The 121,896-nt window shown below is 34.8% G+C and overlaps 11 protein-coding genes and 1 long non-coding RNA gene across 15 annotated transcripts in view; 3 read left to right on the plus strand and 9 right to left on the minus strand.

Annotated features, from left to right (window-relative positions):
- LOC120347469 (uncharacterized) overlaps positions 1-7,001 on the minus strand; it is a 16,063-nt gene extending 9,062 nt beyond the window's left edge. Inside the window, exons 1-7 of one of the 2 annotated variants that reach the window (XM_039417465.2) lie at positions 6,468-7,001; positions 5,625-5,865; positions 5,093-5,277; positions 4,298-4,502; positions 2,158-2,319; positions 1,635-1,672; positions 92-247 (exon numbers count right to left, since the gene is read on the minus strand). In XM_039417465.2, the coding sequence (XP_039273399.2) occupies positions 92-247; positions 1,635-1,672; positions 2,158-2,319; positions 4,298-4,502; positions 5,093-5,277; positions 5,625-5,865; positions 6,468-6,602 (1,122 nt within the window). In that variant the 5' untranslated portion in view covers positions 6,603-7,001. The remainder of the gene's footprint in view (positions 1-91; positions 248-1,634; positions 1,673-2,157; positions 2,320-4,297; positions 4,503-5,092; positions 5,278-5,624; positions 5,866-6,467) is intronic. The other variant, XM_039417466.2, reaches the window with a different exon arrangement.
- A 14,227-nt stretch (positions 7,002-21,228) lies between these two features.
- Positions 21,229-24,032, plus strand: LOC120347631 (uncharacterized). The gene is made up of 2 exons (XM_039417677.2): positions 21,229-21,489; positions 21,855-24,032. Exons 1-2 carry the CDS (start codon positions 21,390-21,392, stop codon positions 23,510-23,512), a joined length of 1,758 nt encoding a protein of 585 aa, XP_039273611.2. The 5' UTR covers positions 21,229-21,389; the 3' UTR covers positions 23,513-24,032.
- A 2,833-nt stretch (positions 24,033-26,865) lies between these two features.
- LOC120347632 (uncharacterized) lies at positions 26,866-28,481 on the minus strand. The gene is made up of 3 exons (XM_078117870.1): positions 28,386-28,481; positions 27,970-28,090; positions 26,866-27,431 (listed from the first exon to the last, which is right to left on the minus strand). Exons 1-3 carry the CDS (start codon positions 28,464-28,466, stop codon positions 27,130-27,132), a joined length of 504 nt encoding a protein of 167 aa, XP_077973996.1. The 5' UTR covers positions 28,467-28,481; the 3' UTR covers positions 26,866-27,129.
- Positions 28,482-37,763: 9,282 nt separating this feature from the next.
- LOC120346935 (phosphatidylinositol 3,4,5-trisphosphate 3-phosphatase and dual-specificity protein phosphatase PTEN-like) lies at positions 37,764-61,545 on the minus strand. Its single transcript, XM_039416729.2, has 12 exons — positions 61,354-61,545; positions 60,124-60,208; positions 59,401-59,445; positions 59,281-59,324; positions 57,413-57,543; positions 54,618-54,725; positions 53,937-54,072; positions 53,176-53,339; positions 46,478-46,553; positions 45,532-45,587; positions 43,848-43,958; positions 37,764-42,712 (listed from the first exon to the last, which is right to left on the minus strand). The coding sequence occupies exons 1-12, from the start codon at positions 61,430-61,432 to the stop codon at positions 42,329-42,331; spliced, it is 1,419 nt and encodes a 472-aa protein (XP_039272663.2). The 5' UTR covers positions 61,433-61,545; the 3' UTR covers positions 37,764-42,328.
- An 11,609-nt stretch (positions 61,546-73,154) lies between these two features.
- On the minus strand, positions 73,155-83,082 carry LOC120347546 (uncharacterized). The gene is made up of 16 exons (XM_039417566.2): positions 82,775-83,082; positions 82,312-82,401; positions 81,643-81,784; positions 81,428-81,540; positions 81,099-81,222; positions 80,481-80,612; positions 80,002-80,299; positions 79,648-79,782; positions 78,979-79,071; positions 77,381-77,507; positions 77,003-77,175; positions 76,399-76,490; positions 75,926-76,092; positions 74,911-75,044; positions 73,810-73,911; positions 73,155-73,666 (listed from the first exon to the last, which is right to left on the minus strand). Exons 1-16 carry the CDS (start codon positions 82,800-82,802, stop codon positions 73,469-73,471), a joined length of 2,148 nt encoding a protein of 715 aa, XP_039273500.2. The 5' UTR covers positions 82,803-83,082; the 3' UTR covers positions 73,155-73,468.
- A 917-nt stretch (positions 83,083-83,999) lies between these two features.
- Positions 84,000-85,855, minus strand: LOC144429662 (protein transport protein Sec61 subunit gamma). Its single transcript, XM_078117836.1, has 2 exons — positions 85,673-85,855; positions 84,000-84,995 (listed from the first exon to the last, which is right to left on the minus strand). Exons 1-2 carry the CDS (start codon positions 85,679-85,681, stop codon positions 84,798-84,800), a joined length of 207 nt encoding a protein of 68 aa, XP_077973962.1. The 5' UTR covers positions 85,682-85,855; the 3' UTR covers positions 84,000-84,797.
- A 2,111-nt stretch (positions 85,856-87,966) lies between these two features.
- Positions 87,967-92,553, minus strand: LOC120347926 (uncharacterized). Of its 2 annotated transcripts, XM_078117865.1 has the most exons (14): positions 92,049-92,553; positions 91,396-91,581; positions 90,936-91,007; positions 90,711-90,849; positions 90,452-90,547; positions 90,263-90,343; positions 90,156-90,181; positions 89,806-89,857; positions 89,668-89,721; positions 89,392-89,510; positions 89,168-89,213; positions 88,604-88,696; positions 88,388-88,445; positions 87,967-88,085 (listed from the first exon to the last, which is right to left on the minus strand). In XM_078117865.1, the coding sequence occupies exons 4-14, from the start codon at positions 90,846-90,848 to the stop codon at positions 88,015-88,017; spliced, it is 834 nt and encodes a 277-aa protein (XP_077973991.1). In that variant the 5' UTR covers position 90,849; positions 90,936-91,007; positions 91,396-91,581; positions 92,049-92,553; the 3' UTR covers positions 87,967-88,014. The 2 variants fall into 2 exon arrangements, with proteins under 2 accessions (XP_077973991.1, XP_039273971.2); XM_039418037.2 differs by lacking the exon at positions 91,396-91,581 and having other exon boundaries at positions 92,049-92,544.
- A 1,827-nt stretch (positions 92,554-94,380) lies between these two features.
- On the plus strand, positions 94,381-96,639 carry LOC144429928 (uncharacterized). The gene is made up of 2 exons (XR_013479179.1): positions 94,381-95,196; positions 95,495-96,639. It is a non-coding gene; the product is annotated as an uncharacterized LOC144429928 (long non-coding RNA).
- A 3,650-nt stretch (positions 96,640-100,289) lies between these two features.
- On the minus strand, positions 100,290-104,799 carry LOC120347924 (uncharacterized). Of its 2 annotated transcripts, XM_078117864.1 has the most exons (14): positions 104,488-104,799; positions 103,836-104,021; positions 103,376-103,447; positions 103,151-103,289; positions 102,886-102,981; positions 102,697-102,777; positions 102,590-102,615; positions 102,240-102,291; positions 102,098-102,151; positions 101,822-101,940; positions 101,598-101,643; positions 101,029-101,121; positions 100,813-100,870; positions 100,291-100,486 (listed from the first exon to the last, which is right to left on the minus strand). In XM_078117864.1, the coding sequence occupies exons 4-14, from the start codon at positions 103,286-103,288 to the stop codon at positions 100,416-100,418; spliced, it is 834 nt and encodes a 277-aa protein (XP_077973990.1). In that variant the 5' UTR covers position 103,289; positions 103,376-103,447; positions 103,836-104,021; positions 104,488-104,799; the 3' UTR covers positions 100,291-100,415. The 2 variants fall into 2 exon arrangements, with proteins under 2 accessions (XP_077973989.1, XP_077973990.1); XM_078117863.1 differs by lacking the exon at positions 103,836-104,021 and having other exon boundaries at positions 100,290-100,486.
- A 748-nt stretch (positions 104,800-105,547) lies between these two features.
- On the minus strand, positions 105,548-106,913 carry LOC120348185 (uncharacterized). The gene has a single exon (XM_039418310.2). It carries the CDS (start codon positions 106,871-106,873, stop codon positions 105,701-105,703), a length of 1,173 nt encoding a protein of 390 aa, XP_039274244.1. The 5' UTR covers positions 106,874-106,913; the 3' UTR covers positions 105,548-105,700.
- A 5,068-nt stretch (positions 106,914-111,981) lies between these two features.
- Positions 111,982-113,878, plus strand: LOC120347397 (uncharacterized). Its single transcript, XM_039417324.2, has one exon. The coding sequence runs from the start codon at positions 112,212-112,214 to the stop codon at positions 113,292-113,294; it is 1,083 nt and encodes a 360-aa protein (XP_039273258.2). The 5' UTR covers positions 111,982-112,211; the 3' UTR covers positions 113,295-113,878.
- A 1,417-nt stretch (positions 113,879-115,295) lies between these two features.
- LOC120347747 (polyglutamine-binding protein 1-like) lies at positions 115,296-118,543 on the minus strand. The gene is made up of 2 exons (XM_039417821.2): positions 117,964-118,543; positions 115,296-116,689 (listed from the first exon to the last, which is right to left on the minus strand). The coding sequence occupies exons 1-2, from the start codon at positions 118,330-118,332 to the stop codon at positions 116,447-116,449; spliced, it is 612 nt and encodes a 203-aa protein (XP_039273755.2). The 5' UTR covers positions 118,333-118,543; the 3' UTR covers positions 115,296-116,446.
- Between the last annotated feature and the right edge of the window lie 3,353 nt (positions 118,544-121,896).

The raw sequence follows: 121,896 nt of genomic DNA on the forward strand, positions 1-121,896 counted from the left end.
ATGTTGCATATCAGTTGAGCAAAAAACATTTATTTTATGGAGAAATCACACTTTAGTGTTAGGAAGTTCAACTTTATGAAGCAATACTCACAAAATCGGGAAACATTGGTTTCTTGTCAGACGTTGGTTTTTGATTTTTTGTTGATGGTAACAGTGAATCAACTAAACTTTTCATTTGACCATAAAACAATTGCTCAAGACCATCTCCCTTCACAGGCTTTTCATCTTTCTGTTCAAAAGCCTCCTCCTGTAGAATAACGATATTCGAATTGGTTTGGATGTTAATATTGATACGGAGGAGAAAAACATCGATAAATTGGCTTATTCATATGATGATTCGTGTATTGGTCTATTTGCCAGTCGATATTGGGAATGGAATAGTTGACCAGTTATTCATTCCTGATGCATAGAGTTGGTGGTGGGCGAAGGCGTAGCTGACCACCAGTTATGTGTGGACCACCCCACCATGGCAAGGTGTTCAGCGATTCTCTTGCTCACACAAAATCCCCTGGAACTCCAACATGTGAACCTGTGCAGGGTATTCGGAGGTATAATGACAAGAGAGGTACCAAGATTGAAAAGGATGTGCAACCAGCACATTGCTCGACGATGGGGCGCATTGTGCTGAGCAATGGGAATACGCTTGCCACAGCTCCTAAGATTAACCTGCGTGAGTTCGCATCCTGTGGTGGATAATTATGTGCGCGAGAGGATTGCAGGACTCCTCGCTGCCATAGGGTGGTTCATGTAAGTGATGGCCGATTACGTTTCCACCACGCATCTGAAAAAAAATAACCGGCTAACAAATCACCAAACCTGGCATGAATTGGCAACCAGATGAGCAGCAGTGGCTCACCATATGCATTAATTAAGCAGTCTTATTGATATTCTCCCTCCTCCGGGATAAATATGTAAATCCTATACTAAGATCATAGCAACACTAAACCTACCCAAGACTATACAGCAGGGGTCACCAATCTTTACGAAGCAGCGGGCTACTTTCTGGGTACCGATTAAGCTAAGTGGGTCTTGCAGATGTTCATCGGTGAGGCGTGTTCAGTGTTTGTTCTTGATGAAGTTCATATAATAAAAGGCTGATTCGCAAAGATAGGTTGAACCAAACAAGCTTGCCTACCATCGAAGCTGCTGTTCATGCACCACAGCACTTTCTGTGTCAACTAGCACCCTAAAGTGTGACAGGCCCTGATTGGCTTTGAGGTGGAGGTTATTTAGCAGTGTCACAACTTTGGGCTCCGTCTGTCCACCATCAAGGCTGAACGTTGCTCAACAATACTTATCACGCATGACTCCAGCTGACCCAGCGTGTGTGATGTCATAATTGGAATGACCAGTGACATTACCTATGTCACATATATAAAAGGTTGACCGGTGCAATAATTAATATATTGTCATTTACATTTCTCATATAATGTTTAAACAAGAATAAAATTAATAAATATAGCTTACTGATAAGTGCCATTATTTGAGTTATTTCAAAAAAGGCCTGCGGGCGACTCATATGGTCCTTGCGAGCGACTTGGTGCCCACAACAGGTTGGTGACCCCTGCTATACACCCACTACAGATGACACTACCTACGAACAACAAATAAGTATCAAGCATGACTGTACAAACCTTTTGTTGTTGCAACAATGCTGCCCTTGCTTCCGCAGCTGAAAACGAATAATACCAAAATATTAATGTGTTCCTGTACTTTGAGTCAGTCTTTGACTTTACGAATTAAACTTGAAAATATTGCTTAGACATTGAACTACGGTAAATACTGAAATATGACTCGAAAAAAATGTTCTTACTGGCTCATATATGATTATTTAAAGCGACAATTATTTTATGTAAAATCATGAAAATAGGTTCATATTTTAGGTCAACTTAATAGCAAAATTGTGTCATATTTCTATTTTTAGTGATGGCATTCACCTAATGTTTACAGTAAACACATGAACAATAAAACTGTTTGAACTTAACGACATAACGCTGACCACTAAATCAAGCTCACAATATTGGTTAAGCATTGCGTAGGAATAGAGAGTCGCTACTAACTGCATTCTATTCTTACTAAGATTGCTTGCTACATTGGCTCCATAGCTAACAATATCCTGTTCCTTTTACATCTCTTCCTTCATATATACAATCCTACCTTGTTTTCCCAATTGTTTGAAAACAGGTTTTAAACCAGGATATGGGAAAGGATGTTGTTTCATCAGTTTAGGATATTCGAAGTTGAAAAACTCATAGGCTTCGCTAGCCAAACGTCGGGCAGCAGCTCGTTTGAATATTTCTTTCCTGTTCTGTTTTTTAGCTGAAACATTAGATACACAATAGAAGTGTACAATTGGTTATAAATCGCATTACATCGATGAAGGATAATCGGTGCCGCACTAAATCACAATCCCCATGAACTAATGCTGAGTGAATTGTTTAAAGTAGCGCAATAAAAAGATTGAATAAAGCTGGAAAAATCAAACTGCTATATGCAAAAGAATCAATGGAGGTAATGTAGGAGAAGAGAATTGAAGATGAGAATGAGATATTCAGAAAGAATACAAGATGATTATCACCGATTCAGAAACAATAGTAAAATGGTTTTAAAACCTAGCAAGTAAGCCAAAAAGAGAACAGAAGTAAAAAAGCCAAATTGATTCATTTATCATCGAAGAGTTCACCAAATAAAATTTGTTAAAACCCACTCACGTTCTACCAGTACCCAAACAGCATATTTTATTCATTAAATAAAGCTTATATCTCATAACTAAACTGACAAGATACTCAACTTCACCTCAACATTCATTTTATTAGCTTGAGTGAGTAACTAATGTCAATGTGCAAAACCATCTGTTAACAAAGCATGCTGATAAGGCAACATCTTACAACAGTACAAAATGTGTTAGCTCAACGACCAAAATGCAGAAAAGCAGAAAACAGCTTCCAAATATCTCAAATAAAATAATTCAACAGTTAGCGTCCTACATAATTGAGTATATAACTGAATCTAAAAACTTGATTTATTTACTGAAACTCACCACAGCCAAACAGCCATTGAGATTATTGAAATGACAACAACGAAAAATTAGTAAATTCCTATGTAAATTTCATGGTTACTAGTTCTGATCCGATAACAAAGTGAATAAAATGAAGATGTTATGATTCATAACAATGTAAAACAACCAGAAGAAAATTGTTATTAACTTCTGCAAGGTAGTAATTATTAATATTATAACACCACCCCGTTATCGCACCAATTGGATGTACCATAAATAACTTTGAATTATGGAAAAGATTAAAGAAATTTCACAGTAACAGAGTAACAAAACAAGAAATTCACTGATAATTTTCTTTTGATTTATAAATAAAATTATTAAGTAAATTACAATATTTTTTTTACACAAGTACGAAATAATCAAATTCTTAATTAAAAAATGATGAAATCTGTTATACCCACAAAATTGAAAATTGAAATTTTAAAATAAAATGGCTTTTTGGTTGTCTAAACATAGTGTATTGACATTCAGACTCGACCACTTTTTTGTTTAATTTTGAAATGAAAATTAGAGTTCATGCATTTTTTTGTGATAAATTGCCCACTCAAATTTTTATTTCAACGAATTCTTATTCAAATGAATCATTATTGAAAACAGATTCATCATCCAACAGTAAATGCAATGACAAAATACACATATTTGAATATGGTTTGAAATCAGGGTAATTATGAGCTAGGCTGCTAGGTTCATAATAAAAGCCAAGAAATTGATTATTTAAATTTTGATTCTATTCTGTTATTTATTACAAAAATAATAGTGAGCTTTTGGGGCTGGAGAACTAGTTTGGAATCACAATGTTTCACGATTATTCAAATTAGTCAAAACTATGATAAAAGGGTTCTAAATTTTAAAATTAAACTTTTTAAATATATACGAATTCAATAACCTAACACTTTTAAATCAACTTAGAATTTAAATTTAAAAAATATAAGCTAAAAAGAATAGATTTTAATATTCATAAGTAGTATTAGAAACTACAAGGTTGTACTTTATTAATATGATATAATATAGGACGTGCATAAAGTCTTGAAATTTTTTAAAATTGCAAGGGGAATTAATCGATACCATAATATTGTTTTCACCCTTACCGATGCATTGAAGAGGTAAAAATCACTGATTAATAAACAACAAACCTGGTTAAGAATCAAGATTTGTTGAGAACTGACTTTATAAAAAAATCGAAATTGTATAAGTAAATCATGGACACCCTGATGTATATTTAGCCTGTAGTATATTTACCTTGTTCCATTTCCTTAAATTTGGCAAAATCATCCGGAGCAAGCACAGGTCTGCAAACTATTTCTACAGGTTTTGGATTTTTCAGTGGTTTAGTATTAGGATGGGAACAAATGTAGGGTGTGTGAACAGTAATAATATAACTGCATGTTGACGGCTCGTCCACTCTGGCTATGTATGTTTCTGGTGATGAATCGTCGCACACATACTAGAAATAGAGAAAACTCATTTTCTAAAATCTTATTAGTCACTGATTTCGTTTACAAAATGAAAAATAATTTTCGCCGATTCAATCTCCAAGTTCAATCAAATAGAAAAATTGTACAATATTGAATCTCGATGAATCGTCACACAGATACTAGAACAAGAGAAAACTCGTTTTCTGAGATCTTATTAGTTAGTACAGGATACTGTTACAAGCTGGAAAACAGAAGAACATTCAATCTAAGTTTAATCAAATAAAAAATCGGCACAAAATTGGATGTTATTTTTGCTTTTTAATGTTTCATAAAATCTTAATGGTAAATACCAGTTATATCGTGGATAAGAAACACGAATTTAAACCAAAATGTATCATTGATTTATTTGTTAGATTATAAAAATGAAGATTTTTTTAATTCAAATTTTATCACTAATTTAAAGAGTGACAACAGAAGCAAAACTCAAATGCTATATCTATAATCTGAACATTCACAATCAATGGAATCATATTGATAACAAATCAACTTCAATCCGAAACGATGAGAAAAAAGGCATAGTAAATAAAAAGAATAATTATAACATTAAAAAATATGTTACCCTGATTTCAGTATCCCGTTTATGATCAATGATATCACAAGAAGTTCCATTCACATAAGATTGACTATGGTATCTATTTAATCTATGTCTTCTGAATTTTGTTGCTTCTTCTGCAATCTCCCTATTCCAATCAAAATCAGCTTCATAGTATCCAAGAAAAGTAATATCACCTTTGGGTGTATCACCTAAACATGTTAATGTAAATAAAATGTATTTAAAATGTTGCAACCAAATGCTGACATTCTCCAAATTAGTGAGCCTTAATGGTATATGATAGCATCTGGTTACAGTCAGATTACACCAGGTCATTCTTAGTGGATTAGAGAAAGAAACAAAAATATTTGAAAATTAAGGATATCTAGGTTTAAAAAATATTGACAGGATAGCTTAATTGAGAAAGCTTTTCATTAATGTAATCCCAAGGAATAAGACAACAACGGTGGTATTGTACACCCCAAGACCCAATGCAAGATTTCAAAGTTTTCAGTGTTGAAACAAATATTGAAATGAACGAAAACCATGCAAAAATAACCTTCTGAGTGATACTGCTTCACATATTTCCCATAGCAAAATTCATAAGTCCACCACCCAACAACCGTTTTCAAGCATGACTCCCTTTTCATTGGCTCAAGAAGAGATGATAGTGGTGTTGTTTTGGAAATTTTTTCTTCATCTTTTTCTTCATTACTTTGAGCGAGAAAAGGAAGTTTACAATAATAGTTTTGACCATGGCGTGATGCAAGCTTCAATCCTTCCGCTGACTGTTTCGGCAACTAAAAATTAACAAAGGTTAAGATATTATTTCATATATTTCAGAAACTGTTAACTTTCTCTCTCTTAACGGCTTGTTCAGAGTAAATGCATGAAAACGTTGCATATAAAATATACATAGTTGTGCATAGAAGGAAGGATAAATCGTATGTAGAACACCCCAAAATTTTATTTCTGTGTAGACTAATGGACTTTTTAAAATAACAATTCCTATATCAAGATACAGCCATATACTTAATTGATATATGTAAAAATAGGTGACCGTACATTTGAACCCATGTACATTTGAACCCATGCGTATATCCACGGGTTCAATCTATATGCGGGTGCTAAAACCCATGGGTTAGTATGGGTTAACTATCCGTGAAACAAAAAAAATTCTATAGGTGCAATAGCATACAGGTGCAATGGTCATGGGTTCAAATGTACGTGGGTTCAAATGTAATGGAACCGTAAAAATATATTTAAAATACCATACCAATGGAAGGATCTCAAAATAGCTGAAGTGCCTTATTGTTCTGTTGCTATAATGCCATAAATTACTGTAATACAACTTTGAACAATTGCTAAACTTGTAAACAATACAATACTGCAAAATACTCACTTCCAATTCATTCATTGGTCCGCTTATTATATCCAAGGCATATTTCGAATTTGTCAGTTCTTCAATATTAAGAAATCCATTGCAAATTGAGAAAAATGAAAGAAAAACACAGGATAATACCTCCCAGTCTACCATTTTGCATTAGTAAATAGTCTTGATTTTCAATCAATCATTTATTTTGGTTCTCTGACATAAACAATACAAAAAGTAAACAGACAAACAAAATGCAGAGATACCTGGGAGACGGATTTTAAATACACTAATAGATTTTCCAGCAGTCAGACAGAGAGTATATTCTGATATTGATGACAACCACAGGATCCGGTCTTATACTTATAAGTTACCGGTACCGTAGCTCCATAAGATACGGTACTCAGTGCTACCGGTACACTTTTTGTGGGTTGGACTACAGACCTGAAGTTATTGAATAAACAAATGATCAAAAAATGCAAAAAGGTCAACCTGTTAATCCTAAGTTACATGCATAAAATTTCGGCTAGTCAAATGTCCGTACCTCACAACAGACAGGCAAAACAACAACAATACGTAGGCTACTGCGACAGGGACACGTAATGTTAATACATTTATGTGCTGCCGACATCTGCACGTCTTGCATTTCAATTTTCAATAAGTCTTTGGCGACATTTGTCGAGTACCTACAAGTAAAATGTTCAATAACATAAAATACTGGAAATGTGTGAAATTTTCTCTCGATGCCTTTATATACTATTTACGCGATGGTACAATAGGTAAATGCAGAAACGCACATCGTTTATTCATTAAAATAACGTTGGTCGGCCACCTTCTTTCGTTACTGTAAAATTCTAGCGATATTCGCCAAAGTCACAAGCATAACCGACTGTAACTCATATAAACAAAATAATGCAAATCGACTTTTCATACACGGAGACGCACTTTTTATGTAAGAAAGGTGTGAAAAGGCGATTGCCATTTCTGTGAAAGAGCGATTGCCTAAAAAAACGGTTAGCTTGGATCCATGTGAAAATAAACACGCTTCCCATCGTGCTTTATCCCAGTTTACTTTCACAACATTCTAATTGTAAAAAACGGGATATTTATTTTTTATTTTACTTGATACAATATTCCAATCCAAAGATTCAGAATTCTTTATTGTATTAACGAAAAAACACAATCCTAGCAATGATGTATCGCGATTCGACGAAGGAGGAGGCGCTTAACTTGCTTCTTCTGGCAGAGTCTTCTTGGATAATTTAGACTAGAGTGCTCAGAACAGAAGTAGCTCCTCCAAACATTCGTTGCAGTGTTGCCAACTTGGATTATTTTAATCTAGATTTAGATAATTTTCGTATGATTTAGTTAGATGTAAGAATTACCCATTTAGATGTTAGATTATTTTCTAAATTATTTCAGCATTCATTTAGATATTTTTAGATTATTTTGACAAATGTTGTTTTGCATTGTTTTCTAGTGGCAAAGAAGTGAAGTGCAGTTCACCAGTACCTAGCAGTGGCTAACATTTGTTGTCCATTCACTACCAGGACTCCCGATTCATTTATGACTCTTAAAAACTCCGAAACACCAGAGCTGGAAGCGTCTATTTCCACACTTCTATGTTGCCACTCAGCTATTTCTAATTGCAGAATTTTGACCACTTAGTTGATTGTTGTAAAAGAAATCTCCTCACAATCAAAACAGTGTCCAAAATGAAAATGCACCGAACTAAATGTACCATATCATAAGAAATACCTTGTGTGAGCATTTTAAAACAGGCCTAAGACGAGATATTGGTGATGGCAGATTTAGTATTCTAGATTCAGATTCAGCATGTCTAACAAAAAGATTGTGTCAACCTATCAGGAACTTACAGCTTGTGCTGCTCAACACATTGTTATAGCTATTACAGCCTATTAGGAATGTACTCTGTTCACATAAATTGAGTTTGAAGAATCTTGTATCAATCGAAACAGATATAGTCCGGCAGAATCGGGCCTTAAATTCATTTCATTTTATGTAACTTTCGTATTTTGTAAAACCAATAATACCGTAGTAGTTTTTCTATCGACCACTGAGATTATTTTTGTTGACAAACATGACAAGTAAGAAAAACTCTTACGCAATAAGTAATTCACGCTTCGTAAGAAGTAGGCCAGACCCAATTTTATGTCTCAATAGCAATTGGAATTGCAAAATTCTCCACAACTGAATTACCCTTCAATTTTATGTTGTATTAATATGCATGTGCAGACGGAAGTGGATAGGAGGTGGATCTTCAGCATAACTGGATTCTAACATACAGAACAATTTAACTGAAAGTAAGTTTTTATCAACACAAATCATTGTCTTTCCTGTAATATTTTATTGCCGTTGTTCACCACAATATTATAACGATCTTTTTGTTTCTATTTTATAAATTTAAAATTGGCGATTAAATTTATTTAATAGAAAGAACCGTTTTATTTGTGAAGCAAAATGAGTGTCTTTCCGATGCGTCTCGTAAGACACTCATATAAATTGTGTTTTTACGTTGTTTAGGAACAGAAACATAAAATTTGTCTTTTTAAAAACAACACCTAACGGGTATAATCAGAATCCGATGTGTTACAGAAATTGTCGGGGTTTGAAATTTGGCTTTAAATGTATTTATTGGAAGTTGAAAACTATTATGAAATGAATGTAGGACGCCCGTTACGTCAGAGTCAAACATGTAAGTTATTAAACAATTTACAACAAACGATCCGTTGAAAACTGAACAAATAAAGTAGTTCTCATGCATAGTGAGGAAGGAATAAAGAGTTCAAAATGGGGAGAAATTTAACAAAAAAGATTAGGTAGCACTACCCTAAAATTACTCTTGTTGGGGTTGGGAAGTGCTCGTGTTTATAAATTGAATTGAATTCACACTAAAATTAATTGCTATCATTTATTCCGAGCCGAAACATTCTATCCGTATACACGCACTAGGTGTCTCTGTGTTGAGCGAAATAGTAATGAATGTAAAATAACATTGGCAGGGATCTCTGCGCTAAAGCATTTTTTAACTGGGTGGAATATTTCGGATCCGACAGTTTCCCAACTTGTATTTTATTATTTAGGTTATGCCATGAATACTAGCATAAGCGAATAAGGTGAAAGCAAATCTCACGAATCGAGAGTTTGTTGAAGTAAGTAATAATCTTTCCATAATAGTCTTTCCATATTATCCCAGTGGATAAGAAAGCCGTGAAACGGTTTGGTCATGTGAAGACCGGTCTCTCGTCCTCTTACCAGTCCATGTCGGGTATAGGAATAGTTAACCGGTTATTATTAGTTCTGGATGTATGAACTTGGTAGCGGAGGCAGCTATAGCCGACCAGCCGTTACGTAAACCACCTAGGAGTTTCTTCATTCACTTAATTTAACTCCACATGATTCAAACCTCTACAAGAGTATTTGAAGGTGCCATGGCAATTCAGTTCATAACGCTAAGCACCTCTCCAGGTCAAAGTATTCCTTAAAAGACGTAAAAAAAATTATGCTTCTATCGGAACAAGCATGATCTGACTCCAATAAGCTTTGTCAAATGAAACTAAAAGACGTATGACTAATATATGCAAGGATTATTAGTCCGTTAAAAATAAACTATTTATATATTATTGAAATAAATAATCTGTAGAATTGTATTTTTACACGTGGTGAATTCGTGGCTTTATATGTCAGTGTAGTTTAATGGACTTATCATGTTTTGAAACCCCTCCTTAAGACGCGTGCGTGCATCGACTCGGGATCCGCAATCTTTAAATAGGTTCTTCTTTTTCCTCCTTTGTCTGTTTGAAGCTAGCTTTTAGAGTTTGAATAGTTTAGTGTGAACAGTTCTACTCAGTTCTGGACACGGTATTAGTCAAGTGCGTTCTTCACTTTAAGTCTGGATCTGCGTTTGTAAGCATTGTGGCAAAATTTAATTTGTTTAGTGTGTCAGTTTAAAGTTTCAGTAAATACTCACTACCCAAGTATATAATATTCTTCAAACGAAACTCTATCAGTGGTTCACTAACTTTTTAGATCCGCGCCCCTCTTAAAATTTGCCTCGCGCCCCACCTCAACATAACTATAACAAATAGTAAGGCGAAATTATGTACAAGAACTCGATGCTGAAATCTAAATTACCATATAACACTCAAATTTTTGAATATGACTAAAAATGCGCTACCTAATTGAATCGAAATTAGATTATTATTCATAAATTAATTAATAACTTAACTCAAAATAGAATGGAGGAAAGGCAATGAATTAGTAAACTTAGTTATATCTCGGCCTTCCCCGTCCTGAAAGGTCCCCCCGTCATAATGGGGCATCAGTGACGTTTACGGGGCTTCACTCCTTTGGGTAATTATAATCGGAATTGATCTTATGCCGCTGTTCAATTAGGCGGTCACGGAGGAAGGACCTCGGACATTCGTGGAACACGTTGGGAAAACTGGTGTATTCGTGAGTTATAATTTATTATTGGATCAGACATCAGGCCGTGGTTCGCCATATGGATAAGCCGTCTTATCGGCTTTCCTCTCCCCCGGGATAAATATGTAAATCCTATCCTATCCTATCGAATTTAGTCGAGATTTTTCTGCACAGTGCTTTATCAAACACGTTCCAGAAGATTTGACAGACAATGAGATAGCTTGTTTCCTTGCTAAATTCCGCGTTGTACAAGCAAAGCGACTAAAACGTAAAACAAGTTCGGGCTTTGAACTTTGCTCTACGGTCTTATTGAATTTCAGCACAAATATTGCGCCTTCTACGGTTGAGATTGGATACCTGAGGTTCAAGATCCATGAATATAACCCACCTCCGATACGGTGTTTCAATTGTAACAGATATGGCCATATTGGTAAACATTGTCGCGGTAAGAAGCGCTGCACCCGCTGCGGCGGAGAACACGAACAAGCATCATGCAGTGCAACACCACATTGTACAAATTGCGGTCTTTCTCATAGTGCTGCATATGCGGGATGTAGGAGATATAAAGGAGAAGCTCAAATTCAGATTATTCGTAAAAACAAAAATTTAAACTACTCCGACGCTCGCGAATCTATATATCTTTCAAAAAAGAAAGCATCTGGCCAAGTAAATAAAAATCTTTTCCTGTCCCAGGATAACTTCCCGTCTTTAAAAACAAAGAAAAAACAAGACGGTCGGGTCTCCACACCATTCATCAGTCTGGCAGAGAAAACACCACGCCATACCGGTAGTACCGACATTTCTCTAGATAGCAGTGCCCAACATTCGAGGACATCCGATCGACAACGACAAGGAGATATCACCCATTCTTTATCTAAATCTGACCAATCACAGGCAGAACGTCTCGATATAAACGAAAATGTGCCAAAGCAAAGACCACAAATCACTGTAGATCCCATTCAATTTTTTGCATTTTCAACTGAGGTTATACAAAACACTATAGTTGCTAGTTCGAAAGGAGAAAGTGTTGACATATCTTCCATAGTATCCATGTCAGCCGGAAAACAATTTGGATTTGATTTAAACAGTGTAACGCTTCAGTACATGGCTTCTGACGAAATTTAATGGCGGAACTTGGGAAAATTTCATTTTGCGTACTACAGTGGAACTGTAGGAGCATCTACAGAAAATTATACGAATTTATGAAGTATATATATAATTTAGAAAAGAAACCAGATATAATCTTACTACAAGAAACTCATTTAATATCGAAGTACTCACCTTCTTTAAAAGGATATTCAATAATAAGAAAAGATAGATCAATAGCAGGAGGTGGCCTGGCTATTATAGTTAGAAACTCGTTACCTTGCAGAGAGATCTCGTTGAAAGCACCATCACCTGTTGAAGTACAATGCATAGAAATACATGAACATAGATTTGTCAATGTATATATACCTCCGGGAAATATTTTGAATCAAAGCCATTTCAAATTCATCCGAGACTTTCCATGTAGATCAATGTTCTTTGGAGATTTTAATGCACATCATCGGATGTGGATGAGCTCCATGACAAATTCACGGGGTAATATGTTCATGGATGCCGTTGAAGAAAATAATTTAGTAATACTTAACACTTCCCAACCAACAAGAATGAATCTATCCACGAGAGCTATAAATAGGTGGTCTCTATTGGACCTATCGATTGCTACGCCTGATATTGCTTCGAAATGTCGCGCGGTTGTCACGGACCAGTTCATCGGTAGCGACCACTGCATAATTTTAACCTATCTTCGAGTAAAGTTCTCTCATAAAATACAATTTTCATCCTGGTCGCTGAAGAAAGCTGATTGGAATAAATTTCAATTAAAATGCATAGACACAATCAATGATTTACTGATATCAGACGACGTAGAAGTTTTTAGTAATAACATATCACATCGCTTGACTGAAGCGGCTCAACAATCCATCCCTTATACCAAAAATATCAAAAACAAATCGCCAGTTCCTTGGTGGTCATCGGAATGTGATAAAGCTGTTAGATTAAAAAGAGCATCATATTTAAAAATGAAAAGAACGTGGAATCGGAGTGACATAATAGAATTTAAAAAGCGCAGAGAGGAATGTAGACGGATAATTCTAAAAACCAAAAGAAATAGTTGGATACAATACTGTAATTCGTTGAATAAGCAGAGTAATCTGTCAACAGTTTGGAATGTTGTTCGAAGCTTCACCGGCACTTCCCGTCATAATAATATACCTACCATACATGACGCTGATAAAATTTCAACAACTGACTTGGATAAGGCTAATAAGCTGGGATCTGTGTTTAACTCGGTTAGTAGTACTGATAACAACTGCCAAGGACTTATTTCGCGAAAGGCAGAATTTGAAAGGAACACTTTTAGATCTATTCCAATCGAAAGCAACTTTTCTAGCGAAATTAATACAAATTTTTCCATAGAAGAGTTAAAGTTGGCATTGGCATCGAAAAAGAATACGTCCCCTGGTGAAGACGGAATATGTTACGACATGATCAAACACCTTCCCGACATTTCGATGAAGACACTTTTGTCATTTTATAATAAATCTTGGGCGTCTAGCTATGTTCCAAGCAAATGGTTGCATTCCACTATAATACCCATACCTAAATCTAATAAACCGGCTACCTCGCCAAATTCATACAGACCTATAGCTTTAACCAGTCATCTTTGTAAAATTATGGAAACTATGATAGCAAAAAGACTACAATGGTTTTTAACTAAAAATAATATATTAAGTGATGATCAAGCAGGTTTTCGTCGTGGAAGATCTACAACTGACAACATATTATGTTTGCACGATGAAGTGTATAAAGCAATCAATAACAAAAGACATGTCGTAGCCGTTTTCTTAGATATCCAACGCGCTTACGATATGATATGGCGTAGTGGACTCATCTCGAAGTCACACGCACTCGGAATTCGAGGACGTATGCTCGTGTGGATAAAATCTTTCGTTCGATAAAGAACTTTTCAAGTTCGTATCGGATCCACTCTATCCAGAATATTCGAACAAGAAAATGGAATTGTGCAAGGCAGTGTGATCAGTCCCATTCTTTTTTCATTAATGATTAATGATTTACCCGCTAACATAGCGGCATCAGTATGTAAACTTTTTGCAGACGACGGAGCAATCTGGGAATCTGGCCTACAAGTTAGGAAAATATAAGCTTCAATCCAATCATCTTTAGACGTGATAAGTACATGGTGTCAACAGTGGGGTTTCACAATTTCAAAATCGAAGTCAACAGCCATGGTTTTTACCAAGGCACGACGATTACACAATATTAGATTGAAAATGGGTGGTCAAGTGCTTCCAGTAAAATCAGAGTTTAAATACCTGGGAATTATTTTTGATAAACGTCTGTCTTACAAACATCATATTAACTACATATATGAGAAATCTCTGAAAAGAATAAACATTTTAAGGCTTCTTACGGGTACATCATGGGGCGCCTCCAAGGAAGCTCTTATCACTTTATTTCGATCAATAATAAAACCTATTTATGAATATGGAATGGAAGCTTACTTTTTTGCTCCTAATTCCTACCTGAAAAAGATATACTTAATACGAAACCAGTGTCTAAGAATATGCTGTGGCGCTATGAAAAGTACCTTCTTTTTAAGTTTATTAGCAGCTACGGGAGAATTACCTTTACATATCCGACATCTGCAGCTTTGTCTCAATTATAAATTGAACCTCATCTCTATACATAATCATCCTCTAAATCTAAAACATATAATTGGAGAATCTTGGCAGGAATACTTTCCCGATCTACCTCTTTTCAAAACATTTAACATGTTGACAAGTTCGAATATTTTCAACAATTTGGAAGTATCGAGATATCCAGTGTATTACGATGCTCCATGGACGATAGAAAAACCAGCTGTTGATTGTGAACTCGTCAATATACTTAAACCGGTTGCAACAAACAATATCAAGGTTGTGAGTAATGATTATATTCAATCTATCTTTGAACATTATACAAATGTTTACACTGACGGATCTAAAACAGAGGAAGGAGTTGGCTGTTCTTTTTACGTGCTACAGAGTGAAACTACTATGACCTTTTCATTACCACGAACCCAAACGTCATACACTGCCGAACTTCATGCAATAAGCATGGCAATGGAATGGATAAGCATAAATCGCCCTTCCTCAGTACTGATTCTTTCGGATTGTCTTGGCGCACTCAAAAGTATCGAATGTTTCAATATTTCATCTCACCATCTGGTTGCGCGAATAATTTGTATACTTATTAATTTGAGAAAAGAAGGTATCAACGTCAAATATATTTGGATTCCAGGTCATGTGGGCATATTGGGAAATGAAAGAGCGGATCAGCTTGCAAGATCGTGCATTGGAGACGCCGCTATCGACAATATCCCACATACAGTACAAGAGGCAAAAACTGTAATTAGAAGTATAAGTTTGAATAAATGGAAATTTGAATACCAATCGTCGACCATCGCATCACATTTCAAAATGTTCATTCCGACAGCAAATTCATATCCGAACCTTTCTCTAACGCGATATCCCTGGACATTGCAGGCTCTCCCACCATCTTTTTAAAATAGGCTGTCTCACCCAGATGGCGAATGCGATACTTGCTCTGTACAAGAAACTGTAGCCCATTTTTAACTATTTTGTCCAAAGTATATTAATGAAAGAAATATTTTGATAAATCATGCACATAGTTTAAATATTCCATTTCGAATTAAATACGTACTGTCTGATCCAGAGGTTATTCCTTATGTAATTAGGTTTGTTTATGCAACCCGCAGGTTAATATAGACATAGCTTATATACGTATATAATTTTTCCGTGTGGCTTATATTTTACATTAATTCCGTATCGTAGGGAATTTTGAACCGCAATTAATTTTGAAGTAGCGTGTTACTTACACTATGGTGTACGGCTTTTGTGGACCTGTTTTTTTGTCAGAAAATTATTTTCTGTCTGGCGCACATAATCCTGGTAATTAAAAGCGCCATAACTTTTAATAATAATAATAATAATTGATCTTATGCGACGTCTGTTGACATGGTCTACCTACCTACACTCTACAGAACTCCACTTCATGTTTGTAATTGAGTAGGTACACATATACAAAAAAGACACTTTAACAATATTTTTTGCTCTCCTCATAACATAAATTATTCTTTCCGGACGCCAAAAATAACATCCTTTCGGACTTTCTCTGGTAGTCGTTACCCCTTGTGTCACTATGCACATACGTCACAGACATGCGTTTCACCAAGTATCTCAGTGGTAAAATCAGTATGATATTTCACCAATACCGCGCAGTTCAATGTTGTGTATAAATCATCGAACCATTAAGTCGGGGTCACAGCTCACAGCTCATCCGAGAATTGGGTGAAGTCTTGAATCCGACGTCGAGTTTATCACTAACTTTTACTGGCGTTCAGTAAGCGACGAATCCCAGCTAACTGATCTGATTATCATATATGGTGAAAGATCTTACTTATTGACCTGCCAACTAATATTCATCTATTTGGATATTTGCGTGCATTATTATTTGCACTGAAGAACAGAATGTAACTACGATGGTATGCATTTATTTAAATATTTTTCAAATGTTTGAACTGTACTAGATGAATTGGTGAGCATTATGATGGTCTCAGGCAAATTTTCAAAATGCATGAATCTCGCTTACTATTTAATGGAAAAGGGTGAACTTGAAAATTTCCTAAATGTTTGTGCGACCTAGTCGTTCAAGCCCAGCAATGTTGATTCCTCTACAAATGTTGCTTCTATTATGCAGTCCGAGCAATTAAGTTGTCTGCCTCTTTTGAAGAAAACATGGGTATCTTGATTCGTAATACAGCAATTCCGCCTAAGCAGTTTACCTTTTTTTAATTTTCAGTGCTGACAATTTTCTTGTTGTGACAGAAGTGACGAGCACTCATACTCATAATTATGTCATGTGCAAAAAAAATTAAGATTTAATAGAGCTATCAATGTTGTTAATTCAATTTTTGATAGTCACATATTTTTGTATGCCTACACCTTGCTGAGATGCTAGCGTTAATATTAAATGTAATACAGCTTGTATATGTCAGTCATATTTGCACTGAATCTAAGCAAGCCATATTCTTTTATTTGTCGATTGGAATTTATGTTCATCATGTCGTAGAAATGTCCTAAGAGTCCTGCCACATATTTCTGTTAGACACGGCCTAAACCATCGCGTCGTCATGCGCGTCGAGTCGGATGCAATTATATTATGTGCCCTACTGTTTTAAGATTTCCAGGCAGCCGCGACTTCAACCTGGCACCCCAACTATATACATAATACATTGCACATATTATATTACTCTATATAGCTCGGAGGGCGATTACTGCTGCCCATTCCTTCCACTGTAATATACTTTGTTCCAGGTAGGAAATAAGGCGCAAAATGTTCGAAAATGTCTGGGGAGCACAGCCCAAATTTTAGACAAACATCTAATCATTAGGACTGGACATTTCGAATCGAATAATCGAATAGTAAATTATTCGAATCGGTTCAGAGCTAAATTTCAAATCGCCGCCATCTTGTTTTTATCTTTCCGCTAATCTTCAAGGTGAATTCCTCATTTTTTTTTCATTGGAGTCGTTTTTTTTTACCGAAATTCTAACATACGACTATTTTCTTATTGATATAACGTGTTTGTTATTCTGTGTGAACGCTCAGTAATCTATCTGAGTGATTTGTTCTATGTCTTTAGTAATTCATTTGTTGAGAGGACCAATTACTATAATAAAATCGCTTACAATTATATATTTTCAAGTATTCGAGATTCGATTCGAAAAAATTATTCGATTCGATTCTGAAATCACAAGGTATTCGAAAATGCCCAGCCCTAATAATCATTAACTTCAGTAGTTTTATGAAAAAATTACAACACTAGATAAATGAGCAGATAGAAATGTTTTATAATCGGTACACAGAGATCAAAAGTTAAAAACAACTGCATTTTAAAATTAAAATAATCAAATCGGCAAAATTCAGATGCTCTATGAAAAAGCCCACCCCAATCCTACAGCAATTAACATGAATAAAGAGAGTAATCAACCCATACAGACTCGCAGAACAGTTTTACTCAAACCAGAAAATCCAGGGGTCTTGTTTTTTCTAGGAACATTTACATAATCATCTGCGCTAACAGTATTTAAAAAAACACAAAATAGATACAAACATTCGGTAATGTGAAGATGACCAAATTTTCAAGAAATAAGATTGTACGGATGCAAACTGAAGGAGTTATATATATTACTATGTTGAGTCTATGTAGCCGATATTTTGAACCTTCATATTTCGGATGTTGATACAAATTAAGACAGAAATAAAATTGCTGTAAACCTTGCACTGAGCTGGAGCAGGACATTTTGATGAATTAAGCTAATTTCAGACTCGATAGCATCCCGCTCTGTGTAAAAAGCCCACTCCAATCCCACAGCAATTTTAATAACAGAATTCAGAATATTTGAAATCAATAAGGTAACCAAGCAAGCTTACACAATTCGTCGAAAACGTGAAATTTCGTTAAGAATATTCCAGTAAATCAGGTTCGTTCCAGTATTTTTTTAAAACACTGATAGCGACAACAAATATACCGACTTACTTAAATTGCTATGCCACGCCCATTAGAAATTATTGTGGTTAGAAACTACACGAAACCATCAGGGCATAAAAATATGAATATTCTAAAAACAAAGAAGCACAAAATAAATATCAAAGTTCGCTAATGCAAAGGTGTCCAAAATGTGAAGAAATCGGATTGTACGGATGCAAACTGAAGGAAATATATTAATAGAGATTATATAGCGATTGATTTGCACCTTTTTATTTCGAAGGTGACACAAATTATTACGGAAATAAAATTGCTGTGAACCCTACACGGAGCTGGATATTTCAATAAATTGAATCCAGCTCTGTGTATAAAGCCCACCCCAATCCCACAGCAATTAAAAAAAAGAATGGACGAATAATTTAGCTTGAAAAATAAAATTAAAAAAAAAAAGATTTAAATTTCACATAATATTAATGCTATCATGAGGTTTCAGAAAAAACTGTTCGCTTCAATACATTTCAGGCCTTAGCCGATAATGAGCATTTTAACGTTCACACATTATTTATCACGATTTATCTCCTTTGTTAATATTTTTTTACGGGGATGCACATCCGAGCATTTTTACATGGCCTAACACGTGTGGCAAGATAGTTCATTACAAATTTATTTGGAATCACTGTTAATTGCTGGACCAATTGCTTTGAAATATTCAGTGGTTGAAGATTGTATTTGTCACTATAAGGCTATAATTTTCATTTCATTCATCTCAAAAATTTCTGATGGTTTTAGGTAATTCGTATTTTTGTGTGTGATGAAGTTATCAAAATACAAAACTGCATTCGTAGCTGTCTGGTGGTCAAGCAAAGTCGAGAAGACTGTGGTATCGGTAGTGTACTGTAAAAGATTAGATACCCATTAGATACTAATTTGTTTTGGTCTGCGAGTCCATATATTCGAGCATTTCTCTTTTGATACAGAAAAAATTTCCGATATAAAAATATTCCGATTGACATACCAGGGAAAAACGAAGAAGATAAAAATAAGAAATGAAATACCACACATTCCCGCACAAATTCGTTCTGTGGTAAAACAAAAAAATGTGTTTCAATTTTTTTTATATTCGTAGATGAAAATTTCGTTTTCGTGATTTCCCATTTACAGAGTTCTTTCCCACGTGAACCCCCGGATATCTGACCATTGCCTAAATGAAAATTGTTTTACCAGGTCATATGTTTAACAGATATATAGTTTCGGTCCGATTATGTGCTGTTCATTGAGTATCGTATATACAGGTATTTCCCATTACTTTCGATACTATAAATGAAAGTTACTTTTTATGTAATGAGTTTTAAAGACTGAGGTGCTTGATATTATTGGTGCGCTCCCACTTGAAGTTTAGTCTATTCTGCCAATATCCATAGTTTTTTTTGTGTGTTGCGGGCCTTGTGACGTAATCGGATAAATAAAAGAATATTAATTGTTGACCAATTTAACGAGCTAAATATTTTGGGTCGACTTGCTCATTACCGAGGTACATATCGTTGTATTGTACGCAAAAAACATCCATAACTGTTCTGATTTACTATTTAAGCCATTCGGAATTGGTGATTATGGGATGACTGGATTTTAATCGGCATCAGCACAAATTCCATGGTGCAATATTCACCAATGAATCACATATTTCTGTAGGTCGGACGATATATGACGATTTCTACTATTGTTGGTTCAACTGATAATTTGTTCACAATTTTGCATCGAAAGTATTTTAAAATAATTTATATAAACTGTGCATGAGTGAATATTTATTTGACGTCAAGTCACGCGCTGGGAAAAATAATTCCGGTCAGCAAAGGATCATTGAATGACGTCACGAGCGCACGTCAACTCAGACGCACGATTTAACCACGGGCCGTACTTAAAGTCACGCATATGATCTGTTGAATCATGACTGTGTCATCAAAATTCATTTGATCTGAAAGCTAATCAGCTTATTAAGCAGCTAGTTAGTTCCTGCAATATTCATAACGTTTGATTATATTAATCGAGTTATTATTCATAAACCTATTGGACAGCAAACCGTACGAGAAACGGGTGCTGAATTACTTCATGGTAGTCAGCTCTATTTTCCCAGAAGAGAATGCGCTGCTAAGAAAAACTAAACCAGATAGAGATTGGCGTTATGACTCGAGCGTTTGAGAACGTAAGGAAGCGTCATGTTAAAAGGAAACGGTATGTTTTGCGCTCATTTCATAATTTCCTGCCAATGTTGACTTGTGTCGGTATCGTCTTTCAAGAATAGCCTATGCTACATATTAGCGGGTACATATATTTAGTAGCGGTATGTTTAAATGCGATAGGTGTACAAAAGGACTATGCTGTAGGCGCGTAACACCAGAAAGTGATATTCTAAGCTTCGGTAACACAGGGTATAGTTGCGAATACACGCATAACGTTTGGTCAGGTCTTCTGAAGTCTGTGTACAAAATTGCTAAACATGCAGTACATTTTGGAATCGATATGTTACTCAGAAGAAATAACAGGTTTCTTCAGATAGTTTGTAGGTCGGTACACTTTTAACATGGTCGGGTGAATGTTGTACGGTAACTTTATGTTCGGCCGAGTATATACTAGTCATTGACAGCGTCCCGTCAGCATATGGTGAACATAAATATTGTGACTGGGATCTGAATGGGGCAAAAAAGTTGCCCTAGTCGAGCGATGCCACGTGAATGTGATAACATGTTAAAATGTTAGCAATAAGTAATGCCTGATCAATCGTGGTCGTGAGGCTTTTATGATGTATAAGTCGTGCTAATTATTACATATTATATTATAGATTATAACATTCATAGATATTATATTGGAACCAAAGCAGCGGTGAACAAAAATTAATGGCTTTGAGAAGTGTGCTCTACCCTCGTCCGTTCAAGTTTGTGATTGTCGGAGCACCTGGATCAGGAAAAACAACTTTGATACGGAAATTCGTGGCAGGTGAGTTTTTAAAGCCCTGTGAAATTCATGTCGTTATCATACCCAGGCAACTAGTAGTGACATGAATATGGAACGTTAAGTATCAAGTGTAAAGCTAACGAATATTTACGTAATATCCTCTCTTGCAATATTCTACAAACCAGTATCTTTTAAAGTACGATTAAAAAATAGTTCTCTTTTTCAAGACGGTTAAATGAAACGAAAGATAAATATGATAATTACACAAGACACATTCTCTTCGCCATTGTTCATGATTACGTATGGATACAAGATTTCTACAGATGCAATTTTCACCATTTTATCTTCCATTATATATTCTCATGTATAGCAATAATTATAGTTGTGCTTTCGCTTTTCTATTTCAGGATTTTCTGAAGAGAATGATCCAAACGATGGAGAAGAAGAAGAATTGTCAAAAAATGCTCAAACAAATTTATTGTGCAACTTGAATCATCTAACTCTAAAAACGACAGTAAAACACGTATGCAAAAACGGATCGTCAGTGGCCATGACAAAAAATGATATCACTCGTCGTCTCTGGGTGAAAAAATATTCCAGACATTTCGTCAGACGAAATATAGTTCTCACGGAAAATGATAAACGAGTCATTATTTGGGATGAAATATTTGTTTACATACAAAGGCCATTTCGAGGTGTAGATGGCAGACGAGGATGTCGGTCATTTTCGGCATCGACTAAAACTGAGGACTTAAAAAAAGCTGATATAGAAGATCTCAAAGCGGAGAGTGATGGAGGAACTGCAAAAGCTGCACCAAGAAAATCGTCCAGAAAACGTCGAAGCAAACGATCAACTATCGCCAATGATAAGCTGGATTCGTCCAAAAGAACGTCACTTCTTGGACGAGCATTACACGAAAGGTTGACGAACTCTGACATCGCCGAAATGGATGTGGAAATATGGGATACGGGCGAAGGTGAAAGTCATTGGCATCAGTGGTACAATTGCTCGGGGGCAGACGCTGTGCTACTTTGTGTTCCAATGGCATCCATTTTAAGATCCGAAAGCTATGAAAATTCTGAGGCAAACAAAAGTGACATCAAAATAGCGGACGACCTGAAAGAATTTGTTCCGGAAGAATTCTTAAATTCTCGTAAAATTAATGAAAAAGGTCTCGTGCCTCCGGTAATCTTAGTTGGTACAAAATCAGATCTGTGTGGAAGCCGAATCTCCCACTGCAGCGTCTTTGACGACACAGATATTGAGGATTCTATTGGACTGGATCTTGCGAAAGAAATTGGATGTTGCGACTTTGTTCGATGTTCTGGTTCTCGAGGTTGGGGAATGTCTGCTTTGTTTGAAACAGCCTTTGCCGTTTCGCTGACCAGCGATGGCAGTTATCGAGCTTCGACGAGAAAGGAAGTCATTGAATCGATTCCCAGCGATGTTGATAGCGTAATGGCACAGGAAGTAGCTCAACCCACGTATTTCAGAGTTCATTCATTTCAAAAAGATTCCAAACCTCCGATTATTAGTATAACAAAACACAACAATATAAACACGAAAGATGTCGTGAGATTATCACACCATGGCTCAGCAGTACAGAGGTCAAGCACTCCAAAGAAGCAACCGCCACAAATATTTTTTCCTCCACCTCCAGAATATTCTCCGCCGTCTACATGTCCGCCATCTTCGACTTCATCTCGTCTATGTTCCGATAAATCTTCGTCTCTGGAATCTTTGACTGACATACAACTTCATGGAATCTCACATATAACTCAGACTCCTTCAAAAAATATGACCGGGAGTACTATATCAGAATCTGAAAAGGGACTGACTCCTCCTATACCAGCGCCGAGAAGAAAACGAAACAAGAAAAATAGTAATCTCGACAAAAAGCCGTCGATCAAAAAAGATCAACACGATGAAGCTTCCCTTAGTACCGATGTTGAGTTACCACCAACTTCCAAATCTAGATCTCGTTCTCAATCTTCGTTGTCCAGCACAAAATTATCGCGACGTGAGAGGCGGGAAAGCGTTTTTCTGAAATTTATTCAGATTTAGATGGCAAACAATTTTATTTTTATTTTCAAGCAATCATAATGTTTACAATGAAATCAATACTGTGTAAAGTTAGCATATGTAAAATTGTACTTTAAGTTTAAAGCCCAGTCAAGATGTATAATTTTTTGGATAATGAACTACACCTCAACGTATGCTGGCTGTGTTTTCCATGGGCTCGCGATAGTCTTCTGAATACAAATTCTGACTATAGTACAACATCAGCACACCATTGAACTGTTCTCAAGTCAAATTCTCAATATTCATTTCATTTTTCTACCGATTTATTGCGTTTACTTATTCTACGCAAATTGAATCCAGCCGTACAACCACAATATTCGTTACAAAAATTAGTTTAATAAAAGCATAACTTTTGGTAAATCGTCATAAGTTTACTAACTACATCATAAAACATCTAGCGAGTATTTCATGAAGTTATCTTATCTGGTAATAGTTTATTATGATTATATAGTGCCAAAATGTAAAAATATAAAAACAATGAATAAACATTTATAATTATTGACGTGTCGTCTTTTTAACGCTTGCTTTAGTTCATCAAAGCAAAATTGATAAACTTTTTTCCTCATTCTCATGACTTTTGTCGATTAAATCTTGCCACAGATCGATGTATTGAACGCACGGGTATTACGAATTCCCTATAGTCTTTTTTAGAAAGTAATTGAGTTTGAAACCAACACTTAGTCAATATAATACAAGGCTTGAATTTATTATAAACTATACACTTGTGAAAGTGTAGCGCAGTTCAGATCATTCCATCGGTTTTGCAAACAAGCTTCCTCGTTCAATCGCTTTACGTCATGGTACTTTTACGCCACGCCAGGTATTCTATTCGTCATAATATTTTCAATGCTGAGCATGACATATAGATAGTTTGTGCGTTAAAAGATAACTTTCTCTGTGACCGTACTCGGATGTATAATATTAAACTCACATTCGCTGCTAAATTGTGACGTAATGAAATATCAGCACGTAAAACGGAATTTTGGTTAGATGAAATTCGTGTTTGCTTTCGATCGCTGTATGTTCATGTAACAATCTGTCTTATCGTCCTCATTAGAAATATGGTTATATTAATTACAGTAACTTTTGTTGTGAAGTTACGAGTCGTAACAATCCCTTTCCCCCTCGAGTGCAGGGACAAATGACGTGTAAAATAGGTAGTGCGCATTGAAATAAATTTGAATACCGTATGTTGACTGCGACTTCCTTGTATCGGTCACCTACTTCACCAAAAATAGGTCATTATAGTAAATACGGTGCATCTGTGTTGAAAATCAAACGCGTACAACCTACTAAACAGTATTAGTAAGTATGCGCGCAATTTGAATTCTGCTTTCATGGTCATATATGGAAATAGATTGTCATCACGATTATTCAATGAAACACACAAAATACTTTTGTAAATTTTGTATATTTGTGTTGTTTTTATGTGACGATTTATTAATAATGCATTTTTAAATTTCTTGTTTTTTATTGAGTCGTGCAGAACCGGTTGTTTATAAGTTGGATAACTCCAAATCTTGCGGGTGTATAATATATACTTGCCAAAAATTGCATATTCAGACGGATCGAAATTTAGCAGACGCGATAATTACAGTTTTTTTTTCTGTTTCAGCACTTCCTTCGTTGTACGTACAAACGTCTGCCTTGCAGATAATCACACACGTTTGACCGCGATGACGTCATGATAAGAAACGGACATGCAGGTCCACTAAGTCATGGGAAATTTGGATGATTTCCCGACTGTGACAAACGTGACTTATAATGATATATTTGATTTCATATGCCTGCTAATTTTGTAACATGTATTCAGTCACTATTATTATAGCTAGTTTATTCAAATGAATCACCACTGTCAAAAGTGGATATTACATTAGAGCTATGCGATACTTGAAATATTAGACCTCTACGCGTCGAGACTTGTTTGTTTATATACAGGAATGTATCCGTATGTACGTTACCTGATTTCCAAACGTAACATTTGTTTTGTACTAAAACACCCGTTTTGTTGGTTCGTGAAATATAACGATCCTTCCCGTTTATTGTCCAAACTGAAAACATCCTATCAATATCATTAAGATTTTGAATTTTACAATGTATCATTGGTATGTATTTTACCACTGGTCCTTGTTATTCCAGTAGTTTTGTCTTACTAGACGAGTGATTTTCAATCGGTGAATAACCTTCAGGTATTCCACGTCAAATTGAGGTTTCGCAATTTTTTTTCTGGCGTAATTTACGATAACAAAAAGAAATCCAATCAATGAGTACGTATTTGTTGTTAAGAAAAGTCTGTTGTGCGATAATGGGCAGGCTTCCGAGTTCATATCAGTAACAATAGCCAACCAACAAAATGTTGACGCCGACGGTGTCTTTTATGAAAGAAAATTTGCTTATAGCTGTTTCAAATGGTAGAGCTTTGGTTTATTTGTAGTAGTACCGAAATCAAAAAAATTATCACGGAAAATCCAGGATGGACAAAGCTAAAATTAGTTGTCAGTACTTTTTATAGGCAGCTTGCCTTGAAATTTCGGCGAATTTAAAAATAGTCTCCAAACGCTAATTCGCAAAAAGACTTCCAAAATAGCACTAAAAACTTGTCAATTGTGAAAGGATAGGGAGATTTTCGAATGGTTAAAGGTCGGGAAAACATCCAACCTTTTGTTTCACCGTTGCAAAATATTAACCATGATTTCAATTTAAGTGTTTAAAGAACAAGCCATTCAAACGTATGGATAAGTAATTTAAGCCGATCGCAGCTAATTGGAAACAAATTTTTAACCATTTATATCAATTTACTTATTCTTTAATTTTCGAAACAAAACTAAAAACTAACAAAGAGCACACAAAACCGCGAAAATGAACTAACGTTTTATAAGTTTGAACGGCCTCTCAACTTTTAATCAATACGTAATTAGAACTTTTTATTGCTGATCGGTCGTTGTTATGGTAATAAACAAGGTATTCGATGCCTGGAAAAAACATCTGTCCACAGCAAGATCTCTGAAATCCCAGAATCTCGTTTTAAAGTTCTTCCTTAGATAATTCACGTAAGTATTAAAGAGTCATGTGCTCTGAGTTTATGAATCTTCTAATTGTACTTTAGCTCTTTGATACCATAAATTTAATGTGTGTATGTCTTTTTCCAACCCAAGTATATAAGCATTTGATCTTATCGTTGTTGATTTTTCTATGCCAAAACTGAATGAAATAATTATCAGCTTATTGAATTGTTTCACGAAAATCGAAAATTTTCGTTTCGTGTTCCGCAAATAAATTACGATATAAAAAGTGTTCTGCTATTCAACAAGGTTCGAAAACATTGCACCAGACTATTGTCGTACGACATAATTTAATCGCCAATCCGAAAGGCAAAAGCCTAAGAAAACTTCAAGACTAGAAACGACAAAATAACATTAAAGTATTAATGCGCGGAAAAGGATCAGGTTTTGATAAATGTATTTGATAATCTAGCACAAATACCCAACACAATAAATACAATTTAAACTTTACAATTATAAAGAACCATCCCATAACAAAAAGTCGTTGTACCAATATAAGCTACAGAGTCATATTATGTTCCACTGGCTTACATGCATTCAAAGTTCTTGAGTGGCGATTTGTTCACCGTACTCATAGCTCGGTTTGAAGTTTCTTGTTGTCATGGGGTACATATCTTCACTTCCCATTGCATCATATTCAAGAGGATATTGCCTATATGTTGTAGCCACCGGTTGCCCTCCTGGATAGTACAACGGATCTTTGAAAAGAGGTGGATCTGCAATACGCGGTCTGTGACATAAAAGAGCAATTCCAGTCACTGCCGCAATTGCTGAAGTGATGATAAACACAAGCATAATTAAAATCCAGTTTGGCTCGGAGTCGGTGTAAAGACCATCTTCTGTTAAATGTAAACGATTATTCAAGTTAGTTAGTTATTGTATGAAAGAAAAACAACACTAACTACAGGCCATCTTCAATTATTGAAATTCCGTAATATTTGTAACTTGTTTGTTTTTATTCATGTTTCCAAAATAAATGTAATAACTCAATGGTCATTTTGGCATCGGAAAAGTCTTAGTTTAGGGACCAAATATTAGACCCAGTACAAAAGACGCGATATACTAAGTTATCAGTGCTTTTATTCGCAGGTTGTGGAATACCTTGAAATAAGCAAACTATTCAGTGAGCACCAACTCTCAAAATGAAACTTAAATTAGGCTCAAATGTTTTTGCAAAAGTAAAGTATAGGGAAATGGTTTTGGGGTCAAGAAAACATACACTAGATGTGTAGAAATCACTCTCGGGAACAGTATACCAGACACTGATAAACGTACAAGAGCGTCATTATTGTGGCCACGTACCGAGCATCACAAAATAATTCGAAAATTGTAGAGAAGCAGTGTATATTTTAAACTAAAACTGTTAGCAAAATTTACTTAGTTGTCCATAAGCAACATCGATCATCATCAAAATTGTGAAGATACTTCGAAGAGCACAGGACAACGTTGCAGACATTTTTACTGATTTTTGAATAGTATTTAGAATATCGCCAACGATCTGTATATCAAAAACATAAAAGTATATTGTATGTGCAAGCACAAGGGTAGCGACTAGCTATGTGGGATTATTTGGCCATGCAATTATAATATATATATACATTCTCATTGACCCATGCCCAGTGGCGTAGCAAGACTCTCGTGCCCCCCCCCCCCCAAAAAAATATTTCGTGGGAATGACCCTAAAAACTTTTGGACATAAGCTAAAACAACCCTTTTTTTATTTCGTCAAAAAGCTTAACATGTCGCTATTAAAAGGCTATGGTAACCTAAAATTTGCCGTTTATCTTGGTTACTTTAATTTTTTTCATACGTGCTTCCTCTTCTGCCCTCTTTCTGTGTTTCTGTGCGCCACTGAGAGATTTTGCTTTCGACATTCTGACAGCCTTCGTGATTTTGCCGGTGCGATCAAACCACAAGACGCCGAAAATCGACGACTCCCTGGCATTGTTACGTAACAAAACGATTTGAGCAGAACTAACATCAACGTTATAAGATGTGCAATACTGGTTTCGCAATGCAGCTTTTGATTTTGCGGCTTAAATTTCCTAATTCTAACCGCTTGGGCCCCTATTTCGCCGTGGGCCCTCCCGCGACCGCGGGGGTTGATGCTACGCCACTGCCCATGCCGACACCTCGCCTTGCGATCAAAATCATACATTATGACGTCGCCTGAGCCACAAGTTGCAAAATATTGACCCCCCTCCTGAAAAGATATTAAGATTCAAACAGTAATGACATTTGACCAAAAAAAAAAATGAATCTACGCCTATATATCTCTAAAGTTTCGAGGCTGCTTGGGGTAATATATTAATTATTTACGAAGATAGTCAAAAGACCTCATGCCGGTATTCAGATTCACAGGAAAATTATATACTGTATAACAATCGCAACTTACTATAATACATTATGTCGTATTACTTCTCTAACTGTATATCTACCTTCTAGTACAGTCTTGGCTTTCAACTGAGCAAAGCGGTATAACGAAATAAAGTTGTCATACAGGAATTTTGCCCCAGGCGATATAAGCAATAGCTTTATTACTTGTACCGTACAGATATCCACGCGGTGGTGTTGATCCTGCGATTGCTAGGTCGTAGAACTACAAACGATGCACGCCGTCCTACTACTGCCAAGAACGGGCGTCATCCCAAAAACATCTTATAACAAAAGGACCAACTACTGTATGTCCGCCCCAAAGGCTTATCACGTTCACATGTAGTACACAACGTTACATTTATTATTACTTTGTATTGGAGGGAGCATCAAAACGCTTCACATGAATTTTTGTCATTACACACACATATGTAAATATATATATATACATCAATACGTTGCAGTAATATCTGCCCGGTCTTAAATGCTTTAAACATAGCTGATCTAAAGGTTCGACGGTTCAAAGAACTTGTTTGTGCGTTAAGGGTGTTTCAACATTCAAATCCATGCATCTGGAATGGGGTTGCCATGCGTCAGTTTTTTTCCCGGACATGTCTGGGATTTTATTAGTGAAATTTGCGTCAGGTCTCCGCGGAATCGACTAGAATCGATTCCGATGCATTGGAATCGATTCTTAAGGTTAAAACTTGGATTGCAAACAATGTGTAACGTTTTATGGCAAGTCCTTCACATATACCTTTAAACTGCTTCACTGCTATGCTGAATTGCTACGACGTCGTAAACTTCCCCATATATGTCCTTTTCGCTAGAAGGCTTTTACGTTTATTCATTTCAAAAGTCTCTGTCGGTTCTCAGGAATTCGTTTTTTTTGTTTTGTGCGATTTTGTCTACTGTGACAGGTTGAATATCCATTCTACTTAATTTTTGCTTTCTTGTCCTTCCACATATTTGAACATAGCTCTCGTTTTTGATTTCATATAGTATTGTTGGTATGTTTTTTCGGCAAGATATGTCGAGGAATCGAGAATCGGATAAGAATTGAATACTTGTGTTGTGAGTAGTCATACTTAGCATCCTTACCCACGGATATGTGGACTGATATAAAAACCGGGCACTATATAAGCCTCACTGTTCATTGTTTTTCCAATTGAGTTCCTCCCCAGTATTTAGCAGAACATTCCTTCTATGTCACTGATCAGGGCAGTAACATAAAACTGGTTTTGGCAAATATCAAACGTGTCCTTTGTTGTTGCCATATGCTGGCAACTGTGTTACGGCATACTCTTCAATTCGAAAAGAAAACAGCACTGTTAATCCAATTGAAACTGAAGAAGAATTTGAGTATATATGTTGAAAGTATTTGGTCAACGGTCAACTGCATAAAAGAGATAAAATAGGGGGCGGCAGGGGGGCGATTGCGCATTCGAAAAGTCAAATATATATAGTGAAAATCGCTGTTTTCTTTCTTCTTCTGATGTTTTCTTCGGCGTGGCGTGGGTATTTAGGCCGTGAACATCAGTATTATATCGCTTTCAGTTGATTCTTTAATTGTATTGCATTCCAGCATGAAGAAGTAGCATTTTAAGATAAGATTTTATTTCGATTCATTCGCAAAAACAAAATAAACACATATACACAAAAGATTAAGGCGAAGAATCTGGAAAGTGAACAAAACCTAATAAAATAGATTTAAAACGTATTAAACGCGTTCACTTACCAAAGAAAACGAGTCACAAACAAATAAACATGAATATTGACGCCAGTCATTACTCAGGCGTTTCACTTGGTAATCAGGTTGCGTGCAATCTTTTCAAAGACAAAACAGTGAATTAAATATCCGCTGTGCGTGTGATGCGGCATGTAAACAAACAATCCGAAAAATCCTAGAATGAGGTGCGAATGCATGTTTCCGTTCCATGCTCAAACATATATCTAGTAAAATCTACTAAAACGTTAAAACACCAATGAAAAAATCGATTGTGAATTTTCAAATATCAGTTCGTGCAGTTTAACCGTAAATATATACTACTACCATCCGGTAGAATCCGGTCTTCTCCATATTTGAGCAGAGCATAATTTCGTCCATCACAAAATCTTCCATTTTGCACCCATGTTGCACATTTCCAGTCCATCATTAAAAAATCTGCTATTTCTGTTATTTGTTTATTGATGTCACTAAGTCTGGGATTCACTTCTCGAATGCATATCTTCGGCTCGAGGTAGCCACGTCCGCACGCGACGGCGGTCGGTACTGATAGAGCGTTTACATACATTTGTACAACACTCCAATATTTTAAATTTCCTAAGCATATATTTTATATTTTGAGAAAATGATTTTGGTGTTGAGACTTGAGATGTCTTTGAATTCATGAAAATAGAGCTGACAAAATTTTACAGAAATTAAAATCAGCAATAGTGAGTTGAACGATTTTCAGCGTTAGAAGATATTTAATAAATGGAAATGCATTGTCATCTCAGTTAGATTGCATCATATAGATAGATATTTTGGGAATTCATCAGAGCATCATAAACTTCACTGGTGTAATAGCAATTGGAGACGTTTTGTTAATTTACTATTATTTACATTTGGCGTAATTTAATTGCAACTTTATAATTTTCAGCTTTGGTTTATTGCTCGTTCATTATAGATATTACGTAAAAAGTTATACCGGTTTATACCATCCATTATACTGATTTCAGATTTAGTTTAAATTTTCCAACCGAGTTGAATTAATAATGATTTAGATTTCATGCTTGTACGACTTGCTTTTAATAAACGCAATGTTTTTATATATCAATATTTTTCACGCTAAAAATTCGTTCTGTTTTTTTTATAGAATATATCGTAGTGCAATAGTCTGTAGTTGTTTCCAAACTCAAGTTTACATGAACTACTTGTATTACAAAAGTCACATAAAGCATCAAAAAAGACAGAAGCGAACAGGAGTCATATATTTCCATTTCGAAGTCATTATTGACTCCGCTCATCTATGCGGACGCAGAACCGCCACGAGGCGCACAATTTTCATGACGTCATCGCACAAGAACGTTAAAGTGAAATGCCACAAATATCTCGCAAAGCGGCTGTCTCTATCCACCGAAAATTGAATTATCCCCAACGTCTGGAAGACAGCCAGAATAATACCGTTGCCAAAACCATCCAAACCCGTGAACGAAGCGAAGTCGAACTGCCCCATTTCACACCTGTAGTGAAACTGTTAGAAGCGCTAATTCTCCCGACATTTAATGAGCACGTCATGCCTTCCCCTCACTAGCATGGCTTCAGGAAAGGGCATTCGACAACAACAGCGCTACACATGGTCCACGATATCATTACCAACGGTTAAAGAAACCAAAGCCGAATTGGCGAACCGGTTCTTGTTGCACTGGATCTCTCCAAAGCTTTTGACACTGTAAGCCACAACATAAGACGTAGCATCTACTAATTTATCATTGACTGTCAAAAGATGGATCAGCAACTACCTACACGGCCGCAAACCTTGTTGAATTTTGCAACGCCAAGTCAAAACACCGGCGCATGGAACAGGGCGTGCCCCAAGGCGGAGTTCTTTCACCAGCACTGTTTAATCTGTATCGTAGCAAGTTGCCACAGCCTCCCGAAGGCATTAAAATAATCTCGTATGCCGACGACTGCACAATGCTGAGCTCAGGTTCTCTGCCTGTTGGCGCTCGGAGTCGTTTGCTTCTAGTGAGACCGGTAATATCCGGTCTCGCAAATATATTCATATGCTATTTGTGTTAGTATTTTTACTCTTATCATGATTCAATATTTTTTTCATTTCTACTTCTACTTTTGTATAATTTAATGCTAGACTATTTCATTTCACGGGTGTCGCTGCTCGATAACCACTTCTGGTTTATCGCGACTCCTTTCACCGCGGAATGCAACTTTTCATCCTCTTTCCTGATCTCGTATGTAAAAAGTGTATTTTCGATGTGGTGATAAAATAAACTACTGATTACTGAAATAAACCAAATCTTCGAAAACCTTGAAATCTATTTGAAGCCACTTGATGAGTGGTTCAAGTCAAGACACCTGGCACTCTCCGCAGAAAAATCGTCATCTACAATTTTCACAACACGGACCAAGGAAATGAACGTAAAACTGGGCATACAAATCGACAATAAAGAAATTCCAACTGTGCAACGACCTAGGATTCTGGGCATGGTTTTCGATAGCAACTACACCTTTCCAGCACACGCCAGCAGTGTGAACGACCAAGTTTAAAGCCTCAACAATGTTCTAAAGTCACTCGCGGGCACAACATGAGGTAAAGACAAGTATACACTCCTTACCCCCTACAAAGCCAGCAGTCAATCCGTCATAAATTGTGCTGCACCAATTTGGACACCCCAGCTCAGCGCTACGCACTAGAACTCCCTAGTCCCTACAACGAAGGCAAACTGCGACTCTTAGAACTATTACAGGATGTCACCTCATGGCAAGCGAAAATCATCTCCCCGGGTAACAAAGTTGCTGCCAGTGAAGGCTCACAATGAATATCTATCCACGCAATAGACCTTAGTCATTAAAAACTCATCCTACGCGCAAAAAGAAAAGTGATGTAAACAAAACAATTTTAACATTAGCTCTTATGGGGAATGTGATCACCAGAGCAGAAATTTGTATTTTTTGTAATTTTCTAGATACAGTATCTTACATTGTAGACGTGTGCAGTTTTGAAGATAGAATATTTTTTACATTTTTTTTGTAATTTTTATCATGATAAACATGATCAAGATTTTTGATAATCGTCCATTGAAATATTGATGAGCGCGGTATTTCCGATGACGTCATTCTCACTATACCCAACTATCCATGACATTCTGCCAACGCGCCGTGCTCCGTGGAATATGCCCTCCAAATGCGGCGCTAATGTCGCTTTGGGTACGGTTCCGGTGGTGGAAGCGTTTAACATTGACAGTCTATAACCCATACCATTTATATCACGTTTGTTTTATGGTTTTACGCATTTATACCTGTACAACTAGCAATCATTTACTGAAGGCATGCTGACGTGTTATTTAAACTACCGGTACCGTACCAAGGCTGCAAGAGGTGAAAACTAAATTATTTAGTAAATAGGCCTACGAATAAAAATGTTGGCCAGCCTGCCAATAGGCAGGATAAGTTGTACGGTACCGGTATACAAACGAAGATGAATATCTCCAACCTAAAACGGTACAATACCGGTCTCCTAACTAGCTTAAAAAACATGACTGAATACGAGAAAGAGATTTATTTCGTCAACCAGAATACAAGCATTGAATCAATAAAAATTAGGTACTCCTGAGGTAGGCGCACCAAAATGTCGCATAACCTGAACCCTAACTGACTCAGGTTGTGTACCATCTTGGTGCGCATACTTCAAGGGGTCCAAGAATTATAAACAAAACACACCGTTATTCGGTATAGACTGGGGAGCGATACGACCATCACAGTCAGCTCCCCCCCTGCCTCCCCATGTTCGCTATCAAGATTTACAGTTAATTGAGATGTTTGAACAATTTAACAAAAAACGCCCCTCCTTGGAGGAAGGGTTGACTAAGTTACGTAATACATTTGGATTCGGTGAAAAATCGTAGTAAACCACTGCTTTTTTGTAAATTTTCACCTAGTGGACACTTAGCAAGTACAACAGTTAATTTATAAAAAAAAAAAGATGCTCCAGAAGTATGCGCCCCAAGATGTCGCCAACCTGAATCCTACCATGTTCAGGTCAAAGCGTATATATAATATAAGCGAGGCAACGCTAAGACAATGGACGCCATCTTGTGCCTATTGTTCTCGGCAGTTTAACACGGCGCCTTATGAGAAGTTCCAACACAATTATTAAAACATACCTATTATTTTCACTAATATTTTAGGTAGAAAAATTTTGAAGGTCGCGTTTTGAAGTAGAATCTTAGCCGTACATGCTTATATCTTTTCATGTTGGCCAAATTACATTTATAGTACATTAAATTGTCTTTGAAGACAAGTATACCGGTTCCGAGTTGCTTCCGAAGTAAATTTGCCACTCCAATCGTCATAATTAACAATTTGACAATAGCGTTTCTTATGACGTCACAGATGAAAAGTTGTTTTTATTCGTCGAAATTACCGGCCGACCCAACTTTGCTTCAATGGCCGTTTTTATTTCTGGGTAACATATTTTGTCTGTCAAGCTCCATAATGCCCTACTGCTGAGCTCCAAGCTGCGCTAGAAGAACAAATGACATTGTAAGATTGTTGCGGTGACATTTTACAGCCTCAAATTGGCGTATCACTATAAAATCTTTGAAAAAATGACCAAAAATGGTTCTACGCTGTGTTTGTGGTCAAATTTAACGCATTAGATAGTTTTGTATTCCCAATTGCGTTATATATTTAGATAGCATATATCTTAAAGTTCAAAATCCACCCTTCAGTTTCATTCTAGCCCTTATAACAGCGGACTTATTCGATTCGGTACAACAACACGACGAAAATTTCCCATAAGACTCCATTGTTTCGCGTTTCCCAAATATGGCACAAGATGGCGTCCATGCACTTGTTTAACATTAGGCAATTTGGTTGCCGGCCGTTGGTTCAGGTCAAGCGCCATCTTGGTGCGCATACCTCTGGAAGTCGGATATTCAAGCATGTGATGATTGAAGTGAGAAAAAAATTTGAAGTCACGTTTAGGATATTTCATTAAACAACAATGGAAAAGGTACATTGGAATCAGTCAAGCTTTAAATGCTAATGGCATTAATAAAAGAATATGAGAAATGAAGACTGAAGTTTCCATCTGAGACATTGGAAGACGCTAAAACCTTATAGACTAGATAGTGTGGAAAGCCTTCTCACAATGCAGTAATAATGGAACATATAGGCTATTCATAATATCATTAAAGGCTTTAAGTTGAACTATATGTTTAATTAAAATATCTATCTTTGCTAATAAATGCTGAAAACCATTTATTTCAATCTGCTGAGTGATTAGGGCCAGAAATTTGCTGTAGGGACCATCACCAGGGCTGGATTTACTACAGTACTAATGGGCTAGGCAGGCTGAAACCTAGGGCCTCATCATACAGGGGCCTCGAAATTTGGTTTCGAAGTTTGTAATTCTTTGGAAAACTTGACAAGTTTAAACCCTGAAAAAAGTATATATATATATATATATATCAAGCTTTTCAGAGTAGAAAATTCTGTACACAACTGGTTTCAACCACGTTGTAAACAGCCATTATTGCGTCGTTTGCATCATAATAAGGGAAATTATTATGCGCATTCTGCTGGAAGTTTCTATGTTAAAGTATGGCTGTAGCGGTTGTTTGATTAAACAAAATCAAAATTGGAAGCAAAACTGCCTTTGGTAAATTTTTATTCTTTTAATTAAAAATTTGCACACATGAATGGGGAGAATGAAAAGTTTAATGCACTCGAGTTTTTTAATTTTAAGCAATGACATATGTGGTGTTGTTTAGAGAGAAATTCTGAGCTCAAAATATGAAGGGGCCTCTCATGGTCTAAATCCAGCCCTGAACATCACCAATTTTGGGATAGGTACATGGTGTCAACATATAAACTCAGTTAGGCCATTAGATTTTAAAAGGTGTACCAGAAATGTACGTAGTTACATGAAATATATAACATCCAATACAACCAAAATAGGTCTTTCGTTGAACGCCAGATGTGGTCCCGGTACCGGTATTTCAGTATTCTGTTATCACAAGCAGTTGGAGCTTCCCACAGAGCACGGCGCGCTGGCAGAATCTCATGATATAGTGAGAATGACGTCATCGGAAACACCGCGCTCATTAAAATTTCAGTGGACGGTTATCAAAAATCTTGACCATGTTTATCATGATAAAAATATGTGAAAAATATGCTATCCTCAAAACTGCACACGTATACAATGAAAGATATCTAGAAAATTACAAAAAATGCAAATTTCTGCTCTGGTGATCACATTCCCCATAAGAGCTAATGTTAAAATTGTTTTGTTTACATCACTTTCTTTTTGCGCGTAGGATGGGTTTTTAATGACTAAGGTCTATTCCTTGTCGGATGCTACGACCAATACCACCCCTGCCACATAATAAGCACCAGAGAATCGCTACATCGAAAAGTCAAGAAGGGATTGGTTGAAACGTTTGTCTACTTGGCTGAAGCCTTTTTCAACATGTCGAGAAAGATAGCACTCCAAGAAATCCATACTAACTTTGTGTCAGACTACCTTTGCCACCAAGAACAAAACTTGGTCCTGTTGGGAGGGTATCCACCACCAATCAGCAAATCCGAAAGTTCCCTGCCCAGAATTACACGACGCTCTCTCAACTACGCTCTGGGTGGAGTCGCCAAACAAACCACTACGTGGCACGCATTGATCCAGCAATAAGGGATATCTGCCCTGAATGCAGAACCGGCCCACATCTATTTATCTGTCCAGCCAAACCAACACACTTAACCACAAGGGACCTGTGGGAAAACCAATCGAAGCCGCTGTGTTCCTGGGTCTTCAATCACAGAAAGACGAAGGGTGTTAACAACAACAAGAACGAATCCCATGAAGCCCAAAAAAAAATTCGAAAATTAATAAATGTAATAGCCTTCTAGCAAAAAATATAATCCTCAACCACTGAAAATTTCGATGCAATGGTCCCTAGGTAATGAGATAAGCGAAGAAGAAAAATAGAATGACTAACGAAAACATAATACCAAAACGATCCATATACACACTTTGTATCCAAGTCCCCCGGCGTTATTCAAAGAACAACTACAAATGAAATTTCATTAAACCTTTTATTTGTATTTATTTAAAAAGGAAAGAAAGGAATAGGTTTAATATTACCTCCGAATATGCTTTAAGAAAAATCTGGCGATACAATTCCTAGTGTTCCCCCATTTTAATAGTCCATGATACAAGTGGGAACACCTTATTATAAAAGAAAGAAATCAAGAAAAGAATGACGTTACACAATCAAAAATGGTGGTAGTATGAATGTTCATAAAAAAATCAAAATATTGATGACAACAAATGATAACCTGTGAAAAAATGAATAGAATGGTCCTATATAAATAACAAACTGCGCTCAATCAGTAATCATTATTAAAAATGAAAATTTAAAATCAAAAAATATGTAACAATAAAATCATATTAATAAAGTTAACTGAATGGAAGCTATATGTTGATACCATAAAATTCCTCCACCTTGCCTTTAAAATACAACACTATTCATATAGAGTATTTTAATATTTTCGAATTCTGTGCTGCAATTCCAAAATTCTTGAATTGGTTTACATTGCAGCAAAACCCTAAATGAGTCAAATTCCCGATGATAAATTTTTCAGTTAATTTTGAATATTTTCTAGAAAATTTTTTACCATTTGACATCCTTGACCAGAATGAAAATGTTTTAGTACAAAAGGGCTGTTCCCTGATTTAAAAAAAAGTGACAGATCATTACCCTATCATTCTACAAATTCATAGAACATAATGGCAGACATTTGAAGGATGGTTTATTTTATGTAGTGTTGGAAAGACTCTTTTTCTAACTAACACTCATTTTTACATAAGTCAAGAGATATTCACAGATGGGCCGATGAGGCATAATTGTATTTATATTGAAACAGATGACCACAGCCTTCAGAGTGAGAGGGGGGGGGGGGTTAAAAATGCGCACACAAGATAACTTATGTGAACCCAAAGTTCTGTTTTACAGTAATTGCCTAAAGAAAACTTATTACATCATTTCAGGGTTTAAAATATACTAGAATAAGAAATCCAGGCCTCAATTATGATTTTTTTGATCTAGAATACTAGTATACAAAGACATATAAGCTTGACTTGATCATGTAAAAAGTTTAAAACATTTGACGTTTGGGCGAATCGTCATGAGATGGAGAGTATAAACAAAAAGCATGAAGTAAATAATGTTGAGCAGAAAAAATGAAATGGAAACATACAGTGTTATTAATACAAGTTCCCCAAAATTCGAACACATATTTGTTTCGTGAAAAAATTATTGGTGGGCCGACAAAATTGGATAATGCAAAATTGCACAATTTTTACCTCCTGTAATCGAATTATTTCCAATCTTGTTATAACTTGCAAGGCACACATCATAAATACAAAATTTGGTAATATCACATTTTGACAAGAGTCTGTTAATATATATTATTAAACATGTAAAATACTATTTCATTGATTAACATCTTTGAATGATAGAATTGTATGGGATCCAACTTCAGTATTCGGAAGTTGTTGAAAACATTTCAAGCAATAAAATAATAATATAATTCTTGAATTCTGAGATTGGTGAATTTATCTTTATGCAAAAAAAAAATCTGGCCTTTGAACTTGAAAAAGTTCAGAAGAACGTAATCAACCTCCAGTCTTAAAAATGTGTCTGTTTATATTAAATCTCTGATGCTCTCACCCATGGTTCATTATTTATCGATATATAACTTCTTGTATTTTCCTCAAAAATAAAGTTAATTTAGTAATCAGAAAATTTAGGATGCCTTTTTTTATCAAACCAAGTGCAGACAATCAATTCATCAAAATCATAAATTACACTTAAATAAATGACAATCCATTACTCATTGAGAAAAGTGACTTACCACTTTATGTAAACTAATTTTTCAATTTTAGGAACAACAAACGAGTTACATTTGAGAGAAAAACGGTGTCAAAAAAAATTTATTTATAACACAAAAAATCAACGCTGCGGCAACATAACATGAACAAGCACATGATAATCAAGTAAATATAAAAATGGAAGAAAATTAACAATTCTGCTTCAATAATGTAAATAAAAAATCACAATTAAATTTAACCTAGTATTGCAAGTTTCACAAGATTTTTTCTGAACTTTATATTATTTTTTCACCTTTTTATTCAATAACGAAATCCCCTCATGATAACGAGAAGCCGTCTTCTGCCGACCTTTAAATCAATTTTTGTTTAGTCTTTTTTGTATTGATGTTCTCACCAATAGGGCATTAAGACCAAACACCAATGGGGAAGCTCAGACTAAAGTCGGTAAAGGGGTTAAATAAATGTTATTTCACAGTAATACATTGTAACTCACTAAATGAATGTTTTAAGTAAATCCAAGGATTGACAATATGTTATACTCCTAAACACTCGTTAATGTCGCATATATCCTAATTGCAAAACTATCATTTCTATGGCTATGCATGCCAACTGAATGAAACACCTATTATGGTATAGCCCACTATTCAAATTATTTCGAGAAAAACTATAACCACTTACGATAACTATTGTCGATTCACGAATATGAGATGAATATTTTTTAATGGTAAATGTGATGATATTAGGCAAGTTAATTTATGTGTAATTAATGGAAGACTTATTGTAATAACCAAAACATTAACAGAACACAATCAACCGTGAATACCAGATATTTACCCATCACAAATAAATTTTTCAATCAAAAAGTTTTTAAATAAACGAGCAGTGTTCCTAAATGCAGAGTCGCAAGTCAAGTTACGGGTTGTCCAAGTCTCGATTTAATCGATCACTGAGTTAAATATTACTGGTGGTTAGTTGAGTTCAAGTCTGAGTCGTTCCATTTAGATGACTTGAGTCTACTCATGTCAAGTCGATGAATCAAGCTCCTCTACACCGCATTGGGCTAATATGAGAGAGAGTGATTGGTCTCGTAGGTAGTACTTTTAGAATGAGAGAATACTGCCTCATTCTGGAACCTTAGGTTTTTTTTAAAATATGTGAAATTTCCATTGAAATAATTTTTTCAGACATAAGCAGCCTGCTTAAAAACTTTTCAAATCACAAAAAGAGATAGCCATAAATATATGTCTGTATGAAGTGGCTTTCTTCTACCTCATTCAAGTTGATTGTAATTCAATAAATTAAACTAAGAAAAAAACTGGCAATTGACAGGCATTTGCGAAATAAAAATGCTAAAAACCAATTTAAAAATAATAATAAAAAAAAGCTGATCTTGAGGGATTTTTTTCTAATTTAATAGGGCAATCTCAGCTTGGCTTATCGTTTTTCTCAACCATAAGATAAGTTGGTCATCGTTTTTACCTTGTAAGTATGCAGGTTGTAATAGCTTGAAAAAAATAATTTCATTATCTTTTGCCAAATCTTGATTGGGCACCTCACGACAAACTTCTAACGATCCATAAACAATGATCTAAATTTAACCACTGTCCTGGAGTCGTAAAGTTTTGTCAGAGCGGGAGCCTGAGCCAAGCTTGCCACATAAGAGGGAGCTGAAGCCAAGCTACCAAAAATTTTAGTGGCTCCAGAACCCCAACATCTTATGATTACTATTTCAAATTTATAATTTTCCGATAATTCGTAGATATAATAAAATCTATCCTTTTTTGCTTATAATTTATTTTCTGAATTTAATTTTCAATATTAAATAAATAAATTGAGTTAAATCTGTATATTTAAAAGTTCAATTGTAAATTTGAAGCCTTTACATCATAGCTTTGAGTCCCTGCTTTGGCAAAACTGCATTTGGGCTGATGAGACATGGTAGTGGCCGGCACTGAAGCTAGTGCCATTGTGATTTCAATTGGTTCCCAGTCATGTTTAATATATTACCCTAATAAATCACATTTATTTACAACCTCAATATGGCAGTCCTATTACGGAAAGTTGTAAGGCAAACATCCTTAGCTTTTATAACAATTTGGATAGTATAGCAAGGCTTGCAATTTTTAATCAAGAGGTAGACATGTGTTTGCACACTTTTTTCGTTTCCAGTTCTTGCGCTATAATTATTATCGAACATTGAGATTGAGAATATTAGCAAAAATCAGATAATAGGTTTTCAAATGAAAGCCCCTGGAAAAATTTGCCAACTCTTGGCGCTTTAATTACTATCATCACAAATTATATAAAGTTTCTGAAGAAAAAAATACGATGATATTGGAAATTGTTGTTGTTCAATGCAGTCAGAGTATTTGATATTTTAAAGTCACCAGAAACACAGTCAATACTACATAAGATAATAAATAGACAATATTATAAATTTGTGATTATAATCCCTGCAAGGTGATATAGCGGTACTTGGATGCATAATTTTCTTCCTGTCATCTTTTCACGTGGAACTATACTTGCAATGTCAAATATCAAGCAAAAAATTCTGCCTGTTACGTTTTCGTGAGTGGAAACTAGGGGTCATAATTAGGGGTTGGGTTCGATAAATGCAAATTTCGGCTTGGTCTTTCTCTCACTGTCATAAGGCAAGAAATGACAAACCTCTCCCTCTGTTACAATGAAGGGCTTCCATTCACTTCAGCATGATGCTAACATTACATAATTATCCCAGAAGAATTACATTATCACAAATGTGTGTTATGACATGCCTCTGATCCAGTTGACGAATTATCTGGTTTTGGAGATTTCACGTTAGGAGAACGAGGAACTCGTCCTATGCTCGGAGTACTACGATGACCTCGTCCGTCAAAGCTTCCGCTGTCACTTTCATCATCGGCCCATTCATCCTCGTTATCCGTATCGCTCAATGACGCGTCGTCTGTATTGTCTTCTCGGTCGGAATACGACTGGGGCGTTGTGGTTCCACCACAACTTGAGGATGATGATGAGGATCCTCCGAGTGTTTTGGTTGATCGTTGTCTCGGGGAGTGATCAGAAAGAACGACAGGGTTCATTTCTACGTCATTGTCAGAATCAACTGAGTCAGTTTGACTGAAGATCAAAATTACCTGATATTAAATGAACAAAAAAAAGGATTAAAAAACGTAATATAGAAAATATTTTATATGTTATTAACTCTTTTGTTCCGTATGACATATATATTCGTACTACCATCCTTGGTCATAATAGTTATTTTCGGACTATTTTACGTTTATGTTCATGTTTTGTGAAGTATTCCGCACTAACTAAATCATTTTGAGCATCCAACTATGATCCGTGCTTGATCTGTCAACATTTTGTTTTTTTGTAAATTTTTTATTTTACTACTAAGTGAATTTTATTTGTGTAGGTATTTCAAAGCTTAGAGATACACGAAAGTATTTGTCATTACTTCAAAAATAAGTCATTTGAACGAGCGGGAAACAATTTCGCGCACATAATAAACAAACAAAGATTCCAGACAACTATCGTGGACATGCTCTCACATATCATTGATTATTTCGCGTTTCGCTTCGCTTGCGAAGCTGAGTCTGGTTTTTCTTCAAAGGTGACGTAACTCTCTTTCAGAAGAGCGCTTGGAATTTCGTTTCTTTGTAACACGTGTTCATCGAAGCGATAAGAGTGTGAAACGTTCTCTCAAAAATTTTTGAAATTTCTCTCTTCTTACACGCGTAGGGTCGAACGGTTTCGCCTACGTCACTTGGGCGCGTTTTAGTAGGAAGATGCGAAAATAAGCTTTTTAAAGAGATATTGGGGGTGTTCCTTGTACGTTTGGTTAACTGGTCATTACATATTATAAAATGGTACATAAAGTCGATTGTATACAGCGGAAAAAAAGGGTTAACCAACCCAATTCTCCAAAATATGTAGGCCTAATATATATAAATTTAGAATCAGCATCATTCAAAAAGTTTCATGATAGAAATATTGCTACGGCAAACAGAACACTAACCAGGAGTATTATATTAATAGTGTTGAAAATATATAGATTCAGATATATACAACAAGTGAGAAATTCGAAGACATTCACTAAGCCAAACCATACTACCAAAAAAAAAAAATATATGAAAAAAAAATATTTGATTCGATTCTGAAATCCTGAGGTCTTTGAAATTAGCCAGCCCTACCTAAGAGCTGGGCAGGGCATGTTTCAAGGTACTTAAGATCACTGATATTTAAAAAATTTAATTGTGTAAATTTTACCTTGAAATTTTCTGGAAATGTTTTGTTCGATCTGTCCTTGTTAGCTTTGTCCAGTTCAGACTTTGGAATAGTCAACATCAACAGGTCTTTCTCCAAAGGCATATGCTTAGACTTGAAAAAAATAACACAAGAAACAATTAAATTCCTTGCAACTCGATTTGATTTAGACTAGTAGATGTATTTAAATCCTTTAGTATGAACAATATATTAGTGAATTGTAGTGAACTAATAAAGAAATGTATAGGGACTACTGACCCGCGGGTCACAAATTGACCCACCGCGTTTTATTTGTGACCCGCCAAGCGAAGGCACGAATAAAATAAAATGCTAACATATCAGTGATAAAAATTGATAAAACCGGCTTTAAATTAATCTAACAATTACTAAACTATTATAATGTACCGTCAGTTGGACAGTCAGGGAGGGCTGCAATCGCTCATGTTCAAAATGTTGATTTTCGGGCCGGTATGGTGATTTTCAAAACCTCTAATCTTGTACGCATGTATGCACCGCTGTGTACCGTTATTCAGCTATTGGGCCTGACATCGTTTACGACATATCAATGCAATTGATCTGTTTATTTCTCGCAACGCCTGTCTTTTTTGGAAGTGCATCTGCAGACTGTTTTAGGGGTTATACGAGAACTAGATGCTACTTTGCATTTTATTAGTTTCTCGCCTACAATGCCGTTGTGAAAACAAAAACTTTCAGACTTGATATAAAAATCTAGAAATCTGATATAACAATGGGGCAGTGCAAAAGTGGCTTAATGTGGTTGGAAGCTGATCGAAAATTATACCACTATCAAAGCGGAATTACCTCCAAACACTAGAACCGTAAAATAATTTAACGCATTATCCTAAACGTTTTTGGTAATTCATATGCGTTATTTTCGTACTCTAATATCATAAAACCGAGTGCCATAAAAAGTCCCTGATAGAAGTGCTGCATGAGTAAAGCCCAAAACTACACCAACACCAGCTTATAAGATTCGTTTCAGAAGTTTCTTATAGATACAAACGTGGATTAAATATCTGTGACCCACTCTCTTCTGTTCCGCGATAAAATTATAATTTTTGACCCATTCATTGAAAAAGGTTCGCCATCCCTGGTATGGGGTGACCCAAAATAATGGAAACAAGTCCAATTTAGATTTTGGGATTTAGTATGGCATGAGAAACATCCAAATGAAAATAGACTATGTACTACACTTTCTAAGACAAGCACAGTCTGTTATTAATGTCAGTAAGTCCATATTTCTGTGACAAATAACTAGTTCCCACATTTGACATGGACTGGTAACTAGATAAGATGATGTTTTCCATATATGATTAAGTCGTCTTATCAGTTTTCCTGATCACTGGACAAATGTGAAAATCTTTTCCAACCAATTTGGCAGTACTTTGTTGAAAAAATTTAAAATAAGATCACGAAAAAAGTGGTTCAGTAATGAGTTAGTTATTCACAATCCACTATGGGATCAGAGTCTCATATATATCTGAAAATGACACAGATGCATTGCAGTGGGAATACTAATAAATATGTAATAGGGCAAAATATTTCAATAGACAGTTGTTTTAACATTTAATAAAAATAGAATTCAAACATCCGAACAGATCAGAATTAAATCCACAAATAAAAACAAGAAAAGGAATTATTTATTGGAAACAAAATTATATCTTACATAATAGTATGATCTTGCATTGCCGTTAGGCAGCTGAGATTTTTCTCGATTTGACTCTGAAATTTAAATAAATTTGTATTAGTTTGGATTCCTGAGTCTCTATTGCTAATTAAATAACAAGCTACAAAAAGGAGGTTTTCTGAGCATAAGTTGAATCTGTGGGATGTGGCTTTATTAAATATAAAGGAAATGTGGCAGAATCTTGAACTTTGTATCAAGCTGGTGTAGACTTCACTATTGGATACACATTATTTACTAGATTTTAAAGCAAGTTACAGTAATACTACGAGTGAATTCTCATACAAACCATATGTCAAGGCATGCACACAATAGTTTTTTTCACGAAAATGGTGTATATCTATTAGAACAATGTATTTTTGCCAACACAGAAGGTTTCGAAAAGAAAAACCCATATTAGAGGAGTCATACATAAATTGATAGTGTCGATTGTGAGATTTTCAAATAGCTTGGAGTCAAAGTCGGGCGGAATATTCTCGAACTACGCAGAAAACAATACAGTTGAATAAAATGAATCAAAATGAAATTTTACATATCATACTGTAATACCAGAGAACTAGTTGGTGAGAATGAGATCCTAAGGCTCGGCGGTATGTCGCATATATATTTGAATTAACGTGAGTTAGCAGGTTCAAATTCTGTGGAGGATAATTATATGCCAAAAGATTTCTGGACTCATCGTCGCTGTAGGGTGGTTCACGTAATCACTGGTACGCTGTGGCTTCCTCCATCATCAAGTCCATAAATCTCAAAAAAATAACTAGTGGAACCCGACATGAAATGGTAACCGCACGAGAGATTGGGGTTCACCATATAAATACGCCATCTTATTTGCTTTCCTCTATATCGGGATGAATATGCAAATCCTATCCTTCTGAAATGAATAAAAATCCTAACATTTGAATATCTATAACAAAAGTTTTCGTACTTTCCAGATTTAATTTCTCTGACTTTTGCATCTGTTGAACGAAAAATGTGTTGAACCAGAAGTGGAATAATTTGTCCTAAAAACAAAAAAGGAAATTTTTTTTTAGTAATTTGAAATTGTAATATATACAGCGTAAAAGAAATCTAAGTGTTAAAAATGAATAAATAACAGGGCCAAGAAAAATCTAATTCATATCTAGATAGCAAAACAAAATAATATGTAGTTAAAACTTCAACATGCTAATTTTCTCACAGCTTTTTTAATCCAAAAAATTTTTGATTTCTTTTTCCAATGGCATTGGTTCGAAATTTCTGAATTATTTGCACCAATTAGTTATTTAATGCAAAGAATGAAATTAGAGAGCAAAATTGTCTTTCCAGTTATAAAACTTTCATAGTTCAGTATCATTTTTTAATTTTTATTATTGAATAAAATTAGTCCCGTTGATCATTTATTAATTGCAAATAAATAAAAAGCAAAATTGCCTTTCCAATTACAATAAAACTTCTATTGTTTTGTACCATGTTTCATATTTTTTATTTTGCAGCATTGAACAACCAAACTATTAAAAATCCCAGAAGATGAATATTTCACAAAAATTTTATTACATCATATATGAGCAATTAGAAATACATCGTCAATGAGAACAATGTTGCAAATACCTTGTATGGAAATGCATTGCCTTGCATTCATGCATGCACCCAAACCCATATAAGGCGGTTTGAAACATTGAAAATACTACACAAAGAGTCATAACACAATTTATTTCATAACCTCGATCGAAGGAAGTTATTTTGATTTCAAAACCCAATCACCAATACTTTTATATATGGCTTGCAATTGTCTGAAAAAAACGCAACTTGTCTGTCTTTCGAATTAAATTCGAATGAAACACTATTTTTGTAAAATTTGCCTTTTTCATACTAAAAAAACAATTTTTTGCGGGTAATCAATTTGAGCGTTTACAATGTGCTTTAACTTAGAAGGAAAAAACCTGAAAAATATGTTTTATGAAAATTAGAAAAACTTATATTTTTGATTTTTAAAATCCTGTGACTATTTTTGAAATATTTTGCTGAATAATCCTTCAAAATAATATTCATATTATGAAATCATATTCATATCAATAAAATCATATTCATATTATGATTAGATAGCCTACTAAGAATGCATTGTTTTTGTTTCATGAAAATACCCAAATTTATATAGTTTTTTTTTTATAAATGTGGACTGTTCAGGTTGAAGAACTGAACATTCTTGTCAAAATTTTAGTATTCGCCCATTTGTTTTGGTAACCTAGAATAGAAAAGCAAGTGTTACAATTCCAAACAAACTGTATAGAGACATAAATACATTTGTCATTGTCAATTCTAAAAGTCAAATGGCAATAGTTCATGTCAAACAATAGTAAAGAAGGATATATATTAGATATATATATATATATTTCAGGCCAAGCTGTCAAGGTTATTCCAGAATAAATAATTTTTTTTTCATTATTCTTTTAATACATACAAGCAAGTACGAAACCTTAGTGAAGTGGGACGATCATCGAAAAACGAACTCATATTTATCAAAGTATAAAAATATATTTTCTGGATAAAAAAGCAATCCAAATGACAAAAACAACATACATAAATTGTATGGTAGATTTAATTTTTGTGACATATTAATGCATAATGATTCGAATGCAAAATAATTTTAATAAAATTGAATTCCCCCTTGAGCAGTTTTTTTCACTAACCTGTAATTCAAATTAGTTGCTGCCCGATTTGCAATTTAATATGTAGTTCTTAGACAAAAATGTTTTGAAGCCCAACATTTATAAGATTGTATTTTATGTATATATAACATTTTAATTTATAAAACCATGTGGAAAATAAGCAGAGTAAAATGTATGTGTGTGATTCCTGCAGGCAAATCTTAACCCATGTGACACATTTATAATTTGCATTTAGGATATAAATCAATTTAGAAAATAAACAGTAGTATTACAGGTTAAATTCATATCGTTTTAAAAAAGTTTAGTGGTTAAAAGAGAGTAGTTGAGTCATGCGCGTTGCATGTATCATGATTTCCTGTGATGTCATTCGCACTCATGCAATTTTATTGCGTTTATTTTAAGTCTAATACAGCGCACGCTATTGGTAACGCGGCTGACTGTTGTTGCTATGCATACAATTATACTACAGCAAAGCGATACAGTAGGATATAATATTTATCCGCCTTTTATGGCAGCATCAAATATGGACAACATGTGAATCGATAATCATAAGCATGTTTCATATATGATCAATATCTGATGAAATACTGCAATCGCCCATAGGGTGAATTTAATATGTTTATGCCTCACATACATTATTTCCTCAATGCAAACCATTGACACACCCTCAATAATTTAGTCACACATTTCAAAATGATTTTCTTATGAGAGACAGATATAATGATTTCATTAATGAATATTCCATGACATTTTTAATAAAACTTGCTATGATATAAGCATTGATGAAATTCAACAGCTTTATAATGAAGTTTAAAAATGGCTATGGTTTAAGCACACATTGTAACCGATATGCTGGGTATGCTAAAAGCTGAAATCTTGACTGAGCAGGGTGCTGACAAAAACTGCAAGCATTGATGCAAAGTGGATAATGTTAACAAAAAAAAAAAAAGAGTCGATGCAATTAGATGAAATTTCAACTAGTAGTCACATATTACCGTACATATATTATATATTCAGTTTGAAGTAAAAAAATAAAAAAAATAAGATAACGGATAAATGGTCAGTGGTGAATGAAGAGGGCTCAAGCACTTCAAATTTGCCATTTTTAGTAGAAATATTATAATATAATGATTATTATGTCACAATGCATTAGAATATTCTCTTCAACAAATACAAAACTATAATTTATTAATTATCAAAATATCAAGTTGTACTTGCTATGTATTAATATGTACTTGCTATCTTTGGGACACTGATGATGCATGCTTCCATGTTCCATGTCATGGCAACAGTAGACAGCTTATAAGATGAGTGAATTATTACTGACAGGGTTAAGATATTACAGTCTTAATTTGCAATACCGCAATAAACGTGAGATGTGTTGATGACTGGCGTTGCCCAGTGCCTAAGTGTATTACGGATAGAGGAGTTTATCATCAATCATTTTCAAACAGAACACAATTTTCACAAAATATATATATGAACCGGAGACACACAAAACATATATGAATCAAGCTTGGTATCTCATTTGATAAATGTACCATATATGAACAGATGTAAATGTTGTTAACCAATTGATATCTTCATGATTCTGAATTTCTGATTACTCGTAATAAGACTATTCATCAAAGTCCTATGATACCTGATACTCAAATTATGTAAGCACAAAATTTGATAAATGAAATGCCTAATTTAATGTATTGAAATTCAAATTGAAGCCCCATTCATTTCAGAATTTCAAATATATATTACGGTTACGGTATATCGTATATAAAAAATGTAAAGTTTATACACTAATTTCTATATTATAAACACAGCTTAAGAATTTTATATCCATTCGCACTATTCATCTGAATTACTGTTTTAATTTCATAGCCTACCAATGTGTCAGACTGCAATGACTACAATTAGATGCTGCCGGCTGAGAGCATGAAGTATGCCAACTCTGAACCTCACTGTTGAAAAAGTTATTTTACTTTTAAAAAATAACTTTTGTTTATGTTTACATACGAAAAAAAACAAGTTTATTAAAATTACACAAATAATTATAATCTTGCAAAATTTGTCACCGTATCTATAAAAGTTAGAAAAAGGAATAAACTAATTTTGTTGGTAAGCAAACAGTTTGTTAATTAAGAACTACCACATACATAACTAAAATCCTATTAAACATAATCTTGAACATTCTAAATAATTTTTTTTTTATGACTACTTGATGTAAAATCAAGCATAAATATACACAACCATTTAAAACATGATTTGTGTCAAAAACATGAAATTATGAATATTAGGAGACCGTAGTTTGGGATTTTTTGACCTTCAAATTCTTAGGTTACATCCTTGTAATCAATTTGTGATAATCAAGTCACTAGAAAAGTCGACAAAAAAAAAGGATCTGGGATACTATCTATCAGAAATATGCAGGGTGTTCAGAAAGTCCTGCTGTCTCTACAATTTCAATTTTGTTCGTTAGTTTTCAATATATGTTTTATTTTAATCAGTGTATATTCAATTTTTATTAATAATTTCATACAACTTTATATGTCCACCATTAGTTGCACTAAGCACATCAAAGTTCTTTTACTTAACCTAATACAGGACTTAATAATGAATATATATATTACTATGTATTTGAATTTAAACCTATAAAGTGACTGATAGGCTACTATTCAAACATTGTTTCAACAAGGTGTGAATCGAAATTCGACTAAAGATTATCAATAAATAATTGTCTATTTGTACACAGTCAGGTCTGCCATAGCAGCAGTAAGTAGTTTGGGCCTGTTTATGGCTTATATTAGACAAGAAACAGTCGTCGTAGGGGTGAGGCCTGACTTCTTGGGGACAGGTACAGGTGACAGCCACTGGTATCTCCTGTTTAGTGACTTAATCTGATGTTTACTCTACTTGTTGGTTTTAGTTTCATGTTGTGCAAATGTTGCCAAAAGCCGAAACTGGTTTCGTTTATTACAAAAGATTTAGAATGATCTGAACAGTAAACACACACACAAGTAGAAGAAATATAGATAGAAATAGAAGTAAAAGAATCAGGTTATAAATTAAATTGTTACCTAAATTGAATAAGATCACCACTAGCGACTGTTAAAAAATATCTTGATTCGAAATTTTGTTGCAACCTAAATTGGCATTTTTTATATGACATATCACACACTGTCCACCTTCGATCCGAATAAGGTTCTGTACAAACAGCTCCTGATATGTGGGCAGCTACTTTCTTTTGGTAGGACTGAAATCTTTCTGATTTGGCATTCCTTACCCGATTTATTATGCCCTGGTTAAGGTTGATGGGCATAGGATTTGAACCAAAGATTTTAACCTGTGATGCCATCATAGTCACGGTAACCACTAGGGCAGCGTCCCATGCATTACAGTTAGCAGGATGCAAAACATCACGAAAAATAACAATATTCTTTATATATTACTAAATTTTTTCTTTTGCATCATAAGTGTTTTAAGATACATCCTTCAAAAATGGCTCAGAAATATTCTATATTATAAAACAACTCCAATCACCTAAAAACCAAACTAGTCATGATCAGCGTTTTCTAAATTTCTTCAACACATCTTATCACAGGGTCACGGATTTAATAATTTAATATCATGTGTTCATTCGGTAATGAATATTTGCAATATTATTAAAGTTACTTACCCTCAGAATAAACATGAAATCCCAAATTTTTATCAAAATTAGATTTACGGTAGAAAATTTCAATTTTTTTTAAAACGACATATTACCTATTTTTCTCTATAATGTAACAATGAGAATAATAATATACAGGCACCCAAATTCCATAATTAAACATGTATTCTTGATAATGACATAACACATCAACTTCGACTACTTGTGCAGTAAAGTCCAATATACAAGCATCAAAAATGAAAATTTTGACAATTTAGAATTTCTTTCACAAAGGTATCACAGATACCACAGTTTACACATAATATGGCTTGATTTCTAATATCAGTTTAAATCTTGTAATACAAAATTAACAACGAAGAAGATCTAGAATAAAGGTGCTCTACTATCAAATGACCTTGTGTTTATTTCCTGTGTATTTCAATTCCAATGGTACCGGACGTCTGACGAAAATAGCATTAATAAATGTGAATGTGGGTAAAACGAACACCGTAAATAGTAACAAGATTCTTAGTAATTATTATGTATATAAATAAATGATTCCAATTTCGTATCGCAGCAGTTGAGTAATATACAATGATTTAAAGACTGAATAGTAATATATATATATACAGTATACATTTAAACTGTATTGTCTGAATCTGATTAGTTTGGAATCATGGAATTTTGCATCTGTGTAACTGTGTAAACCTATTTCAAGTATTCAGCTTATTTATTTAGTTTGTGTTAGGTAGCCTTAGATCATTTTCCATATTGAGGAAATTACATCATGAGTTTATGTAAGATGCTTATATACACTCACAACAAGGCTAAGTACAAGCAGACACTGACATGTGAAAAGCAACTATCTTTGGGTGATCCAGGACTTTGATTCTGGATTTCCTACCCAATTTATTACACATTGATTAGGATGGTTGATTTGCACACAAGATTTTCAACCTCAATCACTAGCAGGATGTCTCGTATGGTGCCCAAAGCTTCCTCTGGGGCCACAATCTAGGCCTTTCACTATGTACCATTGGTAATGAGTGCATTAATTTTGTTTAATCCTTCCATTGTTACGTACTTATTTCTTTGCTTTACTTAGCCAGCTATTTTTGCATTAAATGTGGTGCATGAAATAATTGATGGAAATACGGTGCAAGCAAAACTAGGTGGGTGCTTTCATAAATGAGCAGGGGTGCACAAGGGTAGCGAATAATGTGAATTTAAGAACCACGCCACTAGGGAGTGTATAAAACTGTTTTAATTATATCAGAGAAATCAATGATTACCAACATTCCTGCATAAACTCAATAAATAGACTAAAGTCAAACATACCTTTCCCATTACAGACTTTCGATTAAAAAATTCGATTTTCATGTCTCCGCATAGAGGAAAAGGTTGAGGAAGATCAAATACTAAAAGATGTTCGCTACGAACAACCAAGTCTGGATTTGACGTAAATAGTTTAACTTTCAACTGATTTACAACAAAAAAGGGATCTGAAATTGAAGGAAAGTAAACTTGATTACTCATACAAAAATTTAAACTCAAATAACCGTAATGTTAGCCATAAAATATTCTTAGGATAATGTTACACATACCAAAACCAAGATTAACTCATGAAAACTCCACCAGATGACTTTCAATATAAAAGCATTACAAATTGCCAACTAGAAGGAGTGAGGAATAGAAAACAGACTCATTCCACTCATTAGGAATTATATTAGCAAATAATTGATATGCCATATTACGACAAGAACTAATTTTATTATGATCTGATCACACTAAAAAAGGTAGTTTCCAGGAATCCTGCTTCTTCACAAATTTTGATTGCATATATAAATACCTTTTTGACTATAAAATCAAGCATAACAAGTTTTATAAAAATTGCTAATTTTTACAGGGTAAAAAATGATTTTGATACATTATTTGACATTTTATTTACACTAGTATACAAATAAGATAATTAAAAAAAAAAATAAAAAAAAATTCAATTTTTTGTTGGATGCTTATTCACATAATTCTCTCCGAACAATGCCCTGTATAAGCAGCCAGTGATATTTAATGATATGTGAGGAGCGACTAATTTAACTTACTCAAATTATGTATAACTGGAACTGTGTCGAATTGTATGCTGTGAAGTAATAAAGTTTCTGGTTTGTAGGTTAAATTCCGTGTTAACATTTCAGCATAATATTCAACATATCGACGCTGAGATGGAATGGTGACACCCTGTACAAAAAAAATCAGAAAAATTCAAAATATAGAATTTTATGGATAAACATTGATGTAAAACATTACAAAGCTATACAATAAACAGTTACAAAATTCTATATTTCATATACAGTCAAATGAAAAACCATATTTTAAAACAGATAAACTAAGTATCGTGAGCTGAGGACAGTTATAACAGCAATATCAATAAATGTAATTGCTCGACCACCACCACAAGCCCGCATTGGAAAATAGAAAAACCCTAACAGAAATGATGCAAGTTTGACGTTTCCGCTAATAAGATAAATAAATTTATTGATAAAATAAAATAAAAATGCTATTGATACAAGATTGACATACCTTAGTCATAATTTTTACAATATTTATTTATATCATTCTAAAAAATGATTTAATATGTTTGATTTGAATATAAATATCTCATACTGATTCTTAATATATCAATTCAGAGTCATGTTGACACACTACTGAATGGAGTAATTGAAATGTGTACTGAATAGGGCTGGTAGGTTCGTCAGCTATAAATAGCATTATTATACAAATACCTTTTCGTTCCTGGTTCTGGCCTGACCATAAAACTTCAAGGCATCTTTTGTTTCTGAGAATTTCCTTCTATGTAGGAGATAACAACAAATCATAACACCCGTTCGACCCTAAAAATGACGCCAATTACTCATCTGTGAATCATATTAATGGGCGGTATGATGTATCTATAGTTATACAGGGTATTCATAAAGTCCAGTTACAATTTTAATTCTGCTGTGAAGTCAGTTCTCAATCTATCTTAAATACTAATTCACCTGACCTGTAGGCCCAGAAACTATATTTGGCATCAATGAATTTCGTTTGCATTTTAAAATCTAGCTAAAACGTGCAAAAACAGTGAAAAACCGTCATTCATGGGTACAGTAAAGTAAAGAAAAAACTATATATCCAATCCTTTTACAGAACAGCACAGGACAGTTGAAGAGCTAGATTAGGGAATAGGCTTGCACGTAATTTACGGATTTACGGAATTACGTAATTATTTTGAGTTACGGAAGGGAAGTTACGAATTCCGTAAAGTCGTAATTATTGCAATGAAACGAGCTTTCTTCAAAGCAGTCAATTTCGTCGATTGCGAAAAATGAAAGCTCAACAAGTAGAAGTTAGAGTTCCGGTATTCGCAGCCGTTTTTCTCTCTCTTGTTACGTAGGTGAAGGAGGGCATGACGCGTTGCCATTCACTAACCTATTATCAACTTCTCTGGCATGGCCAATGTAAATTATTAACGTAGTTAAGGGGGAAGAACTGAGTAGGGCCGTTTGACGCCAACACACCTGGTTTTTAACTTCTCCCGTAACTTAACCGTAGATAAGGGATAGAATTGCGTTGAGACCGTTTGACGCCAACACACCTGGTTTTAACTTCTCCCGTAACTTAACCGTAGATAAGGGATAGAATTGCGTTAAGACCGATTGACGCCAACACACCTGGTTTCAACTCTCTCGCATCTTATCTAGCATGGCCATGGCCAATGTACATAATAACCGTAGATAGGGGGGAAAATTGTGTTAAGACCGATGGACGCTAACACGCCCGGTTTCAACTTCTTCGGGTGAAATGACTAATGAACGCAGGAGATCAATCTTTCAAACATGGTCTATCAAACATTTGTATCCATTTTACTTTTATTTATTATTTACTTGTTCCAGTTTTCCGTTACTTATGGTATATATGTTCCGTTTCTAATTCATTTTATTTTATAGTCACGCGTTTAAATAGTGGGAATTCCCCACCAAGTGTGGATTAGCAATGCTTAACCATTCTTTAATGTTAATATCAACACTTGATATATGAACATGGAATATCATACTGTTTTTGGCTGTTATATTTCAGACTTGGGGTATAAACAAGAAAATATCCATAACCGTTCAACACGACGATTTTGTGAAATTTAACGAAGAGCTTTCGCGACGAATTGGAACCAAATAAGCCAAAAGAGCGATTGATCACTCGCGCCAATACCTCGCCGTGATAATTAATGTCGCGCTTATCAAATAGCAATATGACGACAAAAGAGAGATTGCGTAATGAACCAACGCAACTTCGTCTTCTCGGCATCGGTAAAGCGATTGAGACGGCAGAGAAACAGCAAAACGACGGATTCCTCGCGGACCGCAAAAAAATTTAACTGCTATCATATATAATCAAATATGAGCCAGTGTGTTTATTCTGTGCGAGATCCATTTTCTATTACAAAATCTTGATGTTCTGTTAACGGTTTTATCGTTATATATCAGTCCGGACTTGGCCTTGTGCATGATGTTTTTCACAATTCCTCTCAATATTTCGGCCATATATGATTAACTGTCTTACCAAATGCGGCAACTTATTTTGATTTATCGTCTACTTGAATACCACCGGCACTCGACACCAAACTTGTGTCAATCTTGGCCGATAGGATCGCCGACTTGAGTTAGCAAATAAATGTCGTGAGTGTAAAATAAATGTCACAAAATGCATTGTTTTGCGATATAACTTTTGTATTTTCGGAGAAGGCATATCATATAAGTTCGATATTTAAATTATACTCAAATAAATAATGTTTAATCTAAATTTATCGCAAATAATGTTTTAAACATTCAGTCCGCGAAATGATTAAATGTAAAATGAAGCATGGTAATCGGAATATCGTCAATAAGTCGACACCAATAATTATTATTATAAAATGCTAATAAGGCAGTAATGTCGGATAATGCAGAAGAAGCTGCAAAAACAAGTCTTCGTCGCGAGGAAATCGCAAGTATAATCAAATGAGTGAATACGCTCGTCGTTGGTTAATAAATTAGAAACCCTTAATTTTTATTCAGTACTAAGGTGGTTTTAAAAAACTATCGTTTCCATAAACAACCGTATACCAGTGTCGGTAATGATAAAATAAAATTGATCGCATAAAAATGGGACGGTTAATTTGCGAAGGTGATAAAGAAAACCAAAGCTAACACAAAAGATAAAAATCAGAATAAAATTAATTTGAATTCACTCCTTGATATTTGTCTTTAACATCTGCCGATGGCGTGTTGTACTGCCAAGAATATGAAAACCCAACTTCAATGTCCCATTCGGAAAAGAAGTGGATTCCATTGGTTGTTATGATAGGTTTGAATGCGTGGAAAAATATCGCAATTACGGGGTCATTACGTAATTGATTTTGCCGTAATTACGGAATTGATTTTTGTCAATTACGTGCAAGCCTATTAGGGAAAAGGGTATTCAAATAACCAGTCTTGAGATGACAATATAAAAAAGCAAAATTAAGATTAACTTGAATAATCAGAGGTAATAAGAAAATAATTACCTTTCCTGCTTTACAATGAACAGCCGCAATATTACGCTTATCTCTTCGCAGCCACTCATCCATATCGATACAAAACGGTTTAATTAATTCAAATTTTGGAGGATTGTGGTCATCAAATGGAAAAACTGCAACTAAAAATTAATAATGAATAAAATAGACAAATATAAATGATGGAGAACCGAAAATACTAAAGGATTGAAAATTCATATTTGGTAATGGAATTCGAAAAAAGTCTACTTTTAACTTCAAGATAGCATTTTATAAAGAACCGCATTTCTCAACCTTTGTCCTCTTGTGTAGCCCTTCGTATATTTTAAGAGTCCGCCATATCCCCCAGACCCCCACTTATTTTTTTTTGTATTGAAAACATGAAAATCAGTGGCATTGGGCTAGACACCAGTTTCTCAATCAGTGGGATTATGGCCCAGTGCTGGGTCACAGAAACATTTTCAGGTGGGCCGCAAACTTATCAAAAATTATGAGTTATTGATAAATTGGTATAATTTGACTGAAGTAGCAATGATGCTGTTTTTGAAAACTGAGTGGTAATTTTTATTTTGATTAAAAAGAAGTGGAAGTGTATATTTTTGTGAAGATATATTCGCTTTTTTTGTAGTTTTTCCCTTGCATGAGAAAGAATTTTTTTGCAACAAAAGGGGGCCAGGGAAAAAAAAAGATTGAGGCGCTGGGCTAGACAATCTCTTGGCGAGAATTTAGAGTTGAAATCATAATCTATGAAATATATAATAGGTTAATGACTTAAAATTCGAAACAGTTTTGATCAAATTGGATTGAAATACAAAAATGTTTCTCAGAACTATTTCGAAGCTCTATTTCCTAGGGTTGTAAAAAAAAGGTTCATTTCGTTTTATTTGTAAAAGGGCTCGTGTATATTGAATATTAAATTAATTGGAATCAGAATCTCAAATGCAACTAAATGAATAATAAACAGACCAACCTCAAACGGAGTTGCATAACTTAAAAATAATTGATTTTTTCGGTAGTAGGAAATGACTGATTGTGCATATTAATCAATGTGCTGATTATGTAAATTTGCAACATAGGTTACGTCAATGTTAATAATCACCCAAGCTACTTCACAAGTCTTTTTGCAATGAAGACCCAATATTTTATATAAATCCAACCCTATTAAAATGTTTCAAACTTTCCTTATATTTTGAAAGATTGCTATTTTAATTATCCTGGTGACTGAAATATCACAGATCAATTTCAAATTTTTTAAACAGACTCTATTAATAAAGAATATTAGGATACAAATATCTGTAACCAACAGCTGAGTATTTTTTATACTCCTTTGGCTCTGAACAAGGCTCTACACAATCACTCACTGCTACATAAGGAGTTATAGTTTGGAATTGCAGACCCAATTTATTACGCCTCGGGTGAGGTGGCGAATGAATATGAATGCAGTGGGCCACCATTTCTACAAGAAATACAGCTACTATTTATTGTTGAGATTACAGTAAAATTGGGTGCAAAATTTAAATATTGAGCTATGTTTACATCTTTATTTTAACAACAATTTTTCGCAACTTGAATTTTTCCAATAATTTTCCAACATAGTATATTTTTGGGATATTCAATATTTTAAAATAGTTTTAAACCGATATTTTTTTAAAAGCTATCTAAATCAATTAATATTTATAAGTAAGATTAAGGAAAACTGGCTGCAAGATTTAAATATTGAGCTATGTTTACATCTTTATTTCAATAACAATTCTTTCTCAACTTGAAGAATTTTTCCAATAATTTTTATCATGGTGAATTTTTAGAATATTCAATATTTCAAAATAGTTTTAAACCAAATTTTTTTTAAAAAGCTATCTAAATCAATTAAAGAGATTTACCTCTTTTGTGAAACTTTTCAGTATCGTATGTCCTTTCAGAACATCTGTAAATAAAAAAAAAATATGATATTTATACAATATATACATGTGAATATATTATGACCATTAAAATGTACTTACAAATTATAAACTTTATAGTGGCCGGGATGCTTCGACTCAAGAAATCTGAAAAAAAACAAAGAACGATATTACAGAGTAAAATACAACACAGTTTTTCACTTCTCATATTAGAATATGATGATTTACATCTACACATTAAGTCTTCAGATTATTTCTTATGATCCTAAGTTTAAAGCTACTCATGTATGAATGAATTTCATGGTTGATTTTTTGGTATGTACATTTATTCACCTCTTATTAATAATGAAAGTAGCTATATATTTCATTTTAATGTTAATCACTCACTAAACAAACTTCAGATTAAAATTGACAGAATAATTTGTAAAAAAAGCATAAATTTCAAGAAAAAGCATAAAAATTTCAAAAATATCAGTTGTACCATACCAATGGAGTTCATTATATCAGGTTGATAATAAGCATACACCGTTGATAAATGTAACATCAAAGCAAACTTATCCCCAGCTACTGCTTCATAATGGCCCAAAAAAGGATTGGAAATTCTAATTTTCAAGGCAATACTGCAACCACATGGCTGCATGTCCATAACAAAATTGAGCTCAAATAACAATCAAGTTTTAAATTTTTTGCAACACAACATACAATGTCATGCAAAAATCAGCCAATATATATATACCGGGACTCATAAAAATTTGAAAATCAGTCTTTTTCTTCTGCAATCAATCAATGAATTAAACCGAATTTCGTTTTTCAAATGTTACTTACTTGACTACATCATCAATATTATTCCTGTACAATCCTTCAACTCTTTCTGCTGGGAATCCCATCGCAAGAATATTTGGACAGATATCTGAATGAGAACAAAAAAAAAACATAGTAATTTTTCTGCCAGTTTTCCGAATGCCTTAACTTGAATACTATGAACCAGTATATCAGTCTATCATATCAGGGACATAATATATTGACCCTACGGCTTTAGTTCAGTGGAATTTGAGATTTTATTTTGCTTAATTTAGACTTCATGAAAGAACCGAGTCAAAAATCATCTTGCTTATAATTTTTGTTCTGCAGTCATTTCGTAAGCATTATTGTGCTGTTATATAGCATTTATGATTCAACACATTCAAGACATTATATCTACCGTAATAAAGTTACCATCAAATCTCAAATGTGATAATGAAAGTGAAAGTTTTAAACATCTGCTGAAAACATTATTGAAAAATATTCAAACAATGATCAATATTAAAAAAATACATTTTATGTGCAATACCATAATCGTTCACTGCTACCTGGTAATCCTACTCTCTCTACATTCCCAAATATAGGAAATAAAAATATAATTTAGTTTGCCAACACTGACAGGACAGTCATTATTTTGATAATAAACCAAAATACTCTTCTTGAATTCATATTAAAAATTTAGTACAACCCATATTTTTGCATATACCTGTATCTGTATGTAACAATTTCACTGCTACACTGAATGCTGACAATTACAGTATTTTTGGTTTTAGCAAAGATTCCCAATGTGACAGAGTAAAGCATGGCACACAGCAACTAAATAATTCCTAGCCCTTGCTATATATATGTATTGGAGATTCTTTTTGTTTTACCTTAGAAACTTTAGCAATAGCAGTTTTCATCATCTCTTTAAAGGCTATCAGAATATTTAAAAATAAAACTACCATATCATAAGGCGCACTGTCAATAAATTGCTTAGATTGGGTTTTTATTCATACGAAAGGTGCATTGGGTGTTACTGGTTTTGAGTGTAGGCTATAAGGAACTACCTGATTCAAACACGAGGCGTTCCAGCTTGACAATTTATTTTTGACGGAACGAAATATTCAAAGCGTATCTTATGCTCCATAAAATACTGAAATGAATTAGTCATGCAAATTTGATATAAATAACTTGGTATATTACATGCATAATTTTTTTGGCACGTTATCATCAGATTTGGCCTATATTCGAATATGAAATCTATCAACTTACATGTGAGATCCAGATCGAATCCTCCTTCCTTATATCTTCGTTTCTTCTTACTGACCATAGATTTTATTGTGTTTGCCATCCTGATGCTGAATAATATCCACGGTTATCCGATAAGGTATAATTCCTGAGTTAAAATTACTACGGTATTTCTATTAACAATCCTTTTATTAATAACTATCTATTACACTGTGACAATAAAATAGAGAAAAAAACATGAAAACTTGAATTAGTTATACAGGGTGCTCAAAGAGTCATAAATGAAATTAGATAAAAGGACTTTAAGGTGCTTTGTTCAATTAACGGTGAGTATATTATTTATATGTGTATTAAATGTAGTAAAAAAAACTATTTAAATAAAACAAACCTGGTCAAGATATATCAAGAATCAATTTATAACAAAATTTGGATCCAACAGAAATATAAACTTTATACATACCATTAGATTAGACGAATCAAAATCATTCCATTCACTTTTTTTTATAAATTTTTAAATTCTTATTCCAATAAAATTCATAGTTAACCTAATTTCGTCGTGGATATGAAATTGAAAATGAATCTACTTTGCGTCTTTGGTATATACGAAGTTCATAATAGACAAAAAATTATTGAAGCATGACATTGACAGCATTGAAACTTTCGTTTTAGATTATCTCGCCAGTCACACTTCACTGATTATTAGTGGTAGATTACAATTGCTACCATATTTGCAAGACCCTGTGTGAAATTACATGTAATTTCAGAAATAGGATAAAAATTAAAAACCACACTAAAAAGTATTCAATTATGTATTAAAAACTTAAACAAATTGAAAAAATCAAGACTTTTACATTTCTACACTGCCATCAGTCAAATTTGTACTTTTCAGAAATTGAAATAACAAACCTGATACCACGCAATGTATAAATGATCAAATTACATTCATCATTAGCTCGGTTTTAAACGTTCAAATATAATTGCTATTTTAAAAGACAATATCGTTCCATATCATTTTTTTTAAAAGCAATCCACTGGACGCACCCTGATGTACAATGCTTTATAACAGGTATTTATAGCCTCCTAAATTTACTTCCTTGTTCTATCTCTCTCTGTTGGTATAATTAAGTATTTGCAGTAAAAAATTAACACTGTGACACTACAGCATAGATCAGTATGATTTACTTTATTTGGTTCAATGAACTCTATGACCTCATGCAACCCACACTATGACTGGTTGCATAATATTTCACATATTCGAGAAGGAACCTTGTCCGATAATATGCATAAATATTCACATACATATATATATAGATTATGTCAGTCAAGTGACAATAAATAGACTTGGATGTATATTCTTGCTAAGTCTATTACTTAGCCACACTAGTTTAACTACACATGTTTAAAATGTTCACTTAAGTCATAGAACCGATAGATGCATAACTGTCCTTAAGATCTAACCTGCTGTCAAAGTGGCAGCCCAATATGCTCTCTACGGGAGAGGGAGGCCATTCGAATGGTGATTGGAACCATATAACCATCCCTACCTCTAACCTAAGTGTTGGTAATAGGTATGGGCACGGTCAACCAGGTATTTTTTATTTAACTGATCTCTGATAGTTAGTTACAACGAATTATGACAGTTTAATATACATTCACTTCAAAAAATCGCTAGACTTTATCCTCTGTGGCCTTCAATTTGAAAAGAATACCAATCCTAATTGTTAAACACCAAGGAAAAGCTAAACTGGAGATGTTTTATTTGATTTAAAGCAACAATGGATAACCAGTCAATTTTGTTTGATAAGAGAACAAAGAATATTAACTAAAATTATCAGCCCAAGTGGGAATGACTATTAACTATCCTAGGAGTTTTCTATTTTCTCACCAAGAACAAATTAACATACTATGGAATCCAATTTACTTTCAAGCAACATGCTATAATCCTATCATCTTTCCAAATGGATTTATAAGCATAATATCGATTTTGAATACATCACATTATAAAGCAATGGTATAATATAAATTTTAAAGCAGGTATATGCTATATAACTATAAAATTATCACTTTAAGTATTCGGTATGAAACATTGATTACTACAAAATTATAAAATTCAAATACTGATAATAACCCATAAGATAATCAAGATTATCATATATCACCACATACGGGTACTTCATTCAAATAGCATATACTGCAAATTCATTTCTCCTGAATCAAACCATCCTTCATACAATTTGTCATAAATCATGATTCTGTTGCACAGGGGGTGATAAAAATAAAAATCCCCAATTTCACAATTTGAAATTCTTCAAAAAGCATCAAAATATCAAGAATTGAAATTCGTTCAGACAAAATTCCTCCAATGGCTTGGCATCCACACAACAAAATTGCGTATTCAGAAATATCCTATTTATAAAACAACCATGGAGTATTAAATGTAGATATACAACCATTACATATGTATCAATGAATAACGTCATAGATCAATAATTGAGTATTTAAATAGACATGCCATCGCATGACAGTTTATTTCTATAGAAAGAATGAACGACCTTTCTTACAAAAGTGAAAAACGATTAACAAAAATATTATATCGATACATCACATGTAATATAAATAACCTTAGTTTCTATAACCAAAAGGTAAATAGGGTGTATTTGACTAAACTTGATTATGCAGTACGTTTTTAATGATCTTTGATATAAAAACCAAATCTCTTGTGAATGTCATAATAGAAAGCTTCCATTGTTGCACTCCTAATAAATAACAAAAGTTATGAATTGTGCATAGCTATAATGCCTTATCAAAAAATAATCTAATTTCCAAGCTGTTTATTCCCAACACAGCTGCTGAAAGATCCTCATTGATGATTTGAATTACCTAGTTTTTGCAAGTAATCACAGTGTATTTATTTGCTCACTTTAACTAGAAGTAGATAAGATGAATCGAATACTCAGCTTGAATCGATCGTAAAAAATGACAAAAAATTTTTTCAAAAAATACTTATTACAGAGAATATCTGAAATTAAGTAATACTAGAATCTATTTGGAATTGATTGTATTCGTTATTATTTAATTGGGAAAATTTAGAATAGTTGAAATTTAGAGCAACTGAAATCATGCTGCAAAAATAAATTTTTGAATAGAGAGAACCAATCACATAATTTTTCATCTTACTTAATTGTATTAAAAAATTTAACATCACTCCTTATAAGTTATATATCAACTTATATGTGTTATTTGATGAACATAAACTAATTTAGAATATCCAATATTATACAGTGTATTCAGAATAGTATATTAATCGGTTTTCGCCATCATAGCTTGTTTTTAAGCTAGAAGTACAAGTTTATTGAGACATTGATACAAATGAGTTGAATGTAGTTTTTGATTATTCTCTTATTTTGTGTTATACACATCCTCTGTATACCATAACGCAGAAATAAAATTGATTGCTCGTGATAATGGAGGAATTGAATCAATTTGCTCAAATTATTTACAAATTCAAAACGCCCACTTCACACCCAGCCTCAGCGAGCTTTTTTTCAATTTATTTACCTTACTCGAAATAATCCAAATGTAAATATTCACTTGCTATAAAATAAATAACTGGAACTAAACTAAATAAAAATATTCATAATTTCTTTTTAAATATTTCTTCAAGGAATAACTATCTAAATACTACTGATAGGACTTCTATACCCTTAACAAGAGCACAATACAAGAACTTGATATTTTCCATTTTCCACTTTTCAATCTCGAAATCATCTTCAATCAAATATGCTCAGTTTTTTATATCGAATTAGTGCATTCATTATTACTTAAAAATAAGGCCAACCACAACATCTCATCATAATTATACCAATGCCTGGTCAGGTATGGGATCGACATAGCATTCTGGTTTATCATTCCAGATTATTTGATTAATGATTTGATTAAAACAGTATGTTACAGTTCTCTGATTCCAAGAATAGCCCCGACGTTAAAATACATCAAATATAACAGTGGAGTGCAAACCCTCCCATTACAATACAGTCTGAGCCTCCATATTGGCAAACTGGGACAAGTCATGAACTAAAAGGAAACGCAATCTAAAACATCACCATTGGATTCCTCTGAAAATAATAATCCGATTTACAGTAGAAAAAGAAATTTTGCCATATTTCATAGCATTTGAGAGTTTTTAGCAAATAAACGCAATTTTGGTCATATGACGGCCGACGCACATCACAATTAATTTAAATTATTACCATGACTAGCTTGGCGTGATCAGAGAAAAATAGCATGTTTGTTTTATTGAGGCAAATGTCGAAACATCTTGGAATCGGAAGCTTGCAGGAATGTTTTTTTGAACCTTGGCTGCTTGTGGTCAAGCAGCTGGTTCGGTCTCTGAGGTCCACTACAGATTTACGACACCACTTTTCACTATGTGTTTACATTCATTTTATCTCTTCCATTGTATTTCATCTAAGTACTAGAGTACAATATACAAATATATACAGTGAGTATCGAGATATTCCAGTATTCACATATTACTGAATTTGAATTACGGTACAGGAACATTTTTCTGTTTTTACAGGCACCAGCCTAAAAGTAAATACCAGTTATTGAGGAAATATCGGTACCGATACAATTCAAAACTCACATAATTATGTCCACCATATTCCTGTGCTCCAAGTGCTTTAATTTTATTTTTCCGATGTTGTAGATACTGAGATAGATAGATTACATACATACAACAGTCAGACAGTACAACAAATAGACACTATTTTTTTGTTTTTGGTGAAGACTGCAGGGAGCAATACGACCTGATGACAATATCACTGTATGATCATCCAAGTGTGACGTGGCAGTGTGGCTCATCGTGTTAAACGTTAGAAATACGCCCGCCACCGCACCTCTGATTACTGTGCGTGGATTCGCAGGTTCAAATCCCATGCAGGGATGGTTATGTGAAAGACGATTGCTGGACTCCTCGCCGTCGCAGGGTGGTTCACCTAACCACTGGACAATTACGGCTTCCTGGACCATCAAGTCAGTACAGCACACTATACAGATCAAGCGACATTGTCTCGTTTCAAAGAAACCCATTTTACAGATGAGCAGAGACCCCTCTTTTGGAAGACGTTTGGACAATGCTTTCCCTCAATATCGGTAAAAACACAGTATAATGAAGTTGCGCAAAATACAACACAAAAGTGCAATCTAATAAGAGGCCGTCTTATCGGCTTTCCTCTTCCCTGGGATAAATATGTAAATCCTATCCCATCATATCCAAGTCAGTTAGCCCCATACCGGTACAGCCATATCCATATTCACTGTTAACGTTAGGCATATGATTCAGAGATATCTGGATATTGATTCACGCATGACAGCATGTTCAGATAATGCTGTAAAACAACATACCGTGCAGTTAATAGACTAGACCGTTGGCTGTGATGACCTACAGCTGTACAGTCACAGGCAGACAAAATTAACGTTAGCCACTTCAAGATTCCAGCATTTACCAGGTAACAGTGCACAGGCCTGCAGAGTGCAGACAATACCTAATTCAGAAAATAGCGGTAACGAAATAACAATCTAGAAATAGTAGCACCAGCCTGTTTAAATGATAGATTGCCCAGTCCAGTAGTCGGCATATAAACTGACTTACAAGCGAACAATCGACAGTCCGCCGAAACCCATTGCAGTGCTGACTCAATGCAAACTGAACCTCCGCCAGACACCTCGTGTGACGTCACAACGAGATTGTAGATCATCGCAGCAAGCTGGTTGCTGACTGTGATCACATTTGCTTTGTTTCGTCAAGAACCAACTTGTCTTACAAAGCACTTGAGCACAGTCCACAGCTGACTCGGATTTATATCGTACAATTCCGTGTATACTATGTGGAATGTGGATGTTTGTCCTAATTTATTGTCATCAGCATGGTATGCCTTTAAAAGTGAAAAACTACTACGTGTTGAAGATTTACTAATGCTTGAGATTTGCACATTGGTGTTTTTATCTTCTACTGATCATCTCCCTATAGCTGCTTCGATCATGTTTTCGTAAATAATAATATTCGAAATAGCAGAAGTCACGATAAATTTTTTGTTCCGTATGTGAAAAAATCAATAGCACAAGAATCGATCACATGTTTTGGTCCTAAATTGTGGATTAAAAGCGACGTCCGAATTTAGATCAAAACTTAAAAGATATTTATTGGAATTATATAAGCTTTCGTGCAGTAGGGATATTCTACTCTCCAGGCATTATTTTTCAGATACAAAGGGCTCTTTGATGATTGATGAAAAAAAGTTGAGAAAAGAGTGGCAGATGAAAAATATTTCCGTTTGACTAACTATTTCCTCGTGGATGCAACCAACTCCCATTGCTCAGGAAACAAGTCTCGGGCAACCCACTGATCTATTGTCTCTAGTTTCTGCGTATTTTTATGGTTTATTAGCTTCGTACTGTTACTTCGTTGGATCGTCGCTAATGAAAAGATCATCTTATACAAATTTAAATTTATCATGCTGAGACGGGGTGACAATAAATTCTACACAATAGCGCCTACGAAATTGACCTGCATTTTATGCCAGATTCTATTGTTCTCATTACTTTTGTCGCATACAATTTATTATTAACAACTCGAGTGTGAACAAAGAATTTCTACATACCCGGTATGCAGTGGCGGCGTGGGTCATTTTGACAACCGGGGCAAGCTGCTGCGGGACCAAGTCACCCCCATCTACGGGGACAGAATGAGCGCTGTAAGTTCTCCCATCATTTTATGAGTATAAAAACCATTCAATCGGTAACAACCAATCGGCAAAAGCGACAATTTTTAACGATAAGAAAGTGTCTTTAAAACCGGTCCAAGTCAAGGGATTAATAAATATAGACATAGTTTATTTTGAAACCTCTTTCAAAAGGAAAGGCAATATTTACCCAGATAATTACAATGACATATTAACAGAAACTTCGGGAAAGCAGACAAAACCTAAAATAAGATTTAAAACGTTACTATGAAGAAAGGAAAGTTAATGCAAAGATAAGGACATGCGTCGCTCACTCATAGATATATATGCTGCTAGACTTCTACTGCTTGAACATATATGCAACACGCCGCGGTTTCTTGGAAGCAAAATGCTCAATAACGCGCTGATTAAAGTCATGCATCCCAGAAATAACGTCTCTGTGAATGGATAAAACAGCCAAGGAATTTAATCTATCTTGCTTCATTGTGTTTCTGAGATACGTTTTAATACGCTTCATTGTGCTGAATGTTCGCTCTGCGTCGGCGGAAGAAATAGGCGTCGTCAAAATGATGTCCAGAATTTTGCAGACGCCGCAAAGGTAGTTACTAGAGTGTTATCTATGAGGAACCCATAGAGCGCGCAAGTTGATGTGATGTTCAAAAAAGTTTGATTGGTGTATATATATCTCAATTCATTTTCCAATTTACCCACGTTTATCATGGGGTAAAATTTGGAGACAGTAGCCAACAAATGGATGGAAAATTGACGTGCAAATTTTGAAAAAATTTTGGGGTTCATCAAAGAGAACGCGGCAAGGTGTTCAGTGCGCAGACGATCGCCTATTTGATTCACCAGAATGTCACAGCATTCCTTTGCAGACAAAATCAAACGCTGCGTTGTTTGCCTGCGGCGTAAAGAAGCACTCCATGTGTCGTCGTATTTTATTGTTTCCCGGATACGAGATACAGCATCGCAGAAGTCTGAAATACACGACTGCACAGACGCTCCATCCATTAGCCTTGACTGCAATGCGCCGTATAATACATCCACGTTATAGAATATTGTGGAGAAAAAAGCGAGGAAAAATGAAAACCCACCATCTTCTAGCAGACGCTTTAGACCTGCCGCCTCCCTCACAGAGCGTTCGTCCCAAACCGGAGAGCTCTGAATGCCATTGAAACACTCAATGAGCTCGGACACGCCCTGCACCACGCGTGATTGGAAGTTCCAACGTGTTGGTGCACAAGCTGGGAGACGGCGGCTACATATCTGGCGAAGGAGGTCAGAGCGCTTCGGCGAAACGGAAAAAAATGAAGAAAACCCCGAAACATTTGCAAAAAATATACGGACGAGAGGGGTATCAAGACACATATTTTTAATAACGAGGTTAAATTGGTGTGCATAACAATGTAAAAAATGCGCATGAGGAAAATCTTTCTTTATATAAACTTGACACCATGTTTCGACCCACTCAGGACTGCCGCGCCGTCATAAGTTTGAGCTATCAATTTTGACTTCGCGTTGTAAGGCTGTAACACTTCTTTCAGTACAGCCGATATCCCGCAAGCCGTGCGATCAACGATTGGTACAAAGCTGTGAAATCTCTCGGTAGGTTTACCATCTTTCACAAACCGAAAAATCACAGTCAGTTGGGAAACGCACGTGATGTCAGTTGTCTCGTCAGACTGAATCGAAAGGAACTGGCAATTCTCAATTTCCAGAGCCAAATGTTGTAAATAAATTTTATACATTGAGTCGAGCAAATCATTTTGGATATCCTTAGATGTCCCTTTCGAAACAGTTGCGGCATCAAGATGATCTCTCAATACTGTATCGAAGGATGCGGTGTATTCCACCATATCCAAAAATACCCCTCTATTAGAAGAGCCAACCCGTTCATCGTGCCCACGGAGGGACAGCTCGTGACAACCAATGAACTTCAAAACATCTATCAATCGACCGAGAACATGGTGGTTTTTCTCGACGTTTTGGTTGTGCCGACGAATAGAAACCGCGCGTCCTTCATCCAACTGTGCTGCAATATTAACATTTCCGAATGTTCGGTATTTTACTGCATTGTCCAGATGCTCCATAGAAGATTGATGATCCCTGGCACGCTCGGAAAGATGTTTAAGATCTCTAAAACCAAATTTACACCAACGTGAGTCACGGGCGGTAGCAAAAAGTAGGCAATAAAAACAAAAAAGTGCATTTTTGTCCTCGCTGTAACACAACCATTCGTGTTTTTTATACCAAGTTTCTGCGCAGAATGTACGCCGACGCTTTTCTCCGTCATGGGATTGTTCCAGTGAACAATTTTTTGGTTGATAAGGCCCAAGACGTTGTACCTCTAATTTTTGTTCCAGCGGCAGCTGGGAAAACGGAGGGCGAAGTAGTGCATCAACCTTATTCGTTATGAGGTCTAAGGCTAAGAAATGCGAAGCCGGAAAGAAGTGAGGAGCTCGAAAGGAATGTGGAAAATCGAAAGCAAATGGACTAAAGGTCTCTAACTGATTCAAATAGCGAAACAAGCGACAAAAACGAAGGCGAAGAAACTATCAACTCTTCAAGCAACCGACGAACGAGAAGGAATGCGTGAATATGTCAACACGTTGTTGTAAGAAACGTCGGCATTGTGTCGTCATAATTTCGGGGCTAGCCCCGATCGACCCCGATGATTTAGTAAAAGAAAACAAACGAGACAAACGCGGCGAGTGGGAGATAAAAGAGAGAATACGACATACAATGAGCAACCGGGGCAAAATCGGCGTCGCCCCGTCGACGTTCGGCGAAGGCTTTGCGAGCGAAAAATGAACCATGTCGGGAGAATATGGCTAGTGTAGACAGTCTGTGCAACCGATATTGAGGTATTTTTCGAATATTTTTTATCATACCAAAAAAACAACCGGGGCATGGCCCCGGTTGGCCCTATTGACGCGCCGCCACTACCGGTATGTCCTTTATTGTTTACCTTCTTAGGACCTAATCCTTTTGTGTCGTGGTCCCACCCAACGTTGGTTTTTGGCAAGTTCATGTCTAGAACGAATTTTTACTTGTTTCACTACAAACTACCGTAAAACACACAAAAATGCGATTTATACCCTATTCCCATCCCCTCACATCAGAACCTGGGACATGAACGTGCCATAAACTGCCTATTGTACATATCATCGTGGTGCCGTACTTCTTTGTCCTGTGTATTGTGCAAGTATATATTTCATGTCTGTTGTCCTACTATAACGCAGCAGTCCTAAACTGCAGTTATACTTGTTGGGGTGCATGTCGCACATCTGTGTCTTAGACCAGTAAGGTCTTGAAAATGTATCCCGTCTCTTCTATACCGTTTAACTATTACGCAGATACTGTTACATTTTCGAGGCAAATAAACATACATACATTGCGTGTGTTTATGTTGGTGTGCATTTGATTCGGAAATACCAAACAAATGTTTAGTTGTGTATTTGATTTTAACTGCACCCTAGCGATAGGGAACTTCCGAATAGAATGTTTGCATAGTTGTCTTTGTATGATTTTTATTGTTCAATCGAACTTTTAAACTTTTTTTTACATATTTTGTGTATTCTAAGACTTTAATTCCAAAATGCGTCTGTTTTTATAATATAAAGTGTTTTCGACCATCAGCGTACGTAGGGAGAGGCGCATGCCTATTTCATGCTTCCCTCGCGACGAGTAACTGGTGTTATGGTTTCTCGTTTTCAAGTGTCATAGCGTCTTATTATAGCTTTTAGTTTCTTGATTTGTTTTAAAACTTGAGTCAGTTCTAAATTTACTGGAATGAAAAGAGTGGGTATCATGTCCATATCGAACATTTTTCTGTTTGAGTAAATTAATAAATGGCCTTATGACGTCATACTGTATTTTAAAATGGTGCAAATTCATTATTCGGATATAACGCAATTTCGAGATCCTCGATGACTACGCAATAAAATAATCGTAGGTTCTTAAATATATTAAAACATAATAGCAATCACACGCCGACGTGTGAAAACACATTCATAATGGGTAAAAATTTCCGCTATATATAATAAATATTTTCTGCTCAATACTCACTTAACATTTCGCCAATTTGGTGAGAAAGCAATGTAGGCTATATTAGAACTAAGGAAAACAAAATTTACATATTTTTGAACGGTCAAAGTGATCAAATGTAACTAATCAGTTAGTTGGCTAAAACCAAGCATGCCTTCCCATGGAAATTTTTCGATGTTTAGATTTACTTAGAGATATTAGACAAACAAAAAAATTCCTAGTGTTTTCACTTACCCATGCACCTTGATTCAAGCTGCTATTTTATACTTACTATTTTATTTTGGATTCAATAAAGTTTGAGAGTGATAGTTGAGCCCCAGTGATGCTGGTCTATTCCACGTGGTACCTCCTAATATTGTAATTGGCGCAGAATCAACTGTTGGAAAGACTTGTCTTTAGTATGATTTATCTACCACACTAATAGCATGCTGGTTGGACTTGGAATGTTTGCCAAAATATAGGTAATGTGCGATTCATCCCTGTATCTCCTGTTGACCTGGGGGGAAATCTTAATCGGAACTTGGGCTATTAAATTAACCAATACTTATGACAAGGACGGGGCGTTGTTGTGGATAGATACAGCGTGTACTCGCCTTTACTCGATACGACAAAAGCCTAAGACCTAACATCTAAGCATTTCTGCCATCTCTTCCGACATTACAAACGGTATTATTGATATTCGGGACTCGAAACTTGCTCGTTATCCACTACTGCGAAGCATACGTTTATTTGCCAATTTTCATGCTATGCGATGTGGGCGTTGTTTCCTTGTTTCCAGTATTGTTGATGTTTGTCAGTTATTTTGTTAACTGCGATGTGAGGAAGCCGAATAAATTCCACAACCCACTCATAGAAACAACATTGTCCATATGTACAGCGATAAACTGTCCTAATCTTGTAGCATCGCGGCACATATTGAAGAGGAGAAAACTAATATAAAACATTTAGACGACAAATTAAGCGCACGAGCATACATATACATAAACTCGGAATACACTTAGCAAACTCATAGATAAGTAAGATGATCATATAAGATTATATTAAAATTGTATTTATCCCCAGGAAAAGATGCCTGGATTAAGCTGTTCATTTAGTAAAAAGGCCAAATGAAATTTGACTGGGCATGTTCTTAAAATGCTGTTTATTTGAAAATGTACAATGAAAATAGCACCACAAACACATGGAATCATTATTACACCAAACAATCGCCAAATGTACAGTATACAAGAAGGCACGATTTTTTTCTACACTTGCTGGAATTCAATTTATTTCATGATTGATTAAAATTAAAACAACGGGTGACTGAATTACATGCCCCAAATGCATCATTTTGTTGATAACAAAATTTAAAAGTTTATATTGGTATGGTTTCTGATCCAATCCATGTAGCTCGCAACTTTAGTGTAAACTCCGGGCCTGTCTCTACGAGCACATCCAAATCCCCACGAGACGATACCCCACTGCACAGCACGATTGCCTGATTTAACACCTTTGCATCCTAGAGGTCCGCCACTGTCACCTTGACAGGCGTCTACACCTCCTTCCTGAAAATAAAAGTTTGGCCACTTATGACAAAAAAACGGACCATCTTTGCGAAAACTACAGATTATTCATTCTTATCTTATTTGTATCTGGATTTGAAGTGCATTATATTCTTTTGTATAACTACGAGTATTATTGTTCTTACCAATAAGCCAGCACATATCATATTGTCTTGGATAACGGAAACACCTTTGATCACATACTTAGTTTTGCAAACTTCTTGTTCTACGATAGGTAGATCTGCTTCCTGTTAACAAAAATCATGGAATACATATTATAAAAAACGAAATGGTAAAATGCCAAATTCGTTAATATTTTGCTGCAGAATGGAACCGTGTTATGCAGGATTGTCCATGGGACATATTTTTCTGTTCCATCCCATCCCATGGGATTCCCATTGGAATACATCTCATTAAAAATTATTAAATTTAGGTTTGGCATCTACTTAATAGGACTACATGTACGGCGAGACATGCAAAACAACAAAATTCACGGACTTTGTTAACTTTGTATTCATAAGTAATATACATGTGTCCATCACCCCCTTCACGAATTATACTGATAATGCTGAATATATTTTGCTCTTTTTAACTAACAAGAGAGCTATGCTCAAATATATGGACACGAAATTCATAACGAAATTTTTTACCATCATTTCCCTGAAAATTATACTGTTTTCGTGTCCCATGGGAAATAAAAATGTGTGTTGTCCCATCCCATGGACGAGCCTGGTGTTATATAAAAAGTTTATGTTTTTTTTTATGCTACATCTGTCGTAAAGGTGCGTCGATCTATATCGTGACCACTAGCGTTCCGTTTTAACAACTTCATGACAAGCCTGAGCCAAATAAATACTTTGACTATCTTTCGCCAACGCTTGAAGTCTATAAAAGTCAGCTTAAATTATTGACCATGCAAGAAAATTACACTCCGTTCAATAATTTTGTTTAACAGTAGGCTGGACGCGATATCAAACTTTTTAAAACGTACTCATTTTGAGTATCAGCCGTATTGTGTATTATTATGTTATTTACCGAATTCTGATAACGTGACCATCTATCATATCGTATCATGAATTTAAGAACTCAAATTTACATAGAATTTTAAATTTAATTTTCGTCATATTATTAGTCCAACAGAATGTATATACATTTTCATAAATATCCATACAATTTCACAACGCTATATTAATATAAAAAATACTTACCAGGCAATATATCAATTACAAAACCAAATTGCTACAAACCTGCAATCGTGCGGGGTAATTTAATCTCAAACTATCCATAGTGCCCCATCCAGCAACTTTACATTCATCTCCGGCAGAAAAGTCATTGAAATCACTTCCAGGTAAACATATGGGATTGAGGTCGTCGACACACTCTTCAAAATAATTTTATAAATAAGCATACATTTAATAAAAGCCATTCATAAAGTTCACCTTTGTTATAACACGGACAAGAGGAGGTTGTGCTCACGACATTGATGTAAACTTATACACCGCCCTGTTGAATTTTATAACAAATATTCAATAGTGAACTTACTTCATTAATGCAAATAATTTCACTGAATTAGATATTTATGTCATTTTTATTTAAAATAAAATGTTTTATATATAACCTACTTTGTAATATAATATTCAACTCAAAAAACCTGTTGAGTTCTGTAATGGTTTAGTGCAGGGGTGTGCAATCTGAGGGCCGCGGCCAAATGCGGCATACAAGGAAAAATTGCGCGGCTCGCGAAACGAGTTTATAACTTAGTTTAAGCTGGTACGTGCGATGCTTTTTGTGCCTACTACTACTAGAAAGCCTATGTTAAATGAAGGTGACGCCGGCGGTTTCATCTAGTTATTTGTATCTGGCTAAACTGTATTAAAGGTTCCACACCCCTGGTTTAATGGAATACATATGAAAATGATACACAGCTTCTTGATACATACCAGAAAATAATTATTCGTAACAATATGCACATTTCTTTTAGTTTTCTTGCTTTATTCTGTGCATGTAACCCGCGCCTTTTAACGTATGTACAACAAATGCGTTGTATTTCATTACTTATTATTGCATGTATCGAGGTTTGAAGATATATTCGTTCCATGGTAAAATTTACAAAGGTATTATAATGCTTATTCTAATACTATTCTCCAAAACTCGTATATAGCAACAAATGATAAGTCGGGAAACGTAAACGTTATGCCCAAGGTCTACTAGATAAGTTCTGGATAACTTCCAATATGTTTATATATTTAGATAAATTCATACTTCCTAGCTTCACCAATCCTATGTCGTTTGTTGGAACTGGTTTTGGTGACCAATCAGGATGTAAAATCATCTGTGATATCGGCAAATACTTCTCTGTTCCTTCTGGGGAACTGGTATCAAAATCACCAAGTACAACGAGTGTTGGTAGTTTGGTGTGTCCTGTTGACCTGTTAAACCGCGTGACAATTTATTACTGAACGTCTTTTCAATGGTAAGTTCATTAACCTAGACTTAGTCTTTATTCGTTATAATATTGCTGCTACAAAGGCATGTGAACGGTATGTGTTTAAGAACATACGGAATTGCTTCCACATTCAAATTTACTCTTTTCCGGAGCACGAAGATAATAAGGTAAGTAATATCTTGTGCTCAGGTGCCAGATTTGTCGATCCACAGGCGGCAATATGTGGTATTTTATTTTAATATAGTAACGTCCCGGGTATCGAATCCACAGAAATAATAATTTTGCAAACCTGGGGTCAATACAATGAGCAGCAGTGAGAACCCAGCATCGATCAATAAGACTTCCCCCACACCTATGTTCACCTAAACTCCGAAGAGAAGCCTGCAATATAAACTATAAAAGTTACGCGATATACATTATTTATTTTACAAAACTGCCAGATAGAATTCATACTGTAATGTGAAAACATGCAACAGTATGACCCATAATAACTTCCTGAATTGAATGAAAGATTTATTAATTAAAGCTTAACATACGGCAAACGGTCGAAAACAAGCAGTTATAATTCGCCCCTTGCTTAAGTTGAAGCTCGTGAAAACCTTTTTACATTATCAGTGACGTTGTAAGTTTAATTGCAATTTTGAACAACTTCTCACGGCTTTCAGTCAATTTCGTAACAGTGGAACAATCAAACAGAGTTTCAAATTTTCATACAAATTGTCCTCGCATCAAAAACAAAGTAACATAATTTATTTTACATTTGTCGAATAAGCTCCTGTCGCCGTTTTGGCGGTTCAAAATTCAAATAGGCCTAAACAGACGACACTAATGTTCAAACATATAACTTTTCCAACTTTGGTAGTAGATCGAAAATGAAGGGATTAACAAATAACCTGCCACGGATGTTGCGCCATATCTGCAGTTGTACCTCCCACAACAGCTTCAGGAGAAACTGGTCGTCTGTTTGTCCCGCAGTATAGATTTCTTGGTCTGAGTGCATCAATGATTAAAGCTTTACCTTTTATCGGCTTTACTGGTTCGTTAATTTCAAATGGGTTTATTGCATCTTTGAAACAAAAACATGGAAAAAAAGTTAATTTCAGTGTTGAAAACAGAATTTGCAAAACACAGTGAATAATTTTTATCTATAAATCACGTTTTGACATATACCAAAACTTTTTACATTTTTGCTTTTAAGGATGAGTTGGAAAAATATGAATTCTTGAATGGGTTATACAGTACTCACTATTCAAAGTTATGACATAGATTACCTTTTTCGCATATATATCCGTTTTCATTAGAACAAATATCATCAACCCAGCGACCTTTTGATAGCATCGTGATTTCAACACATTTTTTCATTTCTTTATGGCGTTTTCTCGCTTTTCTAGACCAATTCTAAACAAAATTTTCAATAAGTTACTACACCGCAACAATTAGTGCTGACTTATTCGATTCATTGAATGAGTAGAAATTTATAAATACGAATTTGTCAAAAACCAATCCAATTATGAGATTATGAAAAAGTTTGATCTAAATTCGCAGCTACTAGGTACAAAAGAAGCATAGTATTATGATTAGGGCTGGGAATTTCAGGGAAAACACTTTAACCGTTAACCGGGTAAAATTAACCGGTTAACCGGTTCACCGCCGCGTGACGTTTGACGTAATAATTTATAATTTCAGCGTGTTACGTCACAATGCTTATAAAGCAATTTTGCGTGTTCTTATCCCGGTATCGCTTATTAAAATTATTCACGAATCGAGATAGTTCCATGATTGCTCTGCTGCAAGAGATAGGCAGCCAGGTTCGAGCGTGCGGAAGTATTTTAGAAAACTTGATTCCTTTGTTAAACGCAATTCATGTGACAAATTATCAGTGTTCGATGTGCAAATTTTACTTCGAGATATATATTATATAAAGAAAAACGGCATAAACTGCGCACTTGTTGTATGACATTGAATATTCGATTTTGCAATGAAATCGTGAACAATATATTTCGAAATCGACCGAAAACTGATTCTGAATTCATCATTGTCAAATTTCCATAAGCAATCTTGGTACTTCCATCATTTTTCACATTTATTGAGTCCTTCCTTACCCACATAGTTAGTAATATTCTTTTGAATTAAATGCCACAAAAGATAAATATGCGATGACGTAATCATATTTGAAAAAATTGTTAGGTATGAAGATGATTTGTACTTGAGATGTCAGTTAACGGTGAAAATAAATCGTAACCGTTAACCATCTGAAATCGGTTAACCGGTTAACCATTCCCAGCCCTAATTATGATAGATTGAAACCTCTAGAAATAAACCTTCTATACTGGATATGGTTAGGGATGGCGGAATCGAGTCCGGATTCGAGTACAGAATCGATTCTTTGCGGAATCGACTAGAAACGATTCCGATGCATTGGAATCGATTCTCGAGGTTAAAACTTGGATTGAAAAGAATGTGTAAAGTTTGGTGGCAATTTCTTCACATATATGTATAAACTGCTTCACTGCTATGCTGAGTTGCTACGACGACGCAAACTTCACTATATATATATAATATTTCGATAGAAGGCTTTAACGTTTATTTATTTTACAAATCTCTGTGGGTTCTGAGGGATTCGTTTTTTTGTGCGATTTTGTCTCCTGTGCCAGATTGAATACTACTTAGTTTCGGCCTTCTTGGCCGTCCAAAATTTACACATCGTGCTCTTGTATATGGTATTGCTTAGGTGGGTATGTGTTTTCGGTAAGATATGTCGAGGAATCGAGATTCGGAATCGGAATCGAAAATTTAGGAATCGGATAAGAATCGAATACTTGTAAGTACTCATACTTGGCATCCTTAGATATGGTATGTTTTTTCTGACCTGGTAATCTCTGTCAGATAACGTCTCTCCGTCGCTCCATACATATTTATCTGGAGTTTTCTGGTCGTTTAATCCAATCCAGTAATCGTATACCTTGAGCAAAATATGTTTCAGTTATTTTCGATGATATATCCTGCAGCATAAACATTTGTCATACATCATAATTTATATGTGTGTTTTAATGTATGTGTGATATGCTATTCAAATTTGGGAAACATTTTCTAAATCCTTCATATATAAACTGTAACTCTGTTGTAAAGTATGGACTGAAATTTTTTTCTGGCATCATTGACTCATATTCCGTGCAACACAACACTGTTAGAATATATAGTATACCAATGCAAAGAGTATAAATAAAAATACCATGGCAAATTGGAAATGGATAAAACATGGCGTCTGTTAGTAAATTGTTCAATTTAACTGAAACATTAACAAATAACATTATAAAATTTTCAGCTTTGGTCAGGTTAACTGAGTGTATGCACAATAATAAGTGTTTCATAATGCGCTCGATTTTAAAACATCTGCATCACTAATATGGGGATATTTACGTGTTTGAAATTGGAAAAGCATAGATAGTTTTCTCCTGTGAGATTCTCTTTTTCATCAGTATAAAATCAAGTTCATTTACCAATATGTTAGTTGAGCGACACAGACTGGAATGCTCACCAAAGTTGTTAGTCCTTTCAGTTTCTTAGCAAAAAACAGTTGAACTCTTTCGCTTTTTATAGTTGCCAATTGGGCTCGTTCTTCTCCTATACATATTTGATTTGCCATACTCCACATAACGGGGTTGATGAAAATCTAAAAAGGAAGTATGCAATTATACCTCAGCAACTATAAATGAATGCAATAAATGTCTAAATCCAGGAATAATTATGGAAAAAAAACACAATTTTAAACCCTTTTGAGCTTTTATGGAATGCAGAATATTTTCCAAAAAATACGCTATCCCTTATAAATACCGACCTGCATTTAGCCAGTATATTTATAATTATTGCTTGAAATCTTAAAACGCTTTACCTTATAGCATTTCTTTCCTAGTTTTATATAATCTGAATCTTGACATGTATAGTCAGGATAATCGCCTTCATCGTTCTCATCCTCATCATTTACATCCTCTTCCTCGTCAATATAATATTCTCCTTCGTCTTCACCTCCATAATCATATCCTTCGTATCCATCACCATACTCGTCTTCTGCCGGATCTGATGTTGTGGTGACTGGAGGCAGCGTCGATTCAACTTCCATATTGCAATCTGTATGCGATCCCGGTTCACACATTCCACGTTCTTCATTATAAATTTCATTCACAGGGCAACTGAAATGGGACAAAGGATTATATGTATATATAAAAAATGCATAACCGTCATAATGGCAATAACTTACATAACAACATTTAAGCGGTAGAATCATCACTGATAAGGGCATACAAATTATCATATATCATATCGAGTAAACTGATGCAATCTTTTTTTGTTACCAAACACACGCTCTCCTACCTAAATCCAAACACTCTCAAGCGGAAGCAGAGAATGTATTTGGAACAGTCAGTTGGATCTGCAACATAACCTGTGGAACGGTCCTTGCAAATATCTTCAATCTTCGGTTTACTTCTCAACACAGATCGGGAGCTGTCAGGCAGAATCATATTTTAAATTTATTAAAATTCATAACTACAAGCTGGAAGACTTTGTAATCATTTCTAAATGTATAATTAGCAATACCATTGAACTGTCACTTTGCAGAATTCTATTCGGGCTAATACGACTATGGAGTGTAGTCAGCCGCGCAGCCAGGATTTTTAAAAGGGGAGGCGGGGGGGTTTAAAAGCGGAAATTTTCAGTGCCGTCGGTAACAGTCACCACGATCACGCGCTCGTTAAAGCCGCCTATATTTACACGTTGGGTATTTCGCGCTTGAGACCAAAGGAGTCGTTGTGTTGCGTCATTAATCGAAAGTATTCTAACTTAAAATGTACAAATGTGATATCATAATACCATTTTAGTACATGAAGGATCTGTTCCAGCAACGATATTAATCAATGGTTCCATTTCTTTTGTTGTTCATCATCTATGCTAAGCATGAATCACTCATTCCTAGATCACAAGAAGTGTCACCTTATAAAAATTTCTTTTTCACATACAAATTGGTTTCTGTCATCACAATACACACTTTGCCACATGTGTCCACGACTTGACGACAATGTAACACATTCTCTATTCCTATCAGAGGCAGGTTGGGCTGCAGTTGAAAATAAATAAGTTGATTATACAGGATGTTTTATGAAAATTCCTAGCTGATCTATTAGAAAGACGATAAATGAACTGTTGACCTTCGATACTTTTGTCGGAATCAAATACTTCTTCCAATCGGATTTTCTCCAAACAACGCACGGAAGTTATGTAAGCGTGACAAGCTTTAATAATAGTAATAGAAAATGTTTCACCTGCTCCCCATGACGTAAATGTGACGTCATCATCTTCATAATCCCATTGAAAACGCCCATTCCCCGCTGCATCACTCAGGCCAATCCAGTATGACGTCAGGCGATATTCATGCCTTGAGGTGCAAATAAGAGGCTCTAGTTGGAAAATTCAGATACTTCTACTCAAATTAAAACAATGTATGGTATTTTCCCTCCTAAAGTCTATTTGCACTCACCCATTTATCCATTTCACGAGTTCTTTTTGTGTCAATGCGTCAGTTATTTGTGCAAGACGGGCGTCAGCAATCTTACATTCGGACCTCGCTTGCTTCCGGTTCACAGGTTGAGTACCGCGGTAGAACCAAAAGCACTTGCCAGCTAAAAATAGTTTTGGTCAAGTGAATAGAAGCAGTCAAGTACGAACAGTGCTAAAATTGACTTTCAAAACCACTGTTCACGAGATCGAAATGAACTTGGAAGTCTTCTCCGAACTAATAGCGATGATGGGCTTTCCTAAAATTGTCACTTATTTAATTAAGAATTGCATTGGTTTGGTAATAATCTAGCTAGCTCAATTCAATGGTTAATCGTAACTTTGCTCAACGATAAGTCTCATTTATGTCAAAGTGAGTGATGCGCGTTACATCGCTTTGAGCAAGCTATCCTGAAATAAAATATTTCTCAGGTAACTTGTACTGTCATCTATTGATGCAGATCACTATAGTCGTGCCCCTTCTGCTATGTAAAAAATTGAAATAATAATTTTTTTTTCATTGTTCAATAATATATATTTTGTCGAAGTAGCTGCATATTATCAATAAAAATAAAGTCAGCTTTAATCGCTTAAGTTCATGACGCACCTACCCAGTTTTGATAATTCTGATAGCACTAATTCGTTAACTTACCTAAATACACAAACGGTTGTTGACACCGTGTCGCCGATTTTGCTACGTTGGTGTTAGACCCAGTACAACATCCAACAGAAAGAAATATTCCTAAATAAAAACACTTTAAATAATATTTGATCAAGTAGGCCTAAATAGAATCAGTCTTCATAATAAAGATACAGATTTCATCTCAGACTGGACTGCTGCAAAATGGTACTTTTCTACAGTTCTAGGACGAGCTTTTAAAAATTTATTTAAATTGATTATCCCTCTTTTTCCGTGGGATTTCGCTCATTACAATTAAAAAACACTTGTACATATTTCTTAATTCAATTTTAAATCTCGGTGGTCTAAAAACAAGGAAATTTTAACAGTAACAGCCCTAGCAGTATATACACGACATCAAATTGATATCTTCTCGCATATTTTCGAAAACAAAAATTGATATTACCGATTGAGCCTACATCTAGACAAGACTCACCAATAGCAATCCACAAAATAATTTTCATATTTTCGCTTCGTTCTGAAATATGGGCTACTTGGTTAACTGCTTCCCAGTTCAACAGTATGGCGCAATTTCAATTGGTCTCTCCTAGATCTCCTTTTACTCCGATTGTAACTGTTCAAATATTCGGTATTTGATTGCGGACTATTCTTATCAAAATTGAACGTAATAAAATTCACAACTTCTTTAGCAGTGGAGAAATGCACTATTCAAGCTCATACATTGGCGAGGCCAGCTCGTTAGTATTTGGAGTATTGGCGGAAATACTCCAATTTGAAATGAGGTGATATTTATTTTGTAATCGTAATTTGAGCTTACGAGGGCCAACTTAAAACTGTCGGGTTTTTGTAAACGAAAGACACAAGGCTAGAGCGCCAACGTGTGTTTACCTTCATACCTTTTCAACTCATCGGCAAAAGAATTAGGCGTTGAAAGTGTATTTATATGGTATATTTTAAGAAATACAAAAACAAACTAGGTTTTGAAAATATTTTAGATTAACATAGCTGAATATCTTGACAAAATCCCTGCAGAAATATCTGATCAGAACATAGTCATGCTAGAATCAACTTCCGCCCTCATTCGCACAGTCATCAATCATAGCCTTTTTTCACTAGGAAAAGTGTAGCTGTAGCTAGTGAATCGTTCGTTCTCTTGTGTTTGAAGGTAATTGAACAACATACTCATCCCATCGATTACGCTGCTGTCCCACTAATGCCCAGGTCAATGATATCCATAGCTATGGTCCCTTATTCACCTCTTCGTTGTTGCTAAACCTTCAGATAGATACTTCCCTAACAATGTACCGCATCAGTCGTAATATTTTCTGATGAAACTAGGTGGCAGGTGTGCACAGGATAAGTTTCAATCACCTAAGCCAATTTGTACGCTTCAAACGACATTTTGTTAAACTTTTTACCAACCCAAGTAGACCCAGATAGCAAACATTCTCACAAATCCCTTTGACCGCATTGAAATATCAGTCACCTCCAGTTAAAAGATAGTTGCTGACTGATCTTCGTTCCTTTTCAAATTACACAGGTTAGGGACAGACTTTTTATAATAGATGTAAAAAAAATTGAGAATCTTATATATTGGAAATCGTTGCTCTGTAGAATAACTGGATCCTCAAAGATTAATTAGTCACAATCTTGGGAAGCAAAGTGTAGTCCATACTGAACAAGTATCTATACAATCAACGTAGAACACCAGAACAACCATTTATTAATACAATATTGGCACTTTCCATACAATATACCCATGACTGGGATTAAAGCAAGTTTCTTTTTTCATGTTTAAAAAGGATAAGACAAATGGCATTAACAAGAACAGTATTATTACATTTGAACGATTTTCAAAATGCAATATACCAAAAGCAGAGAATGAATTTATTTATTCTTGACCAATATATGAAATATTTACATTTGTATAATAAACTTTGAACATTCAGTTAAACCAATGTATTAGTGATATCAGTGCGTTTATGTCATCATATATTCATTTCTTCTGAATTACTAAATGGAAACTAAACAATATAGAATAAACCAATGTAAATTACAATAACTATCAACATATTATATTTAAACAGGTCATTTCAAATCATTTCTATGGAGTCTCAGGTTCTGAATGCAATCACAATAGATTGTGCCAACAAGCCTTATTTACTAGTAGTGATTTATTATATCTAATATAACTGAATTTACCACAGAGGAATCTCTTGCAAATGTCATCTTTTTATACAAGTTTATATGGTAGTTCTAAAAGTCAATGGCGAGACATTGTAAAGATTCCCAACACTCAAAATAACATTTCTTGTGTTATTTATATCTCAATGAAAGCCGTTGATAAAATTGGTCAGTTTCCATGAAACGTTTCAGCTCAGTATTGGTTCGAATTCATATCAAACGACTGCAATCATCGTTCTCATCAAGTCAATATTATGAAATAAAAAGTTTGTCATATTTATAAAGCAGCGCAGTCCTTGCTTGTGTTACACCCACTAGCTTCCGACAATAATGTTGTTGATTGGAATGTGGATGAGTTTGACAAAAAATCCAATAAAACCCATTATTGCAAATCCAATCGCAGTTGCCAAGGCGATCTTTTGAAATTCTTTCCTATCTGGTTTGGTACATCTTTTTACCAATCTGATTGAATCTTTGCTGAATTGCTTCAGAGGTTCAACATATACCATAATCTGTATGAAGAAATTTAAACAAACGTCAATTAAATTTTTTCAAATTGAATTTTTATTAAGCATACTCTTAATAACACAAGAGTGTTTGCTGTTATATTGATGCTGGCAAATGGATATACAGGGATCGTACAGTAGAGTTTGAAAACTGTAGTTAAAATATTATGAATGTATTAATAAACAATTTTGGTATTGTCTGGCTTTGTTATTAGCACAGATTGAGACATAATAATAAAAAACTGCATATTATATGTACTAACAATGGGTTGGAAAACAATCTCAAATCATAGAAATGGCATAGTTATAATTTCACCAAAATAAATGCTGAACACTTGTAATTTTTTGACAGTCCCAACTTTTCTATGAAACCAGAAAAAAGAGAAATCTTAGTTAAGATTATATTCAATCCTTAAAATAATCCATAGTGTAGTAATATTGATTCCTATTTTTAGTATATGATGTTGAGACAATACGAAATAGGTTCAGATATCAATCAGCAATTAGAAACCAATTTGGGCATTATCACATTCATTCTGACTTTTACTATATAATGGTTGAAATTACAGAGCAACTATGCAAGTTCGCGAAAAAAAATTCACGTAAAACACAAAAACTGATTAGTGCTAAGTTAAATGATTTTAGAATCTATTCTATTATACAGTTATAAGTCCAATGCATACCTGATCCATCCTGGAATATTATAAAGTTCTTTCGTTGTCTTGAATAGAAAATAAAAAAATTCTTTTGATCACTCGCTATAGTACAGGCAACTGGGACGCACAGCAACTAACACGTAGCGAGAAATGTGACAGATCGACACGAAATTCTGAACGCTAGCGAGTGCGCTGGTAAATATGACGAAAGAGAAGTCTACAGTTGTGGTGACGTTGCAGCTACTGTCGGTCATGCGTATCGAAATTGGATTTTAGAATGATACCCTTTATCGCCTCTGGCGTTACTCGTACTGGCTTGTGAATGTGAACGAAAAAGATTTCGATTTAACAATCATTAATGGAATTTAATTAATGACTAGAGCAATATGTATTATAAATATATACATATCTAGTAATAGAGCAAATTTGTGCAGCAGTGGTTATACACGAATTACTGCTCCTAAAATACGGTAAATTAATACAAACAAATACTGATTCGCCATTCACGAATCTTAATAAACGACGAAAAAGACTCCAAACAGATCCCAACCAGATATTCTATCCAACAAATACGTCAAATATCTTACCGAATTTGATTTCTTCATATGGTATCTTATGAACATCTCCCTTTGCTTTACACAAAAAAACTCTTTCATCCGTAATATGTTCACAACTAATTCGATTAAACCTAAATATTACGTTTTGCGAATCATGATCGTTTCATATGATGAATATGAATATATATATATACTTATACATCATCAGTCGGAAAAAATGTAAAATTTAAAATTGTACCAGCATGCCTACAGTGTTGAAAAGCTCGTATAATTAGATACAATTTACTATCACAGTATACACCCTCACTAATTTTGTTTGAAATACTCCTCGGTTCTTCGACACAGGCACTGGGTGTTTTCATTTGCACTATTCTGAACGAAAAAAAAAATATTGAGCTTCTAAGATTGACTTTGCTATAAATTATCAAAGTTGTCGGTATAAATAATTAAATTCATTATCGCTGTAGACATGAGCTGACCATGACTGAAAAATTGGATAACAGCTTGGAGCATACTCGGTGAGGGCCTAGGCCACTTTTATTGAAGCAGATAAGTTATTAATATACATGACTACGAGACTGCTGCATAAAATAGTTCGGTGTAAATCATTTGCGACCTGCACGACAGATCCAGCAGTCAAGGAAGATAGGAACCTCAGTTGCGTTTCCCATCAAAAATAATTGATCATGTGTATTTCAGTCACATAAGTACCAAAGGTGACATCAGTTACCATACTCATGGATATATATATATATGTCCAGTCAATTGCAATAGACTTGATATCCGAACAAAAAATCTGCATATCGCATAGGACGTATGGGTGAATCGACGGTTACGTGTATGTATAAGAGAGGTTTTGCGTGGTTTCGGGCAGAATTAAGATTAGGATAAATTATAGAAAATATTTTCAAAATATAATTCAAGTTCATGGACGCCATCTTGTGCCATATTTAGGAAACGCGGAACAATAGAGTCTTATGGGAAATTTTCGTCGTGTTGTTGTACCGAATCGGATAAGTCAGCTGTTATGAGGGCGAGAATGAAGCCGAAGGGTGGATTTTGAACTTTAAGCTACATGCTACCTAAATATATAACAAACTATCTAACTATCTATATAAAAAACTATCTAACGCGTTGAATTTGACCACAAACACAAGGTAGAACCACTTTTGATCATTTTTTCGTAAATTTTATAGTGATACGTCAATTTGACGCTGTAAAATGTCTCCGCAAAAATCTTACAATGTCATTTGTTCTTATATTCGTATGCAGTGAATTACGTGAGCCGTTAAGGGTTAGTATTATCTTTTTCCTGTTCGTATTTTAACGATTCATAGAACTTGATGTACGACGAAAACGACTCCTTAGTCTCGACAGTTTTTAAAATTGTTTTGAACCCATCAGTCAAAATCTGACGACCTACAAAACTTAATGTTTAGCAACAAGATGCTTGTCGGAGACTTCAAAATGGCTTCATATATAATATATACATATTTTGAAAGTTTTTAAGAGAAAACTTTAAGAAACAAGAGAGCAATGATGAATCATAAGGACACGAAAGCCAAAACGAAGTAGTACGGGTTGCTAATCTTCTCTAATACCGGTACAGGGGCATAGTCTTCGCGACTTTGACTGACCACCACTAGATCGTAACGAGCGCGGAACCGTGTGTAGAGTCAACAATACAAAATATAGTCCATATAGAATTATATATATATTTCATAAATATTTATTACTAAAATGGTATATTATACTGGAAATAGAATTATAAATAGATATAATTAATACATATAAATTAAGGAGATAAAATAGTTAATCAGAATAGGAAATAATAGGCGAAGCTGGAGAACAGGCAATCCCGGGCCATCTAATGTTGTGATATCCTGAAATTTTAAAAATAGTAGTATTATGAAAAAAGGTTCTCATAATTTTGATTCAAGCATAAAATGTAAAAATTGAGAGCGGATATCCAGCAAATTATTTTGTAATAGCAAGTTCATTTTGTCGCTATACAATTTCCCTTCAAATCATTCCTGTTTTATTAAAAATAATTATAAAGACTGGGTAAATCTTCTCATTAGTGTAGCAATACACGGTAGTGCTCATGATTCGATTGCGAGAAAGAAGAAAGATATAAACAGATCCAAACCAGATTTTCTAACCAACAAAACCTTGAAGATCTTACCAAATTTAATTTCTTCATACGGTAGTTTTTCGAGTTCTCCCTCAAGAATGGCATGGAACTATGCAAAAGAATATTTATATCAAAAAACTTTTAATCTGTGATATGTTCCTCCCTAACTCAGTCTAATAATGCCAATTTTATATTTATACGTTAAAATATGAACATAAATCATTACAGTATTCAATGTAATTTATCATCAGAGTATACCACACTTACTAATTTGGTTTGAAATACTCCTCGATAGTCAGACACAGGAGCTGGATATTTTCTTTTGCTCTTCTCCCCAATGCCTCCCTCTCTTACATTGTTCTAAAAAAAATTGATCTTTCATAAATACATCTGATAAAACTTAAATTAAAAATATCTGCATATAATATTAATCAAACATTGTGGTCTTTAGCTCACCATAACATGAAGAATATTCGGTAATCTACGCTATTTTCTATCGAAGCAGTTATTGAACTAAACTACAGATTTGCTTGGTACCTAAGCAACATCCAGGGTGCTCCAGAAAGGTAACCAATATGGAAGTAAACTCATTTTGTTTGCCTACTTTACAAACTATGGACAAGGGGCTAACACGGACAGTCTCCGAACTCCTAATAGAACTAAAATATTTCCAGTTCAACCGGAAAGCTTGAGAAATATCGGAATAAAAGTATGACCTAACCCTAATCCGTATTTGCTCTGGTACATATATATATTATGGGAATACCACATCCAGTATTATATAACCTTAGAGAAATATTTTCATCATAACATGTATTCATTAATACTAACATTACAAGATCGAACAGAAGTGCTTTTCCGGCGTTGATTGAAAAACCTGGAATTACAATAATTTATTTTAAAATTTATGTTCCATGTATTATAGTTTGGGAGTAGTTTTACATTTTCTTCGCAAACGAACAATATAATTTAATACTAATCATTGCTTCAAATCTCAAATAAGAATCCCTGGTGGACACTGCGGAGTCGCATGCTTTCTTTACAGAGTAACTTACTTGTTTGCCTTGTGCTCAAAACTTCCTGAGTCAGGAATGTGCTTGTTTGATTTATCAACTCGGAATTTCTTGGTAACATTTTTGATTCTTTTATCATCGCCTTTAGCTGGGATTCTCAGCTGGGTGAAAATAATAAAATCAAGAAATAATTCAACGGACAACTCTAAGTGGTGTTTTCCATTAAGAACATCAAACTTTAAATTAAAAAAACGAGAACTTAGTATGCAACATTATCCAGGTAACATAAAAATATAGCAAAACAACTAATATACTGACTTCGGAAAATTTCGCCAATGCATCCTTCGTCGTCCATAATTTTTCTCGGAGTTTCTATAAAACATTGAGTTGATATTCGTTTTTCGTCAATGTTTTTTAAGAAATTTAAATTTAAGACCAAATGTATGATGGACTCACTTCATTCGTTTTTCTTAACGCGGCATTTTCCGCTCGTAACTTTTCCAGTTCACTGAAATTTATTTTCATATTGATTCGTTATTCTAATTACGAATGAAAAGAGAGGTTATGAAAATCGTTAAACGATAGTCATAGACATTCATAGTATTTTCTCTAGTTATTTCACGGAACTTGAAATGAATTTTGTCGAAATTAAAACAATTTATTTCTTGAGTAATAAGTATTTCCCTATTGCCCATTGTCAATTTATATCAAATTCTTCGATGAAGTCTTAATTGGCTGTAATAGAAACTGTGCTTTATTGATCACATTAAGTATGCTCGCCAATCAACCAATATAGTTACACTCACGTCTGTTCTTCACAATCTTTAGATTTCTGAACAATAAAATAAAAATGATTTCACACAAAATAAATGTGTGGTTTCATCTTATTTATAATATAAAAATATGCTACAACCTTGCTGGGTGCAGATTCTATTGTTGCACTTCGATGTCCTACGGAACTAATCGTCAATAATGAATCCCAATTTGATGTTTCCTAAACATAAAATCTTCAATAAGAAAAACATATGATGAAAACTAGGCGCTCCCAGAAGTAAAATTGAAATGCAAAGCACAACACGGTTTCTGAAACAGTTCAAATTACCTTATGTTTATTTGAAGCGAAGTTCTGACTAGTTATGGCGAGTGTTGATTCCTCGCCAGAAGTTTGTAGATAATTTTCTCCTCTAATAACCACATTCTGCAAAAATAAAATTAATTTTAAAAAATAACGTAAACAACGATTATACTCATATCGTTCAACACAAAAAAAAAACTTCCCCGGACTTTGGCCGTACGTGAAAAGTCATATTATATTAGATATTGCTGATATTCTAAAAAGAAAACGTTATTTGATAACTTACATTTCCACGAAGCATGCCAACAACGAGTCCTCGCAAGAGTTGCGAAATATAATCGGGAACAAACGCTCTCGTCGAGTATGTAACGTTTGAAGCCCACAGAACCATATGTGTTCTCGCCGTTCGCAATGCTTCTCGCATCCTAGATGGACGAGAAGAAAGACGTGGAATTTTTCAGATTTGATATTCATTCACCATATTTTATTAAATATATCAATACACACTCACTGTCTACGTCTTCTGATGTTCTTTTCAAATTCCGATTCGTGGACCCAATTTGCTTCAGCGAAAGCTCCGGTTCTAAAATAGAATATCGATAGATTTCATATCATTCATGGTGAATTTAAATAAATATAAATTCAAAAATGTTGTGTGTAGTAATTGTGGTGAAATGTAACCGCATTATACTGGAATTCAAAAGTGAGATCTTCCAACTTTGATCAAGTATGAATATCAAAGAGTATACTAGGTTGAGAAATTTCAAAAACCAAAGACAAGCTTCTCTTTCTTCGTAAATGAAATTGGGATCGATAAAAGCAGCTCTTCTTTTCAAATGGAGACGATCTTTTTTGTCAAACGAAGAATCCGCTTATTACAATTGTATTACGGAATTTGCGGATTATCGAAGGTATCGCTTTCAGATTACAAGAAGTCAACTTAAAATAGTTTGTTGAAATTCACAAAAGACCTGCATAACAGATCCTTGCAGAAGACGATGTGACCGGAACCTCAGTCTCGTATTTCCCATCAGAAAACGATGATCGATTGTATTTTCATTCCCATATCATTATTGAATGTTGGTGTCTATGAGCTTGGATATGTCCGACCGATTGTCGTAGTCCACCTTACTAGACTCAATATCCGAACGAAAAATCTATATATTGCAAAGGGTTTATGGGTGGATGAATGGTTATGTACATGGAAGATGATTTATGTGTTTGCGTATTATTAGGTAGAATTATGATTCGGTGACATATATACGAGTTATTCAAAAAAAGAAGAAATGTGAAATGAAAAAAAATAAAATATGTTAACGAAACTACGTTTTGATCTGAATAAGTTATTTGGAAATTTCTCAGTGAGTTCGGCATAAATTGTGTAGTATTCTAACGACCATAAACTATATTGCTAGCTGTAGACTTGCTATTTTTAAAAGTATACTGAACACAGTAACATCTCAATGTATTAAAAAATAAACAGTTATATGAATTAACGTTACCAAAACATATAAATAATGTTTTAAAAAAAGATATAATGAACTATTGCTTCAATTTTTAATCAAATGTTCCTGCATCGCATAAATATGTCAGTTGCATTAAAAAATTCAATTAGTCTACTTACAGAAGCGAGAGTTGTTTTGTCCTGACATTTTTCTTCTCGCTACCAAATCCATCTTGCTTTGCGGAATCTTTGGACATAGGCTTGTCTAAAGGTGTTTTGTTGTTTTCCGTGCTGTTCTGTCCCGCCATCGCATATTTTTGTTTCCGCAGTTTCCACTTTCTCTTATTCCCATGAAGTGATTCATTGCTATTAAATTTATCACCCGAAGTCTTTCCTCTTTTCAATTTACAACAATTCGAGCCCATTCTCAGGTATTAGTAGGATAATTTCAGATGTATTCGTCGCAAAACCTGTAATCTAACTGAAAGTTAGAGATCTAGATGGGGAAAATAATGGTAACTAATTAGGTTGCTGCCCTCAAAATACTGAGCAATAAATTGAAATAGGTAAAGACTAGTGTTGCAATAACCTACAATAAAAGCATACCTAGCATTCGACTTTTATAACTGCACAACCGAAGTATTAGCTGGAACTAAAATAGCTAGAACTATCTCTATTTGATAAATTGCAACAAATAGTTAATGGACAGGCAGTAGGTAACCTGGGTAACCTTCATATATTATGGCGTCATTATGTATTACCATTGTGACTGTCAAGGATTGTTGCTTGGGAATGAAAGGTCAAAGTTCTTGACTTTCGTATAAACTTCAAATCGGGCAACTATGAACATGAGGAAGCATTCTAATATATCGACAATATGAAAGCACTCACTGCTTGAGACTAGAGATGTACCGATACCACTTTTGTCGCCGAAACCAATACCGATCCGGTACCAACGGAAAAATGTCGATACCGATTCGCTAATATTTCAAAAAGCCGATATAGCCGATACCAATATTCGAATACTATGTTATAATTTCGTTAAGTGTGCAGGACACACGGCTTGAAACAATAGTTTGTGAGCATTACTCAGAGTGTACGTTATTTCAGATTAAAAAATAAATATTTCAGACAATGAGAAATTGATGTTTGTGATCCAAATGCATTAATTGATTCAGATGCATCGTGCACCGGCGCTAGTAATGTCGGTGTTCTATTGGAAAACTCATAGGATTTGGCTACCATAAGTGGTAAAATAAATAAATGTTTACTTATCCTAATCTGACGTTTGTTTGACGTCGTCTGCTGCTGAACTCAGCAAACACGGTGTCGCTGACACGATGACTCCGATAGTCTTTCGCGTCCCGCGTCATTTGCGGAAATATTGAATATCTCTTTATTGGACACGTTAGTTCAGAAGGCTATTAATTTTATTTATTTCTAAATTTCCTATGAATCTTTTGAGATCTAATATTTCCTCTAAAATTTCGCTGTATTACTTCTTGAATATGGGAATACGGTTTTTAATCCGCCAAGCGTGACGGCTAATTCTACAAATTGTTCCTACTCGGAACTCGGAAGTTTTTTGAGGTTACCGGTAATGCTAAAGGTGTGGTAAACTGCTGCAGTGAGTATTTTTTTGGTTGGTGTTAATATAATTGTAGACTGTGCTGTCATGATACCGTAGTAAATTGAATCAGTTGGCAGGTTGGTATTTCAATTCACGTAGAAACGGAATCGTCACAGGACCTTGAAAATCCGTGTACCGGTCTATCTGTCTCACAAACGAGGACCCTCTGACATTGCGACTTTTTGTTAAAACTTTCGAATGCTAAGTTTTTTTCCGGTAGATCGGATTATTTTTTATCAAAGGAATTCATTGGTGACGTTTTTAAATTGCGTTTTTTTGCGCGGTGTTGGTTTGTCGATATGGTTGCCTAAACCAGTGGACCCCAACCTTTCTACTGGTGAAACTGAAAAAAAAAATGTACTCGCGGACCGGCAAAAATTGAAATGAGTGGAACAGAAAATAATAACATATATTTGCGTAATGTCAGGCAATCACTATGCTTTTAGAACATCTTTAGTCACATCTTGACTATACTTGAAAATACATAACAACCTCGCTTGACTTACTTGAGGGACAGATTGACTTGTTTCAGCGGAATGGTTCACCAAACTGTTCTTCCACACTGCATTTCTAATAGGTGTTTCCTAAACGTGAAGTCTTAGATAAGAAAATCGTGATAGAAATATATAGTAAAATATTTTACATTTTGAGGGACAATTCAGATTATCTTAAGTTGATTTGATTGCATGTTATCCTGAGTTATAGCGAGTCTTGACTCCCCGCGGGAAGTCTGTAGGAAATCTTCTCCTCTTCCAATCACTACATTATTCTGTAATACATCAAATTCATATAAAAAATATATACTGCGAAAGTAACAACGATTATACTCGTACAAAATCTTTCCTTGACCTTGGTCCGAATATAAAATTCATATTATACTATTAGGCCGCGAGCCGAGGCCATTTATCTTTCAGTTTCGTAGCGCACATCAGGTAACTACCTGAAAATGATTTTAAAATGTTCCTTAGAAATTTAGTAACAAATATTGCCTTGTTCCCACTTCCAAAAGTTGCACGTTTTACAGAAAAGACGCTTTTACTACAATAAATATGTGTTACCATCTGTCCTATTTTCTCTGCTTTTCCGGTATCATGGGCCAATGAACGCAGACTTCTGCACGACGTAACAGTCAAGTTAGTCAGCTGTAGGTGGATCCCCAGTGGTCGGATGAATATCAGATGTACTCAACTGCTCGCTTTTGCGTTGAGTAGCCTTTCCATAGTTTTTTTCAGTTACCGGTAATATTAGTCCAGTTATTCTAAGGAGGTGTTGAAAAGTATAGGTAAGATATTAAACACTTGTATATCCTTGCCATAAATAGCAATTTTAGTTGAGCACTAGCTCATAAGACGTTGTTAAATAGGTACGGTGCGGTAACTCCAAGGAAGGCTAGACCTAGAATAATATGTCACAAACAACGATATTTTCTGGCTTGCATGAAATGTTTATGATTAATTTAATGACTCTTCTTGACTATTCAGCAGACTTATACTACTATATAGGCCACAGCATATTTGGAAATAGAAATGAATGGCTGTTTCTGTAATGCACGGTTGTGTGAAAAAGAAGAAATTAATCAATTTTACTAATGTCGGTTGGTCTAAATCTAAATTCATAGAGTCGACAAGAACCTGGGAAGCAATGATACCTAAGTTATGCCGGAGTGGAAAGAAAGGTAGCATTGGAAATGATTGAGAGGTGAGAAATGAAGTTGTAGACAAACAGTTGATGTTTCAAAATATACCGTAGTCTATAGTCCATACTCATACTGCTGTACTGTCATAGGACATTTCAGACTGTGATATATCAAAATTTAGTGTAGATATAGTCTAGTAATGGTATGCAAACACTGCTGGACTGTAGAACATGCAATGAGCATATATACGCTCATTTAGTACATCAGATAAAATGCATTATGTATTCAAGGTATTAGTTAGTATTTAGGGGTATTTTTAAAATCATGCTGCTCCAAATATTATTTTCTTCCTTATTTTAGATACTGTACTACAAAAGAAAACGGCAATGTTCCACCAATCCGACCTAACGCAGGCTCTGATCCCTGCTGCTATCAGTGCTATAAAATGGATTAAACAAGAAGTCTTGAAGCTTAAAGGTATATGAGAATCATAATAGTTGCAAACAGCTTAGATGGGCTATTCATATTGAAATACTTTAGCACTTTTCTGCAATTGGAACTGCCCATCAAATTCATGTTGGAGACTTCATTGAGATTTTCAATTCATTTTTTTCCCTCGACTATGAAGATCTTTTGAGGTTAACGAGGTATTAATAAATAAAGCTGAGGAATTTGAAGAGGATATGAAGAATGTAAATGATACCAGGGCACGTCTATTTAACACTGTCAAACATAAGGATTATACTCTCCACCCAACAATGATTCACTGAAGAAGCATGTGGCCCTCAAATCAGTTCTTGAGTTGGCAAACTGCAAAGAAAAATAGTCAAAATAATTTATGAAAGTGTGCCAAAATCAACTTAAATTGCACAGATTTTTGTTTTTGTATTGACTGCAGAAATCACAGTACACCTATAGAGGAAAAGTCGATTTTTGAGATAGTGGATTTCGAAAACAATTCAGAAGAAAGTGAATTAGATATTACAGTTGATTTAATAAGTATCATACATTTGTTTTTTTTTTCGGACATTTGTTAGTGTCGTAGTCCTGTTTCTAGAAATATTATTGCCTTTGTTCAAATACATAACCACATAAACTAAAAAAAGATTAATTGTAAATTGTAATATTTCTGTTCACTATGTTATGTACATATTGTACATTGATTTAATTTTCTTGACTTTTGCGGTAAATTTCTAAGTGAGAAATAACTGATTTATTTGTGTTTTCGTGCTCACGATGTTAATTTGTGACTTCATTGCTTAAAAATAAATACGTTTGATACTTGATAGCTTCTATAAAATGGATGTAGCGTTTTATGCTGTTCTTGTTGTAAACTGCTTGTGGTTATTACATAAAATTTATTCTCAAATGTGAATCAGCGTTGTTGGTGTCGCTGCTTTCGAGGTCACTCCCGACTCCTGTCACACAATTAAAGTATTTTTTGTTGTTGGTTACATGTATGCCATATTTTTCGTAATCTACCTAATAAATTATGATTGACTGAGGAAGTCCGATTTTGGTCAGGCAAAACATTACAGGAATACATTTGTGTTAGTGTGCTGTAGGGCTCTCGAATTGTATAGTTCTTATGTATGCGTTGTAAACTTATGGTTATTGAATTTCCGGGAACCTCTTATATTCGATTTCGCACCAGGATTGTGGAACAAGCTGTAATGCGTTCATTATGTTCGTTTTCACACAAAACTGAAGAATTTATTTAGTTACCAGATGTGCGCTACGAAACTCATTTTCTGGGCGTTTTCATGGTTTCGTCTCACGGCCCATATCCGTGGTAAGGATCTACAAGTGTTTAATAATTTACTTTCAACAACGTCTTAGCATAACTAAACAGGGCTATGGAAAGCCTGCCCAACTCAGCGCAAGGTCGAGCAGAAATAACTAATATTCATCCGCTCGCTAACAGCTGGTTTAATTCAATTGTTACGTCATGCAGAAGTCATTGTTCAGTGCCGAAAATGTAGAGAATATAGGACAGATCGTAGCACATATTTCTTGTAGTAAAAGCGTCTTTTCCGTAAAACGTGCAACTTTTGGAAGTGGGAACAAGGCAATATTTGTTACTAAATTTTTAAGGAACATTTTAAAATCATTTTCAGGTAGTTACCTGATGTGCGCTACGAAACTCACTTTCTAGGCGTTTTTCAGGGCTTCGGCTCGCGGCCTATATATACTGCAGATTATTTGATTGAAAAATAAAAATCTGAAAAATTTGAAAACTCACATTTTCATGAAGCCTGTCTATAACAAAGTCTCGTACAATTTGAGAAAAACAAGATGGGAGGTACATTCTTGCTGAGTTCGACACACTCGTGGCCAACATACATATCTGCATCCTAGCGGTTCGCATAGCCCGCATCCTATGATGATGAAACGAACGATAAACGATATTCGTGTTTAATTTTCGACGTAGCTTATTTTATCAAATATATGATTGCACACTTACTCTCTACGTCCTACGTCTTCTTAAGTGTTTTTCAAACGTGATTCATGAACCCAATTTGCGCTTGCAAAAGCTCCGGTTCTAAAATAGTATCAAAGCATTTCATATTATTCGTATAATCAATCTAAATGGCGTAATTCGAGGGGGGTGATTAAATGTGTTTCTGTATGCTAAAATCATTGTTTGACTATAGATGTATATCATGAACTGTATTCGTACTATACAGAAGTTGAACGCCATATATATATATATATATATATAGTAGGTCGGGGTAGTTCGGACACCCGGGGTATGATGGTCAGTCAAAATAAAATCCTCCTACTAGCGACACCTCGCGCTTTTTCGTCGCTCAAAACGCATCGCGTGAAAGAGCGACATCATGCGAACAACGACAGAACCAAGATTTTACATTTCAGGCTCGACAACTTACAAGGCGGTGCTTTTTGGGGAAGGGGTGTTTCTGTTGGGACAGAAAAACGTCAAATTATAGAGTCCCATGGTGGCGAAGAATAATTTTAGCCGGAAAAGTCTGCGAACTCGGTTCTATTTTGTTTATTTGTTGAAAGTAGTTGCATTAAATCGAATAAATTCTTAAGCAAACTGCCAGTACTCATTTTTGGGCTGGCAGGGTCACTTAAGAGGTAGGTTGAATTTTGAGTGGGGGAGGGGGGAGGATTTTTTTCAATATAGTCTGTTGGGAATGTCAATGGGCCGTCGTCATCGAAACTTATAAATAATTATTTTTTGGTACTAAGTACCCTTTTACAACAAAGATCAAAAGCACACCCATCGCCATATTTATATTGGATCTCTTAGAAGTTAAGCCCGGCGTAAAATTTCATCTTACCCCGTCAAATTATTTTTTTCATATGCGTATAAAATACGCCCAAGGTTATGCCAAGAAATTACAAAATAAATACTTCTAGATGTAGTCCGTGTAAAGAAGATAGAAAAATTGCAGTTGAAAAAGCGCAAACTAAATTTTAAATTTCTAGTTTTCCTAAAACTGTTCAAACTCTTTTGAAAATTGCCCTGTTATGTCCTTTATGGGGTAAGACGGACATACTTTTTAATATGCAAGAAAAGTGATCTGTTTAAAAAATATTTAAGAGACATAATCCTGGGCCATCTAGGCGTTGATCGAAGTCTTATGACCGAAATCTTAGACACCATCAAGTTAATTTTGGTGTGTGTCCGTCTTTTCCACAAAGTGTCTAACTTACCCCGATATTTTTTTAGCTGAAAATCGGGCGTAAATTCCGATTCGTTGCTATGGCAACAATGTGCAAATGTGGCAAGATAGCTGGAGGGTGGGTGCATGAATCAATCGTAGAACGAATGCAGCTGCGACATTATTTGAAGAGTTATTCAAAATAACTTATTAGTGGGTCCGACTTCCCCCGACCTACTATATATATATTTGTAAGTTTTGAGCCAATATGAATGCCAAGAAAAATATCAGGTTGAAAATATGAATCTACGAAACGAATCTTCTCCTTACGCTATATCTCTGTGAGTCAATAAGATCAATAAAAATATCTTATAAATTGAAAGGGAAGCAACCTTGGATTGTATATCAGAAGAAAAGCCATGATTTACGATTGCATTAGCTTACAGACTATTAAGATACATGACTACGAGACTGCTGCATAAAATAGTTCGGTGTAAATCATTTGCGACCTGCACGACAGATCCAGCAGTAAGGGAAGATAGGAACCTCAGTTGCGTTTCCAATCAAAAATAATTGATCATGTGTATTTCAGTCACATAAGTATCTCGGTTACCATACTCTTGGATATGTTCAGTCAATTGCAATAGACTTGATATCCGAACAAAAAATTTGCTTATTGCATAGGACGTATGGGTGAATCGGCGGTTACGTGTATGTATAAGAGAGGTTTTGCGTGGTTTCGAGCAGCATTATGATTAGGTTTAAACATAGAAAATATGGATGCCATCTTGTGCCATTATTGGGAAACGAGAAACAATGGAGTCTTATGGGAAATTTTCGTGGCGTTATTGTACCGAATCGGATAAGTCAGCAGCTGTTATAAGGGCGAGAATGAAGCCGAAGGGTGGATTTTGAACTTTAAGCTATATGCTACCTAAATATATAACAAAATTAAGAAGAAAAAACTATTTAATGCGTTTAATTTGACCACAAACACAACGTAGAACCACTTTTGATCATTTTTTTGTAGATTTTATAGTGATACGTCAATTTGACGCTGTAAAATGTCTCCGCTAAAATCCTACAATGTCATTTGTTCTTATATTTGTATGCAGTGAATTACGTGAGCCGTTAATGGTTAGTAATATCTTTTTCCTGTTCGTATTTTACCGATTCTAAGAACTTGATGTACGACTCCTTTACCTCGTCAGTTTTTAAAATTGTTTTAAACCCATTAGTCAAAATCTGACGACCTACAAAACTTAATGTTTAGCAACAAGATGCTTGTCGGAGACTTCAAAATGGTTAAAAATGCTTCATATATACACATTTTGGAAGTTTTTAAAAGAAAACTTTAAGAAACAAGAGAGCAATGATGAATAATAAGGACACGAAAGCCTAAACGAAGAAGTACTGGTTGCTAATCTTCTCTAATACCGGTACGGGGGCATAGTCTTCGCGACTTTGACTGACCACCACCAGATCGTAACGAGCGCGGAATCGTGTGTAGAGTCAACAATACAAAATATAGTTCATATAGATTATATATATATATTTCATAAATATTTAATACTAAAATGGTATATTATACTGGAAATAGAATTATAAATAGATATAATTAATACATATAAATTAAGGAGATAAAATAGTTAATCAGAATAAGAAATAATAGGCGAAGCTGGAGAACAGGCAATCCCGGGCCATCTAATGTTGTGATATCCTGAAATTTTAAAAAATAGTAGTATTATGAAAAAAGGTTCTCATAATTTTGATTCAAGCATAAAATGTGAAAATTGAGAGCGGATATCCTGCAAATTATTTTGTAATAGCAAGTTCATTTTGTCGCCATACAATTTCCCTTCAAATCATTCCTGTTTTATTAAAAATAATTATAAAGACTGGGTAAATCTTCTCATTAGTGTAGCAAAACACCGTTAAGATCCAAATTGGCTACAGTGCATGCTCATGATTCGATTGCAAGAAAGAAGCAAGATATAAACAGATCCAAACCAGATTTTCTAACCAACAAAACCTTGAAGATCTTACCAAATTTAATTTCTTCATACGGTAGTTTTTCGAGTTCTCCCTCAAGAATGGCATGGAACTATGCAAAAGAATATTTATATCAAAAAACTTTTAATCTGTGATATGTTCCTCCCTAACTCAGTATAATAAAGCCAATTTTATATTTATACGTTATAATATGAACATACATCACTACAGTATTTAATGTAATTTATCATCAGAGTATACCACACTTACTAATTTGGTTTGAAATACTCCTCGATAGTCAGACACAGGAGCTGGATATTTTCTTTTGCCCTTCTCGCCAATGCCTCCCTCTCTTACATTGTTCTAAAAAAAAATGATCTTTCCTAACTACATCTGATAAAACTTAAATTAAAAATATCTGCATATAATATTAGTCAAACATTGTGGTCTTTAGCTCACCATAACATGAAGAATATTCGGAAATCTACGCTATTTTCTATCGAAGCAGTTATCGAACTAAACTACAGATTTGCTTGGTACCTAAGCAACATCCAGGGTGCTCCAGAAAGGTAACCAATATGGAGGTAAAATAATTTTGTTTGCCTACATTACAACCTATGGACAGGGGGCTAACACAGACAGTTTCCGAACTCCTAATAGAACTAAACTATTTTCAGTTCAGCCGAAAAGCTTGAGAAAATTTGGAATAAAAGTATGACCTAACCCTAATCCGTATTTGCTCTGGTACATATATATACTATGGAAGTACCACATCCAGTATATGAAACAGAAACCTTAGAGAAATATTTTCATCATAACGTGTATTCATTAATACTAACATTACAAGATCGAACAGAAGTGCTTTTCCGGCGTTGATTGAAAAACCTGGAATTAGAATAATTTATTTTAAAATTTGTGTTTCATTTATTATAGTTTGGGAGTAGTTTTACATTTTCTTCGCAAACGAACAATATAATTTAATACTAATCATTGCTTCAAATCTCAAACAAGAATCCCTGGTGGACACTGCGGAGTCGCATGCTTTCTTTACAGAGTAACTTACTTGTTTGCCTTGTACTCAAAACTTCCTGAGTCAGGAATGCGCTTGTTTGATTTATCAACTCGGAATTTCCTGGTAACATTTTTGATTCTTTTATCATCGCCTTTAGCTGGGATTCTCAGCTGGGTAAAAATAATAAAATCAAGAAATAATTCAACGGACAACTCTAAGTGATGTTTTCCATTAAGAACATCAAACTTCAAATTTAAAAAACAAGAACTTAGTACGCAACATTATCCAGGTAACATAAAAATATAGCAAAACAACTAATATACTGACTTCGGAAAATTTCGCCAATGCATCCTTCGTCGTCCATAATTTTTCTCGGAGTTTCTATAAAACATTGTTTAAGTTGATATTCGTTTTTCGTCAATGTTTTTTAAGAAATTTAAATTTAAGACCAAATGTATGATGGACTCACTTCATTCGTTTTTCTTAACGCGGCATTTTCCGCTCGTAACTTTTCCAGTTCACTGAAATTTATTTTCATATTGATTCGTTATTCTAATTACGAATGAAAAGAGAGGTTATGAAAATCGTTAAACGATAGTCATAGACATTCATAGTATTTTCTCTAGTTATTTCACGGAACTTGAAATGAATTTTGTCGAAATTGAAACAATTTATTTCTTGAGTAATAAGTATTTCCCTATTGCCCATTGTCAATTTATATCAAATTCTTCGATGAAGTCTTAATTGGCTGTAATATAAACTGTGCTTTATTGATCACATTAAGTATGCTCGCCAATCACCCAATATAGTTACACTCACGTCTGTTCCACACAATCTTTAGATTTCTGAACAATAAAATAAAAATGATTTCACACAAAATAAATGTGTGGTTTCATCTTATTTATAAGATCAAAATAGGCTACAACCTTGCTGGGTGCAGATTCTATTGTTGCACTTAGATGTCCTACGGAACTAATCGTCAACAATGAATCCCAATTTGATGTTTCCTAAACATAAAATTTTCAATAAGAAAAACATATGATGAAATCTAGGCGCTCCCAGAAGTAAAATTAAAATGCAAAGCACAACACGGTTTCTGAAACAGTTCAAATTACCTTATGTTTATTTGAAGGGAAGTTCTGACTAGTTATGACGAGTGTTGATTCCTCGCCAGAAGTTTGTAGATAATTTTCTCCTCTAATCACTACATTCTGCAAAAATAAAATTGATTTTAAAAATATACAGTAAAGTAAACAACGATTATACTCATATCGTTCAACACAAAAAAAAACTTTCCCGGACTTTGGCCGTAAGAGAAAAGTCATATTATATTAGATATTGCTGATATTCTAAAAAAGAAAACGGTATTTGATAACTTACATTTCCACGAAACATGCCAACAACGAGTCCTCGCAAGAGTTGCGAAATATAATCAGGAACAAACGCTCTCGTCGAGTATGTAACGTTTGAAGCCCACAGAACCATATGTGTTCTCGCCGTTCGCAATGCTTCTCGCATCCTAGATGGACGAGAAGAAAGACGTGGAATTTTTCAGATTTGATATTCATTCACCATATTTTATTAAATATATCAATACACACTCACTGTCTACGTCTTCTGATGTTCTTTTCAAATTCCGATTCGTGGACCCAATTTGCTTCAGCGAAAGCTCCGGTTCTAAAATAGAATATCGATGGATTTCATATCATTCATGGTGAATTTAAATAAATATAAATTTAAAAATGTTGTGTGCAGTAATTGTGGTGAAATGTAACCGCATTATACTGGAATTCAAAAGTGAGATCTTCCAACTTTGATCAAGTATGAATATCAAAGAGTATACTAGGTTGAGAAATTTCAAAAACCAAAGACAAGCTTCTCTTTCTTCGTAAATGAAATTGTGATCGATAAAAGCAGCTCTTCTTTTCAAATGGAGACGATCTTTTTTGTCAAACGAAGAATCCGCCTATTACAATTGCATTACGGATTTTGCGGATTATCGAAGGTATCGCTTTCAGATTACAAGAAGTCAACTTAAAATAGTTTGTTGAAATTCACAAAAGACCTGCATAACAGATCCTTGCAGAAGACGATGTGACCGGAACCTCAGTCTCGTATTTCCCATCAGAAAACGATGATCGATTGTATTTTCATTCCCATATCATTATTGAATGTTGGTGTCTATGAGCTTGGATATGTACGACCAATTGTCGTAGTCCACCTTACTAGACTCAATATCCGAACGAAAAATCTATATATTGCAAAGGGTTTATGGGTGGATGAATGGTTATGTACATGGAAGATGATTAATGTGTTCCCGTAATATTAGGTAGAAATATGATTCGGTGACATATGTATGAGATATTTAAAAAAAGAAGAAATGTGAAATGAAAAAAAATTAAATATGTTAACGAAACTACGTTTTGATCTGAATAAGTTATTTGGAAATTTCTCAGTGAGTTCGGCATAAATTGTATAGTATTCTAACGACCATGAACAATATAGCTAGCTGTAGACTTGCTATTTTTAAAAGTATACCGAACACAGTAACATCTCAATGTATTAAAAAATAAACAGACGTATGAATTAACGTTACCAAAACAGATAAATACTTTTTTGAAAAAGATATAATGAACTATTGCTTCAATTTTCAATCAAATGTTCCTGCATCGCATAAATATGTCAGTTGCATTAAAAAATTCAATTAGTCTACTTACAGAAGCGAGAGTTGTTTTGTCCTGACATTTTTCTTCTCGCTACCCAATCCATCTTGCTTCGCGGAATCTATAGACATAGGCTTGTCTAAAGGTGTTTTGTTGTTTTCCGTGCTGTTCTGTCTCGCCATCGCATTTTTTTGTTTCCGCAGTTTCCACTTTTTCTTATTCCCATGAAGTGATTCATTGCTATTGGATTTATCACCCGAAGTCTTCCCTCTTTTAAATTTACAACAATTGGAGCCCATTCTCAGGTATTAGTAGGATAATTTCAGATGTATTCGTCCCAAAACCTGTAATCTAACTGAAAGTTAGAGATCTAGATGGGGAAAATAATAGTAATTAATTAGGTTGCTGCCCGCAAAATACTGAGCAATAAATTGAAATAGGTAAAGACTAGTGTTGCAATAACCTTCAATAAATGCATACCAGTTAATGGACAGGCAGTAGGTAACCATAGGTAACCTTCATATATTATGGCGTCATTATGTATTACCATTGTGACAGTCAGGGATTGTTGCTTAGGAATGAAAGGTTAAAGTTCTTGACTTTCGTATAAACTTCAAATCGGGCAACTATGAACATGAGAAAGCATTCTAATATATTGACAATGTGAAAACACTCACTACTTGAGACTAGAGATGTACCGATACCACTTTTGTCGACGAAACCGATACCGATCCGGTACCAACGAAAAAATGTCGATACCGATACGCTAATATTTCAAAACGCCGATACCGATATTCGGATACTATGTTATTGGACCATATTTTAAGGGGATGTTAGTCAAAAATAATATGCATAATTTAATGAATTTTACGAACCGCAGACCGCCTCCAATAACCCCAGTTTTGTTAGCCAGTTTTTGCGAAAGGATATATTTATATAAATACAGTCACACTGAGACCGTGGCTTTGACATTAATTGCTTGAGACATGATTGCACACGGCAGCGATATTTTGGGAGTGGTTGGAAATTGTTTACCCTATTGAAGCATTAAATACTTTTTCAACGACGATCAAGAAAACATGGTAAAATACGTTCGTCGTCTTGCGGTTTCAGCAGGAATAAAAATGTCTATCAAGTCGTCTTAAAGTTATTATGCAACGACAAAATTCAGATCAAAACGTAAAAGCATAGAATCACACTAAAGAATAAATGCAACAAAAATTTCCAAATTAACACTATTTATTCGAAACTTCGAAATATATTATATTTATGTCGGGGGTTGATTTTCCAGTTGTCGCAGTCGGCTCTCCTTTTCTTTATTTTCTTCTTTCAGTTTCTTTATATGTTCAGCAAGAAAGTTGCACTTCTTGTTGTGATCTTTCTGAAGCGATTCCAGAGCAGACATGGCTGATTTTTTTGAGGTGAAAGAGTCGTCTGTGTTCTTTGATCCGTCCGTTGATCTGCCGTTTGCACTACTTCCAGTTGACGAAGTACTGGGTCTGTCTGTAGGTCGCAGCTGCGAATTCCCGTCTTGCAATGAAATGGGAATGATGCGGTTTCTGGCAGGTGAACTATCAGACACGTCTTTAAGTGTGGAATTCAACTGTGGGCGAAAAGAAATTGTTTTGGAAGTTGAAGATCCGTTTGGTGAAGAACGGTGCATCGAAGCTGACACATTCGAAAGTCCTAATATTTTTGAAGATGGCGAAGGTGCATGCGGTTCTAAAAATGATTTCCTATCTTGCAAAGCTTTTACCATATCCTCCAGCATTTCTAGCTCGCGACTGGTTTCTGTGACATCTCTTTCGCACATTTCAAGTCGTTTTTTCTGAGCAATATTGGCTGACCTTAACTCGTTGTTCAGTGCCAGGAGCGCTTCTTTTTCCGCAGCGCTTTGTCGCAAAATATCATCCCTTGACCTCAATTCCGCGGAGACTTCGCCGTTGTATCTTCTCTCTTTCGCTAGCAACCTTTCTAACTCTGCACATTTCACTTTACATTTCTCGCCAATTTCTTTTTCTTCTAGGAGAATTTCAATGGTGTTTTTCTGTTCTAGTGCCAATGATCGGTAAGACGAAATTTCGTAAGACAATTCTTCCATTTCTCTATCTTTTCGTGCAATTAATTCCTTTAAATTTTGTTCCGTGCGGAGTCGTCTTCTAAGTTCATTTTCAGATGTTTCTTTAAACTCACGCCAGTCCTGTAATAGAACTCCTATTCGCTTTGAAGCTTCTCCTCTGACAACTTTTGCTTTATCTGAAAGCATCGTACCCGCGATGTCGGTATCCTGGTCCTCCAAAATGAACTTCAATCTTTCAGAAGTTGGAGAAGATGTTAACGCTCCGATTACTGTTTCGTCTAGTGATCTGTCTGTTTCTTGGCGCAATAATTTGAGTTTCTCGCGTAACTTCAAATTTTCCGTCTTAAGATTTTTTAACATTTCTTTCTATCTCGAACACAGTTTTGCGAAGAAACCTCATATCTACGCCAACTACAAATCGAAGTCTACTAATTCAATTGCTTTCTTTGTCAATTCCAAAACCCGGTATTGTTACGTCACAGTATGAAATAATATTGGAGTTTCTGGTATCCAACCCCAACGAATCAATTCGCGAAAAGTACATAAATGGATGGCAATTTAAATCTTTTTTGGGCATGAAATAGACGTATAGATCGTTTTGGTTTTGATATTATGTTGTTGTTGATAGAATTCTTTTTCTGCTGTTATGCAAAAATCGCTTTACTCTTCAATTACTTGACCAATTGCTTTGAAATTCTCAGTGATTGTTGTTGTTGCTCGGAGGATATGACTTTTATCTAAAATTCCTGTGGGCTCTGTGGAATTCGTCTTGTGTATGTGAAGACGTCATCAAAATTGGAAATTGCGCACCTTGTGGCGTTTCTGCGTACGCGCTCGTTGTGATCTGGTGGTTAGTCGACGTCGGAAAAACCATGGTGCCGTACCGGTACTGTGAATCGTACTTCACTCTTTGAATTGAACTACCAGTACACCACAGAAGTTCGAATATAATGACATGTGGTTGCTAGATTGCCTCTAAGACAATCGGCAAAACTTCCAATATCGAAAATAAAGCAAAATATTTCTATTTTAATAAGATGGATGAATCAACGAATGTGACAACTGCATGATTAGCTATGCTCTTTTGTTTTCAAATAACAGATTTTAAAAGAATTTTATAAGCAGCATGTATAACTTGTGTGGGAATTCAAAAAAACTAATTCATTAAAAAGATATTTTATGTATATATATATATATATATATATACATAATTGGATGCTCGTCGCGACATCAACAAAATAATTATTCCAAACGAATATCAATTAAAATCATCGTTACAATTTAACATTACAGAACAATAGATAACAAATTTTCTGATGAGAACTCTAAAAAAAACCAATGCATTTTGCAATTTCAACTTCAATTATGATTCGATATTATTCTATTTAAGCTAGGATTATAATATTTATATATTAATGCATAAAGTTATTAATGATCGTATTAATGTTTGAACGACACGCGTCGTTCATTAGCTGGTTAAATGAATACTTTTGATCGAGCGAGTTAGATGGAATTAATCGTTTTATTCATTGTTATCAGCGATTAAGTATTATACAAATTATCTTGGCATAAAGCTTTTTAAACTAAAGCGTGCACTTAGTGAACAAATCATTAACATTTTTCAATAACGCCAGGCATAAAAAATTAAGAACGCATTTCACATTTTTTATAAAGATATACACTCCAGGTAAAACAAGCTTATTTGACTGACGCTGATGTCCGTTATATGATTATTCAAATGAAAATTGCAATTAAAGCCCCGTCGCCTCAGCAACTCACATCCGTGTTAGAGGGTACGTGAAAGTCGCTCATTGGACACTGGTATATGTACCATAACATAAAGCACCGAGTTTGCTTTGTTGTAAAGACTCGAAGACAAGTATGGCGGAGGTGGGCAAGTACGATTGATTAAAATAAAACAGAAATATGTTTAATTAAATATCGGGTCTCATAAGACTCTTCAAGACTTTGAGTGCTAAAAATATGTCATAATACAAAAAATCAAATGTGTTGGAAAGGGTCTTTTTTCAAAGGGGCAGTTGTTCGATCTTGTTGAAACCAATCCGTTGCAATTTTTTCTAAAATTGAGTTTTAACATCGTACAGAATCTGCATATAACGAGCTGAAGTGACCTAAACCGCCTTTTTCTCATTCTCGAAAATAAGCACCCAAACTACAAAATTAGCAACTAAATGCAGCTCACATGTTATGTAGCTCTCTAAGGTTACTTCTGGCCCAGTCCTGGAAAGTTTTCTTTTTGACGAAACCAGATAAATTAAAGTTGACTTCGTCACTTATAATCACAATATCATTAGAAGGAACATTTTCAGTTACAGATTCTCTGTTAGTGAGAAAAAATTCCACAATAAATGCACGGCGTTTACCTGTCTACGGCATAATTATGCATTAAAGATTTTCATAATATTTACAATAAATCACTCGCTACTGAAATCTCTAGAAAATTGATAACAACATGGCAGTTCATTAACAACATAAATTAACTTAAGCTAGGTGAATAATCGCAACAGCATTGTCATAGTAAAAATTTAAAATGTGGGAGGTTTTTTCTTAGTTGATTGACCACATCAATTTGGTTGGATCTCACGCAATTTAAACAATAAACATAAAAGCAATGATTGAAGATCAACATAGATATGTTATGGTCATTACCTATCAAGGTTGACTGTTTGAAACGATGCTCTCTGTTGCAATGAACCACTCATCGTTTGAAACTCCACCATAACAAAGTAACATCAAAGAACATGACAGTTACGGCCCAGCATGCAGAACAGCGTGTACGTCCTCTGGTGATTTTATCGCGATCAAACAATAGTTGTAAATCTGAACCCGAGCTATATTTACAATTCAAAGTAGAATTATAAAAAGTCGTCGATGGAAATTTGCTGAGCGGCTAACTTCCATTTAGTACGACGTAAATGTTAAAACATTTGCTCTTCATTATATTCTAAAATGTCGCGTCGACTGAAAAAGAATGCTCTGTATTTGGAATCTTGAGGCTTGTGAGGAAGATTGTGGGAAACTACCACGTCTTCTAAGGGGCTACAGTCGTGCAATAGATAGCTAAAATTAACTTAAAAACAGGCTAAACAATTGTCGAACTTCAAAACTATAGTATTTTAATTATGTCCACAACAGGTTATCGTACGACACAAAGCAGGCATTGCTGATAAATAAATTTCACTTGCTTAAACCAGCAATTATCCATGAATACTTATTTACTCGTGTTTATTAATGGGGCTAAATTAATACTCTACCACGGCAATGTCGCACCTGTGTTCAATTCGAAAACCTCTGAATGAAACCTCCGGCTTTTATGTTTTATTTTTCAACTAATGATAATTATGAGGATCCCCAATATGGAAGGAGGCGTAATAATGTTAGGATTTTGACACGGATTTTAACTAGGTTGCTGTTACGCATATTTATCGTGTGAAACGCGAATATTCAAGTTATTTCCTCGTCAAAATCTCCGTGTATTTGTGAAGAGAAACCAAACAAACGACAAAAACATATTTCGATGCGTGATTAGCATGACGATGTTGTCGAGATATGGTGTCGGTTAATATATGAAATACGCAAAATCAAGGTTGAAGTAACATAAAGTGACAAATACATGGTATATATATAAAACCAAAATACGATATATCGTGTCTAGTTTTCTAAGAGAGAAATGCTCGCTGTCTCATAGTTTCAGAAATGAGCTATTCGATTTGTGTGTGGTACCTTCACCATTCAAGACTTATCGTGCATAAGGATTCTGAATTTTGAAAAAGCTTCAATTTGAGAAGGTAAATCAGGGTCATAGAATAAAGAACCAATAAATAATCTCGTCAACTTTTGATCCCTGATTTAATAATATTACATCAATTTAATTTTGACTTCAATTAATACCGAATTATTTAAGCTTGGATTACAAACAGATAATTCTCGCTTTGATAAACCTCCGATGGCGTGTGCCATTCATAGCCCTCGCTGCGGGCGCGCGTGCTGAATAAGGAGATATTGCGAGGATTAAAAGCATGTTTAATAATCGGAAAAAATAGAACATTTTGATATTCTCTATTGGCATGGTTTGGTTAGATGAATTGAAAAAACATCCCCCTTAAGTGACCATAAATCCAATCACACCCTCACAAAAGCAGTTGAATCGCACGAAATCCAGGTTTATGACGAAAAATATCTGAATCTATGATGAATGAAACAGGAAAATGTTTTGAAACATGTTTAATACAGTGGAGATTCTCCATCAATTTATCTAAATTTAAAAATAATATCAATTCGAGCCCCAACCCAGCATGACATCCATAGACATCTTTATTTGTAACGGTTTCTTATCCTTATCAGAAAATCACTATTTATATTGGTTGCATAGCCAAAGATATGTTATCTGGCGTTAAAACAATATTATCATATCAATACATATATTATATGATAACTTTATCATCGTTGGTATAATAATAGATAAGCAATAAGATGCGCGGCAAACGAACCACAATTACAATAACGAACCTCTGAAAATTTTGCCAAAACATACACAAGATAAAAATTTCAAGCTCGAGTTGGGAATACAAATCAATCGAAATTGGGCTCCAATACACTAAAGACGACAAAAACGAATGCTATTGCAGTGTATAAAATATGTACAAATAGTAAAATATTTAATTTTATGTGCACGGCAATTGTGAACCCTACTTCCCATTTCATATGATTCTGCCTCAATTTAATGAAGTTCATTAACTCCGATTATATTCTTTACATTCTAATGGACGGATGTTTATTGTGTGCTTTGGACTTGGTTATACACCGCACGGTGCGAATGTCGAAAGTTCACCCAAACATTGTTTCACAAGAGTAAATAAATTAGACTACAATTCAATTACTGACGGATTGTGTATCGTTTAAATACCAAAATTGCTAATGGATCAATCTTCTATGAGAATTAGGTGATTTATTTGCCATGGATGCGGATCGCTGCTCAGGCAGGTTCATTCAAGATACACGTGCCAATACTGGCTCGACTATAAGCAACTGTTGCTCAGTAAGTAGAGATGTAGGTTTTGTATTGTTTATTGTATTTATCGAATATAATAAGGTAAAAGTTAATGAAAACCATAGTACGTGCTAAATTGCTTGACAAGTCGACAATACAATTACAGCCATGCTGCAAATTTTAGCAGTATCTGGAATGTAACTCTAGTGTATTACCACCCGCTATGATAAATTCAAAAGGATAGAATATAGGACATATGTATTATATTTGGGCGGAATTTAAACAGTGGGATCAATTTCAAGTCGGGTGTTGTTTAGCATAATAACCAAACATTTATCCAGTAGAGAAGAACAAACGTCGGTCAAGAAATTTCTCAACAACGTGCGAGGAGATCCCGCCGTGACGTAGAACCTCAGTTCAAACGCATAATCCGAAAGTTAGTTTGAGATAACGTTTCGACGGCGGTAGTTATCGTGTGATCCTCGGGTATCACGCGGAATTAATCTGTTGTCTTACACTAATTACTGAGCCGCAGCTTCTGAAGAGATAACAACGAGGAAAAAAGGTTTTTATCTTGCTGATGCTATATAAACTCTCCGACAAAACAGGAATGTACAAGTTCAGTATAATTCAGCTGTTCGACTAACATTAGCAAGCTACAGAACTACAAGCATATTATCAGGCAATATGATTTCATACCGGCACCCGTATCAATCGTTGATGAACTTTCAGGGTTTTACTTTCGGAGCTCAAAATTACTATACGAACTACATAGAAGAAGACAAAGTCAGGAATACAGTAATTCCAACAAGAATTGCGTACGATGCTTCTCTTGTGCAACGACCAAGTTTTACGGAGTTAACTCCTGTTTATAAATCTTCGTCACCCAAAAATGAATCAGAGAAGAGCAGACCACAGAAAAGGAAACTTTTTACTATCGACTCCATCCTCGATAAAGATGGCAAAAAAGAACAAGAGGAAGGTCGTGCAAACAAACGAATTAGGAAAGATTCAGATGAGTTCTCTCTTCCAGAACGCAAAGTCGAAGATGGTCGCTCACGAGACTCCGGCATATCTTCTACTGGATCCGTCGATTCTGATACCTCAAACAACGAATCAGAAACAAACAGCATAGAAGTATACGATGAGAAGTCAATAAGTTCGAGCCCCATTACCCGTACGTCTCCCATCCAGAGACTAGATGGAAAGTTCCACAATGCCTCGCCTTTCCTACCACCACCCTCTATCAACCGTCAGCAACTTCCAACGTTACCAAGTGCAATCTATCGAGGCCATAATCCGTCACCTATTCCTATGCGATTTGGTATACCAAACCTACATTCCACACCAGAGATGAGACATAGGCCGATGCCATCTTTTCCGTGTGATATCAGAGCGATACCGATGAACCATCATACATTGGGGGAAGGTAAACATACGGCGTTCCTTTTCAGTAATGGGATGCAAATTCCTCTGTCAAATGCGCCTACGGCTGTCATCGAAGAAAAAAACAAAGCCAACAGGAAGTCCAAAAGATTGCGAACAGTTTTTACTCCAGACCAACTTGAGCAAATGGAAGACGAATTCTCCAAGCAACATTACCTAGTTGGAACTGACAGATTTCATTTGGCAAAGAAGCTGAACCTTGCCGAAACACAAGTGAAGGTTTGGTTTCAAAACAGACGTATCAAGTGGAGAAAGCAGAAATTAGAGAAGAACAAAGACTGCGACAGGGATGCTGAAAGTGATCAGAGCAATCAGTCCTCATAGTCGTTCAGTCAAAGACAAGGCCTGTTCAAGTTTCCAGTTCCAGCACCGTGCTACGAATTCCTTCTTGTAGAAAATATTTCTTTCGCATGAATCTTCCCGGACTCCTATCAATCGAACAACAAGTTCAAATGTTTAACATAAGTTCAAATTTGGCGATTGACAAAAGTTGAAAGTTCTGCATGAATAGCGGGTGCAAACTTCCCTCGTGTCTTATTTTATTTCTTACTACAATTAATTCGTGGTGTATGCATGTGGTTTCTGTGTTTACTTTTATTTTTGTTTCTATTTCCTTTGGCAATAAAATAAGTACTGAAAAGAATCATTCTTAGTATTTGTGTATATGAAATCTAGCAAGAACATTCTTGTGTCAGCTATTTTTGTAATTGCATACTTTATCTTAGATCGCAAAGTACGGTGGGACACGACATTTTGGAGACACCGCTTTCCAACCAGTGGTTCGGTACTGGTGGGTCGCGAAGTATTTCCAAATGTTACATACTTTCCGATTAGATCCAGCAAATTTGTGGCATTGTCATTACCGTACGTAACAATTATAAAACAATGTAATAACAATTAGAATTATGGATCGTGGTCTCGTTATTATATATCTTCAGTGTGCCCCTATATGTTGGGAAGTGTAGGTAGGCTACTAGGCAGATTAGTAATTTGGTGAATTCGTGTGAGCACTACCAAAGACACCGGTTTATGTAATTGGTAAACTCATGTCCAATGAGTTGCATTTTAAATACTGAATAAACAGGATTAATCTATACATTATTTTAACACGCCAACTTTGTTTAATTCTTGTAAGTTACAGAATGGACAATTTAAAAAAATAAAGGGTAACAAAGTAAAATAAAAAAAGGTAAGCTCGAAAAGTTCTAGTGAAAAATATGTCTCTGATTATATCAAATGTGGTTTCATCAAGCCAGGAAATGACTTTGGGCCAAGAGCAAGTAAATGCTACGTTGCGTGTGAGCGTGTCTTCAATCAAGTTTCGATTTGATCTGATAATATCCAATATACAAACTCAATTGTCGCATTAATAGCAAATTGCATGGGGGCACATTGTTTCTTTTCCCATATATCGACATTTCATTGCGGGTCGCACAAATAAAAAGAAATAAGAGTGGATCGTGATATGATAGAGGTTTGGAAGCACTATATTAACATATTTATATGACATAATAGAAAAAAATACTCGCGTGTTACGCTTTCCGCAGTATAGCCTACTAATGGCGTGCGATGTCATGACATCGTGTTGTCGCAGTTGCTGAAGACGTCCAACCGCAAACTAAATGGACCTTGCCTCAACACCAGAAAATTTATCCCTACATTTTACTATTGCAAAATTTTGTATACTCATTTTAAGAATGTTTAGGAGAGTTTGCGCTTACAAACTGGTTTACGTGCTCAAAACCATCCCTTCTAATAAACATATTTACGATGAAGAGCAGCGTCGTCGACTAAATGGACTATTCCAGTGGTTCCCAAACTAGGGTCCGCGAAGCACTTTCGGAAGGTCCGCGAAAGAAATCTGTTTTATGCCTCATAGTGAAATAATGCAAAAATTAAGTGCTTAAATTTGACGCCTTTTGAGCTCCACAATCACTGATCGTTCACTTTTTGTTTCGATCACGTTGTCCCATTGTGATGTCACAAAGCAGCGGATCTATGACATCACAGACAAAGTTCAATTGCTGCCACTATAAGTTAACTAACTGCCGAGGTGTAGCTTACCCTGCCTTTGCGCGTCTGTTGGTATAGGATGGAGTTACAGTAGGTAGTTTATAAAGTATGCCAGTCCGCTTCGAAACGCTGTTTTACGCTTTTGTAGTGAACGGTAGGTAGCATTAACCAACTTTGGTTTTTCGCGCCACCCTTCACCGTGAAATGTCATTTCAAACTTTTTTAAATTCATGTTCACAGTAAGTGCATTTTCATTTTGGTGAATAAACTACTGACTGACGTTAAGTAGAGAGTAGTTAGAGAGGCACTACGTTTAATTTTTATCTGTCAAATTTAGTCTTTGACACACGGTAACGGTATGCATATATTTTTACGTTTTTCGCTCTGTAATATCAATTTCAAAATGTCTTTTAAAATTGTGATGTTAGTTTATTGTGATAAAAACAGGTGAAGAGAAGGATTTTCACTATACCGTATGACGCATTTATTTTTTTTGTTGTGATCTTTTAATGTTTTATTTAAGTGCATAGGGCCGCGAATCATTAAAAAAATTGAAAGGGGTCCGTCGTGGAATTTTTTTTAAAAAGTTTGGGAACCACTGGACTATTCAATCATGCGACACCAAGTGATTTTAGAATAAACTATGCCAAAGTTGTCGGGTCCAATCTCCAAAGACCTCGTTTAAATGGAATATGGAGTCATCATTAACATATTGCAAAAATTCCTTAACCAACGAAAACTTCGCACATACGCACTTTAGTGTGACATGTTGAGAAAAAAAAAATTCCCATATTCCAGAATATCAATATAACCGGTTCAATCCAACTTTTCTGAAGGCAACGGAAGTTTTGATGAAAAAGTAGGATTTTCTATTAAATCTTATCATTATCAATCAGGATTTCAATTTTTTATTTGAGCATTTTATCTAAAAACTTGTCTGGTATAAACAAATATACGAAGACTCGAAGAGTGGCACAAAAGCTTTTTGGTATTTGAAAAACAGATGAAACCAAAAACAATGTTTGAAAATTTCTGAAGGTGAAAGTTTTAAACATCAAACTTAACATATAAGACAAATGCTTTAAAATTTATAAAAATCCATCATAGTTACCGTAAGTTAAATTGTATCTATATCATTTGCAAAATATTGATTCTTCACTGTTATGTGGACTCGTTATAAACCCACCTGTAATATTCATGTGACAAGGGCACATGATAAGTGAGATGGGCTTCAATCAAACAAGCGATTCATTTGTTAGAATTCAACAATTCCTACATAGAAGCATTTCATGGAAGCACTGTATCTCATAGAAGTAGCATATATGTGTACTTGATATCTTCTTATCAGTGTCAGATTGGTAATCAAATTGCACCGCTTCCATCAACCCAAATGGAGAACTACCAGCATCAGCTACACATGCTCCTTTTGTTTCAATAATTACGCAAGTAAATCCAGTCTAGTATCATTGAGGTTTTTGAGGACCAGTCATTGATAAAGCTTGCTTATTTCTTTTAAGAACTTCACCAGGTGAAGGATATGGTCTCTGTTGAAATAAAGGACCGGATGCAGTAGAATCTACTCCACTCTTTGCATCATCTAATTTTTTAAGTCCTCTTCTCCAATCACCAACAGGAGCATCAGAATAGGAACTTGGATCCATTGGATCAATTTCATCATCAGCAGGTGCCGGTTTCTGCCATCGCACCTGATAAGTTACATAGATATTAGGGTCATACAAGGCTTGAAAAATATGAAAATTTTGACTACGCATAGTGAGAAAATTAGCCGTCGAAAACACAACTACGCTGCATGAAACTGCATTTTCCTATTTCATAGGGGTGGAGAACTTATTAAGCTGCATGAATTGAAAAATATCACAGGTACAAATTGGACAGTGAAGAAATAGTTAATTCATAGATCAAAAGTAATTAGGTTGTTTTTGGCACACAAATCTTGAATATCTTTTACTGCTATTGGCAAGTGTTGGCAGCATTTCGTAATGGGCTTTGGATAAATTTTTTTAAAGAAATACACACTGCAGATTGCAGTCTATGCAATTTTGATCATTTTCAACTTTTGAGTATGATATTTTATTGACCTTGATAACTACTCAAAAACGTGTTTATCCATTAGACCCCATACAGCCAAACTCTTAATCAGTCCAAATGGAAATTCATGACATAGGCACTTGAAACTATGATATAAGGATTTCAAATAAATATATAGGCTGAAAAGGAATAGATTTTATTACCATATTTGTATGAAATCTGAAAAAGTTTTAAATGTGGATTTATTATATCGTTTGGAGCGGGAGCCACTAAAATTTCTGATAGCCATATCTAATATGGTAAGTTTAGCTACAGTTTCAACAAAACACCACTGCTCTATGTCGAAAACTGAGGACCTCATATTCACATTATCCATGATGATTAGTGTTGAATATTGAATAGATAATGAACTAGAATCAATATTGAACTAGACGACAGATGTACCCTGTAGCAGGTTAGCATTGATGATGATATGAAAACCAATGTTTACTCCACATAACAGTGACCAATTAACCATAAAATATAAAGCAGTGTTTTGAACATGTACCTTACATTAAACCACCCAAATAAAATATTGAACATATTCAACTAGGAATAGGAAAATCATACAATCAAATTTTCATGATATGCATATATAATCACATATCAAATATCATTATTTTCCTGATTATGAATTCCAACAGGAATCAATGAAGTGTGACATCCAGTGGGCAGACATGATACATTGGTCTAGGACTAAACTGTGGTTGATTAATATCAAGGATATTACAACCAATAAAAATTCAATAGTAGTAACTGATAAAGAAGCAGAAGTAACAATTCAGATAACAATGTACTGTACATAACAGTCACAACTTACAAGCATGTTGTAGGGTACCTTGAATGATTCATATACTGGTATAAGAGTAAGAACATACACATACAGAAATACCTGTCTTGATTTAGATTTAGGTTTACTTCGCTTTGGTTCACTTTCTCTTTTTTCTTCTGTATGAGTTTTCGTACTATTTGCTGGATATGTGATCACAGCTTCAGGATCACTAGGTGGTAGCCAGCTAACCATATCACGAGATACGTCCCAATAGTACCATGTTTCGTATTCCGGGTCCCAAACTTTTTCCCAACCTTCGTGTAAGAAATTACCAAATTCATCAAGCCTTGAATCAAGTCCTTCAATTTCATCATTAGTCTTATTTGTATCGTAATCTTCTGCAATAACCTCTTCTTCTGGTTCCTCAACTTCTTTTGAAACGATTCCGCGTTTTGCAAGTTTAGCAGCTAGTGCTGCAGGGAGAGGCATGGTTTTTTGATTGTTAGAATCTCAAATGTCAATAGCTGGTGACTACTGACTAAATCTGATATTGTAATACAGTGGGGAAAAAAATTTATTTTCATAGACACACTGAATGTGACGAATTGGAGAACATTGTATAAAATTGCTTATGCAATTTTCTGATTTTACTGGTGCATCATAGATTCAATATGATGGCACCATTCAAAAGCTATTGTTAACTTCTACAAATGTGTCGATATCGCAATAGATTAAAACAAGAACAAAATGAAGTTTATGTAACGTTAATTCAAAAGATTTTCAAAAAATTTCCACGTTTTACAATTTTTGTAGGATAATCGCGAAATTTTATTTTCATTTCAAAATTATGATTAGTTTTCAAGAAGATTGTCTTTCAAACAATATAAAACTTGTCTAAATATGATAAGGTTACGGTACGGTACAGTAACTCATTACTCATGCGAGATGGGGTCTCCCTAAAACCAGGCACTCGCGAATTCAGGCACTTTTTCAGGCACCATTTCAGGCACTTTGATATTTTTTTATTTTTTCTGTACGTCATTGGGATTTCCAATTTACCTGACAAGATAATTAGACTTTAAATAATTTTTTGCATCCCTATATTGCAATAAAACAATATTATTTCCAATTTATTAGGGTATAAATAATTTTTCAATAGTAAAATGTGGCAACATTGATTACAAAATATAGAAATCAGGCACTTGTGAAATTTCAGGCACTTGGTCAAAACCTATTTTACAATGTATCTGATTACTCTAAAGCAGAAAATTAAATATATACACTTTGTATAGTTGAATTTACAACTTTTTGGTAAAATACAATACCGTTTGTGACTGATGGAGGCGTGTCATATTTCGCAAGTGCCTGATTTTTCATTTTTCTCGGTGATAGTTGCCATATTTTTTCGCAATTATTTTCTTAAATTATTTGCGTCAGCACTTACTATTCTTTGCTTTCTAACGCAAATTCATTGTTCCACAACAATTTGAGCGTTTTTAATATTGCAATGAGTAATACCATTTGACAACATATGGTCAACCATTGTACTTTCTGGATTTATTTGAAATTGAATATGAATAATAAAATCTGGCAACCTCAAGCACAAAATACTAAAACCAGGCACTTGTGAAATTTCAGGCACTTCGTAAAAACCTATTTCTCGATGTTTTTACTTACTTTGAAGCAGAAAACTAAAATATACACTCTTTTGTATGATTGAAATGACGTCTTTTTGGTAAAAAACAAGAACGATTGGGACTGGTCATGAGGGGTCAAATTTCGCAAGTGCCTGATTTTTCATTTTTTTCGATAACAGTTGCCATATATTTTCGCAACAATTTTTCTAGATTATTTGCTTCAGCACTTACTATACTTTGCTTTCTAACGCAAATTCATTGTTCCACAACAATTTGAGCGTTTTTAATATTGCAATGAGCAATACCATTTGACAACATATGGTCAACCATCGTACTTTCTGTATTTATTTGAAATTGAATATGAATGATAAAATCTGGCAACCTCAAGCACAAAATACTAAAACCAGGCACTTGTGAAATTTCAGGCACTTCGTAAAAACCTATTTCTCGGTGTTTTTATACACTTTGAAGCAGAAAACTAAAATATACACTCTTTTTTATGATTGAAATGACGTCTTTTTGGTAAAAAACAAAAACGATTGGGACTGGTGATGAGGGGTCAAATTTTGCAAGTGCCTGATTTTTCATTATTTTCGATAACAGTTGCCATATATTTTCGCAGCAATTTTTCTAAATTATTTGAGTTAGAACTTCCTAATCATTTCTTTTTGAGTAGAATTCCTAGTTCTACAACAATTTCAGCGTTTTTACAATGAGCAATATTATTTGACAACATATACATAAACATCGTACTTTTTGGATTTATTTGAAATTGAATAGGAATGATAAAATCTGGCAACAGCAAGCACAAAATACTAAAACCAGGCACTTGTGAAATTTCAGGCACTTTGTAAAAACCTATTTCTCGATGTTTATACTTACTTTGAAGCAGAAAACTAAAATATACACTCTTTTGTATGATTGAAATGACGTCTTTTTTGGTAAAAAAGAAAAACGATTGGGACTTGTGATGAGGGGTCAAATTTCGCAAGTGCCTGATTTTTCTTTTTTTTTCGATTACAGTTGCCATATATTTTGCAATATATTTCATAAAATCATTTTCGTCAGAACTTAGTACTTACTATACTTTGCTTTCTCGGTAAAATGTTTTTTAAGACAATCCGATGTATATTGAGTGCTATTCTTATCGCTAATTTCAATTCGACGTCTGCCCGAAGGTGGTGCAAGTATTTATATTTGAAGTGAGTACATACCTCTTCAAAACGCCCAGATGGAAGATTGAACAAGTCGGAGTCAACAAAAATTCAATTACATTTGGAACGTTGTCGCACTGCATCGTCGCCACTCATATACTCTGACATTCCGATGCATGGATTTTGCTTTCTGGAAAATAATAATTGGAGTGTCTGTTAAAGTGCGAAATGTATACGGGAGCACGTACAATATCAATGCTTCGTTTGCAAGCGTTGGTATCATGATACATGTGAGAAATTATCGAAAGCGAAATTGTGGAAGTGTAAAATTTGTATTCGGTAAGTCGGTGTTGCAAATGTGGGTATTTTCAGGGCGCTCCCGTAGTAGCCTATGTGCTCCAAGATGGCGCACAACCTATTACCTCTATCTCGGTACACATACTATGTTCGGGTTGTGTGCCAACTTTGTGCACATACTACGGGAGCACCATTTTCTGCACAACCTATTCTGATGCTCATTCGCGACATGAAGAAACTATACGCCCGACATATAAGAGTAGCAAACAATACACAAAACCTTTTCATGTTTAATTTCAGAACTGACATTTAAAATTTTCAATTCTTAGATCTGTGGTTTTACCTAATTGCAAGATACGTAAATCATATCATGTCAAAATAGAACAAATAGTAAGGATTTTCATTGGATACTCAATATTTCTAATAATTTTCAAACTGAAAGCTTCGATTAGTGTTCACTCATACACTTCCTTTGTGAAGTTGTGTTTTTAATGTTTTATCTCCTTAATAAATTCAAATTTATATCCCCAATTACTGATGAAGAAAGATCTATAATCGAGAGTTTAATACGGCTTCTGTGACATTAAAAACAATTACTGTTTTACGTTTTTATATATTTGTAACTTTTTGAATAACGCAAAAAAAATCGTTGACTGACTACTGGCGTGTTGAATATTGAAGGATTTTTATTGTAACATTCGTTTAACGATGCTTTTAAGCCTAACTTTGGGCATATCAGCTACCTGATGTCATTCGCCGAGCGAATTTTGTTTAGGTGACATTGCCATCTCGTATTTACCATCCTGTAGCCATTCTTCTTATTTAGGAACTACGTGTTTTACAGTTATCTGTTACAGCATGAAATAATGTACAAATAATTCTACGTAAACTATCCATGAAATTCATTCCATAAACTATCCATGAAAAGATATTACAGTCAGATCTTCAGGTTGTAAAGAATATTA

This window comes from Styela clava, chromosome 11, assembly GCF_964204865.1.
Source record: "Styela clava chromosome 11, kaStyClav1.hap1.2, whole genome shotgun sequence".
NCBI lineage: Eukaryota > Metazoa > Chordata > Ascidiacea > Stolidobranchia > Styelidae > Styela > Styela clava.

Coding starts and splice junctions, on each gene's coding strand:
- LOC120347397 (XM_039417324.2), top strand. CDS start 112,212: ATGATTTCATACCGGCACCCGTATCAATCGTTGATGAACTTTCAGGGT.
- LOC120347926 (XM_039418037.2), bottom strand. CDS start 92,293: ATGGGCTCGAATTGTTGTAAATTGAAAAGAGGAAAGACTTCGGGTGAT. Junction 88,697..89,167: donor CTTCTGTTCGATCTTGTAAT/GTTAGTATTAAT, acceptor AATTTTTTTTAG/AACAATGTAAGAGAGGGAGG. Junction 88,446..88,603: donor GAGTATTTCAAACCAAATTA/GTAAGTGTGGTA, acceptor TCTTTTGCATAG/TTCCATGCCATTCTTGAGGG.
- LOC120347747 (XM_039417821.2), bottom strand. CDS start 118,332: ATGCCTCTCCCTGCAGCACTAGCTGCTAAACTTGCAAAACGCGGAATC. Junction 116,690..117,963: donor CTAAATCTAAATCAAGACAG/GTATTTCTGTAT, acceptor GTAACTTATCAG/GTGCGATGGCAGAAACCGGC.
- LOC120346935 (XM_039416729.2), bottom strand. CDS start 61,432: ATGGCAAACACAATAAAATCTATGGTCAGTAAGAAGAAACGAAGATAT. Junction 59,446..60,123: donor AATATTGATGATGTAGTCAA/GTAAGTAACATT, acceptor GTTTTTTTTCAG/ATTTCTTGAGTCGAAGCATC. Junction 42,713..43,847: donor CATTTCCAGAAAATTTCAAG/GTAAAATTTACA, acceptor ATTTAATATCAG/GTAATTTTGATCTTCAGTCA.
- LOC120347924 (XM_078117863.1), bottom strand. CDS start 104,732: ATGGGCTCCAATTGTTGTAAATTTAAAAGAGGGAAGACTTCGGGTGAT. Junction 103,290..103,375: donor AACATCAGAAGACGTAGACA/GTGAGTGTGTAT, acceptor TCGTCCATCTAG/GATGCGAGAAGCATTGCGAA. Junction 102,982..103,150: donor TTGGCATGTTTCGTGGAAAT/GTAAGTTATCAA, acceptor TTATTTTTGCAG/AATGTAGTGATTAGAGGAGA.
- LOC120348185 (XM_039418310.2), bottom strand. CDS start 106,873: ATGTTAAAAAATCTTAAGACGGAAAATTTGAAGTTACGCGAGAAACTC.
- LOC120347546 (XM_039417566.2), bottom strand. CDS start 82,802: ATGAAAATTATTTTGTGGATTGCTATTG. Junction 82,402..82,774: donor TATTTTGTGGATTGCTATTG/GTGAGTCTTGTC, acceptor GTTTTTATTTAG/GAATATTTCTTTCTGTTGGA. Junction 77,508..78,978: donor TATCTGACAGAGATTACCAG/GTCAGAAAAAAC, acceptor AATTTTGTTTAG/AATTGGTCTAGAAAAGCGAG.
- LOC120347631 (XM_039417677.2), top strand. CDS start 21,390: ATGGCTTTGAGAAGTGTGCTCTACCCTCGTCCGTTCAAGTTTGTGATT. Junction 21,490..21,854: donor GATACGGAAATTCGTGGCAG/GTGAGTTTTTAA, acceptor TTTCTATTTCAG/GATTTTCTGAAGAGAATGAT.
- LOC120347632 (XM_078117870.1), bottom strand. CDS start 28,466: ATGTCGAAAGCAAAATCTCTCAGTGGCGCACAGAAACACAGAAAGAGG. Junction 28,091..28,385: donor CACGTATGAAAAAAATTAAA/GTAACCAAGATA, acceptor TTTGATATACAG/ATCGTTGGCGATATTCTAAA. Junction 27,432..27,969: donor TGTTGCTTATGGACAACTAA/GTAAATTTTGCT, acceptor TACATTTAACAG/AAGATGGTCTTTACACCGAC.